Source organism: Phaenicophaeus curvirostris, chromosome 1 (assembly GCF_032191515.1).
Source record: "Phaenicophaeus curvirostris isolate KB17595 chromosome 1, BPBGC_Pcur_1.0, whole genome shotgun sequence".
NCBI lineage: Eukaryota > Metazoa > Chordata > Aves > Cuculiformes > Cuculidae > Phaenicophaeus > Phaenicophaeus curvirostris.
Window position 1 is genome coordinate 83860945 of NC_091392.1, and position 137529 is coordinate 83998473.

Genomic DNA, 137529 nt, shown 5'->3' on the forward strand with positions numbered 1-137529 from the left:
TGTATGAGTTTCAGCAAGGTCAGGTGCTGGGTTTTGCATTTTGGTCACAACAACCCCAAAAAATGCTCCATGTTTGGGGAAGGAAGAGTTGCTGGAAAGCTGCCAGGAGAAGGACCTGAGGGTACTGGTCAACAGTCAGCCGAACATGAGCCATCAGTGTGCCCAGATGATCAAGGCCAACAGCATCCTGGCTTGTATCAGAAATGGTGTGGCCAGCAGGACCAGGGAGGTGATTTTGCCCTGGTACTCAGCCCCGGTGAGGCTGCATGTCAAACCCTGTGTTCAGTTTTGGGTTCCTCACTGCAAGAAAGACATTGAGGTGCTGGAGCGCGTCCAGAGAAGGTGAAGGTTCTGGAGCACACATCTTTATGAGGAGCGGCTGAGGGAACTGGGGTTGTTTAGCCTGGAGGAGAGAAGGCTGACGAGAGACCTCATTGCTCTCTACAGCTGCCTGAAAGGAGGTTGTGGTGAGGTGGGTGCTGGTCTCATCTACCAAGTGATAAGATGAAAGGAAATGGCCTCAAGTTGCACCAGGGGAGGTTCAGATTGGACATCAGGAAAATCTTCTTTACTGACAGAGGGGGGAAGCGCTGGCAGAGGCGGGGACCCGATTGGGGCCGGCTCCCCCAGCATCCCCCCATCCCGCATCCCTCCCCGAGCTCCGCATCCTGCATCCCACTCCGCCGGAGACCGGATTGGCCCCGGCTCCCCCCAGCTCCTCCCCGCTCCCTGTCGCATCCCCTCCCCTCCAGGGACCCGATTGGCGCCGTCTCCCCCCCGGTTCACCCCATCCCGCATCCCTCCCTCGGCTCCTCCGCGCTCCGCATCCCGCATCCTGCACCCAGTTCCCTCCGGGAACCCGATTGGAGGAGGCTCCCCCCAGCATCCTCCCACCCCGCATCCCTCCCCTAGCTCCGTTTCCCGCATCCCACATCCGACATCCCATCCCCGCTGGGGACCGGATTGGTGCTGGCGACCCTCAGCATCCATCCCATAGCTCCGCATCCCGCATCCCACCCCTCCGGGGACTCGATTGGAGCCAGCTCCCCCACTATCCCCCCACCCCGCATCCCTCCCCTAGCTCCGCATCCCCAATCCCCCCACACCCGATTGGACCCGGCTCCCCTCCACCCCGCACCCCTCCCGCGTCTCCCCCGAGCTCCGCATCCCGCATCCCACCCCTCGGGGGACCCGAGCGGCCCCGGCTCCCCCAGCCCCTCTCCGCTCCCCATCGCATCCCGATCCCGCCCCCTCCTCTGACCCGATTCGCGCCGTCTCCCCCCACCCCGCATCCCTCCCCCGGCTCCCCGGATTGGTCCCGTCTCCCCGCGGCTCCTCCCCGCCGCCCACCCCGCATCCCGCTCGCTGCTCCTCCCACCTCCGCATCCCGCACCCCCCCCCCCGCCCCCCGCCCCGTCCCTGTTCTCTCCGCCATGAACCCGCTGTTCGGTCCCAACCTGTTCCTGCTGCCTCCGGAGCAGCAGGGCCCCCCGGGGCCGCCCGAGCCGCCGGTCCCGGAGCCGCCGGCGGCCGCGGGTCCGTTCTCGGCGCCGCCCGCCGCCATGGCGCTTCGCAACGACCTGGGCTCCAACATCAGCGTCCTCAAGACCCTCAACCTGCGGTTCCGCTGCTTCCTGGCCAAGGTGCACGAGCTGGAGCGGCGCAACCGGCAGCTGGAGAAGCAGCTGCAGCAGGCGCTGGAGGACGGGCCGGCCGGCCGGGGACGGGGCCCCCCGCGCCGTGACCAGGCGGTGCAGACGGGCTTGGTGGCCCCGATCCGCTCGCTGGGGCTGGGCTGGGGGCTGGGGCTGAGCCCGGCACGGGCGCTGGGCTCGCCGGCCCAACCGCCTTCCTCCTCCTCCTCCTCCTCCTCGCCCTCTTCCTCCTTCCCCGCCGCCTCCCGCTTCGCTCCCGGCACCATCTGGTCCTTCTCGCAAGCCCGGCGGCTCGGGCCCGGGCCGGAGACCACTCTGGTGCAGGGGCCCGGGGTGTCCTGGGTGCACCCCGACGGCGTGGGGGTGCAGATCGACACCATCACCCCCGAGATCCGCGCCCTCTACAACGTCCTGGCCAAGGTGAAGAGGGAGCGCGACGAGTACAAGCGCAGGTGAGGAGCCGGGGGGCACGGGGAAACGGCATCCGTCGCCGGGGAGGGATGGGTGCAGTGTCCGCTCAGGGCAGAGGGGCAGAGCATCCCTGGGAATGTGGGCACCCGGCAGTCAGAGCATCCCTAGGAATGTGGGAACCCAGAAGACAGAGCATCCCTGAGAATGTGGGCACCAAGGGGTCAAAGCATCCCTGGAAATGTGGGCACGAGGAGAGCAGAGCGTCCCTGGGAAATGCGGGCACCAGAGGGGCAGAGCATCCCTGGGAATGTGGGCACCAGGGAGGCAGAGAATCCCTGGGAACACGGGAACCAAGAGGACAGCATCCTTGAGAATGTGGGCACTGGGGGGACAGAGCATCCCTGGGAATGTGGGTACCAGGAAGGCTGAGCATCCCTGGGAATGTGGGCACCAGGGAGGCAGAGAATCCCTGGGAACACGGGAACCAAGAGGACAGCATCCTTGAGAATGTGGGCACTGGGGGGACAGAGCATCCCTGGGAATGTGGGTACCAGGAAGGCTGAGCATCCCTGGGAATGTGGGCACTGGGGGAACAGAGCATTCCTGGGAATACGGACACCAGGAGAACAGAGCATCCCTGAGAAATGTGGGTACCAGGAGAACAGAGCATCCCTGAGAAATGTGGGTACCAGGAGGGCAGAGAATCCCTGGGAATGTGGGCACCGGAGGGACAGAGCATCCCTGGGAAATGTGGGCACCGGGGAGCAGAGCACCCCTGGGAAATGCGGACACCAAGAGGACAGAGCATCTCTGGGAATGTGGGCACCAGGAGGGCAGAGCATCCCTGGGAATGTGGGCACTGGGGGAGGCAGAGCATCCATGGCAATTTGGGCACCAGGAGAACAGAGCATCCTTGAGAATGTGGGCACCAGGAGGGCAGAGAATCCCTGGGAATGTGGGCACTAGGGGGGCAGAGCATCCCTGGGAATTCGGGCAGCAATGGGACAAAGCATCCCTGGGAATGCAGGCATCAGGCGGACAGAGCATCCCTGGGAAATTTGGGCACTCGGGGTGCCGAGCATCCCTGGCAATGTGAGCACCAAGGGGACAGAGCATTCCTGGGAATGCAGGCACCAGGGGGGCAGAGCGTCCCTGGGAATGTGGGCACCAGGAGGAGCGGGCAGGGGGACACAGGCAGCCCTAGGAGCGTGGTGCCAGGCAGCACGAGGTGGGATCATAAAGCAGAAACATGGACCCCTGAGACCATTCCTCTGTGCCTGGGTAGCCCTTGCTTGCTTCCTGGTGTTTGAACCCTCTCAGGGTACTGGCCGCACCATTTTCCATCTTAGCAACCTGGTGCCAGAAATGTTTTTCCAAGTGGGGAGGAAATGACATGACTCCAGGAGCTGGCGTTTTAAAGGGGAGGGCATCTGGAAATACTGGGGAAGGAGGAGCAGCCAGAAAGTAGGTGAGGAACATGCATCACTTGAGTGGGTTTGCATTGGATATTATCGTAGAATCATAGAATGGTTTGGATTGGAAGGGACCTCTAAGATCATCCAGTTCCAACCCCCTTGCCATGGGCAAGGACAACTTCCACTAGATGAGCCTCATCCAACCTGGACTTGAGCACCTCTGGGGATCAAGCAGCCACAGCTTCCCTGGGCAGAGGTGCCAAGGGAGGATGCCCAGAAGCCCCTCAGCAGGATGGTGGGCTTCCCAGAGTCCTTTCCCTCCCCTGTGCTCTCCCAGCCGGTGCCTCAGCAGCAGCGGGCTGTGCGGGAAGCATCCCGCTCCTCGGGGGCTTTCCTCCCAACCCAAAATAGCTGCGGCTTGGCATGTGCCTTGTAGAAGGGCGAAGCAGAATGCAAAGCTAATCTCTTGGCCGGTTCTTCTTTCCCATGTAGAGTGACCACCGCTCTCACATCACGCTGGTGGCGCTTTTGTTTCAGGCTGCTCCCAGATCCGCACGTAGGATGAGGTCAGGCGGGGGGGCTGGCATCGCTGGGGCAGGGCAGAGCACAGGGCTGGACGAGACCGTCGCTGGCGGCTGATGCCACTGAGCAACTGCTTGTTTTTTCTTCAGAAGAAAAGTCGCTTTGTGATGCTTTAGAAGCAGTTAGAGACTGAGTGGTTGTTTATCCAAAGGAGCGGAACCGGTGTGCTGTGCCCAAGGGAACCGTGCTGCTGACCTGTGCTTCACAGCCGTGGACTCTGCTCAAGGATGGGGATCCAGGATGACACCTCATGGTTTTGGCTTTATAGGGCTTTGGCTGAGCAGAATCCAATGCTCTGAAGGCACTGATCAAGGCACACGGAAAGGCAGAGTTGGCGTCTCTTCTGTCCCGCTGATTGCTGCGTGTACCTAAGGCCTTTTGTTATTAAGCCAGAGGTTGGGCTCCTTCTCCAGGGGCTGGCAGCTCTCCTTGCCTTGCGTTTTCAGATCCGATAGTGCGGAGCTGGGGCCACAGTTTTATCCCGGGTGTCTTGAGCCTCACCTGCTCAAAGTGGGTCAGCGAAAAGGGGCCAAGTTGGGTTTGTCGGTGCTGCTGAAACACTGGGAGAAAGGAGAGTGTTTTGGGGTGCTCTGGGTAAGCGGACTTCAGGGAAAGCTGCCTGGGGGGCTTATGGGGGGAGTGGGGACATGGGGGACAGGCGGGGGGCACCGTGAGCTGCCACAGGCTGGTGTTGGTGGGATCTATTTTTGGACTGTGTTACCAGGAGCTGGGGGAAAGCAGACCCCGCCCCCAGACCCTTTCCAGCACTAGGAACTTTGTGACGGGTGCAGCCCAGTCCCAAAGAGGGAAATGGACAGGAGGATCCCATTTCCACACCCTTCCGGCTGAGGGCTGACACCAAGATCCCCTAGGAGCAGAGAGCTCCCTGCCATGGTGGGCTCTGATCTGCCATGGGGACATTGTGGCCAGTGTTGTCCTTTTGCCACGTGCCTAAGGGTGGAGGGAAGAGCCTGTGTTAACACAGGACTTCCCAGTTCTCTGATCCATGGCGTGGGTGCTTGGGATTGCACTTTCTTCTGAGCAGCTTTGCCTCTGCACCCCATGGCACTCAGAGCAGTGAAGCAGGAGGAGCTTCTCTCGGGATATACAGGACCTGAAATTGAAGTCTGGGATCTAGGAGAGGTGCAGGGGAAATAGGGGGGGACAAGAAGAGATGCAGCAGCAGGAGAGAGGCTGGCAGGAGCCACACTTGAGAGACGCAGAGTGAGGCGCAAAGTGTACCTGTAGGTATCATCCAGACCGGCTAGGGGCCGAGATTCTGAGCCTCATCAGGTTTGTGCTGTCTGCTACATCTGTGTTCCCAAGCAGTTTTTATCTTGGATGCTGCAAGGACACGGTGGGGATGTGGGGTGAGTAGTGCTATGGCAGAGCGTCCTAGAGTCACAGAATGGTTTGGGTTGGAAGGGACTTTTTAGGATCATCTAGCCCAACCCCCTGCCGTGGGGTTTCACTAGACTGGGTTGCTCAAAGCCCTTGACCTTGAATGCTTCCAATGATGGGGCATGCACGAGTTCCCTGGGCAGCCTGCTCCAGTGTCTCACCAACCTCATCATAACAAATTTCTTCATTATGTCCAGTCTAAAAATGCCCTCTTTTGATTTAGAGCCATTGTCCCTTAAGTCCCTCTCTGTCTAGCTTATAAACAATCTTTCAGTATTGAAACAAGTATTGGAGAACACTTCTTATGAGGAGCGGCTAAGAGAGCTGGGGTTGTTTAGCCTGGAGAAGAGGAGGCTGAGGGGAGACCTCATTGCTCTCTACAACTACCTGAAAGGAGGTTGTGGAGAGGAGGGAGCTGGCCTCTTCTCCCAAATGACAGGGGACAGGACAAGAGGGAATGGCCTCAAGCTCTGCCAGGGGAGGTTTAGGCTGGACATCAGGAAAAAATTCTTCACAGAAAGGGTCATTGGGCTCTGGAACAGGCTGCCCAGGGAGGTGGTTGAATCACCTTCCCTGGAGGTGTTTAAAAGACAGGTGGATGAGGTGCAGGGGTACATGGTTTAGTGATTGATAGGAATGGTTGGACTCGATGATCCTGTGGGTCCTTTCCAACCAAGTGATTCTATGATTCTATGAATGGCTGCAGAAGGTCCTTTGTGATTGCCCACCACAGAGGTGCAGGGCATTCACCATTACGATGAAACTCAAACATAGTTCTAGTGCGGCCGTAGAGGGAAGCGGGCAGCTTCAGGGCCCCCACAGAAGAGCACCCTGCAGCATTGGCATGCACTGACCTTAGGGTAAGGCGCCTTTTACAATGAAGGGGATTTTTCAAGATGTCAGGGGTTGTTTATTTTTGTTAAGCGAACCTCTTGAGGAGGCACACCTGGCCGGGCGTGGGGCTGTAGGGATGGCACTGCATGTCGTCACATCCACAGCTTTGGGAGGGATGTCCTGCAGCTGGCAAGGAGACGGCCGAGTCTGTCTGCTGCTGGGACCCTCCTGCCCTTACTGTCTGCCTTCTCCTTTGGGCAAGTTGCTGCGTCGCCGTGGTGCAGGAAGGATGCGCGTCTCCCCTTGGCGTGCGACGGTGGCTGTGGGGTCGTCTGGGGCAGCCTGGCTTCCAGGCAGCAGCGGCCGCTTGCTGTGCCGGGGCTGCGGGTGCAGTGCTGCAGGCAGGTTATAATTAGGAGTGGTGCATTGCAGAAGGGAGCAGAGAAGAAGGAGCCAAGCAGGAGGCAAGCGGGAGAGAGGTTTGTAATGGATAGGCGTGCGGATTTGCCGCTTGCAGGGCAAATAGCTCTTGCCTCCTGCCTTTAAATCGCCGTTTATCTGATCTGAGCTCGTCTCCCACAACACTGGTGTGAAATGAATTCAAGGATTTGCAGCTATGCTTTACTTCCACAGTAAGTCTGTGCTATATAGAGACTCAGAGGGAGGCGGAGACTGAAAAAGAGAGGAAGTGCCACACCAAGAAAGATGCTGAAAATATTTTCTTATGGTAGAAGGCGTTTTTTCTCCCTGAGGACAGAGACCTCGTTTGAACGGTTCCCATATAAGGGCAATTGTGTCTTCTAACTTTCTCCTTTCCTCTTTCTTTGACTCCTTCTTCCCCCAAAGGGATCGGGAACCCCTTTTGACTCCCCTTTTGTAGCTGCGAGATGCAGCGAACACCAACATGAGGAACTGCACATTTTCTCCTTGTTTGAGTAAGGAGCTGCGTTGCCAGACTTAGGAGCTTAGAAATTCATAAGCCAGGACTTAGCCACATCGTCAGATTGTCCTGGTACTCTGAGATAACAAGCGTGAGGGCTTTTCGTGTGCTTTCTGGTCTCCTAGACTTTAGGATTTATTGTTCAAGTAAGCAAGAGGAGAGATTCTTTTTTCATATCCTCATTGCCTGTGTCAGTGCTTGCAAGCATTAAATGGAAACCAGAGATTACAGCACAAGGGAGGGCCCAGCTGTGGTTGCTTTCCCAGAGAAATCCCGCTTTCTCAAGGAAATTTCCAGCCAGTAGCTGGGTAAGAGTGCAGCAGCCTTGCTCTGTGCTGCACCACAGGCTGTGCCAACCCATTTTGCTTTATGTGATAGTCATTTGGCAAAGAGCAGTAGAGCCTGGTGGCCTCCTGGCAGACCATGGACTGGGCCAACACCGCAGCGTGGCTCAAGATGATGATCTCATAGCAGTGAAATATAATACAATAATTGCTAGGTATTTGTATAGCAAGGCTGGGCACCTTGCAGCTTGGCTTTTTCGCTAAGCTGCAGAGCTGAATACAGCACCCGTAAAATGCGACATAAACTGAATACAGCATCAACATCCATAAACTGTGACAATCCATCCTGCTTCTGTGCGAGACAAGGCAATCATAGAATCATAGAATCACCAGGTTGGAAAAGACCCACCGGATCATCGAGTCCAACCATTCCTATCAATCACTAAACCATGCCCCTCAGCACCTTGTCCACCTCTTTCTTAATCCAACCTGTTCTTCAGCAGTACAGCCGAAGAAACTTCTGCCCCTGCTCGAGTAGCACAGCCTGGCTCAAGACAGCGTTGGTAGAGGCGAAAGAGCAGCCCTTCGTGTTGGTGCACATCACAGCCATTCATGCCGTAAGGCGGTCAGCGTGAAATGTGGTTGTGGTGCAGGTTGGGGCAGCTCTGCAGTGTCTGCAAGCCCATTATTGAGTGTTGGAGCTGAACCTAATTTGCTCCAAGGCCAAGGGGCTTGAGGTTGGACAGAGAGGCTTGTAGGCTGCTAGCAGCGCAGCTGCTCTGCGAATCCTGTGGTTGGTGTCCCCAGTTCCCCCCATCACAGAGCAGGCAGCCGTTGTCCAGCCCATGGCGAGGGCAGGGGAGAGCACGGTGGGGCGTATTTCGTGGCTGCAGGGGCTGATGGGCACTTGACAGCTGCTGTCGTCTGGAAACAAGTGGCAATGCATTCCTGGGCACGCTCTCCTTCCCGTTCCGGTACCATTGTCACCTCCTCTCAGATAGCTTTGGAGTGAGCAGCTGCTACTCCCTCCTCTGTGGCAGCCGGTGAGGCGAGGCCGGTAGGATCTGACCAACACGTTTGTCTCCCTAGATGGGAAGAGGAGTACACGGTTCGTGTCCAGCTTCAGGACCGGGTGACTGAGCTGCAGGAGGTGAGCATCACTGTCCTCTTCCTTCCCCTGCACCCCGACTGCCCTGCACTGGCGCTGATTTGCACGTCTCCATCTGCCTGGAGCAGGAAGCCCAGGAGGCTGAAGCCTGCCAGGAGGAGCTGGCCATGAAGGTGGAGCAGCTCAAGGCAGAGCTTGTTGTCTTCAAGGGACTGATGAGCAATGTAAGTCCCTAACCCCGCTCTGACCTGGCAGCGGTGTCCTACCCGAACCATGGGGCTCTGTAGAAAAGCAGTTCGTTGGTGGGGCACATCCAGGGTGCAGTGAGCAAAGTAGGGGTGTGGATGCAGTCCTGCAGCACAGGGGGGAACGTGGGGGCTCCGATTCCTATTTTTACTGCCTAATATTCCTCCTTTGTCCCTCTCCTGTGGCACTGTGGGTTCAGAACATCACAGAGCTGGACACCAAGATCCAGGAGAAGGCCATGAAGGTGGACATGGATATCTGCCGACGCATTGACATCACTGCCAAACTGTGCGATGTTGCGCAGCAGCGAAACTGCGAGGACATGATCAAGATGTTTCAGGTGAGAACTGCCTGCTGCTACCCCAGGCTCAGCTGGCACCTCTGGGGAGGAGAGTTTCTGAAGGAGGTAGAAGAGACCACACCAGCCCCCTGCTAAGGGAGATGCTTGGTCACCCTCTCCCTTGCTCTTTGCGGTCCCCTGCTTTCTGTCTTTCTCGGGTGGGCCAGGCAAAAGGCCATGGAGAGGAGGTGGAAAGCTCCAGATGTTGCTTTGGGCATCAAGAGGCCCCTCAGTGTCTCACTGATCTGTTGTGTTTGGCCTGGGGACCCCGCAGTGGTAGGGGAGCAGCTGCAGGAGGGAGACGAGTTGCTTGAGTGTCTGTCTCTAATTCCATCTCTCTCCTTCCCCTTCCCCTCTCCGTCATCTTCTCTCTATCTCTCTTCTCTGTCTCTGTCTCTCTCTTCTCTTTCTGAATGTTGCTGCCTTTCTGTCTCGCTCTCTTTGTCCCCACAGAAGCAACTGGTTAGTTCCATTCAGTTGAGAAAGTGTACAAATTTTATATTTTCTGTATATAAGGTTGGACTGCAATTATTGGCATATTTCACCCTTTTCAGACTGTCTCTTTTTTCCTGTTTCTGTCGCTGTGTTTCCTTGTCTCTGGACTGGGGTGGTGGGCGATTTGAGTTTTTCTGTAGTAAAACCACATTGTTTTTTCCCATCAGATTCATAGATTCCATCTTTAGTTGCTTAGTTTTAATTTTAGAAAATGCTAAAACCATGTTTTATCCATTGCACCATCTTTAACCTGATCATAATGAGCCCATCTCTCTCTCTCTCTCTCTCTCAATCCTTTCTTTCTTCTTTTCTTCCTTTCTTTCTCTCTTTCTTTCTTTCTCTCTTTCCCTTCCTTTCTGTCCCTCCACCGTTCCTTTCCCCTCCATCTCCTCCCAACTACCTACTCCCAACCTCGGACCCGGCCTCGTTTCTGTAGTCTCTGCACTTATCTCCCGTTAAGGTCCCAGCCTCGGTGGGGCGGAAGCGGGAGCGGAAACAGGTCAGCGATGAAGACACCTCGCTGTCGGAGAGCGATGCCTCTCGAAAACCTGAAGAGGAAGAGGAGGATGAGACCACGGCCATGAGTATCAATGAGGAAATGCAGAGGATGCTGAACCAGCTGTGAGTGTGGCCCAGCCCGGTGCCAACTCACCTGCCATCACTCCACACCTCTGCTCTGGCCCCAGGCTCCCTGGTTTGGGGATGGCAGGGACTGCAGCTCCCTTTCCTGATGGACAGTGAGGCAGGAGGTGCTACCACAGGGTGCTTGTGCCCTGCGCTCCGTGTCGTGGTGGGATTGCCCACCCTGGGAGTCCCGAGCCCACCCGTGCTGTGGGTAGGAGCTGATCCAGCTTGCCTCCTCTCACCCCCCGTCCCACCTTTCCGGAGTCCCTGCCTGAGTTTGCCAGCGCTGCTGACCATAAAGCCAGCCCCTTTCCTACCAGCTAGTGGGTTTGGGCAGGCTTGAACTCACCCTGGCCAGTTCTCCAAGAGCTGCAGCCCTGCCAGCCTGCAGGGAAAGGCTTTTGGCACCGATATGTCCCCCTGCCTGCTTGCTGCACTTTTCCTGCTGGGTGCTAATGTGCTATTCTCTTGCTCCCAGGAGGGAGTATGACTTTGAGGATGACTGTGACAGCCTCACGTGGGAGGAGACGGAAGAGACGCTGCTCCTCTGGGAGGACTTCTCTGGATACGCCATTGCAGCTGCAGAGGTGCAGGGGGAGGTAACGATGGTGTTAGGTCTCCTTGGGGATCCAGCTCCGGGTTGGAACACTTGGTCCTGCCTGGGCCTGAGAAGGTGCTCTCTCCAAGACCGGACTTCAGCCCCTCTATCCCTTTGCAGGCCTGTACAGATGCTTCCTTACCACACCCCATCTCCTCTACATGAATACATCACTGCATTCTTATGCAGGTCTCCTTGTTAGACAGACCGGGAACCTGTAGCCTGAAAGATGTGCTGAGGGACAAGGCCCACACATGCAGGGATAGCTGCAGCCCTCCCAGAAGAGAAGACCTCTTCTGGCTGGTGGTCCCTTGCTTGGGCTCTCCAGTCCACCTGCCCACTGTGCAGCAACACTGCCCGAACAGAGGCTTCAGTATCTGGCCGCAGCCCTCGCCATCCCACATCTTCAGCCCCTGACAGTCCCCAGGGAATGTCACACTTGGGGATGGTCTGTGCTCTCCAAAGCTTCTGTGCATTGCTAGGCTCGGTCCAGGCTGACATGCTCACTGCCTGGTTTGGGGAGTCCTTTACCCTGTGTTGGCAGAACTGACTCGTGCCTTATTTATGCTACATTGCTTGTGTGTCTTCCTCTTTTCCCCGTGCTGCTGGTGATTATTTCTCTCTCTCTTGCCTTTGGTTCCTCATGTTGAATGCCTCCCTGCCTCTAAACATGCCGTCTGCTCTCCCCAACAGCAGGATGACAGCCTGGAAAAGGTGATCAAGGACACAGAGTCACTGTTCAAGAGCCGTGAGAAGGAGTACCAGGAAACCATCGACCAAATAGAGGTGGGAGGAGAAGCGGGGGAGGAGGAGGATGAGGAAATGGGGAGGACATGGCACATAAGGGCATGAAATAGGGGACTGGGTCCCCAGGGGAGGGAGACACCATGCTGGAGCACATAGCTGCTAATGGAGGCAGCAGCCTCAGGTCATAGGATGTTTCGGGTCGGAAGGGACCTTAAAGATCATCTCCAGTTCTAACCCTCTGCCGTGGGCAGGGACACATTCTACTGGATCAGGTTGCTCAAAGCCTCATCCAGCCTAGCCTTGAGCACCTCCAGGGATGGGGCAGCCACAGCTTCTCTGGGCACCCTGTGCCAGTGCCTCACCCCCCTCACAGGAAAACATCTCTTCCTAATACATAATCTAAATCTCCCCTGTTTCATCTTAAAACCATTCCCCCTCGTCCTATCCCTGCACTCCCTGATACTCCCCAGCTTTCCTTTAGCTCCTTTTAAGTACTGGAAGGCTGCTATAAGCTCTCCCTGGATGTCTGGAGATGTCCAGGATCTTTCCATGCGCCCTGCCCTGCACTGAACTGTGCCCCGGGCTCACCTATGCCCTCTTTCCCTTGGGCAGCTGGAGCTGGCCACAGCCAAGAACGACATGAACCGGCACCTGCATGAGTACATGGAAATGTGCAGCATGAAGCGAGGCTTGGATGTGCAGATGGAGACTTGCCGACGGCTGATCACCCAGTCTGGGGACAGGTGAGTTTGACCAGGATACCTGTGCTCCGGGCAAGGACTGCACCCAGGGTCATGGTGAGTGGGATCTGAAGCATGGGGTGGTTATTTCTGCCCTGCCTTGCTGTGGCTTGGAGAGAGAGCAGTTCCCAGAGGCCGTTGGACTCACAGTGACCAGCCAAGGGTGTGGTGCCACCTCAATAGGAGGTGGTCTGCATCCAGGTGTCCATTTTGATAGGTGAAGCCAAACAACCCTGGTGGGGAGAGGAACTGCCGTTGTGCAGGGACACTGTACAGGAACCCAGAGGTGTGTGAGGCCAGGGTGGCTTCAGGCTGGGGACCCCCATGGTGGGCTTTCACTCTTTGACCTGTAGCCTTGCATGCTGTGGCAGGATCCTGAGCAGGCTTCTCGGGCGTTTCCCCCAGCCCTGCTTCATGCTCCAGACCTCTTGGCTGGTGTCCTCTGGGACACCTTCCCCAGTACCCAAGGGTTCCTGCAGACCCATGCATGACCCAGGGGAGTGAGAAGGGCACTTCAGCTTCTCTCCTTGCTCTGGTGCCACCTGCCCACACCAGGCTTGGTTCTTTCCCTCCTCCTCGGTGGTGCTGTGATCGCTGCTCTTTACTCTTCTCTGCAGAAAGTCTCCTGCCTTCACCCCAGCCTCCAACAGTGAGTCGGCCCCAAACGAGGAGAGCGAGGAGTCTGACCGTGACCCCCCTAGTGACGCTTCCATCAGATAATGAGGGGAGGCCCTGCTCCCTCGGAACCCCTTCCTGGCATAGGGGTGCCTGAGCCACGCCTGGGAAAGACTGTCAGGGATGTGGAGTCGCTGGTAAACGTCTGTCACCCAGGCTCACCCCTGTTGAGGGGTGCTTGGCAGATCCCACACCCCCCTGCCACCGGACATCTTGCCAATGGGAATAGCTAGATAGACCTGAGAGCCCTCTCGCCTGGGCTGCTCAGCCTCCAGCCCCTTCCCTATTCCCTTCCCTGCTTCGGTTAAACCACGGGTCAGGCAGGGAGGCTCCAAACCTGCCACGACAGCGTTCTCCAGGACTTGTACCCAGACCCATGTCCTCTGGCCTCCGGCCTGGTACGCTTGACCTGCCCCCTGCCCTCCCTACGCCACACGGAGCCGAATGAGAAACGTACCTCCCTGCAAACTGGACCTAACACTGGTGCCAACTGGACCGAGTCCAGGGCTGTCTCCGTCCGTGCTGCTGGCTGGGCGCCTGGCTGGTCCCCACACCGCGCCGGGCACCCCGAGCACCCCTGACTCCTCTCTAGGGTGAGGACCGAGTCCTGCTCACTGTGCACTTTGCTTTGCCACGCGTCAGTGGCACGCTCGCGTCTGTGTTCCAGGGCTGAGGGATCATTAAATGGGACAGTTGCCTTTTCTACAGCTTTGCCAGGTGTGGGTTCTCCCTGCGCTGCCGCGGACACTGCACAGCTCAAGGCAGGGGGTGTACTCCACTGGAACCCCAACCCCACGTCAAGGGGGGCCTCTCATGTGACATTCTTGGCCCTTGGACGTGCCATATGGGGCTGGCAGATGGGACGTGGCAAGATTCCTGCTCTGGGAGCCACAGGTCCTTGACAGGCTGTGTGCAGCTGTGTGGGCTGCCTTATTCTTAACCTTGGAGCATCGTTCATACTGAGCCTGAGAGATTGGAAACATCTCATCGTTGGAAAACAAAGCTGAATGTGACTCGCACCTTGTAGACCTTCCTCTCCCAGAGCCTGGTTTCCTCTGCCACACCAAGTTTTCACCAGGCCATCCCAGAGCACTTTCTTGCCTGCCCCCAGTCCCACATCCAGCCTCGCCGTAACTGCAGTGGGCATTCTCCTTGACCCACCATCTCTTGTAGCATTTTCCGCCGCACGTGCCGCCGCACGTGCCTCTCTAGTGGCGGCTTGCTGAGGCCCCACAGGGTGGCAGGAGGGGTTGAGTAGCCTGCTGGGAAGCAGAGTTTTGCGGGGCCATCTGCTGAGCCACGGACCCAAGCTGCACAGTCAAGGCAGGTGAAGCTCCAGAGAAAAACGCTTCTCGCAAAAGTTACGGAAAGGAGGAGAAAGTAGATGGCAGTAGAGTTTTCGGATCATCTCCAATGTTAGCGAAGGTAGATGAAATGGGGCCTGGGGGCTTCTCTCTGTCAGTTTGTCTTGGGTAGCTAACACTGTTGCGCATTTGAGCTGTGGGCACCGGGGCATCCACACAGCGCAGCTCAGAGGGTCACCATTTGGGCACCATCCTGTGCCTGTGGGACACGTTAAGGCATGTGTTGGCATCTCAGTGTAGGAGGTGAGGCCCTGCGAAGAGCAGCAGAAGTTAGCAACTGAGGGAACCTCCAGGGCAGGGTGCGGCTGGGGCGTTGTAGCTGGCATGGGGAAATGGCAGTTTGTGAGCCAGTGGTCTGCTCTAGCTGGGCTCTGACTCGCGAGTGCCACCTTTACCTCTCACGGGGGAGCTGGGAGAGCATTTCTTGGGAGGCAGAGAGGAGGTGTGTGCCTCGGTGCCTGCCAGGAGACGGGGCCTTCACCATGGGCCTCATCCCCTTGCCTATTTCTTTCCCTCTTATTATTCTTCCTAAAAGAGCTGAAGCCAAAGGAAATATTTTACTCTGGGCTTTTTCTTTCTAGTCATCATGCCTCACACATAGCAGCTTAAGGATCACTTTCTATCCTGCCTGGAGGCTCTTTTGCTTGATGCAAATCTTCTTTCCCATACATTTCTTGGCAGCGTTTTCTGCCCTTTCTGTGCTGTGGAGATCTCTGTGAACAGCCGGCTAAGTCTGGCCTCCCTCACATGTAGTCGATGACATGTGTATCTTGGCCTCTTGGTGCTGCTTAAGAAACCCACAGGACTGTAGAGCATGTAGGCTGAGAAATTCTAAGGATGAAGGACAGAAGGACCAACATCTCCACCTTGATCAGTCACTGCCCACAGGAGCAGCTGGTGCTGCCAGACCAGGGCATGTGGGGACCCCAGTCCTATACTGCTTGTCAGAACTTAATTTGCAGTGAAACTGAGATCTCCCTTACCCGCGAGTGCAAGATGCTGTTCTCTGTGAATTGTGTTGCCAACAAAAGGCTCCATTCCCCAACGGGTGTGAAAGCCCATGAGCTCTCACTATCAGGACACAAGACACTAATCTTTTGCCTCAGCAATTTCTCAGCACGAGAGGCACAGCCCAAGATCTCCAGTGGGAGCCAAACCATCTCCCCTGCATCTGCCGATCCTTCAATGGTGACCCCACATCTTTGATGATGGATATGAGGAGATGTGGACCTTCCGTTTAACTTTTCTCTGTGGGCTCCTCCCCATTCTTTGGGGAGTATCTAGCCTGCTTTTCTCCCAGCCATTCTGGGAACTGTCGTATCTAGGAACCGTTCAGTGTTGTGATGCTTGTTGCTTCCCTAATCTCATCCTTCTTCCAGAACACCGGGCAGCACCTGCTCAGGAAGCAATACCAAAAGAAATTGTCTAGCAAAGACCCTGCTGCTTGATTTTTTGAACACCAGCTGGTCTGAGTTCATCTCTCAGGGAATTATCATGTATCTCATTTACCCTTAGACCCCAGTCCATTCAAAAGTCTTTGTTTGGTCCAAACTTTCCCAAAGTCTTGGTTGCAGGGGCAGCCTGGCTCTGAATGGAGGGGGCCTTTTCCTGTTCTTGAAGAGATGATGAGTTGATGGAAGGAACTTTACAAGAACAGGTCAGTTACTCTTTCCAGCTGACTGTGCTAACCCTGTGAGCAGGTCGCAGCTGAACCTGGTTTGGTCCTTAGAGCACTAGAGCATATCTGGGCATGTTCTGTCTTGCTTGGTGTCCATGGGAATGTCTGTTGCTCAAGTACAGTCCAAGCACAGCTAAGTCTTACGGAACGGGGGTCTCATGGCAGGATGCATCTGGGCAGTCCCTCTGTCAGCATCCATCTCGGGACTCCTCAGATGTGGCTGCCCTCTGGTCACCTGCATGAACGTCTGTCTTAGACCATCCTTTTAGGATCATATCTCTCTGGACTGGCAGTGAGGTCCTCCCATTGAATGTGCAGGCAGGCTGGTTTAGCTTCCCCACCAAGTCCATCTTGGTGGAGATTTACTTGGTCGGTCTGAGAACATGCTAGTGATAGCTCTGGCTTCCCACTCCCCAACATTTGGACTGTTGTGTCTAGGTGAGGACAGTCACAACTTTTATATCAGCAGCAGGAGTGGCACGAACCCCCTCCCTTGCAGTAAGAGATGTGAATGGGTCCAATTGTCAGCATCCTGCCTCCCTGAGGTGCTGAAGGACACAATCAGCCTTTGAGCTGGGGTGGATGATGCCGTTCCCCATGCTCCCTGTGCTGACATCAGGCTCCTGGGAAGGGTCTGCAGCAGGCGCTGCCATGCATTTTGCATAAGTGATCCCTGACTCCCTGCTGAGCGCATTTCTGATCTTGTGGCAAGCAGAGTGGCCTTCCCTGCCCCTTCCGTGGTGAAACTCCTCGGGACTCATGTGAAAGATGAGTGCTCATCCTCAGACCCTGTCTGGCAAGATAGCTCTGAGCCTAGGCCCACTGAATTTCTTGATGAAAGCTACCAGATTTTCCCACAGAGAGGGTAGGGAGCATCACCATCCTTGCAGCTTGCTACGTGGATGTGGGATGTTCTTACTGGCTCTAGAAGAGAGTTCAGTCCACCTAACTACTGAGTAGCCCCGATCCTCCTCCTTGTGTTAAGCAAGCCTGCTCTCTCCCTTTACTTATCCGGGTTCGCATCTATTTATTGCTTTCTCAAGTACCTGTGGCACAGAGTGTTCCAGAACTTGCGTGTGATGATCAAGTATGTTAAATATCCTGGTTATGGGTGAGAAACCTCCTTTCTAAAGGAGAGGTCAGCATTAACACAGAACACAGTGGAGTGCTGTCTTCTTGGGGAGGAATCTGGATGATGAATGGACAGGCTCCTGAAAACATCTTGCAAGCCCCTACGCATGGTGATTAATGCTGAGAGTGACAGTAAGGCAGCATGGAGAACTGGATGGGCTCCAGAAAGCTTTAGGGAAGCCCAGTCACCATTGAAAATTTTCCACTGGATGTATGAGACTGTGAGAAGTGTTTTAGATGTGATGTTTCTAAATGTTTGTGCCAGTTTCTCTTGGGATGGGAGTGTAGGATGCTGTAGGCCCTCTGGCAGAGGGAGGTATAAATCTCATAGGTCTCCAAGCTGAGAAGGTACTAAGGCAAGGCTGTAGAAAAGGAGCTCAAATGGTCACTAAAAGACGTCATGATCAAGCTGAACCAGTATCACAAGAGATGGGAAGAGGCAGCATTTTCACCTTCCACAGCAGACCATATCTGGACAAGCTGCAAGAGAAAATAGAAGTTCTTCAAGTAGGAAGAAATTAATTGACATTTTTAATGTTCATGGACATATCCTAGAACGGCTGGCTCACCATGTTGGTAAAGGTGAAATAGGCAAGAGCAATTGTGAATTAGAGGTTGCAAGCTGTGCTAAAAAATCACATTCACTTTAAAGCTAAGAGCAAAACAACATGATCTAAGACACATTTTTGTCAAGGGTCTTTTATATACTCCTGAATCACCAAACAAAACATGGTGATTTATTTCTTAACTACCTCTGTTTTGTGTGAAAATGAAAATTAATGTTGTCATGGGAGGCTTTGTCTGGGGATACTGAAGAATGTGCTGTGCCATGGAGAGTTTCTCATCAACTTCTAAGTGACAACATGCCCAAGTAAGGCAATGATTTCAGATGTCCTTATGACAGATGAAGGCTGGGTTAGGAGTCATGGTTGCCTAAAGACTTGATCAACTGAGAAAAATCAAGATATCAACAAGGACAAAAATGCTGTAAGGGAGAAGTGCATGGTGTTATGTAGTGGGAGATCTGGCAAAACTCTCTTCTTCCCAAAGTTATCCAAAAAGCTGTGATTTAGTGAGAAGATAGCTGTCAGTTAACTGCTTCTTTGAGTAAGTGGCCATGTGACAATGGTACTTAGAAACAAGAAGAACTAATAAAAATAATAGTAAAGCCTGACCTTAATTAATAAATATAAATCTTGTAACAACTACAGTGACTGTGGGTAGAGGAAGGCTGTTAGAGGGACAACAAAATAATTCAGCTATAAGAAAAGGTCTTCAGTTACTCACATCATATCAAGAAAAAGATAACTGTAGTTGGATGTCTACAGACATTAACAAGTTGTTCTAGTTATATTTAAAGAAAAATCAATCCTAGCAGCAATATAAACCTTTTATTGACTGAAATTGGGAAAAAACCCAACATGTAAATGATGCAAGAGAGGAGACATAATCACCAGAGCAGAGTGTGGTCAGAGGGGAATGATGAAGCACTTTCCAGGCCATTAGCAATTAAGGAGGATCCTTGACAGGATCTTCTCAGAATAAACCACTTCTCCATTTCCAGGCACAGACAATCTAGAGCAGTCTAGTGCGGAGAGGTTCTGTGGTGGTGAAGAGGCGCTGCACAAAGTCTGAGGCTGCGTGAGGGGAATGGAGTGAGTGATGCTGGGAAGGGAAGCGCGGTGCTGCAGCTGCGTTCCTGAAAACGGGGTTTGGCAAAGCACACTAGGGGGGTGGTTCATCACCATGTGGTGATGAAAAAGCATTGGCTGCTGAAATCCATGGTGTGCTGATGTTGTTTCTTAAATGTGTTGGGGAAGGCAACCAAGCCTGGGTGGATGGGTGAACAAATGACGTCAGTGATTAGTCCGACAGACCACGTACGGAAACCAATGAGAAACTGGAGGAGGGGAGGAATCACGAAGGAGTGGAAAAAAATCCGCACAGATTTACGGAGGGACAAGGAATCGACACATAAAACTGATACCTTTTTTTGATAGGTAGAAGTGATGCAGACTCTCAAAAGAGATTAATATCTCAGCCAAAAATGTCAAGGCATTAAAATATATTTTTAGCTAGAGTCAAAATGTAGGTTCTGTTGCCACGCATGTATAGCCAATACCTAAGCTATACATAGATACATCTAAGAGCAAGAAATACTAGTGACTAACTACCCCCAGCACAACAGGAGGGCTGAAAAGACTTGGGGAGCAGGGCTTATTAGTTCTCAGCCAGACACTGAAGCTGATAGTATCTTTAAACATCTTTTAATCCCCATGTGACATGGGTGTGCTTTGTCCTGCTTTGCACCACATGTTGGAGCAGATGGAGCAAGGACTCCTAATCATGATTCCAGTATGAAGAAAAATACTTTAAGAGTGAAAAATTCAGTTATTTTTAGCCTTAAAAAAAAAAAGGTATGTATTTTTTTTTTGTCTAGTGCCTAATGTCACTTCATAACGATCGTCTAGACAGAGAAAGGTGTACTAGAAGTCTGAGAAGCTGGAGACAATGGGCATTCAGTGCCTGCTTGGGGTTCAGCATTTAAACCAGTATCCAACTTGGTAATTAAAAAACTGGCAATTACAGGGATTATGAAACACCTGCCTTCTCAGATCTTATGCAGCAAAGTATAATCCAGTAGTACTGTTCCTCCTAGGAACGTTTAATTAAGAATAACTCCCTCAGGAAGATAACACTTTGATAGTACGATCTGTCCTATAGTAAGAAATTATGTGCAGCTCAGAAGAATAAGTAACAAATTATTTGGATTTGCAGCATGATTGCCCCAAAAGTAGACAGCTTGTTTTTTGTGAAACACCTGCTTTCTGTGTGTACTGCCCGTGCCAGGGGGGTATTTGCATACCCCAAGTGTAAGTCATGAACCTGCGTTTTGTCAATGGCATCTCTTACAAAAGCGCTCAGAACGTTAATATGTTTGTCCCGTACAACTGTCCAACACGTGCCTTGCATCATAGTCTTTTCTGACAGAGACCTGTATCTCCTCTTCCTTGCACAGATCTTATCAATTGCTTTGCTCAAAGACTCATTTACTCCAGAAGTGGACAGAATATGTTTTAAATGTTCAAGGCTTTTTTTTTTACTGTACTTATGCAGTCACCCTTTTGCTATATTTTTGGTGTGACTCTTAAGAAAGCTTTGTTTCCATACCTGCTCGAGATGATTTTTCACTAGCTGGTGCCATCCTTAGTGCTGAGGTTTCATGCTGGCATCTTGAGAAGAAGGTGGCCTGAGGACAACTAGCCATTTCTTGAGGGAGTAACGCACGTGTAGTAGGGTGTGCCTTGGGTCTGCCAGAGAGCTTTGTGTAAGCACAGCCCTGCAAAGGAGTAAATCCGTATCTCAGAGGCGTAACCTCCCCCGTGATGGCTCTGGCCAGTGAAGGAAGGTAGAATCAAGTCTTTGGCCAGAATTAGTGTCTTTCTACACCTTTCCCATTCAAGGCCTTCATAAACCAGGATGAATTCTGACTTACCACAGGTGCTTTTAGAGCCAGTTTGTCGTGGCAAAATGGCGCAATCACTTCTAGCTCCTTTGTAGAACAGGAGTCTATGTCAGAGTGCCTGCGTTCCCTAACCAAGCATTTTGACCAGTTTTCATAGAATCATAGAATCACCAGGTTGGAAAAGACCCACCGGATCATCAAGTCCAACCGTTCCCATCAATCACTAAACCATGCCCCTCAGCACCTCCTCCACCTGTGCCTTAAACACCTCCAGGGAAGGTGACTCAACCACCACCCTGGGCAGCCTGTTCCAGTGCCCAATGACCCTTTCTGTGAAAAATGTTTTCCTAGTTTCCAGCCTGAACTTCCCCTGGCGCAGCTTGAGGCCATTCCCTCTTGTCCTGTCCCCTGTCACTTGGGAGGCCAGCTCCCTCCTCTCTACAACCTCCTTTCAGGTAGTTGTAGAGAGCAATGAGGTCTCCCCTCAGCCTCCTCTTCTCCAGGCTAAACAACCTCAGCTTCTCATAAGGCTTGTTCTCCAGCCCCCTCCTTATAAATGCTTTGAGAAAACCTAGAGCTCCCCTACTACTTCGGAGAATCTCTTGACCAGAGAAGCAGCTGCCACAGCAGATCTCCCATCTTTTTCCCAAAGCCATGCCCGGTCACATATGGAATTTTTTCAAAGTGACGAGGAAAATACATATTTTTAGGGCAGGGCTGCAGTTGGACAGGCTGGCCACTGAGCTAGCTTTTCCATCTGCCCGAAGGGGCCTTGCTGTGGTGCCATCTGCAGGCACGGTGTCTGGGTGCAAAATCAGGATTTAGGAGGAGCTGTACCTTTCAGGAGCTCAGAGGAGAGAAGAAACCAAGCCCTCCAGCTGGTTCAAAGGCTGCACAACTTATCTGCCTCACTGGCTCTCCCTGTTTCCACAGAAGAGCAACCATGGTTTAGACTGGGCGATTCCTGGCTTGCCTCACCTAGACCATTTTCCAAAGAATTTCAAGCAAGCTCATAAACCGGTTGAAATAGTATTTTAAAAACACAGTGAACCTTTATCTGAGACATTCCTAGCGATTGCTGGTGTGAGAGTACATACTCTTCCCCCACGCCACTCCCCAGCTTGTATGAATTCACTCATTCCCACAGCAATTTGATCTCAGGTTGGATAGGACTTGCTCTTGATAAGTGAGAGTTCTTTGCTCTAGGTGAATTTTCAGGCAGCCTTATCTTGCTCAGGAAATACGAGGCTTTTGAGATGGGAAAAAAAAGTAACTTGCTGAAGTGATTCGACTTTAAACCCAGTTCCAAATATATTTGTTTTGCATGGGGAAAGCAGGCATCCCCCCAACAAGATATTTCAGTAGCCTCTCTGCACTTCCAGGCTCTCAAGTGAGGCACTTGCTGGCATGCACACAAGTATGCAGGCAGCAGCACACAGGACAGCCGTTCAAATCACCCAAGCGCAGTGATGGAGGACAAGATGGGACCAACCCAAGGCTCATTTGTAAGGCTGACAGGCCTGCAGGCTATGCCTCTCCCAGCAGAAACACAACTCGAGCAGAGGGCTGCCTGCAGTCAGCTCCCATTTAACTTCAGAGTTACCTAAAGCTCCCACAGGGCTGCTTGTGTAGCAGGCCAGATGTTGGTGCTGTCCCAGAGCTAACAAGCTGCTCAGCGTCCTGGCTTCTATCCAGAGGGAGGTTATTCAATCTTTCTCCCTTTGCAAACAGCTTTGAATAATTGCCCTCTAGTCCAGCAAACATTTAATTGCTTTTACACATCCTGACTACTGGAGATAAGTGACATCAGGAAACTATATCCAACATACCTTGATCCTTCAAGTCCTCACTCCAGATCGGTGTCTAAAGCAGCTGGGGTCCAAACAACAGCTTCAACCCTGCCTGCCAAGGCACAATACATCACCTCTGAGACAGTAAATCAAGCTGCTAAAAAACAGAGGGCTACACAATTTTGTGCGGTGCATTGCTTATCTACCTCAGCACTCATGGATCACAAAAGGCTCAGCCTTATCCCAGCAGCATTTGTGCTTCCAGAAGGAAGTAGCAGTCCCTGGCAGAAGGCTGACACTCACCTTGCAGAGATTTGCTGCTCAGGAGCTTAACTGCAACTGCCCCTCCTTCCGCATAGAATTAAGCCAGAATTAAGGCTAGCTACCACCATGGTAACATCAGCCTCCAACACGTCCCTGGGCAGCCATTTCCTCTAGGGCAAGTTGGTACACACATTTTAAGTTAAAAGCAAGTGAAAAATCCTCCTTGTAACAGTTCTACTAAGGCAGGCAGGAGAAGAAAGGAGTCCTGTTTTTTGTGCCACTTTGCCAAACCAAATGCAAAAAAAAAAAAAAAAATCAAATCATCTGCTCAGCACTTTATTCTGCATACACCCACCAGATAAGCAAATCCAGAGAGCTAGCAGGTTGATGGAGCAGCAAGAGCTGCCTTCCATTCTACCACACAGTAGCCTTCAAAGCACGGCCCTGCACCACACCTAATTTTGGCTCACAGGCAGGAGTCTTGCCTCTGGCACACGCTGCAGCACAGCATACAAAGATGGGCTCTTTGCAAGTCAGATATTCAACAACTGGCATTTCCCATGTCTTTGCTGCCTGGCTTCACAGCCTTAAGATGGTGGCCACATACCACCTCTTAGAAAAGCTGTGCTAGCAGTTACAGCCAGGCTGGTAGAGCCCATCATCTCCTCATTATCTCACTTTTTCCCCATTTCCCACAGACAGACAAGGCATTTCAGATGGTGATCACTTTATTGATGTAAGGTGGTACACAAACAGATCAGTTTCTATCAGCCTCTCCACCTCCCCCAGGCTCGGGGAGAAGTTGGAGGAGTGGGGGAGACAAGGGAACAGAACTGGCCTCTCACTGCAGGATGCAGAGCTAAGCGGTGGTGAAGAAGGGCAGGGGCTCCAACGAAGGAGAGTCCTGCTTCCCTAGGCAGCAGGGGGGCTGTGTGCTCGGCTCACTCCTTGGCTGCCATGTGGACCATCAAGTCCACAACACGGTTGCTGTATCCATACTCATTATCATACCTGAGGACAAACAGAAGCACTGTCAGGACTGACCGATCCATTTCTTGCATTACTCTTGCTCCTCTGCCCCATCCCACACAACTGAACCAGGCGGCTACCCAACTGCTTTCTTATCACAAAGAAAGCAAGGAGGCAAGCCATACACCCTCCAAATAAGGGAAGGAGGCAGCTATCTTAATTTCATTTAAGAAGCATTCTCGCTCCGCAGAGATTTTTAACTTGCAGTCCCCCTACTCAGTAGGGGTCCATTTATCATCCTGCCTTTCTAACCGGGCAGTGACATGTCTGTGCCAGTCCGTCCCTTCCCCCCAGTCTCCTCCACCACCCTCCAGGCTGTGCCTACCAGGAAACCAGCTTGACGAAATGGTCATTCAGTGCAATACCAGCACCCGCATCAAAGGTGGAGGAATGGCTGTCACCATTGAAGTCACAGGAGACAACCTGGAACAGAGAGGAAATGAACGTATTAGTTATTCACAGTCTGAGCCAAGCACCCAAAACGGGATCCCAGCAAAGCTGCTCCCTTCAGAAAAATGAAGCAAGTGCCAATAACCCTTACCTGGTCCTCTGTGTATGCCAGAATGCCCTTCATGGGTCCCTCAGCAGCAGCCTTCACTACCCTCTTAATGTCATCATACTTGGCCTGAGAAGGGAGACATTTGAGATGGTCAGATACCAACTCACACAAAATGTCCATCAGAAGGGTTGGGGAGGCAGCAAGACAGATGAGACATTTCATCAGGATCAAATCCTCTTAGAGAAGAGGGCAATCCCAGGTAAGAGAAAGAGTTTAGAGGAACCAGGAGAAGGTGTGCAGTTGTCAGGACGTTGTCCAAAACACTTACTGGTTTTTCCAGACGGCAGGTCAGGTCCACAACAGAGACATTGGGAGTTGGCACACGGAAAGCCATTCCAGTAAGTTTCCTGTGAGAGACATGAGTCAGCAACAAAGAGCACTCTACACCTCCCTCTGCCAGCTCTCCATTCTGCTAGGGACAGGTTACAGCCAGCCAGGCACCAGCTGCCCTGTCCTGACACCAAAGTAGGGACAACACTTACCCATTGAGCTCAGGGATGACTTTTCCCACAGCCTTAGCAGCACCAGTAGATGCCGGAATAATGTTCTGGGCAGCACCTCTGCCATCCCTCCACAGCTTCCCAGAGGGCCCATCCACTGTCTTCTGTGTGGCTGTGATAGCGTGGACAGTGGTCTGGAGAAAGAGCACAGCAGTAAGAACACAGTCAATACTCTCCAGAGAAAAGCATTCCAGGGCACCTTATCCCCATACCAGGGGACACAGGGAATACCAATGCTTTGTCTCACATGAGGGGACCTGGGGATAGGGCATCCTTCTGAGCAGGAAGCTCCAGACTTACCATAAGACCCTCCACAATGCCAAAGTTGTCATGGATGACCTTGGCCAAGGGCGCCAGGCAGTTAGTAGTGCAAGAGGCATTGCTGGGGAAGAGAGGAAGGCACATCAGCCAAAGGCAACACATCTACAGAGGTGAGACGAGACCCCCACACAGCTATGGAGAGCTCCAGGCGAGCATCTTCCTTTCTCCTTACCTAACAATTTTCAGAGACTTATCATACTTGTCATGGTTGACACCCATCACAAACATGGGAGCATCAGCTGAGGGGGCAGAGATGATAACACGCTTCGCACCACCCTTCAGGTGAGCCTGGAACAACAGAAGATTAAATTAACTCAGAATTCCTCCAACAGCTCACTTCAGGCAACCTTGTCTCCCTCTCAGACCCATTTCTTCCCTATCTTGAGCAATTCTAAACGTAGCGATGTGTCCCACAGGCAGGAGTGGCAGTCTCTTCATTGGTGTGTCATTGTGCAGCATACTCACCCCAGCCTTCTCCATGGTGGTGAAGACACCGGTGGACTCCACGACATATTCAGCACCAGCATCTGCCCACTTGATGTTGCTGGGGTCACGCCTGAGGAAGGATAAAACTGTAAGAGCTGCTCTGGAAGAAAACCACTTTCATCCTCCAAAAGGGAGAGAGGTACTTACTCCTGGAAGATGGTGATAGCATTCCCGTTAATCACGAGTTTCCCATTCTCAGCCTTAACGGTGCCCCGGAAGTGACCATGAGTAGAGTCATATTTGAACATGTAAACCTGGCAAGGAGAGAGGGAGGAAGGTCACGCATCACGTCTGCCATCTCCACAAGCCCTCGCTCTGCCTACACCACAGCCTCAACTCCCCACCTCCTCGGTGACCTTGTCCAACCACTCTGCTATACTTGGCTCTGCCAAACGCCACAACCCCACGCACGGTTTTCCTGAGAAGCTACTAGAACAGAGCCAGAAGAGCCCTACTCGGAGGGGCCTAGAGGGGGCACTGTGATAGAACTCACCATGTAGTTCAGATCAATGAAAGGATCGTTGATGGCCACCACTTGGACTTTGCCAGAGAGGACAGCAGCCCTGGTGACCAGGCGGCCGATGCGGCCAAATCTGTGGGGGGGAGAGACATGAGTGAGCACCAGCAGCAGCAACACGGGACCTGGAAGGCTGGGTACAGCCCGCTGCCCTCCCTCTGGAGCCTCCAGGAGGGAGCCCAGCGGCCGTGTCCAAAGGCCAAGGCGCCTCAGTTAAAGATTAAAAGCGACCCCCGCACGGGAAAGGTCAAGCGCTAAATTTACTGGCAGCACCCGGGGATCCGGTTACTCCCTATCCCGGCGGGAGAAGGTCACATCCCTGCGGCCACTGCTGCCGACACACGATCCACGGGGCGACCTTTTTGTGGGGTTGCGGGGACCCCCGGGCTGGGCAGCGGGGGAGCGGGGCGCTGCCTGCTGACTCACCCCGAACCCGCGGGGAAGTGACTCAGCACCGCTCCCTGCCCCCCTGCGGGCACCCAGGGGAGCCTGGCTTCCCCCCTCCCAGCTCCAAACCTTCCCCCGTGTCCTTGGGGCGACCTTGCACCCCCTTCAGACCCACTTCAACCCCCCTCCCCGTCCCCTCCTCCCCGTCCCCGCAGCCCGTCTCACCCGTTGATTCCGACTTTCACCATCTTTGCCTCTCGGGATGTTCCTGCGGGGACAATGAAGAAACCGATCACCCGTTACCGAGTTCCCTGGTCACTGAGAGGGGGGTGGCGGTTGAAAAAGCGAGCTCGGACCCCCCCGTTCGATGCCCACCCCGCCCCATTAACATCTGACCGACTGTTGGGGGAGGGGGGGGCAACACGCGCTCCGAGACACACCCCCCCCGATACCCCACCCCCCCCCAAAGATGAGCTGCCGCCTCCTACCCCCCCACCCCGTTACTGGGGAGGGTGAGGGATGCGATCCGAGCCTGCCACCCCCCAGTGATACCCCCCCGCCTTGGATGTTCCCCATCGCTACTGGGAGAAGAAGGGGAACAAATGCGCTCTGAACCCGCCCCCGTTAACGCCTCGCCCGCCGCTGGGGGTGGAACGGGGAGGAGAACACGCACGCACTCCGAAACCCTCCCCACCCCCCCCCGGGGATATCACACCCCTACGACCCCCAGCTCCGGAGGGGCTCCCACCCCCACTCCCCTCCATCCCATCACCCCTTTCCACACCGCCCTTTGTGCCCGCCACGCAGCCCCGCTCTGCCCAGGGGCTGCTGTGCCTCCCCCCACCCCCGCCCAAACCCCGCATCCCGCATCCCTCTCCGGGATGGGATTTATGCATGTGCCGCCGTCCATTCCCCCCCCGACTCCCCGCCCCGCATCCCTGGGTGGGGGGTGAGGGTTGCGCGTCTCCCCCGCATCCCCATCCTCAGTAGGCGGGGGTGGTCCCGCACCCTCCCGCATCCCCATGCGGGTGGGTGAATGAGGGTTACGCCCCCGCCCCGCATAGCCATCCCTCCCCCGCTTCCCCCACTACCTGCTGCCCGTGAGCCGCCCCGGCGCGCAGTGAGAAGGTGGCGCAGCGCCGCTCCGCCGCCCTTTATACCCGCGGGAGGAGGAGCGGGGGGCTGCGGCCGCCCCCCCGCCCGGGCACCGAATCGCAGCGCGGGGGCCGGGCCGGGCTACGTGCGGCGCGGTGCGGGTGCGGCGGAGCCGGCCCCCCCCCCCCCCGCCCCCCTTTCCCCCGCCGCCTTCCCCTCCCCCCGCAACAAAGGCACCGCGGGGGGGTCTGCGATGGTTCCCGCGGGGGGGATGGGAATGGGGATGGAGATGGGGATGGGGATGCGCCGGGGCCCTGCGGCAGGGAGGCGTCCCCGGGGTGGGGAGGGGCGGCTGGGGCTCTGCACACACGCACACAAGTGATGGGGGGGTGAGGGGCCTCCAGTGCCCCCGGGAGCAGTGTGTGCTGCTTTCACCCGGCAACAAAGGAGAGAGCCCCCTCCGGCTGCAGCCTGCGTCCCGCTCCCAGCCTGCCCCCATCTCCTAACCTGCCCTGTCCCCCCATCTGTTAACCTGCCCCCATCTCTTAACCTGCCCTGTTCCCCCATCTCCCAATCTGTCCCTCCGCTCCCAACCTACCCCATCCCCATCTCCCAGCTTACCCCCATCTCCCAACTTGCCCTGTTTCCCCAACATCCCAACCTGCCCCCGGCTCCCAACTTGCCCCCTGCTCCCAGCCTGCCGTGTTCCCCCATCTCCCAACCTGCCTCCATCTCCCAGCCTGCCTCCATCTCCCAACCTGCCCCCTTCTCCCAACTTGCCCCCTGCACCCAACCTGCCCTGTTCCCCCAGTATCCCAGCCTGCCCCTGTCTGCCAGCCTGCCCCCCATCTCCCAACCTGCCCCATCCCCTCGGCATGCTGGCAAGGGCAAAGGGGCTGCAGAGATCCTGCAAACACCCCAAGGGAGCAGTGGGTCCTCAAGCATCTCCCATTTCCCCCCAGCACTGGGGTGCAGCAGGCGCCAGCCAGGAGCTCTCTGGCCCCCAGGCTGGGACCCCCCCAACAGTCTGTGGCTACCCTCGGTGGGTTTAATAGCCAGGCGTGCCCTGGATGGGGCCACCAGCCTGGGCCATTTCCCCATCAAACCACACGCTGCAGCATGGGCACCATCTTAGTGCACTGCGGCACTGTTGCTACACGCGGGACGTGACGGCGGAAATCCTGCCCGTCCACCGCCTCGTCCCGCCTTCGCCAGCCGCCTGCGAGGAAGGAGCGCTCGCTGCATGGCTGCCTGCCCCTCACGCCAAGCCCTGGGCTGGGCTGCATCCCCCCAGCTCTGTGCAGGGCTCTGCGCAGCCCAGGTGTTGTGGGATAAACCCGCGTTACACACAAAGCTTGGATCCTCCCAGAAAGCCTCTGTCCCTTGGGGAGGGGGAGCAGTGTGGATGCATGTGCAGGATGGTGGAGAGGGTGGAGAGCAAGCCTCTCCCTCTGGCTGCTGGGGATCCCAGAGGGCTCTGAGGATGAGGAGGGAAGATTGGGCTGGGGGAGCCCTGCAGGTAGCGGTGGGGGGATCTAGAGGGGGGTCACGCAGCTCAAACGTAACCCAACTCTCCTTATACTGCTGCTATTCCCGGTGCTGCCAAGGGGCCAGTGGCTAAGTTTAGCCCCATCTGAGGTTATGACCTTTTCTTAAAGGCCAGGGGCTGACGGCTCTTGGGGAACGGCAGCGGGGCTGGAGGGGTGCGTGCCCATGTTGGGGTTCGTGGCGCCCCAGCCCACCGAGGGGCCCGGTGGGGGCTCTCGGGGGCAGCTTCTGCACAAACAGGAGGCCCCTGTGTTTGCTCGGCAAACACGGCCGTACTGGGTACCCTGTGTCAGGGGGGCAGAGTGCAGCTGGGATGAGCCAATGTGGCCCTTCTGCCCCTGCTCCCAGCCCTGGTTTGATACGTCCCCCCTGGCAGCCCCCCTGCCACCATCATGGCCCCAGCAACGCTGCAGCCGCGCATGCTGCCCGGCCCACGCGGAATGGCGGCGTGCAGCCAGCGTGGCCCTAAACGTGGGGTTGGGAGCAGCTGGCTCTGCCGCCACAGCCGGACCCTCACCCCCCGCATCATCCCCCAGTACGAGGGCAGCCGTGGCCTCTCGCAGAGGTGCCGCTGCTGAGCCCAGGATGTAGTGATTAATATAGCTCCGTTTAATTAGCAAGCGAGTCCTCAAGCACGGAGAGGAGGGAGCAGGGGTCCTGCGGGCGAGGGCCAGACGCTGAGCCAGGCAGATCCTCCTTGGACCACTACACCATTCTTCCCTGCTGCCGCCACTCTCCTTCAGGGCAGGGGCTTCAGGGCTTTGGATGCTGTGCTGGTTCCCGAACTGGGCGCGTAGGCGCCTGGATCTGCTCCAGCTGCGGAGAAGCGGGGCTGGTAAGCTGCCCATTGGCACGCAGCCTGCCCGTTCCCGCACCCCAGCTGGGCCCCCAACAGAACCCCGGTAGCATGGGTGGTCTCCGAGCTGCAGGCCTTGCTGCCCCCAGCCCCTCGCTCTTGCTCCTTCCCTCCATGGGTGCTCTCAAGTCTCCTCTTACTTCTTCCCTGCCCCGCTTGTTCCAGCCCTCAGCGCTGGCCCTCTCACCTTGGAGCCCCTCCAAGGCTAACACCCCAAACCACTGAAGGTCCCAATCCGGTCCAGTTTGAGCCCAAAGCAGCCCCTGGGCATGGCCTTCCAGGCCAAATCTCCAGGCAGTGCCCACTTCCGACCGGCGAGGTTCTTGCGCCAGAGAGAAGGGCGGGCAGCTCTGGCCCCAGAAGGGAGGAAGGGGAGGGTGGAGGAGAGCAGCTGAGGACCAAAGCTGGACCCCTCCTTTGTGTCCTCTTCAGCCAGCGTGGACTTGCGTTCCAGGGGCAGCAGCTGAGAAAGGAGCACCTGAGATAACCAGAGAGGAAAGAGGAGTGAAAGTGCAGTTTCCTGCACTCCTAGGAATAAACCCTGTACCCCCTTGCACCTCACATCTTCTCTAGGGCTCGGGGGAAGACATGAAACGGCACTTGTGCCTTTCATGTCATATCCAGAGGCAGGGAAGGGCTAGACCAGCAGCTCCTGCAGTCTGGAATGATTTTGCTGTCCAAAAGAGCAGGCAGGCGGCTGCCGTGAGTCTCTGCCTGCCTGTAGATTGCCTGCTGTTATCAAACCCTGTCCCCTCTGTACTTGGGAGGTAACTGAGTCTCCAGCCCTTGCTTCTTTTGCTGATGCTGAGCACCTCCGTGTGCTCAGGCTGCTGTGCAGCGTTTCTTTGTTTTTTTTCCAGAAGGCTGATGGGGGGACAGACCTGCCCCAGTTCCCTGCTGCTCAAGATGAGGGGGAGGCAGGAGCAGCAGCATCAGAGGACTGAGTGTGAGGAAAGCAGAGCTCCCCGTCTGCTGGGAATCCTCTAGGTTATCCGTGCTGGTGGGCACATACTGCTCACACCCCCCCAGCACTGCCGGCAGCCTCCAGCTGTAGGGAGGCGAGGATCCGGAGGTGCATTGCGTGCAGTGGGGGCACAGTGTGGCTGCCCCAGGGAAGCTGCACGCGGTAGCTGTTCCACATCTGTCCCTCACGTGGGTGCTGTGCTAAGCCTGAAGATGCCCTTGTGCAGCTCTTTCCGGTAATGAGTTAATTGAAGCGGACATGGGCACCTTCAGCGAGGAGTGAAAGCGGTGAGTCATAGCAGGATGGTCTTGTGATTCTAGTTCAGGGCCTAACTGCTCCCCTGTAGCTTTTCCAGGATGATGGAGAAGCAAGGTGCTAGGGCTCAGGTTATTGTTTGGGTGAGAGAGATTTGAAAGCCAAAATATTCTTGCTGTGATGGCTGAGGGTAAAAAAATTTACCCAGATGAAGAAGCCCTTAGCTGGCAACCTACAAGGGGCTCTTGGCCTTAAAGAAGGGCTTCTGGGGGAGTATTACTGGGCTTAGGAGTGAAAATCCTCACCTAATGGGATGAGCCTTCCCTCTGAAGCGTCAGAACCGGGACACCGAACATGACGAGGGACACGACTGTAATTTCTGGTAGCTGCTGAGGCAGAGCGGAGTTAGACAGGACTAGGCTTTTTACTGTTAAAAGCCTCTGCAGGCAACTTGGGGAGTCCCGCAGGCAGCCTGCCCCAGCCCGAAGAGCGGTAAAAAGCTTTTGTCTGTCCGCTGCCTTGTAATGTTGGTGCTCCTTAGGAGCTGGGTTATAAAATCACAGGCACTCAAAAGCTGAATCAGTTGGAATGAAGGGGAGGGAGCACTGAAAACAGACAGCAGCCTCCGGTAATTGGAATTTGTGACCCTCACTTACTCCAGCTTCAAACACGACCTCCCCAGATTGCCCCTCCACTCCTAAAAACCTCCCTCTGTCTCAGTCCCTCCTACCTGCAGCCTCTGTCCTGGTAAGGACACAGTCTGAACGCTGGCAGAGAGCAGAACTAAGAGGAGGAAAAGCAAGCAAGGCCATGACCGGAGCCCCAGCATCTTCTTATCCCAGGGCTTGTGGGATGTGAGGCAGGACCTGCAGCATCTGTGTCAGACACAATCCCAAGCCCGTCTTTGCCTTTATAGCTTTGGTTCTGGCAGGCGCCTGGCCCCCAGCTCTCTGTTGACCTACCCCCCAGAGCTCCTTAACCTTTCAGCCCTTTTGTCCAGGGTGATATATTTCAGAGTGAGCTCAGCAAGACCCCTTCCTCTAAAGAAAAAGGACACAAAGGTGTTTACTGAGTGTCTGGGAAGATAAATGTGAGTTGAGCTGCTGCTGGCCAGGACCTAGAGGTATCTGTCAGGGTCAGGAACGGGGTGACACTTTGAAACACATCCTGAAGGAAGATGTTGAAGGCTGCATTGTATAGCGATATTGTACATACTTCTTGCAGGCAGAGTGCTCGTAATGCTATTTCTCTAATGCGTGAGCATGACTGAGCAGTAGTCCCACTGCTAGCTGCACAGAGCTGACACAAATTCAACTCTGTGACAATATAGGCTTTCATTTTTCATAGTTATATCTCAGTGAGCTGTTTGGTGTGGGAATGAAGAGCTCTTGCTATAGAAGGTGTGTGAATTCCAGCACAAACTCTACAGGGTTTGTAGCAGTGATGGGAATGTGAGTCTAGCACTAGTGGGCATTTAACTTGCAGGCTGGTTGTCCGGAGTCACCATCTGGAGGGCTGGGCTGAGTTTCCAGAGGAACCAGCACAGAAAAGAGCTCATTGAGGCTCAAGCTTGCACTTTCTCAAGCTCAGGCACACAATTGAAGTGGGACGGTAAGGAGCAGATTCCTATGTCCTAAATCTTCTGGCCGTTAGTTCCTCCCCCCATTTGTTTACCTCTCCTATTTTACTGTAGTTTCTCACCAGCTGAACAAGGCAATGAGGTCACTGTTTGGAGATCAGGGTGCAGAAGTCAGCCTGAGTGTGAAGACAGAAAATAATCAAGAAAGTTTGCCAGGGGAGAGGAATGGTGGGACTGTACCTCAGTATAGCATTAGCAGTGGGTGTTCTGGGCGAGTTTAATAACACCTCAAACTTCCCTTTCTTCAGTCCTGTTGCACAAAGCAAGTGGGTCAAAACTTGACAGGCAGAGTTCTACTGCCTGCTTTCATTTTTTTTTTTTAAAGAAAGAAGAAAATTAGGCAAAAAAATTTAGAAAGAATACATCATAGAGATAATAAAAATATATTAAAGATAACAAAAGTTACAATTCTTGGCTTTCTTTCACTCCTTTCCTCCCTTCCTTCCCAGCATTTCGCACTTGCAGGTGCAGATTTGTGGATGCTTTCTTCCCTGCCCAAGGCACCAGAAAGTTTTACAAACCATTTTGCATCGAGTCCATGAAAAGTGAAAGTGGGGCTTCAGCCTGGAGGGCCGATGCTGGCAGCAGGAGAGACTTTGCGTAGGTGGAGGCATCCAAATATGTCAGCCCCATCTGACACCTGCAGCCCGTGGGCAGTGCTGGTTCCAGAGCAATGCTTTGGTGATCCCATCTAGCAGTCCTTGGTGACCCCCTCGCATGGGCCAGCTATCCAGGGCACTCCTGCAAATGGAGAGGCTCCCTGGGCACCTGGCCAGCGGTCTAGACAGACACATTGAATGGGGAACAGGATTACTTTTCTACCAGCCTTTCAAACCACACAGCACAGGTGACTGCGGGAGTCCTAGGATGCGCGATTCACACGGGCATTCAGACAGGGTGCCTGTGCACAAATGGAGTGTGGGATGGGTGCTGGATGCAGGAGGGTATGGAGCTTTGTGGTCTGAAAGTTTCAGAGGGCTGGGAAAGAGGGGAGGGAGGATGGGAGGCGAGCACATGTTCATCGCACATGTAAGATGTCTCAGAGGATGCTGTTCTGTACTTCCTAGTCACATCTGACCCTCCAGAAGCCGCTGAGTCAGTCTGCTAGAGCATTCATGCTCTCGGCAAGACAGCTGCAGGCAGATGCATCTCAGGTGGAACACCCTGGTGTCAGGACTCAGCTCTTTCCCGAGCAAGAAGTAAGTACAAAAGCAACAATGCTTTGGGTTTTGATACGAAATGCCGTGGTGGTTTGAGCTGGCGTCCCTTGAATGTGGTGGCCCTCATGCTGCAAGAAGATGCCATGAACGTGTTTGCAGCTTTTCCAAATTCCAGCCCACTTGCATGCAGACTGAGCCCTGCAGGGATGGGCAGGCTCTGAGCTCTCAGGTGATGGGTCCCCTCCTTGGGTCCAGCAGAGGGAAGGAGTCACTGCTGTCCCATACTGAGCAAAAAAACTTTGGAGACCGTAGAAAATTTGCACATTTTCTTGCAGACTTGCAAATCCAGCAAAGCCTGGATAAAATGCAGGTGCGCAGTGACTCAGGTGCCATGAAGTTGCAGCTGTTCTGCGTCCCAGATCCTTGCTGGGACTGCAGTAGAACTGAATAGTTGCTTTGGCATGTCCCAGCAATGCCTGTGAAGCGAAAAGGCTTTGGCACACAACGAGTCCCCGATTGCCCCAGTTTTCTCAGACTCAAATAGGTTATTGTCCTTCTTTCCTCTCTGGTGCTAACAAGTTTCCTCTACAAAAACCCTTCCCCCTCTGGTGCTGGGGCACTGATTCAAGAGCTTGCAAGACCACCAGAGAAGTGGTCTCCTGCTGAATCGCAATCGGTCTTTTACAAACAGTTGCTTATAAAGGAAAGGAGCAGGGCAACTGGAAGTGGGAGGACTAGCAAGTGGGTGAAGAACCCTGGGGGAAAACCCTTTGGCCCACGGTGATGGAAAGGGCTGATGGTTGCTGCAGGATCCAGAAGCAAGGACAATATTCTTATCATTCCACTGGTACTATGTGTAGGAGTTTGGAGCCACCATAGCCAGGAGTTCCTCAGAGAACAAAAACACCACTGGTCTTGCCACTGAGTAATCCCACTGCTTCAGGAGCAAGAGTGGGATTACTCCTTCAGTAGCAATTCCTGGTTGTTGTGGTAGCCACCAGAATAGCTGCTTGCAAGGAACAAAATGGCAGCAGCCATCTGCTTAAGGCAGCAGCCACTGTGTTGTTGTTCAATCCCCTCTTGGATTTTGCTTCAGCTTTCTGGGGGAATTCCTTTCTCCATGACACAGGATTGCTAGTTATTCCAATATTGGGAGAGGCCAGAGAGGACAGGGGGATGCTTCACCTCAACAGCCTGCAGAGGGACCAACAGCAGCTCCGGCTGCCTCACCTTTCACTCTCACTTGACCAGGCAGTGCTGTGCCCAGGAAAGAACATAAGAGGGACTGCAAAGCAATGAAAGAGCCAACGTGTCAGTGCAGTCAGTGACTGACAAACCCTTCTTCTGTCTCAGAAAGGTTCCTGTACGGCTTTCCTGAAGGAAAATCTTTAACCTCTTGTACTGAAAGAGCATGGACTGAAGGTACCTGTATGTTTAGACAGTTTTATCTCCACCGTGCTTCTTCTATCCACACAGTTGTGTCTCCCTCACTGCAGTGTTATCAACAATATCTCACATATATGGAAGATTTACTGCACAGACTTGTGAAGCCTTGATCCTGGGTTTCTACCCAGGATCCATACATGCTGTCCTTTTTCTTTCATTCCCATCTGAGTGACATGCCCTGTGGGTGTTGGGGAGGGAATCACATACAGCACACGCAACTGTGTGTCTTGTTTATTGTTAATGCCATAGTTCCTGCCTCAGTTCTCCTGTGGCCTTCACTGAATGTTTTATCAGGTTGGATGGGGAAGAGGGACAAAATTGCTGTAGTTTTCTGCTCTTTGTACTTCACTTGCTTGTCCTGTTCTTACTGGGATGCTCTGGAATTGGGGAGGGTACCTATAGTGGTACCTATTACACTAGTGGTGTCAATAGAGCAGATCAAAATAAGCTACAGTTGTCCTTTATCACTCCTTATGCAGACAGGCTGGAGCAGCTGGCTCTGCTTCCTGGTGAACTGAGAGTAACCACAATGACTGCAGGAACTGAACAGGATCCTCAGAGACAAAGAATGCAGAAGAGCTGCAGGTACCTGCTGCTGGGAAGACCCTTGCAATTCCTGCTTAGCCATTCACCAGTCTGCTTTCTAGACAACTGTCAGGTAGGAGGAAATGTCTGTACAAACAGCTCTGGGACAAATGCCAACGTTCCTGTGAGAGAGGAGGTTAAAGGTTGTCTGTGTGACTAACGCAAAATCAGATTCAGGGTGCTTCATGTTCACTTGGCAGTCCAAGGAACATTGGAACACCAACGAGGCATTCTTGGAAGGAAAGAGCTGAAGTGCCAGTCCCATTTGAAACATAATTCGGTTGGTGGCAAATTTATTCCAAAAAGCACAGCTAGACAACCACTGCTAACAGTGTCCTTGGTAACTTGAGCAAATTAGAGTTAGGTAAAGATAATCCTAAAGTTTATAGTTGTTGGTTTATTTGTTTCCTTTTTTAAAAATTGTATTTTTTTCCCTACTCACTTTGCATATTCTCTCTTACTCACTCCAGCTACAGTCTAAGTTTGCCTTTCTCCCCACTGCCCCCCAAATCTGTCAACTCTTTGAGGAGGTCTTTACAAGAAAATGACGCAGACGACTTCCCTCCAAAGCTCTGCAGGGCAAGAGCTTCAAAAAGGATCAAACATAAATGGGCCTAAACCCAGCAAAATCATACAGGTCCTGTGTTAAGTGACACTGAATGGTGAGCTTGTAGCCACATACAAAATGAGAAGGGAATGAGCATTTTGTACTCAGTGGTGATAGAATCACAGAATGGTTTGGGTTGGAAGGGACCTTAAAGATCATCCAGTTCCAACACCCTGCCATGGACAGGGACACCGCCTGCTGCATCAGGCTGCCCAAGGCCCCATCCAACCTGGCCTTGAACACCTCCAGGGATGGGGCAGCCACAGCTTCCCTGGGCAACCTATGCCAAGGCCTCACCACCCTCACCATGAATAATTTCTTCCCAAAGTCTAATCTAAGTCTTCTCCCATCCAATTTAAAGCCAGTTAGTTTGGCTCTTCTTAGAAAGACTTTCTTCCATCCAAAAATTTTTCTTTTAATCAGAGCAGCTTACTTTCATCTGCAAAGCCAGGGCAAAACCAGTCAAAGTGGCAGCTATGCTCATCACTGCCTTTCTTTGTGGAAATATCAAAAGAGAGGCCTAGAATTGCTTCAGCCTGGTGTGTAACTCCCATTTTGTCCTCAGTTAAAGCACTGTCATATTATGGGGTAGTTCAGACAAGAGAAGATAACTACTGCATAAAATGAGTTTTATTTTTAGTTCAAGACAGTGGCAGATGGTTCCCCTCAGCGCAGCCGGCGGGCTGAAGATCTGGTGATGGGAGTTGTTTGGGTGGGGGTTTCTTCCTCTCGTAATTCTGCCGATAGCTCTAAAGGAGAGTAAAATATGTCAATAACCAGAGCTCCACTGCCTCGAACAGAGAAATCTACAGGCAATAGAGGCACAGTGCTCTGAAGCCCCTACACGCTTTCTGCCATTACCAAAGGAACATCCCTTTTGGGCCAGATCTACAGTCTTTCTCCATTTCTCCACTTCCCTGCTTTGTGCCTACCTGTACAATGACTTACCATCCTCCGAGCTGTTCTCCTCGTCACTGGAGAAGGTGATAACAGCTTTTTTGGCTGGAGGGCGCTTTTGGGAACGCTTATGGTTTCGGAGGGTGCGAGGCGGCGGTGTGACAAAATCTTCATCCCTGTTGGCTGTGCTCAGGGGCTGGCGGTGTGAACCTGCCAGGGAGAAAAGAGAAAGATAGCATCCATGCTGCAAGGGTGAGGAAAAGTCCCCAGGCGTCTCTGCTGGACCGAGGATCAGGGGGAAAGGTGCAGTCTCACAAAAGGAACATGTTACCTGTTGTTTTCCGCTTAGCTGGCTCTGGCATTTGAGTTCCACTATCTTCCTGGCATGTCTCTGCTGAATCCAGCCCTCGTTTATGGGAGGCAGATACCTTTTGCTCCAGCTCTTCAGCCAGAGCCTGATGGAAATAGAACACAGTGGGGGTAAAAAAGGGGAAAGAAAAAACAAACAAACAAACAAAAAGATAGAAGGTGGGGGGAGGGAAGTATTACATCCATAGCAGAATTCTCTGATAACTTGTTGGGAGCAAGGAGTAGCCCTTAATATGGAGAACTGCAGGGCTTTCCAATCACTGCGTGTAAAAAGCAATCTTTTTCCTGGCCTGCACACTTGCCCCCCATCCTTACTTTAGTCTCAGGTTTGCTGCTTGCTCTGCGGAATCGAGTCAGCACTGTTTGGAAACAACTGTAGACAGCCGGGTCTTGGAGCTTGTCTGCAAAGCAGTCAAAGTTGTCCTGCATCTTGCGGAGGCCCCGTTCGGAGATAGGAAGCAGAGTAAGGCAGAAGGATAGATCCCGATACTGACGCTCAGTTCTGGGAAAGACAGAGATTGCCATTAGCTCTTATGAAAAAGGGTGTGTAAGGATGAGGACATCCTAGCTAGAAATACAGCACATGAGGATAAAACATTTCCTGCAGGCGCTACTGCCCTGCAGAATGTGAGACTGGGTTGTTCTGATACCGGCCAGTTACAGAGCGCCACACCACACCAACCACTTCACAACCAGTTACCAAGGACACTGCTAGCGGTGGTTGTCTAGCTGCGCTTTTTGGAATAAATTTGCCACCAACTGAATTATGTTTCAAATTCCACCAGACACTGACTTGGTGTCTGTCAGAAAAACATGAAGGTTTCACTGTTAGAGAACATGGCCACTTGTTCAAAAGGCATCAGAAGTTATTGCTGACTAAGATGAAAAGACACACTCAGGGAGGTGAGGGCTCTTCTTGAAGGGATTAATTTGAGCTGAATAATAAAAAAATCCCGGCTGCTTATTTTTGCTTGTTTGAGATAGTCTAAAGCAGAAGCTTTATTTCATGTTCTCACTTTCTTTCCTGGCCAGTTACATTATGATATAGAATGAACAAATAACAACTGTTGTTTCAAAGGAGGATGACATTCAAATGCCAGCAAAAGTTACTAGGGAAACAAAAAGGTGCAAACTAACAACCTTACTGTAACTCACTGTGATGGAACAGGAGGAAAAAAGCTAGGCCAAGGCCCCTATTATTAATATACTCAAAGCAGAGGGCCAGATGTCTGTCTTGCATTTCAGAACACACTGTCCAAATGCAGACAAATGGAAAACAAAGCTGCATCATCCAGGTGTTTCTATGTTTTATGTCTGAATGATACATGGCATGTGTTTCGAACTCAAGACATGCTGAGGAGGATCGTGACTTCAAAATCCTTTCTGATAAGTTCCTCTTAGTCTGGAGTGAGAACCCTGCTCCAGTATTGCTGTTAGTGTGCATTAAACTGACCATCTTTGCAGTACAGAAATGTTAGGATGTTTTAGTAAAGGACAGCTAGACACAGCTTACACACAGATGTTTCTTCACAGATGTGGTGTGAAAGACCTCATCAGTGTTCCTGGGAGGCAGTTTTGGAGAGGGGTGCCAATCTCTACTCTGGCTCCGGAAAAAATCCAAATATTTCTGAGAAATATGCAACTCCCTGAGGCAGCTGAGGTCACATGCCCAGGCACTGTGTACAAATGGCCAAGATAAGCAGACACAGCTGAAACCTCAAGGGCAAAGCCACAACAATGTAGAAGGAAAACCACAGGAATGGCGGGAGATGGGGTACACCTAATCCAGTGGAGGGTAATATGAAGATATCACTGAAAGTACATGACAGAGGCAGATAAATTTCTACTGTCTTATGGGGGTGAAGTTACTGCTTGGAGAAAGGAGCAACTAAGAAGCTTCACTCCCAAACCCAGGAAGCAAAATGATATACCAGGTTCATGGGATGGTCCCTGCACCTCTGTAATCAGCACCAGGAGCAAAGCAAGGTATACATGCAGTGCAGAGAGCAGAGCAAAGCATAAACGTATAGCAGCACGAGCACTCAAACATGGAAATGGAGTTCCAGGCATAGAGTTAGTACTGAGGAGCCCATGCATGCAGGAGGAGAGCAGGCCTGTATCAACTAGAGAGCTGAGATCACACCAGAGAGGGCTGTAGGGGAGATCCAACTTCTCAGCTGAACACACCTTTCTTAGCTAAGAGACACAGAAATAGCCTGTGGATCACAAAGGTGTATAAAACCTACACGCTGGAAATATCCTTGCTCAGCTGGAATGCAGATCTAAATAGTCACAAAATCTTTTTTCTAAGAAAGGGGGGAACAGAGAAGGGCCAACCACAGCGTAACAGGACCCGAAGACTTAATTTATACATATTTGTTAGTGTATTTTTAGGAGGAAGGTAGAAGAAAAACGGACCTAATCCAGGTTATACCAGCATTTGTCACTTGGCCACACGAAGAATAAATATGATGGGAACCTGTCACAACCACCATATACAAGCTAGTTTCTTGTAACAATTTCTAGGAAGCAGATTTGTATGTCAGGCAAATAAGGATCACAACCTACCTGACAGTCCGGAATCGCTGACAAAGTTTCTCCACCAAGCTCTCTGTCTGTTTGTCTTTCGTAATATATGAGAAGAGATGTCTGCAAAGGGAAAAAAATAGCAAAGTTGAGAACCCAGAAAGGAAACCCTTTTTCTGGCTACACCATGGGATGCCTCCAGCTCTTCCATCCAGTGATCAGCTGGGTGGTCCTTCAAAAGAAGACAGGATTGCTCTGCGTGCCCCAGACTTGGTTCATGAGAAGCAATAAGCAGAGATATACTTCAAATAGCAATCACAGTCCCTGTTGGGGGACAGCTGCTATGACATAAAATAGAATTAAAACTGCACGCTTGCCTAATAGCACTGGCCTAGGATGAAACTAAGAAATCCAGCTAAAGCAAGACCCTTGTAGGTCTGGAGCAAGAATTGCAAATGTCTGTGCAGGGACTAAGGTAGGACAGACACTGAAAAGGCTACAGTATTGACTTCTGATCAGCTCCTTCCATCTAGTTTTAAAAGCATGCAATACCTCCAGACAATGTCCTCATTTCACAAGTTGCGCGGGCAGACCAGTATGTCTGACAAGCAGACCTTGAGGGGAGTGGGGTGGCATGCAGTATTTTGTCTGCTCAAGATTGTTCCTGCAACTTTTTTCATTATGAGTTTGCTGAAGGTGAGTTGCTATATTTTGAATCAATGTGAAAGTGAGCATTCCTTTGCACTAAAGTGGGAACAGAACTTAAATGCTGTCTTCAAAATCATAGAATAGAATCATATACATATTAAGGTTGGAAAAGAACTCTAAGATCACCCAGTCCAACCATCAGCCCAACACCACCATGTCCTAAAGTATCATGTCTACACATTTTTTGAACACCTCCAGGGAAGGAGACTCACCACTCCCCTGAGCAGCCTCTGCCAGTGCTTCACCACTCTTTCAGTAAATTATTTTTTTCCTAATATCCAATCTGAACCTCCCCTCGTGCAACTTGAGGTCATTTCCTCTCTTCCTATCACCTGTTACTTGGGAGAAGAGCCCAGCACCCACTTCACCACAACCTCCTTTCAGGCAGCTGTAGAGCGCGATAAGGTCTCCCCTCTCCAGGGTAAGCAACCCCAATTCCCTCAGCTGCTCCTTACAACCCTTGTGCTCCAGCCCCGTCACCAGCATCATTGCCCTCCTCTGGACATGCAAATACCCTACCCACATTTTTCTTAGCTTCTTGAGGAAGAGATGCGGACCTTCACAAAGTTAGATACTTCTGCATTTTGCATGATGTCCTCATAGAAATCACTGAATAAATTCTATTTCTTAAGACGGTCCTGCTGGCTTCCCTTTTTCTTATCCAAACATTTCCGTTAACTTAAGCTCAGTCAGGTTGCCACTGGCTTTCATATAACTGTGCTAAGCACATCCTTGTTCAGTTTTTGTTACACCTACAACCACCACACCAAGCTTCTTTTCTCAAATACGGGAAAAAGACCCTATCCTCAATAGTCCTCCCTTTGCATTTGTTCCAGCAATTTATCTTTAACTTAAGTGACAAAAATGGGGGCAATGTCTCACCAGTGCTTCTCTATACGTAAACCAGAAATAACCTGGCTGCTAAACTAGCAAGTGGGATACTTTTCTGACTTTAGCCAAAGCTTTACACTAGAGGTCAAATAATTTCTAAACATTCAGTCTTACACTTTGTTCTACTAGTTTTCATCTCAGTTACTGCTGTACTCTCATTCCCCACGAGTTAGTGCTTTAACAGTGATGCTCTCCCCACTACCCCAATCTTTTTTACACCTCCCTATTCTCTAGTTTGGCAAGCATCCCTGGAACATAAACCACTGCTTCCTTCCCAGCCTGTGCTTTTGTCCACTGCACTTTGAGTTAAACCTGATCCTCTCCACAATGTAAGCGTTTTGTATAGTGCTATGTGAGAAAATAGTTCCGTTTCAACAACTCTTCTCTTCTTTCCTGTTTAAAGGATGTGATATGCTAACTGATAAGCAGGTCTTCTTTAAAATTAGCTAGCGTTAGACTAATTTGATAACTGTGCACTTTGTTAAAACAATACTGCCTTTTCTCTTATTTGCCATGCACCTCCAGTTCTTTCCCTGTATGCTGTTGCAAGTCAGAAAAGTCCATCTACAGCTGCCTTAACCACGCTATTCGCACTTCAATGGAAGTGAATTATTCTCCAGGTACGTGGTAACACTTCCAGTTTCACATTTATTAAAAATTGTATTGAAAATCCTAAAATTATGTCCCATTATTTTTACACCTGCCTCTTTCTTGTTTTCTCTGTGATGGTTTGCTTCCACCTCAGACACTAACTTTGCCTTCTCTGTGTGCTGTCAGCCACACGCCGCGTTTCCCATTATTTCACATTACGCTCCTTACTGAAAGCTGAAGCAAAACATCCATATACTTTTGAAGCCATAAAGTATTTTCAGTCTCAATGTCAGCCTCACTAATAGAGCTTTTGTGAGTTGCAATTCCCATCTGTCCAAAATTCCATCCCTCTTCCTAAAAGCACTGGAGTCTCATAGACAGAAAGACTGGAAAATCACTGCAGAGTTTACCAGCAACAATAATATTTTTGTCCAGCATTCCCCTCTGCAATCCACAGGGATTCAGGCAACTCAAAAAAACCCTCATGTGGTTAAGTTTCAGATATGAGAGGAAAATTTTTGTAATTTATCACTAAAGACATTCTTCGTGCTCGTTATAAGTAACCAATGCCCTCAGACTGATATGTTCCAATCGGTCTCTATAGTACGAAGTAAGGCTTTCTTAGAAAAAAAAACCATAAAACCAAAAAATTAAACAAAAATCTACAAACCCAACCAAAAAAACCCCAAATCCAAATCTGTTACCTTAACCGCAGCTTTACCTAAATTGCTTACAAATATCCAGTAGGCCACCAAAAATGACAAAGGCAGCAGAGTCTTTAAATCCTTTGTGCCGTCCTAGTGTTTCATATCCATGTTCTTATGCATAAATACAACTGTTTTCTTTTTCTAGAGGGAAAGTAATTTTGAATGAGCTAGCGGAAACTTTGTGGAGTCTCTCCTTAACCCCCACTGCATGGCTTTAGAATTGATTCCTCTCAGCATGACTCCATTTCAAATACAAACTCAAGAAGTCAAATCACGGAGAACAACTGAAAGCATTTGGTATGTGTCACTGTAGTTTCTCTTCCCTGCCTCTGGCTCCCTCTTTGCATAAACACAGTCCTGGTCAAGAGATTTCTTCAACCCCAGAATACCTCATAATAGTGTGGAAGGACTCCTCCTCTATGCCGCAGTCAGGATCTGAGAGATGACTGATAATGTCTGGAAGCAGGTTATAGATGGCATTGCCCTGTGCAGAACAGAAGGTTCTAGATAATAGACAGAATTATAAAGGACAGCTCGATTTCAGCCATGTAAGCTGCCCATTTAAAATGACCTCCTTTCTCCCCACTCCAAATCTACTGACTGAAAACATGAACTTGCTGAAATGACCTATACACAGCCAGCTAAGCCTATCTGGCTGAAGCTAAGGGGGAAAAAGAAGAACAATCTAACAACTGCAATCCTTGGTTTCCAACAGCCCTGCTCTTTGGCGGATCTGGATGCAACTTCTTTGCTTTCCAACCCTGTCACAACCCAACACAAAAGCATCCTGATAAAGGAAACTTACGCAGCAGCTCAGCTCAAGTAACTGCCTCCAGTCTTGCTGAAAAGGCCCAAGTCCAGATTCCCTTTCCCACTGCTTTTTCATGGTTTTGTCATAAATAGCGCAGAGATAGGAAGTAAGTGCTGTCAGGCAGCTGACTCTGCTTTTAACTGAGCAAGCCAAGACAGTAAAGCCCCAGTATTGTTGCAGCTTCCAGGCAGTAAATCTCAAACTCTGAAGGGTCTCCAGTAGCATTTGTGTTGAATGAACAGTGTTACAGGAGGCAATGCTCCTACTGTTCATAGCTGCCTGGGCTGTAACTGCTTCAAATTTAAGTATCACAACGTCACACAGCCAAGAACAACTTTGAAAGGTTTCAAAGATGCATTAGCTGGGCCATAAGGTCAGGGAACTCTCTTGTAAGGCCTAAAAGTGAACTGCAGAAAACTGTTCCCAACCCTGTGTTAGATGTACACAAGAAAGCAAAGCGACAAGGCTCTGATTTGGAGCCTGTCTTCAGATATGAATGGGTGGGGCCAAATTTAGCAACCTCAGGGCTGAAACAAAACTCAAGTTGCCAAACTTCCTTCCTTCCCCACTCTTGTGAACTAAGGTCCCTGAGCATCCACTTGCCTTGTTGGAGAGTTCGCTGAAAAAGTTCTGAGCCACTCCCATGATTGCCTCCTCTGGGTCTACAAGCAGCGTTGCCATTTCGCTCACTTGGCCCTTCACCTTTACCATGTCTTTGAGGATGAGGTGAGTCAACACCAGTCCAGTCGTCTGCCTCACGCTTGGGCAAGGGTCCCGCAACCTGACAAAAGCACAGAGTTACCACAGGGAGCTGCTGAGTGACTGTCTCTAAATTAGCGATACCTACAACGGCCTGGTCCACAGCCCAGGTTGTCTCCCTGCACCTGACATATTCAGATTTGGTTTCCTGGATCATTCTTACCTTCCAGAGGCCCAGTGTCACCCTTCCAAAGAGCTCTCTCATCACTTGTCCTCTCCCAGCAATGAGTGTAGCCTTACCTGGCATAGAGATGCGATGTCCAAGGCTCCACCAGGTTGGGGAAACGGATGGCCAGATCTCCTGCTGCAATAATGAGGTTGGATCTCACGGCAGGCAGTGCTGACTTCTCCATCATAGTGAACAGCAGGCGCAACTGGGAGTTGCAGAACTCAGAGCTGATGGGACAGGGTACAGAAAAGAAGGCAGATACTAAAATCCTTTCTCAGAAAGCAGCGAGAAAAAACAAAAAAAAATAAACCAAATCTATAAATGTCTGTTCTCTTCACAAGAAAGGAGTTGCAGTGTTTGCTTGTGCTATAGTACCAGGAAGGCAAGGAAGAGATCACAGCACAGCTGGGCATTACCTGATCATGCAGACTTTGCCAAGAGTCAGGGCTGCAGCAGCTGAGAGCGCCGGATCACTGTAGAGCCCAGGGTTATTGCAGATCTTGAGCACCAGCGGAACAAAGGCAGAGAACAGGTGCTTCTCTAGAGAGCAGGGATGAAGATGGCAATTATATGAGCACTATTTGCACATCCTTCTTTAAGAGCAATTACTCAATTTATCTCAAAACTCCTGCAGGCTACACAAGCTGGTTGACTCACTTTCCCCATTGAAATGCTACCACTGGAGAAGCACAGCAAAGAGACAGCCTACATAGAAACTGTCACTGGACAAAGCCAACAGTTTTTCCTTTTGAAGCAAACAGTCTTCCTGCTTCTGGATCTGTACCTGCTGTACCTGTTCTTTTGCAGGCAGACAGAGCCAGTTGCTCCTCAGCGGTCACCACACTTACCATCTAGAAGTTCTGTCTCACAAATGCTGCGGATGAGCTCAGCTTCTGTGTCATCAGCTGAAGCCCCCACGAGGCCCAGCTCCTCCTCCATAGTGGTCTCATTTCCTGTGCTCTGTGCAGAAACAAAGATTGTAAAAAAGATGACACACAACTACAACTCCTTACTTTACAAAGTACTCTTCTCTCAGGCAAGAGGTGTGTGCATGTTACCAGCAGCATGACTCAAATTGAGAACAGACTGAAGGACAGTTTTATAACTCACTGTTCCCTGGGAACTGCATGAAGCTGTGAAGGGCAGTTTGGTATTTGCCGGTCCATGTGCCACAGAATACCAATGAAAAGAAAGCCTAAGCTTCTGAAGCTTCTAAGCTGAGAGGGGCATAGGACACATCTGGCATCAGCGTCTGAGTCTGGCACAAGTTCAGGAACATGCAAATCCTAAAAGCAAGAAGTCCAAAGTGGCCTTTGAAGTGTTGGTCCTGTGAGCAAGATCATGGGAAGCCTTATAGCAAGGCAAAAGCAACACAAAGAGAAGAGAGACATAGGTGTAGCACAGGGAACAATCTGCATCCAACTGTTTATTGGAAAACCTCATAGTAACCTCCTCCTGTGTGGGAAATGGTAGTGACACTGATAAGCAGGGTAGATCAGGAAATGAACTACAAATTCCTCTGGACAAAGCAGTCTAGGCATCTAATAGAAACTGGATACCTAGGGATACACAACACTTTTCTCTGTTCTTACCCAAGAAACAATGCCTCAACAGAAAATGTCCCAAGGTAGATCTAACCAAACAGGTTGCTTCATCATACAGATCCCTTTAAGAAGGCTGCCATTAAATTTTCATTATTACTACCTGAAAGAGGATAGGACCCTCAAGCCACATGGACCAAGGTTCCAGAAACACTTTTCTAAAACTCAGAGTGCAAATAAGGTGTTCTTCACTACTAGCAGCAATTGCAAAAGATTGCACTGGTAAGAAAGGAGGCGATGAGTGGAAAGCAAATATTTGCCCAAAGCAGGAAGATAAGCACAGCAAGGACACTACCCTTTATTCGCCCCCCTCTGCCTCTTCAAAACTCATAATAAGTGTGAGAACTTTACTGAACAGGGTCATTCAAGGACCTCAGCTCTCCCTGTCAGTCCTGACCAACACATGCCCATTTCTATTCCCAAAGCGTGCATTACCCTGGATCTCATGGATCCTCAGGATTGCATTCTCCAGAAGTTTGCTGTGGCAGTAGCTGAGACAGTAAAGAAAAGCCCTTAGGAAAAAAAAAAACATCTCAGTTCTCACCCGGGGCCTCTGCTTCTTCGTACTGCTGTTAGAATGCTTCTTGGTCTTTTCCTCCTCTCTGAGGATGCGGCGTCTGCGTAGCTCTGCACTCACTGACACTTCCAAATATGCTACCTGCTGCAGTGCCACCTGTCCCACAAGGGACATAAGGTGCATCAGCAGGAATGTGGGAAGACTGCTAGCACCATGAGAGACTCTGCTGGGAGAACCCCCTGGATCTAGAGGAGAAAAATTACTACAGTTCAGTGTGGATCTAGACCTCTTCTCCCATAAGTTACTGCCAAGTCTCACTGTATAACCCATCTCCATGCTCTGTGGACTCCTTGCACTCGCAACCTTCCACACCAGCACCTCCACTAGCCCCTCAGCCCTGTTTTGTTCTCCTGCCACAGTTACTGTAGGCCACCCACTTGTAGCCTGGGTAGAGATTTTCTTCACCAGCTTTTTTCCTCACCATCTTCCTGCAGCTTCTCCAGAGCTTGCTGACTGCACACCTGCAGGATGTGAGCACATATCTCATCTGCCCCTTCGGCCAGTTGGTAGATGAGCATTACCGCTGCCTCCATGAAGGGGATCCAGTGACTACTTGGCTGGGCAAAACCTGTTGAGAAGAGGGAGCCATGTACCACACATACCGGCAACAACACAGGCTGTCTCACAGCCCAACTCCATCTCCTCCAAACCTACTGCTGACTTGTGCTCACCTTTACTCACAGTCTCACTCAGGCGCCCGAAAAGCACGTGGTCCTGTGGCAGCCGAAAAGGTGCATTGTCCTTCCCCTGTGCTGGCTGCAGAGAGAACAGGTGAGTTACTCTTACTACATAACAGATTCCCCCATGCCCTTCCTAACTTAATTTTGCTATGTGCATGGTGCTAATCAAACCCATAGCAGGCCCATGACAGGTATATTCCGTGCTGCTCTGCAGCTAAACACACAAGGACATTGGTGCTGCTTTTGAAAGCACGCTGGCAGCACTGTGTGAATTTAAAGCTTGGCCAAGCGATGATCACAGGCCAATTTACGCAGATCCACTACTTCATCTTAAATCAAAATAACTCCTTTGGAACCTGAAAATTAGTCCTTTGAAATCTGCTATTATTTACTCATTCTTCACAATGAATGAGGAGGGAAACCTTTAAAGCGTCTTCAGAGTTATCAACAGTAAGTCAGGTAGACACGCTAGCCAAGGAATACTCCAGAACCACAAGGTTTTGTACAAAAGCAAAATATTATCAGCAGAAATTACAGAACAGCTCTGGATGCAACACCACCTCACGCTTAGGCTGTTGCACATGCTCTGTATCGGTCCCATCACATTTTAGGCTGGGGATAACTCTGAGAACTACTAAATCAAGCATGACAATGAGTGAGATATTCCAGCACATTTATGGCTGCCTCATCAAGATACAATTAACCAAAACAAGCTACTGCTTGAGAATTTGCCAGCTTTCAGTAACTGCAAACACTACAATCACAGTCATAGAGGTCAGAAAAGGCCTCCAAGATCATCAAGTCTAACCATCAGCCCAACATCACTGTGCCTACTAAACCATGTCCCGAAGTGCCACATCTACACTCTTTCTGAATACCTCCAGGAACGGAGACTTCACTCCTTCCCTGGGCAGCCTCTTCCAATGCTTCACCACTTCTTTCAGTAAAGAATTTTCTTCTAGTATTCAGTCTTGATATTAGTGCAACTTGAGATCACAATCTTACTCTCTATACTGAATTTCTGGTTGTGCTGGGGGGGAGGTGGGGCAGAAGGAAGAGCTGCCACAGTCATGCAAGTATCTACAGTTCAGTCCCTGCTCACAAACTTAATTGCAGAGTTAAGTCAACCTTATAAGTCAACAATTATAATACAACCATCTTCAGGATGTTTAAGAACGCTGTGTTACACATCGATTTAGGAAGATCCTGCAGTAATGCCCCCAGTGGAAGGGGCAAACACAGAATGATGGTGCTGAGTGAAGTGGAGCTGCTTTTATGCTGGAAATCCTGAACAAAAACGCCCTAAATGCTTGATTCAAAAAAACAAAGAGGTGGGGTTTTTTTTCTCTGAGTGCATTAAAAAAAAAAAGTATAAAGTTTTCCCAGACAAAGAAGCCACCTGATAGAACATCATGATGGTTGCCTAAGCACAACACAGACAGGTTTGAAAACCTTTAATGTTTTATATTCAGCTCTACAGCTGACAACTCCCAAATATCAATTAATAGGGAGGGTTAAAAGAATCACAATACCAGAAAACATCAGTAGAGGAAAGGTCTTCATGGTTGAAGAAACACAAATCAGTTTAGAACTGAGAGTCTGAGGAAAAGAATTGAAGACAGATTTTCTTGTGCACTGAACTCTTTACTAATTGAATTCAGCCCGTGCCTAATGAAAATATTTTTGTTACATGTTCACTGATGTGTGCTAAGCTTCCCAGACAGTGCTGCTGAATAGTCTCAACCTACTTAATTTCAAAACCAGTAAAAACTGAATCACTTCTCTCTCTTCTCAATACAAACCATCCCCTCATGCACCCCCTTTACCCCCTCGCCCCGCTTCTTAGTTTCTGGATAAGTCTGTTTCTTTATGACCTCTAGAACAAACCAGGACTCTTACCTTAGTGGTACGGGCAAGTTTGGAGATGGCATTGCACACTTCTTGAGCTAGGCGGTAGTCTTCAGATACCTTCTCAGACAGTCCTGCTGTCACCAAGACATCCAGGTTGCTACCTATGATCTCTGGCTTCCCTCTACGGAACAGAAGGAATAGGGGGCTATTACCTTAGTTGCTGTTGAAAGTTTACAAGTATGCTTAGTCAGTAGAAATACTCCTCGTGCCTTGCAGAAGGCAGTGGCTTGAGTAAAGGAAGAAAAAAAAAAAATCCAATGACTCAAGATACAGGTATAGGAGCAGCAAGCAATATTCCACAGAAGCCAGAATAATCCATACTCCACTAAGAGATGAGGTTCTCCAAAGTGAACAACCCTAGGCATACTGCCTCTTTGCAAAGAAAGAAGATTCTTGACTCTTCTTTCTCATCAGAAAGGAGCAAAACTTAAAAGGGAGGAGAAAGTAAAATATGGCAAAATGGAAAAGAGTTCAGCAGCTCAGGACTGGTGATGTGTCACATTTCATCCTGTAGAAAACAAAAACTACGCCCAAAGAAACATGCCCACATACATGCCCTTCCTACCCCCGAAAGGTAGAGTTATGCAGGCACGGTCTAAGGAAAATAAAATTAACTGGGTGAAGAAGGCAAGAGTGGAATCTAATGTATTTAGAAGAGAATTTTAGAAGTTCATAACAGACATCTATAGGACAAAAGCAAAATCACCTCCCTTAGCAGATCTGTGAAGAAGGCAATGCTGTTCTTGTTTCACACACACATACCCATAGGCTTGGTACAGGATCTCATGGGATACCCAAAGAACCTAGTTTTCTTTAAATGCTGTGATTTTAGGGAAGGTTCCTAATTTTGAGAAAAAATTTGGGCTGTGAGCACGTGGGATGGGGTGGTTGAAATACCTTGGAAGGAATATCCAATACTCAAATTGCAGAAGTGGCTATAAGCTCCAGAAATGGCTCCAGCTCTAGAGCCCAGAACTTTGAAGCTCATTATGCAGGCCTGTTTGACAGATGAAGGTCTGAAGTAGGAAGAGCAAGAAGAAACAAGCTAAAGGGTTACTGGTCTGGGAAACTGAGGAAGTGAAAACCCTACGATGCAATTACACTCTTTTTGCCCCCAGAAAGGGAAGCAGATTTATTTCCCGCTATGCTAAAGGGCTCCAGACATATCAGCAGCTTCTCGCTGTTCTTACCCAAACACAGACAAAGCTGCAACACTGTGACACAGTAAGCTCTGAGAAAGACATTCAGAACACAAAGTAATGTCATCATACTCTGAAGAGACCATGCCAGTGGGTTCCAGCACAACTATGTTTAATTCCAGGGTTCATTATCCCATGATGTGGCTACTGATTCTGGAGCTGCAGAACAGAGGGACAGATGATGCAGCACGCACAGTTCTTTGATAAAATGCAATTCCCTGTACATCCTCCCACCCACATGATTAGACCAGGCCCCAGGCTCACCGTGCCATCATCCCCAGCAGCATCACAGCAGCACGTCGTTCTAGTGATGAGCACTGAGATTTCTCTGTGAATCGTTCCCAAAGCAGCTGGACCACAGCAGGCTTTATTTCATCTTTCTGCACAAACTCGGAAATCTGGAAAAGAAATGCAATAAAATGAGGGAGAAGTAGAGAAGGACGAACTTCAACCCAACAAAGACAGCAACTCAATGACTACCATTTTAATATAACAGACATCTAAGATTACAAATTCAACTCAAACCCAGGCAAGGCAAGTACTTACTATTTCTTCTAAGCACTGTATCGTTCCTAGCGACGCATCCACCATGACAAGAGAGAGAGAATGCACCAGGCCCTGGGCCCTGGCCCTTAGAAGGGGAGGAAACAGAATTAAATAATATAAAAAATTAAAAAGTAAATGAAAAACAACTGTCACAATTACACTTCTATTCAGAGAACTGAGGACATCTATTAGACAACAAAGCTGATCCCTGGGTACAGGAAAACTTCTCCCTTCATAAGATGGAATTCTCCAAGTAACCCAGCTCAAGTGCCCAACAAGAGGCACTCACTAGCCACTTCACAGCTTGCTCTTAACCACACAAAGTACTAATTCCTACAGAACATAAAACCTTAAAACGTCTCTCTGTGAATAAATAAAGTCAAAGCTCAAACTGCAGAAGAGTCATTCTCTCGGCAATACTATCAAGAAGAAATAAGAAGCAGAGATCATTTGTTATTGTCCCAATGGTTCAAACGAGAATGAGGTATGGTGCATCTCAGCAGGGATCACGCTTAATCTTAGTGAATATGTATCCAACAGGATTTACATGTGAGCAATTGCTAAGAGAAAAACCCAACTGCTAAAGCAGAGAAGAGACACAGCTCCTTTCTAGTGAGGAAGAAACAAGCACCCAAGCAGTACCCAGCTTCAAAGACCCCATTAACATCCTCTCATCTGTCACACATAGAGATTTGTTACAGTGAGATTCAAGATCAGTCTCTGAATGAAATACCAGCAGAAATTCATGTGAAAGCAGCCAAATAATAAGAACTAACTGCGTACAGTGTGAGGGATAAAGAAACGGTGTGTATTGAAAAATCAAGGACAAGTGACGGGAAGAAAACGAGTAAACACTGAGGAATGTGTTGTTTACATCACAAGTAGAATGCTTACACTCAGATAAGGCCATAGTGTGCAAAAAACCCCTGAGCTCTGGTAACAGAAAGAGAGCTCCAACTTCAGGCCACACTGTATACCATTCCTCTTATTATCCCAACAGAAACACAAACTAGGGTAACAGACACTGGGCAACAACTTTGCCCACAGAGGGTGAAGCATGCAAAGCTCTTAGACATGGGATGTCTTTGTAACAACAGATGACTCCCAAAAGGGTTAAAATAGCCATCCAAAAAATCAACTCCTTGTTGCTAATTAATAACCCCACTGACAAGCATTCCTAACTGACTGCCTGTATTCCCTGTCATGGAGACCCTTACCCAGGTTATATGGGCATACGTATTTCAATGCATTACTTTGCATTAAAGTGAAATTTATGAGACTGGTAAGCAAGAATGCCTGATAACAGCTGAATTTGATATAATTCTCTTTTCATAAGGTCTCACATGGAGTTTTGCTGCATGGATTTCCTACACATAAGCACCATGACAAACCAAGATCAGAAGCTCAGCAGTAGGTCCCACAGAAGACTGGCATACTCAGATATCTAACCTCATGCTTCAGCTCACCACAAAGCATGGCAACCTTGATTTCTCTTCCTCTCCATATCCTCTTCCTAACAGCTCCCCAAAATTAAAAAGGTGTGTGTGGGAAACCTTCTGATTAGGAAGAACCATACCTCTCTGAATCACCGCTGGGGGTCAGATAGAGCTGCCTGTAGGCATTCAAAACAGCCTCCTTAACACCAGCCTCCTTTGACCATATGAGGGGGAGCATCCTGCGGACTCCAAGCAGGGCCTGGGGCACACCAAACTTCGAGACCGTCACAAAGAACTCAATGGCTTCCTGCACCACTGCAGAGAGAAGAGTTGTGTTAGTGTAGTCCTTTTCTAATCTCCATTAAAACAAATTCATAGGCGTAGAGCTCTCACAGCAAGCCCCACATGCATCTAAGATCAGTGCTACTGTCTGCAGAGGGCTACTAGAATTGGGTCACTAGAACAAAGATGTAGAAGTCCTGGAGGAAACAGGCACATGTTAACAATATTACAGATAAATCTAATGCGAATCATTTAAGAAAAGAGCACAGAGACCATGTTTAAAAAAAAAACCAAAATTCTCTTCCAGGAAACAATAGCTTCAGGGGAAAAAAATAATCTCATGGTCACAGCAGACACAAGCAGCTGAATGTGAGCCCCAGTGCAATTCCGTAACCAGAGAAACTAAGGTATTTGATGTATAATATGGAATGGGGTAAGGAATAACGTATTTGATTCTAGCTTGACTACTCCTGAAATATACTACCCAGCATTCTGCTCACAAGAAAAAACATTAAGTTGGAGAACATTCACAAGAGACCCACAGTAATGATTTAGAGGGACTGTACAATGAGCAGTTCATAGAGCCTGATCTCTGGCTAAGGGGGAGCTTACACCAGTAGAAGCTCCAACTTATAAAACTGGTGTTTAAACATCAAGCAAGGGGCACCCTTTCAGCCTTGAACTTCAAATGACCCGTAAAGACATTGAACTCAGGAGTTCATATTTGTATGTGTAAACAGCCAAATGACATCCAAACTTTGCTGGGGAAGCCCACGTGTATCATGGGTAGCAGGAGATCTTAATACAGATGCAGCCTCAAAAGTGTTTGTCTGAATCTAGGGTGCTGTAGTGCCCAGATCCACTTGTACTCCAGAACTACGCGAGTGGTTGGCAAGAAAATGTGCCTGGGAGGATAGGATGAAGCTGTTCCCTTCTATGCCTGGGCCCTCTTGGGGTGTTGATTCACGGGAAGCACTTAAACTGTCTAACTGGTGACAGTAATTCTAGTATTAAAATATGAACAGCTGAATTAACTCATAGGCCTACTCATCACCACCTTTCACTACAGCGCTGAAGATCGCATAGGGTTGAGTCACGTTTCCTGAAGGTGTGTAAAAGACACGTGGATGAGATGCTCTGGGGCATGGTTTAGCAATTGATAGGAATGGTTGGACTCAATGATCCAGTGGGTCTTTTCCAACCTAGTCATTCTGTGATTCTGTGAAGATCAGGCCACAGAACCTGTTGGTCAAGATCACTTTTAGCTACAGAATAAAGTGCAAGCAAAGGTGAGGTGGGCAACATAAGATGCTCAGTTCCCCTCCTGTGGCCAGGAGAACACCTGAAGCTGCATCAGGGCACTAAGCAGGTAACAGAATTCAGTTTACTGGCCATGCTTACTTTGAGAGAATGTTGGCTGAGATGATGAGCATACATGCCCTCCAGAGGAGCCAGGGAGCTTCCATAAATTGAGTCAGTTTGGTCACCTTGCTTTTAAACATTTTCAACTTTAATATTTAAAAAAAGGATTCCCAAAGAGCCCATTCATGCCCTAACACAACCTCTTTGAGAAACCCACTTAGATGGTGCTTGCTGTTCCAATATCCTGGGAGTGCCTGTGACATCTGTTCAGTGAGGAGCAGCTCTTTTCCCCTTACCCTTGAGCTCCACCACTCCCACACCACCTCTTCAGTAAGGGGGAAAGTCTGGAAACTGCATGAGGCAAAAAAGGCCCCATGGCTATTTTTCATACCTGAGACACAGTTTTCATACATCAACTTGCTGATCAGGCTCACGGCTTCTGCGATTTTCACTGAGAAGTTGTAAGCATCTTTCAGGTATTGCACCAACATCTCCTGTTTGGCCAGCTCTGTTTGAGACTGTTCCTCTTGTACAACTTCCTCAGTCTTAGGACTACTGTTCCCATGTGGAAGATCCTTGCTGGTCTCACCTGAACATGAACCTGCATAGTATGAACACTTGTGTGAGCAGCATTGAAGGTACAAAAGAAACAGGCACAGTTCAGGACATTTTAACCCTTCTTTCTCCACCCTAAACTGACACTTTCCAAGAGCCAGGAGACAAAACGCCACATTCTGCCATTAGGCCTAGCTACAAAGACAAAACTCAGCATGCCATAGAGCAAGGCTCAGTACTACAGTGTGATGCACCAGAGAAATGCCAGCTTAATACAGGAATCAGAAAAAGCATGGTCCAGTTGGTGTAAATTCCATTAAAATTCTGAAGGCTTTAATCTGAACTCGACAGCTTGTGAGAAATGGAAGAGGCCCTAAAAGAGAATCAAGGCAGAGCAGGTAAAAGGCAAACACTACTACTACCCTAGCAAAGTTTGTGCAAGTGAAGAGCTTACAAAGTTAAGAAGATTAAATGATTTAGATAGTAGCCTTTTGACAGAAAAGACCTCAGAGGGATCGACTAGGAAACCTTATTCTGAAACAAACACCAAAGACAAAGCATGCAAAATCTTAAAAATACACCCAGAGGCTTCAGCCCCAGATAAGCAAGGCCTTGCTTCACTCAGACACTGTCAAGGCCGCTAAGGATAATAAGCGTTATGTGCCACTACTTGTTCAGGAAGAACATTCGGTCAGCACTGAAGGGTGTGAGTAGATAAACACTGGCTTCACTCCCCTCAGCAGATATTATGTCAGTTAAAGCATCAGAAATGCACACCTACTGGGAACATGAAACTGTTCTGACCAGAAATGAAATAACAGTAATGTGATCCAGTGAAAATGCCAGGGCACTAGGTAGGCAAGTGATATGGAGATGTTGCAGCTCTATGACCTGTCAAGTACACAAAAACTGAGCCCCATTCGTCAGAATGAGGGATAGGGCAGTCCAGAGGGCTTTGGTCTAGCTCTGGTATAAGCTTGGACTTGGGGAAAAGATCTGAAGTATAATAGTTACCTAAGAAAAGTCTCTTCAGAATGCCCAGGATTGCTGCCTCCTCATTTTCCTCCATGGCACCACAGAAGGGCTCCTTCCCCTGGAAGTGACACAGGGCCTTCTGCGTAAGGCGGGCTGCACTCCTGGACAATGACATTGCCCAAGAGAACATCAGCAACCCGTTAGGGCAGAACATAAAGGAAATAATCCAACTTTGTCCTGAACACCTGAGAAAGCAGCTCCTGCTAGCACCTTGCACTAGGTGCTTGTCAGTCCTATTGAGTAATGGTACTGACAGTCATCCCTCTGCCCTGGAGCTCAAATCTTTCTTGAACAGAGAATGAGACCACCACATCCCTTGGGATAAACACTCTCTCAAACCAAAGAGCCTTCTTACTTGTAATTCAGCTTCCTCAGCAGCCTAGTGATTTGTTCCGATGTACTCTCCACTGTTTCCTCAACTTCCAGCACATCCTCTTCCCCCTCCTGCAGGGGTTGGAAGAGCTCCTGTGTGGCAGCCCTAACTTCTGGCAGCATTGCTTCCCACTCTTCCTCTGGGGTGACCACTGAAGCTATTTAAAAAAAAGAGGGAATGAAGAATAAAGAGACTCAAATGACACCATAAATGGGGGGGAAAAAAACCCCATCTAGAACTTAGGAATTCTCCTTCTTTTTTCCCTGCCCCCTACAGGTGAACACTACTCCCACTGCTGATCCCACCCAGACTGCAGTAAGAATATTATATCTGGCCAAAATTCTAGCTCAAGCAGCCCCTGAATGGTTGAAAATTAAAATCTAGGAAGGTGATCATAGGTATTTTCAGTTCTTGCCTTGAAATACGATATTTAGCTAAATAAACAGTTGATCTAGATACTTGTATGGTCCTTTTACAACAACAGTGTATGGAAAAACTGTTGTGAGTTTAATTCCCCTTTATCTGGGCTCACTGTCTCACATGAGTGAGATATGAGACAAAAGCCACCACAATCTGGGAGCAAATTTAAGATGAAGAAAAATAAGTCCTGGTATGGCCTGTTAAAGAGAAAGAGGAAGAAGGGAAATTACCTATTCTGGATCTGCCACAGTCTCTCATTTCTTGCAGCTTCTGCACCTCCTTCTTCAGCGGCTCAGCCAAGTCAGCACAGCTCAACTGAAGATACCATGAAGAGAGGAAGAAATAAGCTACTTATCCTCTTTTTATGAAATGTTATGATTCTTTCTCTTCCACTCAGATAACCCCGGTTTTGGAAAGTGGAATAGTAGACTCTGGCCATATTCCTAGAATGGGAAGTGCTGTAAATTGCGAGTCTGAATCTCAGAAGTTCAGAAGGTGCAGCTAAACCTGAAGAGCTCAAGCTTTGCGCAGAATGTTGTAAAAGACTATTTCTAACCCTAAGGAAAGAAACACCACAGTGGATTCAAATTAAACTGCTGCAGGTTTTTCCACAAACACATCCCTCCTAGCTTTCAGCATACCTACCAATTATACCAAGCAAGGGAAGAGTCAGAGAAAGCAAGACCTGAACCTGGGAAAGCCAGAAAGCTCCCACCTGCAGAGACCAAGGTTATGCTGCCCATCCCACAGACACAAAGGCTGCTGCCGTGGCTACAGCACACTGTAGATACTCAGCCTGCAAACAGACATCTAAACATATCCATCATACTAGTCGGAATTACCTTGCAGGAGAAGGGATTGTTGGACAAAAATGCAGCCAGGAGCTGGATCGCATTTTTGACCACTACCATAGTTTTGTCTTGGAGACGCCCAACAGCCAGAGATACCACAGACTGAAACTGACTCAAAGGCAGGACCTAGCAGACAACGAGAAGACAGACAAAGTTATCAAGGAGGCCTAGAAACTCCTGAAAAGTTATTTTACTACAGACATATTGATCTAAAACAGACAAAATCTAAGTCTAAACGGACCTCAGGATATTTTTTGGTCCAACTTCTGTTGAAAGCAAGGACTTAGATTAGGTTATCCAGGGTTCTACTGAATTGAGTCTTAGCCTATCTACCAAGGGTGATGCTTTCCCATACCAATGCCAAAACAGAGCTTGGGTACTGTGCTCTTCCTTCTAGTCTGTCCTGCTAATGAACAGCAGCATGTAACTTCCATTCCCTGGTTTCCTCACCCCTAGAATCTTTGGTCTCTTGGAATAATGGAACTGCAGACACCACAGCACCCAGGGACAATACCTTTCTCTGTTAAACTTTAGCCTCTGCAAACAAAGAGGAGAGTGGCAGAAATTCCCTTAGAAAACACAACAGGGGAAGGGACAACTGAGGCAATGCCATTTCCCCAGCACAGATTTACCTTGCACTGCACGATTCGTGTGAAAAGCTGCAGCACACGGCTGCGCACAAAGCTATTGACATCACAGATGTGGGCCTGCAGCATATTCAGGAACTGGTCCCGCGTACCACGGGCAGCTTCCTCCAGCTGGTCACCATTCAGCACCTGCATCAGCACCTCTGCCATAGCCGCCAGAACGGCATTCCGCATCATATGACTCTGCAAAAAGAAGAGTTGTTGAGTCAGGAACAGACAGAATGACATGACTTGAAAAGCCAAAGGGAAGGATAGCCCAGAATTTGGGCCTTCGAAGTCCCAAGTTCCACCCAAGTGAATTTCTCCCATTATGGACTTTGTATTAACCTTGGGTGAACACAGCTGTGCCTGCAAGACAGAGTAATCCAGCCCTGCTATCCAACTTCATCAACAAAAGACAAGAACTGATATGAAAAAAACTTAAGGCTTTTAAGAGAAGTTTAAGAAAAAGTAACACAATGATTAACTTGTTAAGTACTGAACAAGGACAACAGCTGGGACCTCAGACAGACAAGCAGGATAGCAGCACTTCCACCACTTCCCTGCACAGGTAATATTGCAGGATGTACCTCCCCATCCAAGTGACGCAGAAGAACACTCATGTTGGATAGCACCAGAGCTGGAATCTGTTCAGCCAGTTCAGTTATAAAGACAGCATAACCTTTGATTCCAGAAGCATCATGTGTCAGATCCTGCGGACATTTCTGTCCAATTTCCCTGTAGAGAAAAATGAAACAATAAAGAAGGTGTCTCAAGTTGCTAGGGATAGAAGGACAGACCTAAAGTATCTTTCTCACCTTAGTATTTCACCCACCAGGCTACTCACACCATACTCTGTAGCCCACAGGCTCACAGCCTGTGCAAACAACGGGGCTACATGTTCAAAGTGCTGCAGCATCTGTGTGATCTTCAGAGAGGCACCTTTGGCACATGAGGAGGAAGAAAGAGGTCAGAGAAAGTAACCAGCAATGGCTTCAGGAAGAAGGACAGAAGAGCAGGAACTCACTGAACATGTGACCATAGTGAACCAAAGCTGTAGCAAGTAGATGTGTCACAGCCTCCCGTGTGGCCCGGTACTTCTGCAGACCAATACTTGGACTCTCCAGGATACGGTAGCAGCTTCCTGTCACTAAGCTAAAACGACAGAAGAGAGACAATGAACCTCACTATCACAACTTGCACCAACACCTTCCCAGCACACTGCACTAGGCAAACATATTGCTCAAATTAGAGAGATTCTGCAGTAGCCTTGAAAAACTGAGCAAAAACCATCTGAACTTGAGATGCCTGCATGAGGAAAGGAAGAGGTTCCTAAACACATAATTTTTGTCTCAGGAAGATGTTTCCTCAGTTTCCCAGCAACCTGCAGAGGGCTGTAATACCACCTCACTGGCAGATTTAACATTTAACCCTCCCTCCCAGAAAACCACTGTCATTCATCCCACCCATCCCATCCCTACATCCCGTACCTGACAAACTCTTCTTCTACTGCCATACCACCCCAAAGCTGACGGAGATCCAGCTGCAGCACCTGCGTGAGCAGATGTAAGAGCGGCTCCCTCTCCTCATCCCATAGGGATCCAGAGGTCTGGGTACGGTTCTTCTTGTTCTAGAAAGGAGATTACGTGATGCGATACATCAGCAGCTTGATAACAGAAAAATCACCGTTGTTACCTTGCTTCCCTCAAAAGTGAAAACAACTGTTACATTCTACAGCAGTAAAAGACATACAGCGAGATGTACAAGAAACTTATATGCCCACATCAAATGACCGTTGCTGTCATCTTTGGCCTGAGAAGGGAACTCGAGAAACTACCGGCACACAAAGTACCAGATAGACAGAGAAGAACATGAAGGTATTCGAGTCCCTGCTGATGTTTAGACACATATAGTCCTATTGGCTGTTTTCCATGTACAGTTTCACAGAAATTCCAGCATGCCACATCATGTGCTGCTCTTGCTGGCATCATGTTTCTGTTAGCCCTGCTATAACATCTGAGTTCAGCATCACTGAGTTCAGCAAACTTATGCAGTTTCCACTTTTATCATCTTCTTTTCCTCCCAGTCCCCTCACCTACCTTCCCACCATGATCCGCCTTCAACGAACCACTCTTGCAGGTTTCCATTTCAAAGGCATCCACCAGGCCACACAGCAAATAGCAGTTCATCTTGAGAGCATTGAGGTGAGCAGCACGGTCTGCATGGCTCAGTCCAGAATCATTCAAGATGGCAGGAAGTTCATTGGAAAGACGAGACACCACTGAAGAGAGGTAGAAAGACATGAGCACTCCTTGTCAGGCTCCTTGGCCATCCTCTCTTTTGGAAACTTAGAGCAGCCATCAGATTACCAAAGACGTGTGCTCACATCTCACCAGCTTTAACATGGGCTGTGCCCTGCAACCCAAACCTTGGAAGCGCTGTCCTATCCTGTCCCTCAGCCCCTCATCAGCTCATAGAAACACTCACTTAGAGCTGATGCATCCCAAAGATATATTTCCCAGAGATGTGGGGAAGAGGGTTTTCTGTCGGTCTGCCCTTACAGCAAACACGCACAACTCTGCATTGTCCACCAAGATTACAGACCCGTATTACAGGAGTGAGCTGAGGGTGCAGCCCAGCTGGTCAAGTCACATTAGCCTTTATATCATCACTGAGCTGCCGAAAGAGAGCAAACTGTTACTCCTGCTTCAGCTGGAAACAGCAGATACCCACCCTGCATCATCAGCTCCAGCGTATCCTCCTTGAGATCAGTCCCCACAGCTCGGAAGTGGCTGCAAAGCAAACACAGTGTGTGAGGGAAGCAAGTAAAGAGCAGCAGAAAGAAATATGAGTGCCCAGATGCACCAGCCTCTCCACAACCCTCCTCCACCTGCTCCGCTCCCATTCTCCCTGGGAGCTCAGGCCTTGCACCCTGTACTCGCACTGTACTCACTGGAGCAAACTGTAGATGGAGTCGAAGTGCTGCAGCACAGCTAGAGGGCCCTGTGTCCGGAAGGCAGTCCGGAAAGCTGTGGGGAGATACAAAGTGGTGGGAGAGAGGGATACAGGCGGTCAGGCTGGTAACTGGCAGGGGATTAGCCCAGCACAGGGTGAGGAAGTGATACTGAAAAAGCCAGCAAACAAACTCTCCAAGACTTGCTTTGGAGCTTTAGATAGCAGCAGCCTTCATCAGGGCTGGGCAACATGAGGAGTCATCTCCATCAACTGGGTGCAGCCAGACAAGAGCTGAGACAGAACAGATTTCCCACTGAGAGGCACGTGGATAAATTCCCCCAGAAATCTTATACATGCTCTATTGCTTCCCAAAGACTCATTTTGATGTTATTATGAACTTCACAATGGTCAAATGTCTTGCTAAATTGGAGCTTTGGAGCCAGCTCTGCCTGACCTTGCATTTCAGACAGGGAAAGGCTGCAAACAGAAGGGATTGCAAAGGAAGAGACACCTGTTCCGCACAGACCACACCAAGCACAAGGCGTTATCAGCTCCAGTGGAGGAGCAGTGCCTGAAGAAACACTGCTGGAAAGAAAACATGCTCTTGATAAGTGACAAATATTTATGCTTCTGTATTGGTCAATAGCAACTGTCTAAGTTAGTGTAACTTATAGCGGTATGTGTCTCGAGAAATGTTTTATTCTTCTTTTTTTCCTTTCCTAAAGGGGGACCAATGAATGACAAATGTTTGAATTTGTGTCTTGATCTATAACAAATGTCTAAGCTTGTATATCCCACAGTGATATGTGTCTGGAGGGATGTTTACCTAAAGGTGGGCCAGCTGTGAAAGGAACAGGCATCTTGCAAGATAAGATAAGGAAGCCTGAAATCCACACAGAAACCGAAACACAGAAAAGGACTGTTTTTCTCAAAATTTGGGCTGCACCCCCCTTACTTCTAGTCTTCATCTTTGGACCCCAGGAGGAGGTCCTCAGACCACCCAACAGACTCTCTGCACATATAAAAATGGTGTGGAGATATGTTAATGACACTTCGGAAAGGAATTAATACCTTTTTTGGAGGTGTGGTGATGAAAAGTGTATAGATCTGTACTATAAAAGACGCATAGTTTTCTTGCTTGGCATGCGTGTTTTTGGAGGATTGATTTCCCCATGCATTCAGCGCTGCTAATAAAGAGTACCTGCTTATTAACGACTGTTATTCAACGACTTGAATATTGTGTTCAGTTCTGGGCCCCTCACCACAAGAAGGATGTTGAGGCTCTGGAGCGAGTCCAGAGAAGAGCAACAAAGCTGGTGAGGGGGCTGAAGAACAGGCCTTATGAGGAGCGGCTGAGAGAGCTGGGGTTGTTTAGCCTGGAGAAGAGAAGGCTGAGGGGAGACCTCATTGCTCTCTACAACTACCTAAAAGGAAGTTGTGGAGAGAAGGGTGCTGGCCTCTTCTCCCAAGTGACAGGGGACAGGACAAGAGGCAATGGCCTCAAGCTCCACCAGGGTAGGTTCAGGCTGAACATTAGGAAAAATTCTTTTATGGAAAGGGTCATTGGGCACTGGCACAGGCTGCCCAGGGAGCTGGTTGAGTCACCTTCCCTGGAGATGTTTAAGGGACAGGTGGACGAGGCGCTGAGGGGCATGGTTTAGTGATTGATAGGAATGGTTGGACTCGATGATCCGGTGGGTCTCTTCCAACCTGGACATTCTATGATTCTATGACTATCTAGTTGTTACTGAGTTATTATATGGGAATCCTTGCCCAGCTGCACCTAGCCTCCCACTTCGGTGCGGAACACTAGAAAGCAAGGGGCTTTGGAAACTCTGTCCTTTGAATCACTCTCAAAGAGACAGTCAGTCTGACTTTAAAAGAAATGCAATTCCTTAGATGAGACTTAAGTCCACTTCAGCTTAAATCAAAGATATTTTTCTTTTTTATAGCAGTAACTGCCTCCTGCGACAGAGGGAGCCCGGCGGAAGGATCCAGCCGGGCCGGGGAGAGGGGCCTGGCCTTACCTGTGAATGCTTGCGGCAGCTCGCGGGCGGACAGCACCTCCTCCACCACGTAGCGCCCAGGGCCGCCATCCCGCAGCAGGTCGGCGCGGGTGAGGGGCAGGAAGAACTCCCAGGCCCCCTCCATGGCCCCAGCCCAGCCCCGCAGGCCGGAGCCGCCGCCGCCGCCTCAGGGACTCGAACCGAGCGCCCGCGCGGGCCCTCGGGCAGCTCAAAGGAGCGCGCGGGCCGCGCTGGCCCCGCCCCCCGCCCCCACCTCAGCCAATCAGCGCGCGGCAGCGCGGCGCCTCGCGCGATCGTCGGCGCCCTTTTCTGCTTTAACCGTTAGCGCAACGCCTTCCTCCTTCCGCTTCCGGGCGGAAAGGGAGGCGCCGGCGGCGTCCCCGTCATGGCGGCGCTGGTGATGGCGGCGGGGCGAGCCTTGCTGGGCCGGGCCGAGCCCCTGCTGGGCCGGGCCGAACGCAGCCTTAGCGGCGGCGGGCCGCGCTGCGGGCCCGTGCGGCCCGGGCTCCCCGTGCCGCTGTCCTCGCCCCTGGCAGGGCTCACCCGCCCCATCCGCATCAGGGAGCCCCCGAAGCGCAAGGAGGTGGATCGGTGGACGGAAAAACGGGCCTTATTCGGGGTCTACGACAACGTGGGGATCCTGGGTAAGAGCACCCCGCTGTGGCCCCGGGACTGATGGGGCTCGGTGTTGGCTGTTTCTGTTCAATATCTTCACGTGTTCAACTGTATGAACTCGTATGATTCATAGAATCACCAGGTTGGAAAAGACCCACTGGATCATCGAGTCCAACTATTCCTATCAAACACTAAACCATGCCCCTCAGCGCCTCATCCACCCGTCCCTTAAACACCTCCAGGGAAGGGGACTCATCCACCTCCCTGGGCAGCCTCTGCCAGTGCCCAATGACCCTTTCTGTGAAGAAAGTGCCTGTAGCACTGATATTATTCATATCAATGATGTAGATCAACAGATCAAGTGCATCCTCAAAAAGTTCGTGGATAATACTAATCTGTGTTGATCTGTTGGAGGGTAGGGAGGCCTTACAGAGGGATCTGAAGAAGCTGGATGGATCGGCTGAGACCAATGGGATAAGGTTTAACAAGGCCAAGTCCTGCACTTGGGACACAAGAATCCTGTGTAGCACTACAGGCTTGGGGAAGAGTGGCTGGAAAGCTGCCTGGCAGAGAAGAACTCTGGGGTTCACTGGTTGGCAGTGGCTGAATATGAGCTAGCAGTGGCCCAGGTGGCCAAGAAGGCCAACAGCATCCTGGCTTGTATCAGAACCAGCATGGCCAGCAGGATGAGGGAAGTGATTCTGCTCCTGTATGCAGCACTGGTGAGGCCACACCTCAAATCCTCACTACAATAAGGACATTGAGGTCCTGGAGCGTGTCCAGAGGAAGTGTAGTGAAGCTGGTGAGGGGTCTGGAGCACAAACTTTAAGGACTGGCTGAGGGATCTGGGATTTAAACAATCCCAGTAATGCCTGGAGAAGAGGAGGCTGAGGGGAGACCTTGTGGCTCTCTAGAGCTGCCTGAAAGGAGGGTATAGCGAGGTGGGTGTTGGTCTCTTCTCCCAAGTAACAAGCGATAGGATGAGAGGGAATGGCCTCAAATTGTACCAGGAGAGGTTCAGGTTAGATATCAGGAAAAATTTCTTCACTGAAAGGATTATTGGGCAAGTGCAGAGGCTGCCCACGGATGTAGTTCAGTCACCATCTCTGGAAGTGTTTAAAAGATGGGCAGATGGATCTGATTTAGTAGTGGACAGGTATGGTTGGACTCAATCTCAAAGGTCTTTTCCAACCTAACAATGCTATGAGTTGGTGACTCACCTCCATAATAGTGGTTCCTCCAACAGCGAGAGGGCAGGGGGATAGGGGCCGGTTGCCCTGGGAACCGCTTCCTCCAGGTCCTGCCTTGATTCTTTCTACCCTCTTGTTGTCAGGTGGGTTCAAGGTCCACCCGAAGAACCTCATCGTGGGGCCCAAGTGGCTGCAAGGCTGGCGGGGGAACGAGCTGCAGAGGTGCATCCGGAAGAAGCAGGTTGTGGGAGATCGGATGTTTGTAGAGGACTATCATAAACTCAACAAGAGGATCCGGTACTTGTACAGACGCTTCAATCGTACTGGGAAGCACCGCTAGGAGCAACATGGTTTCACATGTGGAACATGGTTTTATGTCATTGCAGTCAGAATAAAGCCAGCTTTCACACAGTTGAGTTTCCAGTGCTTTCTGCAGCCATTGCTGTGTGTTCCTGACCCAGCCAAAAGGTCCTGCTGCTGCTCCAGGCCTGAGCTCCTCTGTGCACGTTCTGACCTCTGAATCATTTCTGACATGCTTCTCACAGACATCTGTTCCACCCTGCATCCCTGAACTTGGCCTGAGAGTCCTCTCTTTTTGGTCAGGCTTTTGACTAGTCTTTGTCAGCTGCATATTCTTATGTCCAACTTGACAGCTGCAGTATGCTCCAGCTTGGGTTTTCCCTCATAGCCAAATTTTCAAGGTAGTGCTGAGTGGCTGCCAATCCACCTTCCTGCTCACTGCTTGGCCCCTTGCCCTCCATTTATCTGTGATGAATATCAAGTGTGAATGATCCAGGTGTTAGTCGAAATACATCAAAACCAGTCTTAAAAACAGGATTTATCTGTTTCACACTGATGACTTAGCTCTGTTCTAGTGCTGATTACCGACCAAGCGGCATTTTGGTTTTAGTTTGTCATGATTTGCAAAAGTAATTCAGGCACCTAAGTGTTCCTTGAAACTCTGGCTTCTGGTTTTCTGTAACTGTTATTGGTTCCTCTAGAGAAGAAGTTATGGCGAGTCAAAGCTGGCATCCTGCTAGTCCAGCATCACAAAGACCATTGCATGCTTAAGAAAGCTCTGTTATGACGAGCAGGCATTTGCCAGTTCCCATCTCTCTGAGTTTTTAATTGAACTGCTGGGTAACTGGGGCGTTATCTGCTGGCTTGGTGTATCCTGTGTCAGAGCAATTCTACTCTTATCTGCAGAAACACTTGGTTGGAAGTGGTAGGGAATGAAAAGGACTTCATTTGGGTGTAAGCCTCAACAAAGTGAAGCCAAAGTCCACATTCTCAGGAGCAGAGTGGCAGACATATGCGACTTCTGCCAGAAGGTGTTGTAGATTCAGGAAATGCGTACAGATCCAGCTGGAGACTTAGTAAGCACCTGGAAAGAGCATCATGGGGTTATTGCACATGCAAAACACAAGTGTAGCAAATCCTTGGCTGAAAATATATCAGAAACGACAGTGTCACCAGAAGTGTCTTGTAACCTTTGTCAGTTCTTAGTCCCTAAGCACCAACTTGGCAAGGGCTCTGTGGACCAGCAGTTCCACAAGCTCCATCTTCTATTATTTGCAATGGTTATTGGAACAGTCTTCAAACTGCGGCGGGAAGGTTGCCAAGCTACGGAAGCTTCTTCTGTGACTTGTCCCTTGTCTGAAGGCACGGCTTAAGAGCCTTCAGTTCCACTGAGGCCGGTGCTAGGTTGCTCCTTAACCCTCAACAGCCCTATCTACAAATCATCTGCTCTAGTCACAGCCTGGTATTATCATAGAACGTCCTGAGTTGGAAGGGACCCACAAGGATCATTGAATTCAACTCCTGCCTCTGCACAGGACAACCCCAACATTCACACCATGTGGCTGAGGGCATTGTCCAAATGTTTGTTGATTATTGTCAGGCTTGGCACCATTACTGCTTCCCTGGGGAGCTGTTCCAGTGCCCCACCACCCTCTAGGGGAAGAACCTTTTCCTGATGCCCAACCTAAACCTCCCCTGGCAGATCTTCCTGCCATTCCTTTGGGTCCTGTCATTGGTCACCAGACAGAAGAGATCAGTGCCTGCTCCTCCTCTGTCCCTTGTGAGGAAGCTGTAGACTGCAATGAGGTCTCCCCTCAGCCTCCTCTTCTCCAGGCTCAACAGGCCAAGTGACTTCAGCCACTACTCACATGGCTTCCCCTCTGAACCCTTCACCAACTTGGTGTCCCCTTATCTGGACACTCCAGTAGCTTTATATCCTTTTTATACTGTGGCACCCAAAACTGCTCCCAGGCTATAATCTGGAATGTCTATCTTGCGTACCTCCTGACCTATCAGATCTGACACTAGAAGCTTGTATTAATGACCTGTGCCACCTTATGAAAAGAAACTTGGGGTTCCGTGTAGGTGTGAACCAGCCACTTGCCACCCTGCTCACCCCACCAAGCGCTGTACAGAGAGGCTTCTTGTTCCAACAGGGTTCCTCACTCCCTTTTGTCCCGAATTGGTGTCCTTTCTGATCCAGCAGGCCTCTCAACATCTTCAGAAGGGGAAAAAAATACAAACCTGAGCCTGATTTCCCGCAGCGGAGGCTCCAACCAAGCCACTTCAAAGGGCCGATTCTGATCCTCCCTCTACGCCGTGCTGCGTGATGGAAGCAGGCCAGCACCACCGTATCTTTAATGACAGGGACGGCGGCTTCACCGGAGCCCCCTCACACGCCGCGGCCCTTGGACCCGCCATTACCCGTCCCCTCCGCAGGGGCGGGGCGCTCTGCTCCCATTGGGCGAGCGGCGGAGGGGGCGGGGCCTGTCTTGAGGGAGCGTGGGGGCGGAGCTGATTTGCTGCGGGGGAGCCCGGGGGCGGCTCTGATTCGCTGTTCCCGGAGAGGCCCCGCCTACATCGCCTTCTGATTGGCTGTCTGCTCTGGGGCGGGGCTTAGACGCCTATAAATAGCGTGCCCCAGGCGGGGTGTAGGTGACCGGTGCGGAGTTGCCTCGTCGTGGGGTGCACGGGGGTTCTAGTCCGTCTCGGCGATGTAAGTGCCTGTCCCACCGTAGGCGCCGCGGCGCGGGGCTGGGTGTCGGTGAGGGGGGGGGAGGGAGGCAGGCAGCGGGAACGCGCGGATCCCGCGCCCTGTCCGGCGGCGGGGCCGAGTGGCGCATTGCAGCACCCGCTGGCAGCGCTGCCCGCACCCCGCCCCCCGCCGCGCCCTGGGCGGCCCCGCTCTCTCCCCCTGGGGGTCGGGGCGTGCGTGGGGGTCCCGGCCGGCTCACAGAGCTGCTGTGTCCTCCCCACCCCGACCCGCTGCTTGCGGCGCGCTGCGGCCGCCTCCCGGTCACCCCCGCGGGGCCCGGGGCCGACCCGCCCCGCCGCCCTCCCGGGGAGGGTGCGGGCTCTGGGGTGCTGCCAGCGCGCCCCCCCCCAAAGCCTGGGAACGCGGGGATTCGGGAGGGTTTGGGGGGTTTCCTCTCTCTCTTTTGCCCATGGGTGCGTTTCCCTAGGTCTGACCCAGCTCAGCAACCTGCTCCCGGGGCCCCCGAAGGGGCAGCCCCCGGTGGCGGCCCCCCCGGGCCACCCCCCAACCTGACCAGTAACCGGCGGATGCAGCAGACGCAGGCGCAGGTGGAGGAGGTGAGTAGCCCTGCCAGCTGCCCCGCGCTCTTCTCCCACCGCTCTGCAGCAGCGACATTCCTCACAGGCTCTGTTCCTGAGGGGGCAGATGCTGTCGTCTTGCCAATGCCGGAAAATACTCAATAATCGAAGTGCAATGGCAAGGCCTGTACAAGAGAGTGGAGCAGAGATGAAATAGGTTTCTGTTGAAACGCTGCTTAATTCCAGGTATGACTTCTAAGGAGCAGGCCTGTTAGGTTTTCGGTGCGTTGCATCATGTGTCGTGTGCCTATTGTGGAAATAAAGCTATACGGCATCCAGAACGACTCCCAGCAACTGCTGCTTCAAGGCAACAGTCGGTATGCGGGCTCAGTGTGTCAGGTGTGAGGGACCTTGCCTGGCTTTCCAGGGTCGGCGTCTGTAGCACGGCTGCTGTCATGCAATAACAACTTTACACCTCACTGGGGCAGCAACATGTAGCTCGAAGTTATGTCTTTGCAGGTGTGGGGAGTGTAGGTCTGAGCTTGTGAGAGGGGTGGTTTAGGCTTGCAGGATTTGAGAGCTTTTAGAAACAGGTGATAAACCAAGTCCTCAGCCCCATAGTAAGTGTACTTGTACTGATACTGAAGCAGGGTGTCTAGGATTTTTTTTCCCCACCTCAGAGTAGACAACAACTTGAAAACTGTTTCATATCCTGACCTTTTTGCTTTCTTTGGGGCTTACACTCATTAACGTCTTGGATTTAGTTATTGGCAAAGTTACTGCTTTTGCTTTTTCAGCTCAATTCTGCTACTGTTCTTCCTTCTGCAGGTGGTTGATATAATGCGTGTAAATTTAGACAAGGTGCTGGAACGAGATCAGAAGCTGTCAGAGCTAGATGACCGGGCGGATGCGCTTCAAGCTGGTGCCTCACAATTTGAAAGTAGTGCAGCAAAACTCAAAAGGAAGTACTGGTGGAAGAACTGCAAGGTGAGTTTCCTAGTGCCATGACCTCCTTCATCAGAAGCAAATTGAGCTAGCCTTCTCCTGCAGGACTTTGAGAGGCTAGTTGGGGCTTAATAATTATTTTAAATGCTTGGATTCTTTCACTGTGTAAAGACTTTGAGGTCTTGGCTGTCAGGGAAGATGTGAACTTGTCAGTGTGTTCTGAGTATTACTCTTTGACAATCTCTCTCTCCAGATGATGATCATGATGGGAGTGATTTGTGCCATTGTGGTGGTGGTGATTGTAAGTAAGTACCAAAAAGCCCAGGATCAAAGGTGAAGAAGCACCAACTCTAGAGCACTCTAAGCTCTTCTATTTTGGTTTGAGATCTGGAGGGTCTTGGTTGTATGAGCGTTAACTTCAGTTCTTCGGGGAGGGGAGGTGGTGGTGCCGGAACTCCCACGCTTACTGTGGAAGTGGCATGCTTTATATAGTAACAGGAGGAATTGGGGGTGGCCATCATTGTAGAAATGGGAAATTCTGCTAGGTCGGATAAACCTGTAAGTATGAGGGGCATTTACCTTGGAGTGGGTGGGTTGCCAAGTCCGTCCCCTGGTGGGAGATTTAGAAGTCTCTGGGGGAACCTTTGGTGTAACTTGCCCTTTTGTTCTTTCCTTTTTTTTTTTCCTATTGCTTTGTCTCCAGTTTACTTTTTTACTTGAATGTAGCTCCTTCAGTCTGCAGCCTACTGTCCCCTGTCACCTTGCCTGTCTCTTCTCGTCCCTGAATCTTTCCTTTCCTTCCCTTCCCTTCCACCTAGCTTCTTCATTGATTTCTTTATTGGTTTTAATTTGTCTTCTATATAGGACTCTGAAGCGCTCTACTGAACATGGTTAGACTCTTCAACAGCTGCTGCAGCTTTAGGGAAGGTCCTCTGAGTTTAGAGGAGAGGGAAGTAGAGGAGGAGTGGGTTAGCTAATGCTCCTGCTCTTCTGCAGGGAATTTTTGTGGTTTATTTTTGGATGTGAACTTGTCAAATAGTGCCTGTGTGGACTCTAGCAAAATAAGAATGCCTTAATGCAGTGCCTTTGGGGATGAAGGACTTCAGCATGGGAGATTCTTTAGTATTCTGCCTGAACAGTGGCAGCATGACTTAAGCTTTTCATTGAGCTTCTGAAATAAAGGCTAGTTTGTGTTGGTCAGTGACTTGAGCTATTTGACTGATCTAGATATAGTCATCTAGATTTCTCTAGCCGTGGAGAGATGAGCACTTAAGCAGTTTAGTCTGCCTGTCCTTACTTTCAGATGACTTGCTGTCTGAACATGGCCATTTCAGTTATTATAAAGGAGAGCCTACATGATTACCTCAGTCAAGTGCAACTGATTAAATACAGTTAAGTGAAAGGATTTTGTTACTATCCAGAAGGTGTGAGTAAAATCTCCTGCCAGAAGGAACAAGAGAACCACAGGAAGGAGTCTGGTGCAGGGTATCAAGTATTCCTTTCATCTATGCAGACACAAGCCAAGACCCTGTGGCTTTCTAATATCTTGTAGCTTTCTGGAAGACTTTGGGATAGTGGCAGAGTGGGAATGGGTATTTGGCTTTTGTATTACTGGGTTGAATGACAAAGGAAATCCACTACATAGTAGATGGAGGTGAAGGAGACTAGATTTGTTCTAGATGAGACCGTATAAGCCACACAGCTTTCTGTTTATGAATACCTGTTCTGTTTCTGCTGCCACAAAGTCCTAACTTTCAGCAGGAGTTAGAAAATGCTTGGAATGCTTGGCTAGGAATTCAAAGGGAAATGCTGCTCTTTCCACGAGTATTTTTAAAGTGACATCAGATGTCCCAGTTTGGCAGCTTAATTCCTAGAGATCTTGCCTGTCAAACTGAAATCCTCCTACTTGCTATGGGTTTTCTTGAATTTAGATCCAAGATGGTCTCTGCTGGAAGTGAACTTGCAGCATGGAAAGCTGTCCCCTTGTTCTCCTCTTTCAAAAACAAGAGCTGTGAGTTGCTTGAATGTGTCAAACCTGGGGTTAAATGAGCTGCCCCGTTCCTCAGTTTCTGCAGAGTCTTCTGTGGAATGTACATCTTGTCTTTTTTTTACAAGCTGTGATGTAGCCTATAATCTAGACTGGAAAGAGCATACTCTTTTAATTTAGGAAGCTTTACCTCAGTTCTAGAACACCCTGGGATCTGCCTAGGCTTAAGAAGATGCCAGGAGGCAGGGGAGTATGTCACTAGAGTTCCCAGATGGGAGTGAAGTACAAAAGATGGGAGGAGCAGATGCTTTTTTCTTTCATTTGGTGTGCTGGGGAAGCACCTTTCCTCCTCACGGGGCATCTGGGAAGGGGCTAGGTTTTGCATGCTCACTTCCATGCCCCAGCATTTCATTTGCGCTGAGTTCATCTCCCTGCAATTCCATCCCTCTCCACCATGGGTGAGGGCAGAGAGGAAGATCTGGAGTGAAGCAGCCCTCGTCCCCTGAGCACTTCCCTAATTCCCTGTGGAACTGAGATGTGATGGACGGTCAGATGTGCATCTGCTGAAGAGGAGCCAGGGCGTGCTTGTACTACTTACTGCTATGATTTTAGGGGATGGGCATACAAGCTTGAGGCCCCCAGAACAGCAATTCTCTTGAACTCTTCTAAAGAAGCCTTTGGTGCCCTATTCTTCCTGTTCCTCTAGGGGCTGAGGTCCCCCTAGGCTGTCTCTTTCATTTCTTTCTCTTAGATGTTGTATGTTGCCTCTTCTGCTCCCTTTCCCCTCCTTTGTGTCTCTATGCATGGGCAAAAAAAGAAAATCACCAAGGCTCTCTGAGTAAAAGCAAGGGACTCTGCTGTCCACAGCATTACAGCCACTCACGCACGTGCAGTTTATTTCCTTCCTCTATAAACACAACTGTAATCTCTGGCATGTTATAGTAATCAGCTCATGTACTTTAAATGGTCTTTAAGAAACACAATTCACCACCTTACTGAGTCTGTCTGGTCTGTCAGTGGATGGGAAGGGGTTGGGGTACCAAACTGGTTTGGATCATGATTTTTTTGTCACTTCCATGCTATACACACACCTGAAGTTCTGGCCCTCAAAGCAGCGGGTGTTCTTTTGTTGCAGTGGTGGTAGTTCCATTTGTCCTGGAACCATATGCTGGACTGACTGGTAAGTCTGTAGCAAGATGTATGAACCAGCAGCTCTTGGGGAAGTGGCTGCACAAGCCAACTCTACTTCCAGCTGCCAAATGTCCAGCCACTGTGTCGGGTGGTGGTCCCCTGAATGGAGGGTGTGTTGCCTGAAGGTTTCAATAACCTGTTCTCAGGCCCCTAAACCCAGAAAAAGTTTTCTATTGGAGTTGGAGTGGTGTTGGGACATGTGTTTGTGATCCAAATGGAGCGCTCCCAAGAGCAGACTGCTGTTCTCGGCGTATCTTGGAGCATGGCTGGAATAAGGTAAGTGATGCCTTGTTCTGCTTCAGTGTACACTTGAAACTCATTAAAAAGAAATGACAGAGCTTTGTCCAGTGCAGACTTATTTTAAAATATGAGATCCATGTGCCCTTATTGCCTGCTGTTACAAACTTTAGGTTGTAAAACAAGCTGTGGCTTGTAGTTCCCTTATCATCAATCTTTGTCCAGTCTTAAACATCAACAAAATCATACCAGACAGTGTATGGTCAATTTTGAACTTGGAGCAGTATAGCTCTGCTAATTCTTTCAAAGTTGAAAGCCTTCCTGAGAAAGGAGGGTGTCTGGACTCGCTGGTGGATTAAAGCAGCACATACAGTCTAAACTTCAGCACAGTTCAGACCTGCACGATCTGAATGAGTTAGTCATGCTACAGTTCCTGCTAAGGTGTATGCTGTCTTTCTGCTAGTGTTCAGCCTTGTTCATGAAAGTGGAGTACAAAATTTTTTTTCTTAGAACATCTGTGTTTCCAGACCATCGATTACATGGCCTCCAAGTCCCCAGCCAAACCTAGGGGCTTCTGTGCTTGTTTTCCAAAGCTGGCCAGCTGCTCTGGAGCACAGCCTTGTGCCCAACTCGTGAGTCATGTGCAAGCTCTCAGAAAGAGTTGGGTGTCTAAGCATAATCCTCCTGTAGGTGTTCAAAGTACCAGGCTGTGCTGGGAACTCGCCTTCTGAGGCGCCATCGTTTAAAGCGTCTGCATCTCTGCTGCTCCTGCAGAATCTTTTAGCCTGGACAAAACATGGTTTTAAATGTGTACTAAGAGCAAAGCCAAGGCTTTGGCAGTGTAGCTCTTCGTATGTCTACTTGGAAATTCAGGCTCTGCCTTTAAACATGCAGCTCCCACGTCAGCTGCTTCATCCCGATACCTTCACATTTGGTGATGGGAAAGCCTTGACTATGCTTCTCTTAAATGCTTATGCCTTAAACCTGCATGTTTCCACATGCTGTGGGCCTTGCTCTGACCTTTCCTGGTGCTTCTATGCCCTGATGAAGTAGGCTGTTTGGCCTTGTTTTGGATGGTTTGCTTTTTTTTGTCTCAGCTAGACAGTAACCAAATGATGGTGAGGAAGACAAAAGATTTTTCTTTGGAGTGGGAATGCAGCATCAACACTTGTTTACTGGACCTAGCTTTCTTGTGAAGACGGAGGTCCCTGCTCTCACAGTTAAGGTTGGAAACCTTAACTTGGTGTAGAGAGGCAATAGTGGGGAAGTACAGAGGTTTTATCTTTGTTCTGACCTCTAAGCAAATAATTATTCTCCAAGAGATGTAACAGGTAAGGATATAGGTTTTACAAAATAGGCAACTTGAATGTGTCATATGTGAGTTCAACCCAGTGTTTCTTCCTGGTTTCCTACCTTCCAGTGGTTCCTTTTGGAAACCAAGTAACTGGATCCCTTCATAAAGCTTCCCTTGCTTACAGGCCAAACTCAAGTTGCCCATCAGCCTTCATGCTTCTTTCTGATAATCTTTGACCTATCTTTTCTTTGAGGGAGTTAATCAGAACAACCTTATTTGCTCCCTGGGTTTCCAATGTAAAGCAAACCCATAACATCCTTTCCTTCAATGCATAAATGCACTGATTCTTGCAGAGGCCAGAATGACTTCCTTTTCGTGTTCTCTTGCCGTGCTGTTTTTCTAAAAACCCTTGTTCTGTTCTCTTAGTGTCTGGAGATTATGCCAAGTATATGAGATTTTTGTTCATAGCCTTTAAGTGTGTACTTAGAAGCTGCAGGCCCTCTTTTCTCTTGTGCTCACAAGACACCTTTAAATACTGCACATTGCCTTGCAGTTCTTTATGCTTACAAACACAGCCATCCGTTTGGTGTCCTCCTGGTCCCTGTGGTTTCCCTCTGTCCCATCACCAACAGCACTACTAATGCCCTTTTCATTTCTTGATGTAGCACATCAATGCTTAGATTTTAAACTTGTAGCAAGAGCCTGGTAACCCTTTCCTCAACTACCTTCTTAGTTTGACCTTGGTCTGCGCAAACAAGCCTTGTACCTTTCTGGCCAGGTTCTCTAAGCACTCAGCTGCTTGCTTTCTAGAGTTTAGTTCTTTTAAATGTATTGCTTTCCTTATTTTCTGAAGTAGTGGTTTTCCCATTTACTAGCTTCTCTACACACTCATACATTGTACTTACATGCATTTCCTTGATTACCTTAATCCTTACAGAAAAATGCAATTCTGGTATCTGTCAAATTGTGACTATCACACTTTTAAGGCAAGTTTTCAGCTGATCACAGAGGGTGCCTGCCTCTATGTCCTTGTGCTCCCTGCTTTCTCAACCATCATGTGCCTGGCTTTCCTCCTCCCAGTGGTGGGGAAGGGAGATGGCCCACCCCTCCCTCTCTTCCAGTACTTTTTTTCCATTTCCCCAGTCCCACTACATTCTAATCTTTCTCGGGGGTTCTCAGACCCACCAAATTCATCTGGTTTTACAGTTGGAGCCCTCAAAATTCCATGTCCATACATTTCCTAGACTGTCCCTTTTCTCTGCTAGCATGACCTCCAATGCTCTTAACCCTCAATCAACTTGCAAATGCCTGCCACAACTGTGGTCCCACAGATGCTGGGGCCCTTTATACCACATCTTTTTGGGTTGGTCCATGTCCCAGCAGAGCTCACCTGTCTTTCCTTGTGTTCTAGTAGTACCAAACAATTTCACAAATCCTTCGCTATGTTTTTTTGCACTCCTAAACACTTCCTCCTCTGTAATCTCCCCATCGTGTAAATCTTCCTTTTTCTAATTCTCATTCTTCTCCTTAACCACCTGGAACTGCCCACTTCTGAGCTGCTTACTCTTGCAAAACAAACCGCTCTAATATTCAACTTGTCTGTAAAATTATTATTACTATCCTGTGCTTCCATTCCTCCTTCAAGCACTTATATTCCTAGTTCTTTGCCTTCCCCCATATAATAGGAGCTCTTGGTCCAAAAAGACGCTTTTCTTCAGCCTCCTATAGCCTACAGTTGCTCCTTGCATGTTTTTTATGTCCTCCAAATAAGTGTGCTATGCCTCTAACATACCTGTCTATGACAACTGATTCATTTACATCCCCTCATTTTTTCCTCTTGTACAAATTCATCCCAACTCAGACCTTGAATTCATCTTTTGCTGACCTACAAATCCTTCTAAATACACACTTTCTTCCCTTTTTCATTTCACGTTCTCAGTGCAACATGTCTGCATTCTCACACAAGCACTGTTGGACTTCCCTCTTGTTTTCTGCCAGGTCAAGCTGACTACGCATCTGTTGGGCTGATAATTTGTGGTCTTGTCAACCTACAAGAACTGTAGGGATGTTCCTGTTGCCCAATTTCTGCCAAGATAACAATTTTTGCACTGCTCCTCAGAACAGGGAGATCTAATCTATTTACCAACTTGTACAATAGCTTCATGTTTGCACAGGATTTTAACTCTGGATTGGGTAATTAATGAGGTTGTTACTCTGAGTTCATCAGTCAAAGCCCATTTTTTTGCATCAACACTTTTACAGAAGAAAAATAGTTTGGTGCAAGCTTCCCAGGAATTTCTAGAGGATACATCACCATCTTCTACAGCTGTATTTCTTTATAACATTAAAGAGAATTTAATGTTTCTAGTAGTTATGCCTCTGATCAATCCTCCTTTAATGACACACTTAAGTATGTATAATGCAGTGGGTCATGTCACTTTTATGGTTATAATGATACTGTGTGATGGGAATGATTGTGTCTTAATCTCCAGATACTCCAAAAAGACATATGGATCGTTATACATTTATGATATACAGAGACAGTTTTAAACATTGCACCTGCTCTTTCTCCTTCCTTTGGAGGTGGTCTTGTGAAGTAAACTGCTTGGTCTGTCCAGTGTCAGGTTTTTCCTCATTCATGGGCTAGAAACTTAGTGAAGGTGGCAGTCTGTAGTACTGAGTTCATGACCAAGAACTGGGCTATGGCTGCAGCATCCAAACTCCTCTATTTGCCTTGTTTTAACTGTGACCAAAGTTACTTTTTTGTTTTATCCTCTACACTTTTAACTTTGCCTCTGGGGCAGTGCTTTTACATTCATTATTCATTTTACAGTCCCTTCATTATGGCAGCGTTGAGATTTCATTCTTTCATTACTCTCTTTTACTTTTGGTAGTTATAAAAATAAACAAAGAAGCTGCATATTTCTTGTTAATGTTTGTAGAAGTCCTGATTTTTTCCGTTGCCTCCCAGAGGGACTGCATGTTCCTACACCTCTAAGTGCCTGTGGTTGCAGGCCTTTCTCCTGCCAGGCTGTTCCCCTTGCTGAAAAAGGACCCCCCCCACCCCACCCCGACTTGCTTACTTCTATTCCCAGCCGTGAGACATTATCTTTCCTTTCAAATAAGGGGTATCAGCCCAAAACTGGGGTGAAGTTTGAAAAACCATGGATATTCGTGTAATAAAAGAATATAATGCTCATGTCTGTGAGGAGATAATCAGCCTCTGCTGGAAAGTGAAAAGTGCATTTAGGTAATCAAGGCAAGAGCAGTGCTACAAGCATGTGTTTAACATCTTCAAGGGAAGAATTAGGCAGTTAATGTACTGCAGTAAAATCCTCCAGCTTCCCAAAGGCAGTGCATCAACCTTAATTTTTAAGATATCTGAAGTTTTTCTTTTGTTATGATTGACTAGATTTTAAATTCAAATGAGGCTGCTTGCAATATGATTGGGTACATGGTACCACAGGTCTTTGCCTGAAGTATATGCTTAAATTCTGTTACCTGTGTTCATGTCCGGTGATGTGGATAATCCTGTTTGTTAAGGACATCACCCTTGTTCTCTTGATATTGTATAAATTGCTTTTTAAATACCATTGCAGTAGAAGTCTGTATTTGTAAAACACAGTATGGCAAGCTGCTGCAAGAATTAATATGTATGCTCTTATGTGGAGATCTCCAAATTAGTTCCTTGGAAGAGGACCATCTTTGTCCTGGCCTTGATTGCCTGTGCGTTCTATTCTAATCGGCTAAGGTTGTCCCTGAAAGAATCTTAGATTAAAGCTTGCAGAACTTCTCTGTTTCAGGATCCTCAGCAGAGCCTCTGTGGGTGAACCAGAGAAGGGACGAGTGGAGCAGACACACTGTGTGACCTGTGCTATTCTGACCCTCTTTTGCAGGATCTCACAGCACCAGAGATACTGTTTGGGGTGCTTTTGAGGGTGTGCATGGCCACTTTATTACTGTAGCTCCTATGTAGAGATCAGTTTATCCCAAACACTCTGGCAAATGCTCAAATGGCTGAACATACACATGTATGGTGTACCACAAGGAAGGAGACTGCTGTACAGCCAAGATCTACCACCATGCAGCCAGCTTAAAAAGAGACCTTCTTCAGACAGGGGTGTTTTGTCCCGAGCTGAGAGCAGCAGCAAGTGTTACCCACCTCCCCCGCGTGTTGTATATAATATAAATTGAGATTATGGCAGTGGCTGTTATCTCTCAGCACTACACAAGTAGTATCTCCTTAGAGGGGGGAGAGGAGGGGTGGCTTAGTCTTTGAATTGCAGTTGGACATTAGGAACTAGGAGAAAGCAACAAGTTTCCAGCCTTAGGGAAAGCTTAAGAAATCTTAGGCTGTTGAAGGTCTTGTACCCCAGCTGAGAAGCCATTCCTGCCCCTTGTCATATCAGAGAAGAGGCCAGTCATCCCTGCCAAACATCTTTAATTAATTATAAATGAGAACTGTGGCAGTATCTTTGTTATAGAGAAAAGAATGCATGTGTAGGTGAGCACATGCAAAGAGACATCTCCATCATACAAGTGCAAGACAAATTCTCATCCCTGGTGATCTCTAGAGCAGCAGTATTTTGAAACCAACGAATTCACGAACGGTAGTAAAAGCAATAAGCCCAAGCCAACGACTCTGCAGTCTTCTGCTATCGTCCAGGCAGAGCACCCCAGAAAGAAGGAAATTCAGGTCCCACAGACAAAGTGTGCAGCTTCTGCTCCAATTGCCACCCATCCAAACTGTGGAGTAAGCCACTGCCTCACTCGTGTCCCACTTCACCATCCTTGCTTGGCCCACGTGGTTCCAGGCTGTTGTAAGATGGCAGCGTGGTCACTACAGCCTCAACAGTGAAGCGGTGTGGAGCACCGAGGGCTGGCACCTCATCTTGGGAAGCAGCATTATCGTGATTGTTTGGAGGGGGTCCTGCTGGGGAGAGCTGCTTCCCCTGGGAACGGAACCAGCGGAAGGCCAAGATAAAGGTAATGGCGATGAAATCCAGGACCAGCTCTGCAAGCTCCATCACAGACAGGACAGAGGATCCAAACCAGAGACTCCACTGGTTCCCAAGCTGGGACAGCAGAGTCACTACCTGCAAGAGATGGCGAAAGGGCAAGTGAGGACAGCCCTTGTTCTATCCTTTTGCCTCCCTGACTGCTCCCACTACTATCATAGAATCACTAGGTTGGAAAGGACCCACTGGATCATCGAGTCCAACCATTCCCATCAATCACTAAACCATGCCCTTCAGCACCTCATCCACCCATCCTTTAAACACCTTCAGGGAAAGTGACTCGACCACCTCCCTGGGTAGCCTGTGCCCAACGACCCTTTCCGTGAAATGTTTTTTCCTGATGTCAAGCCTGTACCGCTGTGGGGTTCCTCCCACCTTGCCCCAGGAAGAGACTCAATACCAGTAATGCTGCTGCAATGACACCTGCCAGTATAGAGGGACACTGGGTGGGGCAGAAGACATGGCAGTAGTGTGCCTACCGTGAAGGCTGGAGACTCCCCATTGGTCTTGTAGTTCCACTGCTCAAAAAAGATATTCACTTTGGCAACTCCGTTCCTGTAAATGAAATACGGGACTCAGTAACCCCAAATCCGCAATCCCTGCATTTCTTCACCAAGGTTAATTGTCTTCTTTGTTCCCTTCTGCCCCCCATCCTCTTCCCACATACACCACACAGAGGCTTTTCCTAATCTCCCCAATTCCCTCATTCTTCACTGAATGCAATCTTTGGTACTTATAGCACTTATACTTTGGTACTTATAGCACTTAGAATCATAGAATGGTTTGAGTTGGAAGGGACCTTTAAAAGCCATCTAGTCCAGCCATCCAGGAATGAGCAGGGACATCTTTCAATTTGATCATGAATGTTTCCAGTGATGGGGCATCTGCAACATCTCTAGGCAACAAAACCCAATGTTTGTGGCATCTTGCATCAGCTATCTACAAGCTCCTGCATGGCTCTCCTTCCCACTCCTCCAAACACATAAAGACACACAGATTCTCACTCTCACTTTTTTTCTCTCTCTCACACTCTCTTCTGCTTTGGATGCAGCCTCTGTTTAGGGAGTCTCACCTTTTTGATGTGATATTGTATTTGTTCTGTTGTGAAAGCATGTAAAAAACCCAGTCCTGAAATGAAAGTGCAATAAATAGCATTACATGATCACAGTCACTCCTGTAGATTGAGTACCAATTGAGGAAGGACTCAGCTGGAATTCAGAGCAGTGCTGGGGGACCAGGACACCCTCATTTTACCTCTGACATAGCAGAAGGCCAGTGGGAGTATCCAGCTGACAGCCGGTATTCTGTCATTCTGGAAGACAAGAGGCTGTGTTAGCTGTTGAAGCTGTAGGAGCCACAAGGCCAGGTCTCTCAAGCCCCAGAAAACTTTCTTCCATGCTGAAGTTCTGTCTACTTCCCCCTGAGCTTCGGCACAGTCCTCAGGTGCTCACCCCAAATTGACGCTGATGCTCCCCAGCCATTTTGGGGTTTTGATGGGAGAAATACATTCAGCTCAGCTACTGACAAGAGTTCTTATCCTGGTGAACAAATGCTTTCAAACACCTCTAGGAATAAAGAGTTCCCAGTCTGTCTGACCAGTGATCAAACTTACTTGCAAGGTTTCCGACATTTGTGGAAGCAGCCCAGCACATCAGCTTTGAATTCAGCCAGGAGTTTGTAATAGCAGTAGCCTGAGCAGCAGAGAAAGTAAATCCAGGTAAGCTCACAGTGTCTGTATACAAAAGGTGATGTGCAACAGTGAGGGGAATCCAAAGGTTTCCTTCCGCAATCTCAGAGGGACTGACCATCCAAGACAAGAGTGTCTTTTGGATGTCCTACATCAGAAAGCTCATTGAAGACAATGAGGAGATGTACTAGGACATGAGGGGGACTGAATAGGTTCAGGTAGGCATAAGCTTTACTATTCCTCCTGTTTCCTTACCCCAGGCCACGTGCTTTGTGTAATCACAGTACTCTGCTCCAGCAGGTAAGGGATAGAAGTAATATGCACAGCCACAGCGATCTACCATGTTGAGCTGAAAGCAGGAGCGAATGCAGACCTGGAGTCATATGAGGTGGAAAAAGTTGAACAAGGTAACCAAAGCCACTGTAGCCTCTTAACACGTTGTAACATTACCACTGCCCACAGACAATGGAAAAGGAAGGGAAACAAGCTGGCACAGGACCAATGATAATGAGTTACCTGTTCAGTATAGCGAGATGAGTACAGATTTTGCACTGGCACATCACTGCCATCCTCTGTGCAATCACTGTAACTGCCCCCAAGGCGCACAGTCATCTCCTAGAATACCAAACAGTCACTACACAGAATAACTTGTACTTTTCTGTCCTCTCTCTACACTTTCATGCCGCCCCCTGCTTGTCCTTAAGTATCTGCTCTTTATGCTTACCTCTGGATGCCAGCTCTCCCTGCTTTCATCCATTTCATTGTTCACTGATAGACTGCAGCCAAATGTTTCTTGTCTAGTCCAATAAGCTTCTCTTCTTCCCCTTCCTTCACTCCATGTGATTAATCCCCTCCCTTAAACACACACTGGGTTCATGGCAATCCACCTGTATCTATGCACCAAGTTGTCCACCCCCATACCGTCACATCCATAGCTCTTAGCCCTACCGCTTCCTCACCTTTCTCATGCTGATGGAGGTCTCAATACCCGGACGCACATTGAAACCCCCATCGTCCATGAAGGCTGGCTCATTCTGATCATGGACCATGACCCTGGCTCCTGTCACCGTGGACAACAGAGGGATGAAATCATTCTGTTCGGTGCGCACCACCAGAGAGAGACCTGAGGAAACGTCAGACAGCAAAAGAAGGTCATGGCTGGTCATCCATGGCAGGGAGGTTTGAACGGCATGATCTTTAAGGTCCCTTCCAACCCAAACCATTCTAGGAGTCTGTGATCATGCAGGAGAGGAGAAAGAGCAGAATGGTATAAGTGGGTCACTAAGAGACAAAGGAAGAGAAACATCAACTAGAGCTGCATGAAAGCTGGGTAGCAATGGAGGGTGGCTGGAGGGAGGCCAGAGACAAACCTGGAGGCTCCAGGAGAGGGCAGAGAACACCGGATTTCTTCACCGCAGCTTAGGAAAAGCAGAGCTGGGAATGGAGAGAGATTTCGTGGGGAGACTCAGAGCTGGATGGAAGAAAAGCCTGAAGACTGGGCCTAGAGAGGTTTCAGGAGGTTTAGAAACACAAACAGGTCAGTTGCTGGAAACAGAAAAGTGGAGAAGGAGCAGGTTGAGACCAGGCTTTCGGGACCACAGCACTGGAGCTCAGCTGTGGACTTCAGGAAGAGCCAGCACAGGTCCAGAGGGAGCAAGAAACATAATGTTCAGGCACTGAGGGAAGAGAGAGAGGCAGTGGAGCAGCAGTGAGAGACAGCCATGCCCATGAGGCAGGCATCTCCACATGGGGGAGAACAGAGCTTGGGCAAGACAGGGCAGGGCTGCAATCTGCCACCACCAGTGTTAAAGCACAGCAGGATGCTCGTAACTCCTGGAGAAAAAAGAGCTGAGCTGTTCTCCTTACTCACCAAAAAGTGCCTCTCACCCACCATTATTGATCCCAGGCAGCGAGGATGTCCACAGGCTGCTGCTGTTGTCATTAAAGGTATAGCAGTTCCCATACAAGGGATGGTGGAAGTGTGTGTAATTCCTGAAATGGAACCAGAAAATTTCAGAGTGAGAAGGGCTGAGAGACCAACGGGATGGGCTTTCTGAAAGGAAGAGCTATGTTTTCCACCTGCAGGGAGAGGGGCTTACAGCAGATGGGCAGTATTTGTTATGTAAACTCAGCCCAACCAGGGAAAAGCAGTCAAAACCCGCTGTAAAAAATACCCTGGAGCTAGACAGGTTTTCACAGCAGGTATTTCATACTGCTAACTCTTGAGAGCCCAAAAAGGTTCTAGCAGTACTTGCAATTACTGTATTATATTCCTATGTCGACAAAGCACTTAACTCTTCTTACTGCTTTTCCTCCCTTAACAGTGGGTTTGATTTCACTTCCTCTTTGGAGTTTTTTGACTATAATGACAGGAGAAAAGTGGGATACAGTTTTTACTGTGTTTTTCAAACAGCTCTCTCTTTTCCTTCTCCTGTGTATGAGCTGATATGCACCGCTTCACCACTGTACAGAGCAGAATAAAGACACTTCTCCACTGCACATGTACCCGCTCTAGGGTTTGTACCAGTGTAACTATTCCAGCTGCGTGAAACCCAGGAAAAGGAGAAACCAACCTCTGAGGTCCATAGTTTGAGGTGACAGAAACCACGACCCTGGTGAACACAACCCACAGGGAAGACTCATGAGACGTCATCTGAGACAATCTGAACAAGGAACCATCCCACCTTGGGAAAGAGGCTCTTTAAGGCAGGTTTCTATCCCCCTTGGACACAGGCATGAAATAAGGGTTTTATCAGGAAGGCTTGGTGGGATGTTCCCACCACTTACGCCTTGTCGCATGTTGCTTCATTGAAGCGGCAAGCATAGATGAAATTCTCAAAGTCAGACTCATCCAGGGCTTTTGCATCAGGCACCTGTGCCAGGATATTGATATAATGAAAGCTGTACCATTCCCGCACGGCATCCACCCCTGAGGAGTACGCCTGATGGAAACAATCCTTGTTGTTTTCACTGCACTGTTAAGAAGAGAAAGAGAAAACCAGCCATGTCAAGGAAGTCTTGTCCGGGAGGCAAGGCTGTGGCTGGAGATTAGCTGTGTTCCCTCAGCATGAGGAAACGATGAAGCCGAGGGAATGGAGGAGCTAAAAAGCTCCTGCGCCTGATCAAAAGGTGATCAGCAGGATGGGGGAAAAGCAGGGGAGCTCCTCAGTGGGAGGGAAACACCAGGTGAAGGAGCACAGCTGAGTAAAACCCAGGAGGCAGCAAGTCAGTGAGGAGCGCAGGGTGACCTACAGCATGGAAATTCTAGTGCTATAAACCCAGAAGCTTTAAATTCTTGCAAGGGTAAGTCTTCCTTCAGGGTGTATCCAGAAAAACGTTTGTTATTGGGGGGGGTGTGGGGGGTGTGTGTGTGTGAAACTCCAGTTAATTGGCAAGTGATTAGCTTCAGTCTTTCAGTGCCTTTTTAAATGCAAAAGCAGATACCCTCTGGCAAAAAAGCTGCTACCTAAGAGCAAATGCGACCATGACCACATTTCACACTGCCCAGAGCCATCCAGTACTTTCCCCTTTGCTATTATCCAGCAACACTGCGGCTGATGTTAATAAACGGCTCTCTAAGACAACTGCAAGGCTGATGTAGCCTTTAGGAAGGACAAGGTTTCCCTGCCCTACCTAGAAAAAGATAGGCACTGACATGGACGAGTCTCCTGGACAGGGACAGGACTTGGGGAGCAAGACTGCATTGAGCAAAGGATTCAGCTCTATCATTAACAAAAGCCACTGCAGCTTAATCAGACTTTTATATAGGGACGGGCATGGCCATTAACGAGAGATGCGTAGGCAGGGACTGGAGTGGGTAGGACACAGGTTATGTCGGGATCTCACCAGAACAAAGCCAATTTTCCAGTCGTTCTTATCCACCGAGGGGCTGTTCTCTGGCAAGTTGACCAAGTTGTCTCGCTTCTGCCTTCGCAGCGGATGGCGCTGGACTTGATGAAGCAGGCTCCTTGAGCTACGCTTTCCCGTGGACTGCGTGGACCAGTCGCTTCGTGCCAGAGACATGTTGTAGTCATAAAGGTCTAGCAGTGTCTGATGGGTGATTTGGTCCAGCTCGTCCAGCTTTTTCCGGATGGCGCTGTACCTGTACGGGACAGGGCGGGAAGAGAGAGAAGCTTGCGGGTTTAGGGCCGGATTCACATGAACAGCTCTGAATAAGCCATGTGGCAAAGCCTGCTGGGGTGATTCCGGACATTCCTGCCACCAGCTGCAGATACAACCCCTCGCTGGAGGCTACCATCTTTGTAGGAAAGAAGTAAACGCATCTGCTTTTGCCCTGTGGTTGTTTGAAGTGCAGCCTGCTCACACACACCGAGTAGAGCTGCCTAAAACCAGACCTTTCTGTTTTTACCTGTATAGATTACCTGTATTTCTTACCTGTATGGATTGAGGGTGCACAGCGTCACGGCTGGGAAAGTCAGCCTGTCCGAGCTGAGGTTGAGGTTGAGGTTGACGGGGTAGCTGAAGTACTCCCTGTAGAGGATCCCAAACTGCCAGTACATTAAGCCAAAGGTGAGAAAGAAGAGAACGGACCAGAAGGCCGTCTTCATTTTATTCTTTTTGGAGCACACCAGGCGGATCGCCCCATGGATGGTCGTGTTGCTGCAGAAGAACTGGAACAGCTCCTGGTAGGAACCGTAGAATTCGATGAGACCCTCCTGCTCCTCTTCCTTCTGCTGCTGCTCCTCTTCTTGCTTCCATTGCCTCGTTTTCTCCTCTTCTGGCATCTTGCCTGCCTTCACGGACCCAAACTGCAACACAAACTCAGGAATTAGGGGGGCAACCCTGCAAACCCCCAGCTCTGCATCGCTGCCTATCCCTAAGCCTCGGTGCTTTCCCTCCCAGTCTTCCCTGATCCGCTTGCATCCACTCAGACCTCCTCCCTCCTCCAGGTTCCGGGCCGGGGCGGGGGGGGGGGGGGCAGATCCCTCCCCTCCAGGTTCCAGCGGGGGCAGATCCCTCTCCTTCAGATTCCAGAGGGCCAGATCCCTCTCCTCCAGGCTCCAGGGGGGGCAGATCCCTCCCCTCCAGGCTCCAGGGGGGGCAGACCCCTCTCCTCCAGGTTCCAGGGGGGCAGATCCCTCCCCTCCAGGCTCCAGGGGGGGCAGATCCCTCTCCTCCAGGTTCCAGGGGGGCAGATCGCTCCCCTCCAGGCTCCAGGAGGGGCAGATCCCTCCCCTCCAGGTTCCAGGGGGGCAGATCCCGTCCCACCAAACAGCTCCAGCCCGGGGCGAGCGGCGGCTGCTCGGGGCGCTCCCGCGGCTCTCCCCTCGCTCCCTGCCGGCTCTCCCGGCTGCACTTGGGACCGGTTCTTTTCCAGTTCGAGCCAGCACCTTGCCAGCCCCTCCCCGCCCGCCCCTCCTTCCTTCCCCGGCCGCTGCTGCCGGGGAGGAAAAGCTGCTTTAAACTCTCGAATGTCCGTGGCCGCGATGGCAGAAGGAGCGGTTGCTGTTACAGAAGCGGAGTGTTTTGATTGAAGCTAGAGTTAAGTTTCATCTAAGCAACTGTATTTATTGAAAGTCAGTCAGAACGTCCCTCTGAGAGCGCGTTTTCTTTCCAGCAGGGTTTCTCCAGGCGCTGCTCCTCCTCTGGAGCTGAGAGCGCCTTGTGCTCGGTGTGATCTGTGCTGAACAGGTGTCTCTCCCCCTGCAGTCCCTGCTCGCAGCCTTTCCCTGCCTCACACGCAAGGTCGGGCAGGGCTGGCTCCAGAGCTACAAATGGGCAAGAGATTTGGCTGTTGTGAAGCCCATAATAACATTAAAATGAGTCCTTGGAAAGTGATAGAATATGCGTAAGATTTCTGGGAGAATTTATCCACGCGCCTGTCAGTGGGAGATCTGTTCTGTCCCAGCTCCTGTCTGGCTGCACCCGATGGATGGAGATCGCTCCTCGTGTTGCCCGGCCCTGATAAAGGGCGATCGCTTTCTAGAACTCCAAAGCGATTCTTTAGGAGTTGATTTCCCGGCGGTTTTGGTGGCGGCGGGGCTCAAGGAGGTACAGCTCCTCCAGGTACAGCCTCTCCCTCTTCCTCCTCCTCCTTGTCCACCCAGTTCCAATCCCCCTGCCATGCACAGGGACACCTCCCGCTGGATCAGGTTGCTCAAAGCACCATCCAACCTGACCTTGAACATCTCCAGGGATGGGGCAGCCACAACTTCTCTGGGAAACCAGTTCCAGTGCCTCACCACTCTCACAGGAGAACATTTCTTCCTAAGATCTCATCTAAATCTCCCTTTTTTTCAGCTTAAAAACGTTACCCCTCATCCTATCCCTGCATTCCCTGATACAGAGCTCCTCCCAGCTTTCCTGAGGCCCCTTTCGGTACTGTGAGGCTGCTATAAGGTCTATCCCGAGCCTCCTCTTCTCCAGGCTGAACAACCCCAACTCTCTCAGCCTGTCCTTATGCAGGACGTGCTCCAGCCCTCTGATCATCTTCGTGGCCTCCTCTGGACTCGCTCTAGCAGCAAATTGTCCTTCCTGTGCTGAGGACTCCAGAAATGAACTCAGAACTCCAGGTGAGGTCTCACCAGAGCAGAGTAGATGGTCAGAATGTCCTCCCATGCCCTGCTGGCCACACTTTTGATGCAGCGGAGGACACGATTGGCTTTCTGGACTGCAAGTGCACATTGCTGGCTTTTGTTGAGCTTCTCATCCACCATTAATTAAAGAAATTTTTTCTATCTAGAACTTCCTGGCTAAAACCATGAAGGGGGACATGTTTCACTGATCCTGAAGGCCCCCTGAAATTACTCAAAGCCTTCCAGCATTTCCTCTTACCATGAAAGCCAAACATGATCAAGAGTCCGTAACATCCCCCTGTCATTGTAACAGTGAAACCTCTTCCCTGATCCTTTCCCCAATAGATATTCTCTCAAATTAGCTCTCTCCAAGGTTTTCACTTCTTTCTTCCCCTTATGAATACAGATTCGTCCTTGTTCGGAGTCAAATGACACTGAATTTTGATCCTGATTGAAGTTAAGAGTGGCTTGGTTAGTGACTCAAAATACACAGCCACATTTACCTCTTCATATTGCAAAATACTGTGCTTGAAAAATGGCAAGCAGTACACTTTTGAGGCCAGCGGTGCCAGGAAAAACCTTGTGACTACTGCTTGTTAAAAGCCTATGACCACAATTCACAGCTTTCCTCTGGCTCTGTCCCATGAACAAAGCAGTGCAAATAAAAAACACCCTTTCTTCTGCAGTTCTAAATGTAATTACATTTCAAGTAATTTATTTTGAACTTTCATCAAAGGTGAGTTGCAAAAAGCGGGAGGGATGGGGGGAATGAACTGTGTCAAACTGCCTGTTGCCTGTCATTGTGAATGCTTATTACAAAATAGCTTCCTCAGAGCATCAGAAATGCCCTTCTGGGTCAGCCTGAGGGTCCACACAGCTCTGTTCCCTGCCATGGCAGGGAGCTTGGAACTGGATGATCTTTAAGGTCCCTTCCCACCTAACCTATTCTATGGTTCTATGACAGTCTAGAGCAATTTTCTCAGCATTTTGTGGTGGCTGACACTTTCCATCACCATATTGTTTGAGAGAATATTTGGCCTTTGCCAGTTTGGACAAGAGTAGCAGTTGGACTTGATGACTTTCATAGGCCCTTATGACCCAAACCATTCTATGATTATTTGATAATTAGGGTGTGGGTACTTGTATGTTTGATTTTTACATTTGTATAAATTACGTACATCATACAGCTCTGTATCTCTATATGCACATCTAGGACTATACTTGTTTTATTTTTCAGAAGACTTTTCCATGTGTTGCATTTTTTTTTCCTTAAGAATTAAAAAAAACACTTGCTGGCTCTTCCACTGTTTCTAGCTGCCATGTCAGCCATGCTCTAAGAAATTCCCCTTTCCCTCTTTTTCATGCGCTGGTGAGCTGCTGCATGTTATCTGCTGTTGTGGGAGATATCAGGGCACATATCAGCCCTGAGGTGACTTCCAGTCATATCAGTCATGTGAATATTGTGCTTCAGGATGCAGCTTTGTAGAAGTCCTTACCTTCCTGTGGTCCCGTAGGTGTGCTGCAGATTGATTGCCAGCTCACGAAGGAACAAAAAATTTATTTTTAACATTTCTACAACAGATATTACCACTTGATTCCCCAAATACTTTTGAAATTATGCAAATGACAAATCTACTGCTGTCTCAGCTGCAGGTCTCAATTTCTGCTTGCAGAACATCAGAATTTGCTAACTGTCTGTTTGGGGGTTTTTTTGGGGTTTTTTTGGGTTTTTTTTTTCAATTATTTACATCTTCCCAGCTCTTGTTCTTTTTCCAATGTGCAGATGAACTAGATGACTCGAGTGATTATATTCTGGCCAAGATTGTCAGTCATAAATGGTACCATTCTCCTCAGGCATGCTTCAGTGTGTCAGCAGATAGAGACAAGGAATTATTAATATAATTCATGAGAGCAACTCCTGTTGATATTTTAGGGCATTAGATACCTTCCTATCTCAAACTTCCCTCACAGCAAGACTCTTCTGAGGATTTTGCTCATCCACAAGTTTCTGGGTATTTATTCAATACATTGATCTATCAAAGCAAGTCCCACTTGATGGAACTGGTTTTGGCACTAATGGTTATTCCCTCACCTCTGTTCAGGATCACCTCTGTTTATGGGATAAATGGTATTCTCTTGCGTTAGAACGAAAGCCCTTCCAACAAGTATTACAAATTATTTTCAGATTTTTTTGATATATACTATTTACTTCACCTATGGCAACTGTGAATCTGAAGAGCTTTATACTGAACAGATCCTTTTCCTTCAGGTGTTTATCACTAGGTCCTTCTCATTGAAATGGGAGGTGCCCCGTTGTTCTGGGCAGTGCTTTGGTATATTATATCTTCACAAGCTAAATGCATGATTGCTTTTTATTGCTACTGAGCAATGTTTGAGTAAACATGAATCATTTTTTATGGCATCAAATCTGAAATGTTTCCTTACCAGCTACCTCTATTATCTGCCTGGGTAAGAATGTGATAATGATCTGTAAAGTGCACGACATTTTAAAATAGAACAAGCTTTTTTTCAACACACTGCTACTGTGGTGGGGGAAAAAAAAAAGAAAGGTCTCTCTCCTTCTGGTCTAGATTCCAAAAGTGACAAATACATGTTTTTAAGCAGCTTGAAAGACCTTTGATTAATTTAGCTCTTTTGTATATCCATACATGCAGTTGTGTTTTCCTTCTGCAGCAAGGTGGAAGCCAGTGAATATTTCTGGATTATTTCTGGATTACTTACAGCTGGTTGTATTTTTCTGCTTAAAAACTAGCAACCCAAACTGTTACGGAATAACAGTGCAGATGGTCCTATAAGTTTAACTGAAGTGTTTGGCCAAATAAATGCCATCCGGCTGGCTGGTAAAGATGAGTAGATGGGAAGCTACCCTTGGTACTGCTGTCCTTTTCAGTGAGGGATTATTTACTCGGGGTTCACGGACTCCCTTGAGGCTGAGGTGGTGATCTCTAAAGAGGACAGTTATTAAAAAGCCATCAGGGCTTTGCATACCAATCTAATGGGCCGTTGAATACCTTCTTTCTTGCTACTGATGTAGCCTGTCAGGCAGCAGTGGTGCCTGTTCCAGATAACCAGTGATACTAGAGGGCAGCAGGAGCATGGCCGTGTAAGTGTTCCCACACCTTTATGTCCCGGGGAGGCTGCTTTACAGTGTATTTATTCGGTTTTACCTTGTAGGAGCAGTGTCTGCAGAGAGCTGTTCTGGTCATGCAAAGGGGAGCCCTGGGGGAAAACCAAAGCAGTGTGTGTTATCCCCTTCTTTCAGCATGAAAGATGGGAGAGGATAGGGTAGTGCCCAAGAAAAGAATATTGTAGAACTAAGCAAAACCTGCTGGAAACTGTGTGGAGGAAACCCAGTCTCTTTTCCCAGGGGAATGAAGTTAAAATGAGCGGACTCCAGAAGACCCATACGCATCCTCTTTTGTTGCTGTTTACGTGCTGCAATGCAGTATGAAGCCTGGAGGAGAGCCTCTGTAGCTGCTTATGCTCAGCTGGCAAATCTGAATTATCTCCTGAAAAACGTAGCTGTCTCTCGTCTGTTGTCTATGTTGCAGGATGAGGGATATTGCCTCCTGAATCAATCTGGATGCTGAAGCAGCCCCAGACCCTGTGGTAAGTTAGCCAGAGTGCCTTGTGTCTGAATCAGCTGCCACCTTGGCTACTGGTGACCTGTCCTCCATGAAAAAAACACTAAGTGCTGAAAATGAGCCTTCAAGCTCTACCTCTGCTGCATATTCCGTATATCCAGGGATTACGGATCGACAGCTCCTCAGATACTGGAGTCAATGCAGTCCTATTGCAATAGGATTGACTGTGGAAATGGCCAAATGAAAATTTCCAACCACTGGCGTAGCTAAGCTACTACTAATGCTGTCTGGAAGCTGAGTGTGCAGTCCAGGGTGAGATAGCAGAAAGCAAAGCTGCAGGGCTGGATGTCAAACCTAGTGATTTCTCTGGCTCCTTCATCCTAGGGGGTGATTATTGAATGGGGAGATCAAGACGGAGCCTCCTTGAGTTCCCTGCTCCCTGTTCTCCCCAGCTGAAATCTTTAATTTCCTCATTCCAGCCCTAACAATATAACTATTATCACAACCACCTGACTCCGCAGGCCTGGGTACCCACCCCTTTTTGTGATCTCTCCTGCCTGTTTCTGGAGATTTGAGGCAGTTGCAGCCACTTTAGACCAGTTTTTCTTCTGACACCTGCTGCTCCTGGGCCAACAGAGATCGAGTCTGGTCACCGTCTGAGCCCATTGCAGCACCCAGCACAGCAAGCATTTGCTTGACAGAGACAAGTGCTTGCTGCTGCCCATCTTGAGCGTTGCTAGAGCTGACATTAGGACAACCTAGCTGATATTTACCTCCAGTTTTGACACTGCCTTGTGTAATTCTTCCCATGCCCCCCTCAGTCACTCCCACCTCATTGGTTTCATGTTACTTCTGCTTCTCGGGTGTGCTCCAGTGGTGATAGTGATCCCCTCCTCTTCTGGAATATAAAAGAGAAGTTGTGCTCTCAGAAAGGGACTCCACATGGAATTAAGTGCTTAAGAAGAGAAGTTAACCCATAAATCCCAAATTTTAATGGGTAAGGCTGGATGTCATAGCCAAATGGCTTGAGGGAGCGCTTCCCACCACACCCTTCTCAACAGGCAGAGCAAAGGCATCACTCCTCTTTCCTTTCTCCTTTTTAATTGTTCAGACATGTTCAACAGATTTATCAGCCTGAGAATTTTTATGTCCTCCCAGGCTCTATGAACCCTCAGAAGATCTCAGGCTAGCAGTGACGTGAAACTCTGGAATGGTTCATGAGGCAAATAACCTATATTTTTTTCAAAATGTAGCTTGATAATTTTGGGGAGGTTTGGGGGTTTTTTTTTTGCTTTTCATCCTTTCTTTTAAGCATAAAATGGCCAGTAAAACATGAATCTTAGTTAATTCACATGACTACTTTTAGTGATATTGAGAAGAATGAGATTTCTTCATTATAGTCACTGTCCCATTCTGTCATATCAAGATTGAAACTATTTCAGTTATGTCTCACATACGAAGAAGTTCATATTTCTGGGCAAATTTTGGGATCAGGAAGGGCTTGTCCTCAGTAAGACACAGACACACAGAGTTGGGGTGACAGTGGATTTTGCTTCTTGGAGTTGTTTCTTTTGAGAGAGAAAGAATCTTCCCCTGTAGCTTGAAAAATGGTCCACTTCACAGACTCTAGGGCTTTTTGCCTTCCAAATCACCCGCCAGTAAAGGATCGCAAAATATTTGCAGCATACCTCCTGGTATGAAGCTGAGTATATTTATCAGCTGAGGCAATTGATTCCTGTTAAGGACTTAATAAGATGTTGATGGTATTTTGCAGGAGGGCAGGTGCGCGAGTATAATTTGGATATATAAAGAAAGTGTAAAAGAAGAGAAAACCGGCAATTCCTAAATAAATCAATACTAATCAAACCCATGGTTTCAGAAGTATTTGAAAAAGAGGAAAACAAAATAATAAAAAATACTGTTGAAAAAAGGGGAAGAAGGAGCTTAATGTAAAGAACAGCAGTGAATGAAGTCAGAAAAAGAAGAAAATCATTACCTTCTTCCCCATGAAACTGCACCTGGTTGTGGTGGGAAGGCCTTGTGACACTGAAATATGTGCTGGCAAGTTCCAAGCTGGGGGTTTTTTAGGCTTGAGAAGAGGAGGTTGAGGGGAGACCTTATTGCTTTACACAACTACCTGAAAGGAGGTTGTGGAGAGGAGGGTGCTGGCCTCTTCTCCCAAGTGACAGGGGACAGGACAAGAGGGAATGGCCTCAAGCTCCGCCAGGGGAGGTTTAGGCTGGACATTAGGAAAATTTTTTTCACGGAAAGGGTCACTGGGCACTGGAACAGGCTGCCCAGGGAGGTGGTTGATTCACCTTCCCTGGAGGTGTTTAAGGCACGGGTGGACGAGGTACTGAGGGGCATGGTTTAATGTTTGATAGGAATGGTTGGACTCAATGATCCGGTGGGTCTCTTCCAACCTAGTGATTCTATGATTCTGTGGTATCTCCCAGAGGATGACTCATGCCAGACCATTCACAGCGCAGGTGGTTTAACTTATCCACAAACTCTTTCAAACAACAATGTATAGCCTCTCCTGCCTTTGCAGTCATTTTCCCTTTCTTTACAGCCCTTATCATTGTTGGCCCAACCTATCTGGACCTCTCCTCGGCTGTCCACCAGCTTTGTCCAGTGCTGCCCTGCTTCACTGACAGTCAATTGCTTTTACCTACCGCATGTGAGTGTTACTGTACCACACAATCCTGTGCCACTATTTTTCACTGTAATCCCTAACCTCTTCTGCCACCTCTTGAAACACTACATCACTGCATCAGCCGTACCTGCTGGGGCAGTGTTGCTGTTCCCTTTCACTTCTCTCCTCTGCCCCTCTCAATGTGACATCCCAAGGCTCAGGGTCATAATCCTGTTTCCCCCCCCGCACCCCGATGTCTTCACTGCTGTTAACATCCTGCTCTTATCTCTTGCTGTTTTACAGCCACTTCTCTTCTTGCAGCCTTTGTCATTTTAACCTGTTGCCCAGCATTGATGGCCTGTACTAACACCAACCACAACTGTTTTCTTTTGTCCGTCCTAAAGTATCACCCTTTTTGTATTTTCTTCTTCATCACCTACATTCACTCTCTGTCACCCTTTGCCATCCTTACTAACTGGGCATGATCATGAAAAATGAGATAAACCCCTTTTGTGGGAGATAACAAAACCATTGTTTAGAGAGGCAAGAAAAGGCACCAAAAGCATCTATGAAAAGAAGCTGAAGTTGTCTACAAATGGGAAAAGTACAGAAGAATATAAACTTCGGCATGTTGCATGTAGAAAGACAATAAGTCAGGTCAAACAGCTTCAAGGAATAACTGGGAAAAGAATAAAAACTAAGATTAGATCTTTCTTGAAACTTATCAGGACTGTGGCAGATGTTCTGAAGGGCAAATCTTGAGCTTGGTTTTGTTTGTAACGACTGCTCTTTCAATACCACATTAGAATTTTTGGCTTGCTCATATTCACAATACAAAGCAACCACAGCCCCTAAGTAATCATGTGTTGATTCAAGTTAAAATAACTTAATCGTATGCTTTGCAGGTTGACAAAGTCCATATCAAATTTAATGTCTTATATCAAATAATTATCCTTGTTTAAAACACCTACATTTAATATTTATTTGTGGAGGCACAGTATGCCTTAAAATGGCTTGGTCTGACTAGCAGCTAATCAGATGATAACCAGATTCCTGCTTCTCAATTCACGTGGCCAGGCATTGATGCCATGTGGCACGTGGCCATGGCACATTTGACCTTGGAAGGCAGCGTGGTTCTCTCACAGAGGCACAGAACCTATAATATTATTTATACATGGCTTTATAATGCAATCAAGTTTATGTTTGATGAACCTTCAGTCTCTTAGTGCTATTTTCAGTAATAAGTGTTTTCTATTTAAAATATGAACATTGTTGTTATACACAACATCACTTTGTTTATCAGTAAGTATTTCTTTTCTTCTGCTTTAGGTTATATGCTTAACTTATTTTTGTGATTTAGATTCAGCTTGAGACCTCCAGGGACACAGTAATTGTGGACTCCCCATAACAGCTGTAGTGGGGAGCATCATAAAGCAGGTAGTTGGATAAAATCAAGTGCCATGTTGGAACAGGTCCGGAGGAGGGCCTGGAGAAGAGAAGGCTCTGAGGAGACCTTCCAGGGACCTTCCAGTACGTGAAAGGGCTACAGGAAAGCTGGGGAGGGACTGTTCACAAAGGCTTGTAGTGATAGGACAAAGGGGAATGAAGAGGGGCAGTTTTAGACTAGACATAAGGAGGAACTTCTTTAAAATGAGAGCAGCGAGGCCCTGGCACAGGTTGCCCAGGGAAGCTGTGGCTGCCCCATCCCTGGAGGTGTTCAAGGCCAGGTTGGATGGGGCCTTGGGCAGCCTGATCCAGTGGGAGGTGTCCCTGCTCATGGCAGGGGGTGTAACTGGATGATCTTTAAGGTCCCTTCCAACCTGAACTATTCTATGATTCTATGATTTCTCCTTACAAGGAACACAGCCCCTCCTAACATGGTCCTTGCACCTCTCCCTTATTTTTTACTTTTCTTTATGTTGGTTTATAGGACAAAGAAGCAGACAAACCACCAGCTCTCACTTTATGTGTAACACAGGCCTTGGAATTTCACCTAATGTCTCTTTTAACAGCTGCCATTAACTTTAAAAAAAATTATTATTAAACGACATTTCAAAAAAAACTATCGTGGCCTTTATTTGAAGACCTTGAAAGATAGTCTGTGGTTTCCATTGAGAGATAGCTAGGATAACCATCCTCATTTTTGACTATACTAAGTTCCTATTCTACCCTGAACATGCCTAAATATAACCTGCAGCTGTCAATTCTCAGTGTGCCTTTCTCTCCAGGTTACAGTGCTACCAGTGCTCTGGATTTTCTGTAGTGTAACTGAGAGATTCTGGTTTAGTAAGACCAGAGTAATGTCTCAAAATGCCACTTGTAAGGCGTTTTCTGACCTTCCTAATTCATTCTGTTATTTTGCTCTGGATAACCTCCAAGCTTTCAATGCATTAAAAAAAACGTGTGGGCATCTGCACTGCTGGCGGGCATTGCAGCTTCAGGCTTTGCTGGGCTTCCGACTTGGCATTGTCAGTCACAGGTGACAATGACTCTTCTAGTGGTTGCCAATGAGGTTCCTGCTCTCAGAAGCTTGTCCTTCCCCCCAGCTGCACAGGAGCCAGCTATTACACACCTGCCGAGTATCTTTGGATACAGCAGGCAGTACAAAAAGCTTCTGCGAGTCTTGCTCCAGAGCAGCAGCTTTTGGTAGTGAGGGGACCAGTATTGACACCAAAGATCCCTTGGAGCTCGCCTTCCTGAGTCTCAGGTGGTTTCTCCCTCTGTTCAGGCTGCTTGTTCATAGCCATGAAGCTACACAGCAGGCTTGATGCCACAGAGCGGCGTGCAAGGAGCACAGCCAGAAGACAGCTGTTGGCACTAAAAATACTTATTTATTTGTAACGCATCAAAACCGAAGAGGAAATGATACAGGCAAAAACTGCTTCCGCCAGCAGTTACATTCTGCCCATTGTCACTCTTATATGCCCCCACAGGTCAGGCAACTGATAGGAATTTGTGGATCAACAGGGACAGCATGGTGGTCCAGATCCCAGGGAGACTCCACTGGCATTACTGAGCATCTTATCTTGAGTATGTTCAGCTGGCTTGTGTTGATCTGAAGGACTCCTCCATGTTAGTTACTGATCTTGCCGTTTTCAGATTTTATCATCAGTATTTTTATGATCCCTGATGCAAATATTAAACAACACAGCTCTTGCAGAGAGGAACACACAGTGATTGCTGCTTCTTTTTTCAACAATTAACTTTTGCCATTTGCAGGCACTGTTCTCTTCTCTCTGATGACCAATGACAGGACCCAAGGGAATTGCAGGAAGACCTGTCAGCAGAGGTTTAGGTTGGATATTAGGAAAAAGGTTCTTCACTCAGAGGGTGATGGAGCACTGGAACAGCTCTCTGGGGAAGCAGTCATGGTGACAAGCCTGACAATAATCAACAAACATTTGGACAACGTCCTCAGCCACATGGTGTGAATGTTGGGGCTGTCCTGTGCAGGGACAGGAGTTGAACTCAATGATCCTTGTGGGTCCCTTACAATTCAGGACATTCTATGATTCTATTATTTTTTTACAAATTTCTTGGTTAATTAAATCTGCACCAGTGCTTTTATCAACCAAACATTTAATTTCATCAGAGAATGAATTCTTTTTTCCTTCTTAAAACTTTTTTTTTAAAACATAATAAATCATTCATGTTTTTCCCTTGTCGAAGCCTTTGTTAGCCAACTCGTAATAACTTCACACTCTCTTATCTATGATTATTACTATGGAACCATCTAATGTTGGTGCCATCTCGCTTTCTCTATGTGAATACTGACACAACACACTCTTCCAAGACCTTGCTATTTCTCTAGTATGCCAAGATTTTAAACAGTTTCCTCCATTAGACCAGGTGCCTCCTCAGTCAAATCTTTTTTGATTCCGAGATGCAAATTTTCTTGGCTACTGATCTGAAAATCCTTATGTTGAACAGATGCTGTTAAAACCTTCCTTAGTTTGCAAATAGATTAGGCAGTTGTTTACCACCTCACATGCTATGAATACACTGCTATTTTTCTTTCTGTATACAAACTAGCTTCTCTGTATCAAAGAACCTCCATCAAAAATCTTCTCTCTCAACAGTTCTACCTAAGTCCATTCAGGAGGAGCCTAGGCTGTTGCTAGTATTTCTTGGTTTTCAGTGTATTTTGGAAAAAACTCCTTCCAAGTGCTGTTAGCACTTTCAGCAATCCAGTTTTTCCAGATTATTTTGAACACTCCTTATCACCTTCTATGCTTCATAAATTCTCACTGTTACTGGGTGCCATATACCTCCTTTCCATCCACACCTTCCTTCTGGTTTTTTTTTTTTCCCCCTGTTGGTTATGTACAAGATGTGTGTTACCTTTGAATCCCCTGTTAGGCAAGAAGTGTGTTTCATCACGTCTATCTTTTTCACAACAGAACGACAGATGTTCTCAATCTTGTAAACTTCTAGCAGTGAAATTTCTATTAAAAATTTTATTGTAGCTTTCCTCTGGAGAGTCGTATTTCTCCAGCTGCTCGATTAGTGATGTTTAACCCATAACTACCTCTGTTTGAGGATTTACCATTTTGAAGTACCAATTTTGCCTACATATTTGCCCAACTTTACAATTAAACATACATGTAAATGTCTTACTGAAACACCTGCCTCATAGGCATTAACCAAATGTACCTATATATATCTACAAATTCACACCTACACACATTTAACTATTGTATACTTGCTTACAGCATGTACACATACTGATGTGTATCTTTACACACATTTATTTACAGTCAAGCAAACACTCATCTATATAGAATTTAATTTTCCTTGAAGCTGGAGAAGAGGCATTTCCAAAAATATATGCATGTCACCTGTAACCCATCATCCCAGCGAACAGCTGAGGGTGTCAGTGTTGCCCTCCCAAGAAGAAGACACATTTTCCTGTGAGTCCACCTCTGAACAGTCACTCAGCTTCTCTCACAAGGGCAACTCTACCCCTCCTGTGTTGACCAATAGTTCTGTTAATATATGGACAGGGCTGGATCTCTGGAGCAGGATGTGTCAAGGGACTGGAGACAAAGGTGGGTGGTTGACACAAGGGTTTCCTCTATTCTGAAGTCCTTAGAAGCTACTCAGACTTTGGTTTAGCTGGAGGAAAAAAAAAAAAAAAAGAAGTAAGATGAAGGAAGACCAAAGTGGTTCAAAACACCACCTTATGCTGCTTTCCAGAAATTAGTCTCCAGTTCATCCACTCCCCACCTCTCCCTCCAGGATTCTGGGATACCCTGACCTCCATCTCTCCCAAGCAGGGCTGCAGGGGAGAGGAAGGTGCTCCTTGCTGTATCTCACCCAGTATGGAAGTGGCTCAGCATTTCAAACACCTACCTGCTTTTCTCCTGAGCACAATGAAAAGGACAACGATGAAAATGATGGTAGCAATGAAACCCCCCACCAATCCTTCCGATTCCATTTGCTCTGCAGAGGAAAAAGAGAATCAGTGGCGACAGGCTGGCTGAAGCAGCTGAACAGCCAGCAAGTCACAGTTAAACAAGCTTTCCCAGCAACTGACAGTGTCAGGTACACAGATGTGACACGACACATACAAGCTAAAACCACACAGTCCCAGGGCCAGTTACACTGGCAGGACTGAACTGTTTTAACTTGTTAAAGTGCAGTATTCCCTGCTGGATCAGGAGGAGATACAGGAGAAATCTCCCATCAGCATGGAGAATAAGAGTTTTAACAGCTCCAATGGGGGGAAGGATTTTTTGCTATAGTTCTTAAGCAGCATTGGTCTCCAGTTGAACATCAAGTCCAGCTAGGAGTCTAACTCCTTAGGACATGGATATTTTCTTGTGCCTGTCCAGTGGCGTCCAGCCCACGTGCTACGAACTTTTGCTCTGTTGTTCCACTTTTGGTCATAAAATATTTTTCTCTGAAGCAAATGAGATAATTCTTCTCCAAAAGCTTAAAGGATTGAAATAAAAGCTGAGGAAGTGAAAGGGATCGGGAAGAGGAGGATAGAGAGGGTGGGTATGAAAGGACATCAGAAGGAAAGTATGGAGAAACAGGCAGATATGGTGTAACTTAGAGGTTTTGATCTACGTGGTGGGTAGGTGAGGTGGAAGGAGGTCTGGGTAGGATGAAGAAATTGTCCCTCTGACCCTGACACCTACCTGGTGCCTTAAGATGGGCACTCACAGAGATGGGCTCTGCCAGGGCCACATGTGAAACATGACAGCTGTAGATGGCTGGTGCCTGCGCTGTGGCTGAGCTGATGCTCAGGTAGGAGGTGATGCTGTATGTGCCATCTTGGCTTCGCTGGTGGCTGGAGAACTGTATGTTTGAGAGAGGGATTTCCGTGTCATCTTCAGGAGTCTTCTGTGTCCAGCTTACTGAGACATCCAGGGGATAATAGCCAGCAATGACGCAGGTCAGAGTTGCCATCATGTGCCCCTCAAATGACACCACTGCCGGAGTGACATGAACTCTTGGAGGCTCTGGAGGAGATAAACAAGGAATTGACTTATTATTAGCAGAGTAGAAAAAAGTCCCTGTCCACAGGGAGAGAAGACAAGCTCTCTGTGACTATGAATATTGGGAAGTGATGGGATATGGGTGTAGAGGAAAGTTTCAGTGCCTGGGGACGCGGTACTCCTGTTGTCCCCAGGCATTTCCTTTCCTCACCTGCCACATGCAGCTGGATGAGGAGCTGGGTCTGGTGCAGCGGGGTGGACACCAGGCAGATGTACGTCCCTTCATCTTCCACGCTCACGTCTTGCAGGCTAAGTGATGCGTCTCCACTCCCCAGCAGTTCAGCTACATCCACATGGACTTTTGGCTGTACTTCTGGGCCTGAGCTCCCCTCCTGGTACTGGAAGAGGCTATGGCTGCTGCCTTGGTGCTGCCTCCTCCACTCCAGGGAGGACAGTGAAGAGCTGGGAGCCAACTCAAAGTGGCAGTCAAGGGTGACTGTGCTGCCAAGATGTGTGCGCAAGGAAGTGCTGTGTGATGACAACTGAAATTCAACTAGAAACAGAAACACAGGCAAGCAGAGAGTTGAGCAGATGTGGTTAAGGAAGGTACCCTTGGGTGGGAAGGGTTGGCAGTGAACTCCCCACCCAGAGAAGCAGGAGGAGGCACAGGCACCCTGCTCGATGCCCCAGGGCCATGTGGACTGAGAAGATGAAGGAAGCCAGCCCAGTGGCGTTAGTGGGGCAGGGGGACAGGTGGACCCCAAGTGCATGTCATGGTCTTGAAGATGCTGGTCATCCTCAGTGGCTGGGGTAAGGGAAACCCTGAGAGGAGGCATGGTGGGGGGCAATCTGCATGATCCCTTTTTCCGTAAGCACCAGCACCTGACAGCCCTTCAGGTCCCTGTATGAGGTGGGGACTCCTAGGAGGCAAGCTCCTGTCATGTTCCTCAGTGCTAGGGGAGTACCCTGGGGCCACCTGGTCACCTGTGGTCAGAAACGTCCCCTCCTCGCTCATGGGAATCTTCAGCTTTGGGTGCAGTGTTGCAATGTCGTCCTGGCTGCTGCAGTGAGGTCCTCTGAGCATCAGGGTGATGCTGATCCCACTGGAGAGCTGCAGGGTGGCCGTGAACCAGGAGGCATGGCAGGGCCCCTTGCCAGCCTGCTGCAAGCTGTACACGGAGATCTCGCAGTTCACCTCCTCATCACAGTCTGCATGCAGCAGGGACTCCGCGTGTGGGATGGATACAGAGTGCGCTGTGGGGATAGAGGAAAAATTTTAACTGCCTGAGTCCAAAAGAGGAAAGAAAGTGCAAGGTGATGAGACGCACATTTCGGAGAAGCATCATGCACTGGGGAGTCAGTCAGAGCCCAGAAATACCAAGCTAGGCTTAATAGAAAAAGGCCTGCAGAGAATATGAGAGGTTTGTCATGACGGTCTTCTATCCCTCAGTCTGTTGGTTCTATTCTATCCTGCCAGGCTGCACAGAGTTCGAGCTGGGCAAAGGAAGCCCAGGAAAGGAAAGGAGAACAAACAGAACAGATTCCATTTAGCTAGCTCAAGAAAGCAAGCCATGTATGTGAAATGCCCAGTAAAGATGTGCAATGTTTATTCCTTTTAGGTCTGAAACCAGAAACAAAGGGAACACCGAAGCATCCCAGGTTAGGAAAGAAAGGGTGGCAGGAAGACAGGAGTGGCTGGATGTAGAGACACACCATATCTGTGCCTTTGATCACAGCATGGGCTTAAGCATAGGTGTAAGCATGCTAGTGACCTATATGCTTTCCATGGACGTCACTGGAAATTAATTCCATGTCTGCATTGCCTGACAGTAGCCTGGCTGTAGTGTGCTTGAACTCACTAATGCCCAGTCCATCCAAACCATTCGCAGGAGAGCTTGGACCCAGGCCAATGGATCCTGCCAGGCCTTCACCTTCCTCACTGAAAATATCTCAGAGCCTTGAATAAGCTTGTACAGAAGCAGGTGCTCACAGCTAAGCACGGTAGGCAGCGAACAAGACCACAGTGAAGTACAGGCTCAGCCCTTTCCTTGACTGTGTTTGCAAAGTTACCCCTGAAGCAAGGGATACAGAGGCTGGACTGCAGGCTGGCACCCAAAAAGGAGGTAGGGAGAGCCAAGCTACATACAGCTGGCTTTCCGAGCAGGATGACTCTGCTTCCTGCCCACCTGCCACCATGCTTCCTGCTAGCAAAAAACACCCCCATGGCTAAAGACGTGAATGGGCTTTACAGGAGCGATAATACTGTGTAGTGGAATAATTACAGGGCTGTTTCTGACAAAGTATTTCCTCAGAGACAGGCAATCTAAGATACCCCAGCAGGAGAGAGGTGCCTCAACAGGGTGTGCTAACATCTTCCACAAAGCTCCTTTCTTGATGTTCCAGTTGCTCCGTTCAGGAAATTGTGCACAAAACCTTACTGGCCATTCAGAAGTTGTGTAAACTTAGTTAAATAAAGATCTTGTAGAGGCCCAGTGCATGTAAGTGGCCAAAACCCCAGTGGCAGCCCTCCCACCCCAGCTCTCCCACTCACCTGAGGCTTCAAAGACAATGGGAGAAGAGGAAGCAGGATTTTTCTGTGGGACTTTATACTCAGTTATTTCATCTAAGTTCTGACCATCTCTGAAGCTGATGTTCCTCAGCACAAGGGTAGCAGAAGGCCCAGAGGATGAGCTCCCAAAGGCACGCGGCACGGCTTTTGCACCTTCTTCCAAGTAGGAGCAGCCCAGGGCGATATCCGCTCTGCGAAACAGAGGCGCTGGTGTAGGAGCTTTTGCCGGTCCTTTAGGGAGAGAAAAGAACCAGTTGAATGTGTGAACCCCACTATAAACGAAGAAGAAGGTGTGGGTTCCTCTGGGATGGGGGATAGGTAATGGGGCCAGCTGGGGGCTGACTGCCCCTTTGGGGTTGTTCTCCCAGCCTTGCTGGCGTCAGACCCCTCCGGCCCCGCGCAGCTGTCCTCTGGCAACAGCACTGCCCTTCAGGAAGGCCCTAGTTTAACTGAGAAACCTTCAGCGAAGGGGTGGGGAGGCGGGAGCGCAGCTGGAGCCCCGACCCCATCTCTCACCTGCAGCCAGGAGCAGCAGAGCCCTGCACAGCATCTCCAGCCTCCCGGCCATCCTCCAGCCCCCCAAGCCCTGAAATCCCCGAACGCAGCCCCCGTGCCGGCTGCAGGCTGTGCTTCGTTTCACTTTCACTCTGGCGAAGCAGAAGGAGAAACCAAAACCAAGCCTTAAACGGTTTCGTCTTGTTTAACTGCACACAGGAAACTGGAGGCAGTAGGGAAGTGGAACGCGATTGGCTGGGATTGAGGAACATCGCAATACCTGTGTCTGAACCACATTTGCTGGGTCCTTCCTAACGGCAATGTTGTATCAGCCTTTTTGTGGGCAAACTCATCCCCTCCAGACTGGCTGAGCAGCCTCTGAAAGCAGTCCCATCTCTGCCTGCTTGCTTTCCTTCTTTCGACAGCTTTATCTTCAGAGACTGAAGCTGGTTTGTTCCTCCCCCTGCCCCACGGATCCTTCTTTAACTGTGTAGAAGCTGGTTTGCTCTGGGACTGCAGCCGGCCAGCTGGCGTGTGGTGCCACCACCAGCCACCAAGTTAGCCCCAGCTTTGGAAAGGAACATCACAGGAAGAAATTAAGCCATGAGAAAGGAATTGGATGAGCTCTGATGATATTTTAAATACTGCCTTTACCCTCACCCCCCCCATCTTTCAGACACACGGAGAGACAACAGTTGCTTCTCTGCTGGTTTGCCCCTCTCTTCACAGTCTTGCCAACCCTGCAGTAACACAGCTTGTCCTTATAGCCTGCGATAATCATGGATACCATGATAACCCCCAGCCTCAGCTCTTGCAGGACGACTTCCTGACACCCAGCCCAAGAAGCACCTTGTGCTGGCCAGATACGGGTTCTTCATACAGACTTGCATCCTCTCTCACCACTTCAGTCCTTCTTGGAAAAGCCTTACAAAGAACGTTAATTCTTCCTCCTGAAGTTATATGCAGAGGAGCCCTGAGCTTTCAGATGTGGCCAGGCTCTCTGACTAGCTCTCTCACTGCCTCACCAGGTGGCCAAGTAGGCCAATGGCATCTTGGCTTGTATCAGAAACTGTGTGACCAGCAGGTCCAGGGAGGTTATTCTCCCTCTGTACTCGGCACTGGTGAGACCGCTCCTCGAATCCTGTGTTCAGTTCTGGGCCCCTCACCACAAGAAGGATGTTGAGGCTCTGGAGCGAGTCCAGAGAAGAGCAACAAAGCTGGTGAAGGGGCTGGAGAACAGGCCTTATGAGGAACGGCTGAGAGAGCTGGTGTTGTTTAGCCTGGAGAAGAGGAGGCTGAGGGGAGACCTCATTGCTCTCTATAACTACCTGAAAGGAGGTTGTAGAGAGGAGGGTGCTGGCCTCTTCTCCAATGTGATAGGGGACAGGACAAGAGGGAATGGCCTCAAGCTCTGCCAGGGGAGGTTTAGGCTGAACATTAGGAAGAAATTTTTCACGGAAAGGGTCATTGGGCACTGGCAGAGGCTGCCCAGGGAGGTGGTTGAGTCACCTTCCCTGGAGGTGTTTGGTGTGGGGGGGGGCAGATGAGGTGCTAAGGGCCATGGTTTAGTTTTTGATAGGAATGGTTGGACTCGGTGATCCAGTGGGTCTCTTCCAACCTGGTGATTCTATGATTCTATGAATGTCACACACCTACCAGCACACCCTGTGAGTCCCTACACCCCCACTTCGATCAGAGATGCATTCATCTCTCCCCCCAGGCCCTGCATGTTATTATCTGGCATTATCTGTGCTCTCAGAGGGCACCCAAATTTTCCCGTCGGCCAATGAAGCAGGGCACAAGCATCTGTGCAACTCTTTCACTCCAGGCAAATGCAGCCGTGGTGTCTGCTAAGACAAGGCTCCTTTCTCTGATTTGTTTCTCTGCCCACTCCAGTGCAGCCAAAACTGCATTTCAGCAGATTTTCCCATTAGCCGCTTACGCAGAGGAGCTGGGGGAGGTCTGCAGCCTGTGCTGTGGCTGTGAAACTAGTTGTGGGCCGTTGCCTGCAGAGACATTCAGACATAGCAGCTGTGATAGACTTGGTTTTGACACAGAATCACTAGGTTGGAAAAAACCCACAGAGTCATCGAGTCCAACCATTCCTATCAATCACTAAACCATGCCCCTCAGCACCTCATCCACCCATCTTTTAAACACCTCCAGGGATGGTGACTCAACCACATCCCTGGGCAGCCTGTGCCAGTGCCCTGCTCTAGAGCCTCTGTTTTACAGAGCAGTAAGCTATTCTCTTGAATCAAATCCTTCCAGATGTCTGCTAAATCTGGGACTTTTCCATTCTCCAGAGCTGCAATCCACTGCACGCTGGATCAGCCTGCCTAAATCAAACAGCTCTGGTAAAACTTTGTGTAACTTTCTAAGCTATCTAGTAAATACAACTTTGCTGTGTAGGTATCGTGTTCAGGAGAGCCATTCAGTGATGCTGTACCTGCTGGGAGAGGTCTGTGTATCTGTTTTGTACGCAGGGAGACGAAAATCAGTCAAATAACAATATGATAAGAGATAGGGACATATTGATGGGCAGCAGCCTATACAACAAGGGGAAGGAATATACTGATTGTGATGAGAGAAGCAGTAGCGGGTAGTATGGGTAGCCAAAGGGCTAAGGGAAATGGGTGAGGGCAGGGAGGTAGATGCCTACGCACTACAGGGAATCTCAGGTGATGCTGTGGAATCAGAGAAGTGATGGTGGGAGGAGACCTCTGGAGGTCTCTGATCCAACCTCTGGCTCAATCAGGTCACCTTGAATTTGCCCAACCAAGTCTGGAAACCCTCCAAGGGTGCAGATACTGCCATGTTTCTGGGTACCTCTTCCAGTGTTGCATTACCTTTCTGATTAAAAAAAAATAATTCCAGAAATTTAACTTGACCCTCCCTAGCTTCAACTTGTTGCATCACCTGCTACTATTGAGAAGACTTTGGCTCCTTTATCTTTGTAACAACCTTCCAGATATTGGTAGGGAAGAAATATGGGCAACTAACATGGGGTGTAAAGCAGATGTCATGCAAGTGACAGAAATATAGTAGAATAGCAGTCCTCCCTGGTATTAAAATGTTCTGCTGTTCAGGACTGCAAGAAAGGAAGATAAAAACAGTGCATTAGCATCAAGTGAATGATGTTATGCATTATTTAAATGAAACTCAGAAAGTTAAAGGAAACTTTTCTCTGGTGCAGCTCCAAGTCAGCTGTAAACCGCTCAAGTTCATGACTAGATACATAGGGAGACAGCTAATATTAGAAGAGGTAAATCACAGTAAGAACTGTGCTACCATGGGGAAAGTAACTTCAGAGTTATGGACCAGAGAATAATCTCTCATGATCATAATGAGCCTTAGGCCTATAATTCTCAATATGACAAATGACAAATTCCTTCTCAAAACCATCACTGAACCTATAACAGATTCGTTAGCTGTAAATAGCAATAAAGTCATGGAGCAGGTGGTCATCAAAAATAAATTTGGAGCATGTGGTCATAATTTCCTTACATATAAAATAAGTAGGAAGCTAAATAAGAATAGGTCTATACTCTACGTGCAGGTTTTGTTTCAAAAGAAATTAAAACTCAAGGAATTAAGAAGACTCGTTAACGTGGACTATAGTGGTAAGGAAACTGAAGGCTGGTAAGGATGTGAAAGATGCCCAGAGTTTCTGAGATGCACAGTGGCTGTGGAACTTGCACTCCAAGTGAAGAAGCAAAACCTGCTTTGTAGCTACCTGGATGAATAACCGTGAGGTTATTAAAAGTAGCTGAAGAGATTGAGGAGAGAGATCAGCAAAGAAAACTCTTCTTCAAATGTTTGTAGGTATGATGTAACGTCCATTCAGAAAATAGACTTTGAAAAGCAGAGAAAGTTTTTCACGCAAGTAAATAAGTGAAGCAGAAAGGAGAAAGTGGCTATGCAATGAGGACAGTGTAAAAATAAAAAGAGTTGTTAGAACTAAATAAATAAATGTAAAATAAATGCAAGTAATACACACAAATAATAGTCTTTAGTCAGGAAAATTATACTGAAGAGTGGAGCAGAGCAAAGGACCGTAATGAGTTTAAGGGTACAGGAGCCACTACATCTGATTTGAAAGCAAAGAGCAATGGAGTGAGAATAAGAAAATAAGTTAAGACTAGGATTTCGGTGTATTTTTTTAAACCATAAAAATTTTTATTCTTAAGAAAGCAACAAGGAGTTACAGAGTTTTGCAAAATAACAAACATTGTTCAGATGAAAGTCACCTTATCTGTGCTCATTCAGGTTTGGGAGTTGGAGGCCTAGCAAGTAATTTCTTCCTCTAACCCAGACTTACGATACATGCCAGTAGGTGACTTACATTTTCACCCCTAACAAATTATCATCTACCCCATCTTACTGTGTAACACCAGTCGGGAATTTCCAGCCCCTTACTCAAGGAGAAGCATTTGCTCAGAAAGTCTGTTTTTGGCAGCAAAGGAACATAAACATTTGTGATTGTGGTTTTACCGTGGCCTCTCAGCTCATGTTTATAACAATCTGCTGGCTGAATACTCCAACCTAGAACAGAGGTTATGCCACAGAGTGAGGGCTACTGTATAAATTACAATTAAAGAGAGTCTGTATTTCACTGAGTTCACTGTGCTTGTCTAAATATCTTACTTTGTCAGCAGAAACCAAACAAAAGAAAATCTCTCCATTCCCCACATCTGTCTGTTGTCCTAAACATCACTCTTGTCCTCCTAGTGTCTGTTGAATTGAACTGTTTCCTCCTAAATCATTTGCAGCTGCATCACCTCCTCCACATCCCACTTCCCTTCGTTCTTGTGCCCTTTTACCTTTCTCTACTTGCCTCTCCTCATGACACCTATGATCAGGCAGGTCTCCTCTGTTCAAACCCATTACCTTTCCTGTTTCCCATCTTTCTGCTCTCGTCCTGAGTCTACTTGCCCTGTTCTGACCTCACTTATTTCCATGATGCTGTAAGTTCTGTTCCCATCCTTCCAATAAGTAGAAACACTGCAAAACACATCAGCCTGGAGTGTACAGGGTATTGCTCTTGCCCTTCACAAGACATGTGAGCAGCACAAGAAGGATCCAAGCCATGAAAGTATGGAGTGTGTGATCTGGACCAGGATCAGCCTCAGAGCTCTGCTGGACTTGGGACTTGTGTCCTTTTTTCCAGTTCAGAACCCACCACAGCAACAGACTTGTATTGAAAAACAATAAAATGCTGAGTTTCTTCTAATCAGATCCATCAGGCTGAAATTAAGGAAGTATTTTGGCTCCTAAAGTGTGTTCAGAAGCCTACATTTCTAATGAAAAAGTTTCCTTATTTATCTTAGCTTTCCACCAGTCAAGTTAGAAGCTTAAACTAGAAGCCTAAGGACTTGCTGAACACAAACAAAAGCCTCTTGCTTTTTAACTAAGACAGTGTTGTGCTCGCCAAGAGAAAGGAGAAAGAGGGCAAGCAAATTTGGTTCCTTGCAGCTCCTCAAAGCTTCTGCTGACTCTGCTAGTGAGCAGGACATACTGAGCTAGCTTGGCATACATTCTCTGATTAATTAAACTGCATCTGACACCAGCCCACAGCTCGCCACTAGTGTTAAATGCAAGATATCAGCTACCAGCTGATTTTTGCGGGGTGGGTACCCACTGGTATGAGTGTGACCTCCACTTCCCTGTACAGCTTTTAATTTTCCAGGGTCAGGTTAACCAGACTAACCTGCAAATGCTTGTGGATTTTCAGCTTCAACAGTATCTGCTAAAGTTTTCTTAACAAAATTTAGTTATATTCATGGGTGTGAATTTGTCTTGTTCTCTCTCTGTGAATTAACAGTTTGTGTCTCCTCAGCGTACCCTATAGCAGCACCAGCAGGAAAATGATGGAGTCTCCTAGATGTTGTACATACACCTTGGCTGAATCCAAGAGGCAGAGGCTGCAACATTCCTGTCTCTGAACCACACCCTGAATCACCACATTTGCAAAGGTTGCATTCTTCCTATAGTCTGACTCCAGCACCTCCTGCACAGGGAAGAAGTAGGATCAGCGGTAATAATCAAGCTGGAAGTGAAGTCACATCATCTCCAGGAACAGGGACACAGAAGAACATAATCCTCTGGCAGGAGAAGACCAGAGGTGGAATAGCAGCACTGCCAGCGACCCTGGCACTGGAGATGAAATGAGCCCAATTCACATCTAACATCAACCACAACCTCAGGGCAACTACACCAGCTTACAGCAGCTAAGTGATTGAGCACGTGAGAGACAGTTCAAAGGTTGAACCATTTTTTTCATGGTCTCCTATACCAGCCTTCAACACGGACTTACTCTGAGACCCTATCGTATCATATATGGATCTTTTTTGTTTCCTCCCCAAACTGCAGCTATGCATCATGCTGCAGCTCAGCATCTTTCCAGATTAGATACACAATAGATGAAGGATAAGGTCCTGATGTAGAGGCAGTTCTAGGAAGTCTGCCTATGTCTTCTCACCTCTTTCAGCTTCCCTGCATTAAACACAGTGAGAGTGTTTGGCGACCTGTTTCATAGCAGATGTTTTGAGGACAGGTCATTTTTGTAAGTGGCTCTAAAGGATGGCCAGTTTGGTTTTGCACAGTGGCTTAAGCAAGAGCATGAAAGATCAGAGCACCCAGCTTAAACTGCTCCTGGCCCAACTTGGATTCCTTGAGCTCATTTGCTTCATCTTCCTCTGCATAAAACTGGGATGCTACTTGTGTTTTCTGCAGGATACTTGCAGAAACTAGTTTATTTTCATGTGTGAAGCCTTATGAGACTAACCAGAAAGGATCTCTACGAACAGACACCAGAATAGCTTTAAAAAAAAAAACCAACAAAAAAAAAAAGTAACTGCTGCTACTTCTGCTCCTGGGATCATTCCACTGTTCCCACAACTCGGCTGATAGTTCCTGAGGGCATGTGTCTGGAGAAGAAAAACATCCTTGTATGGTTATAAATCTCACAGGGACCACTTAAGCCACAAGCATACAGAAGGATGAGCTGCGCCTAGCATAGTTTCAGTCATCATGCAATTCATGCCTTCGATTACCAAGCACTCAGATCAGTCTCATCAGCAACCTTTATTGGTAAGAGGGGGCTTCCTCTTGCATAGCCTGCCTCATCCCAGATCTGCACTGAGACTGGGGAAGGCAAGTGTGGTGTGTGTCCATCCATCTAGGCCAGTTTCCACCTGGCTAGCCCAGGTGAGGAGAGCAGTGGTCCAGGCCTCCAGATGTCCCAGCTCCCAGGGAGGTCCTCCTGCCTGAGATGGTGAGATGAAAGCTAGTCCTCATGTCCTGAGCTCACACTTCTGGCTATGAGCTTAAAAAAGAAAGGGGTGTGAGTCAGCACCACTGTGGTTGTGCAGCAGGTGTAAGCTGTCAACTTATAGAATCATGAAGGTTGGAAAAGACCTCTAAGGTTATCAAGTCCAACCGTCAGCCCAATACCAACATGCCTACTAAACCATGTCCTGAAATGCCACATCTACATGTTTTCTGAACACCTCCAGGGAAGGAATCTCCACCACTTCCCTGGGCAGCCTGTTCCAGTACTTCACCACTCTTTCAGTAAAGAATTTTTCCCTAATATCCAGTCTGAACCTCCCCTGGCACAACTTCAGGCCATTTCCTCTCGTCCTATCACCTCTCACTTGGGAGAAGAGACCAGCACCCACCTCACTTCAACGTCCTTTCAGGCAGGTGCAGACAGTGATAAGGTCTCAGCTCAGCCTCCTCTTCTCTAGGCTAAACAACCTCAGTCCCTCAGCTGCTCCTCATAAGACTTGTGCTCCAGCCCCTTCACCAGCTTCATTGCTCTTCTCTGGACACACTCCAGCACCTCAGTGTCCTTGCAGCGAGGGGCCCAAAGCTGAGCACTGTATTCAAGGTGCGGTCTCACCAGTGCTGAGTCCAGGGGCACAGTCACTTCCCCAGTTCTGCTGGTCATGCTGTTTCTGATACAGGCCAAGATACTGCTGGTGTTATTGGCCACCTGGGCCACTGCCAGGTCATCAGTTTGCAGCCATTTCAGAGGAATCTCACCCACCACCACAACTATGTAATTTCTCTGAAATGGGTTTGAATAGTGTAGTAAGACAGACGCTGCTGGTGACATGCCTGCTCTCTCTCATCTGTTACTTCTAAAAGCACCTTATTTTTTAACTTAATGTACTTACTAAAAAATAACCCAAATTTTTATCACTTTTCTGCTCTGTAAAACAAGAAAAAGATCTTTATACTCGTCCATTTAACTGAAGCAAACATTACCTGTGCCATTACTGAATATGTTGCTGAATGCCTTTTCTTTTACAGGGGAAAAGGTTTGTTGCCATTTTGTTTACAGTTGATTACAATTACAATTTGCAATTTACAATTGCAAAACTGAGAGGTAAGGCATTCTAAAAATTACTTTAATTATTATTTGGTGGCTTTAATAGATTTTAAAATAAAACAGAGGAAGTTATTAACCAAAAAAAAAAGCATAAAAAGTCAATTGAGCCCCTGAAACTGATTCTGCGTTATTTCTAACAAAGTGTAAGTTGGTTTGCTTTGGTTTGAATGTTCCCATGAGCTCAGCTCTAGGCTTGTCCTAGCTAGGCATGCTTGCCTGAATCAAGGCCCTAAACAACAGTCTGTGGCTGTGCAGTGCGTTCCTAAGTCCTAATTAATTCACTTGACTTTGGGGGCTCCTTTTCTGTTACTCACATCTCAGAACAGGTTAGAAATCCCTACATCTGCCAGGCAGGAAGGCATCTGCCCATGCTCCCAGATATTGGCTTTACAGCCAAAACTAAGGTGTTTCAGGTCAATCTAGGTACATTAAGTGTTGTTGCTTCTCTCAGGGATATGGTTCAGGAGTGGCAGCCTACCTCCAAGGCTGTGAAGATGTTGTTTCAAAAAAGATCCTTATTGTTTTCTTCGGGATGCTGTATTAAGTGAGGAGCAGAAAGATAAGCAAAAAGCATGTGATATCAGTGAGCAGCAGATGAAGTTTTAACAATTAAATTAACGTAGGAAAAAAAACAATGCAGGATGTCCCAACGGCAGATGGGGAGAAGCCAGTTTTAAATGTCCAAAGGAGAGTTGGAAGCAACAATCTTTACACCCGAATTCCCAAATGTTGTTTTAAAGACCTCTGAAAGGAGTGTGGGAGAGGGGAAGCAGGCCGTTCAGACCCTGCGATTGAAAGTAGAAACCAAAGTCTTCCGAGTCTGCTCTCGAGATTCGGACATGCCTGTCAGCAGCACGGGGTCCGTCCTGTGCTCCACTTGGTAGAAGGGGCAGTTCTTCAGGTGCTCTGACATGCACGCGACATCGTTGCACTGCCACTTGTTAACTCTGGAGAACAGGCTGCTGAACTGCCAGATCTAATACAGGAAAGGGGGAGAAATTGAGGAGAGAAAATGGGAATGTTGGTAAAAAATAGAAGAGGATTTAAAATATCTGTACATGCATATAGTGGGTGTGCGTTATGCGTACTGGACAGTCGAGTGAACAGGGTTAGCTCCTCCTTGTGCAAGGCTGGCAGGACAAGTACAAAGGTCTGTATTGCTCTGTACCTTATACTTGCTGTTTTTTCTGCTTTAGTCACCACTCGACATTTTTAGTAGAAAAGTATCCTCCTACAGTTTTTGTTGCCAATCCAGCACAGGACACGGGGAAATCCAGGAAAAGTGATCACCTACCTCTACAGAAAACTCCATTACATGCACAGTGATATTTATAGAATGTTTATAAAAGTACAAGGTGTTTATAGGTGCATCTAAAGTAATTATAAAGCACAGTAACAACAACATGATTCTGTATCTCAAATAAACTAGACTTCACGAAGACCTTCCAAAGCATCTATCAATAACTTCCAAGTAATGAACTTTAGAACACTGTTGTTATTCACTCCACCCCAGTACAAGCCTGGGAAACCTAAGGTTAGGGTTGTTCCAAGAGGAGGTACAAGCTGGTAAAAAATGAAAACATGCAGTTAAAATTGTATGCTTTTGTTTGCAGTGATACATTTAATGATACACTAGCATAAGACTGTGATTGTTCCTTTAATACTTACTGTACACCATTAAATCAAACTATATTTTAAAGTCATAGTAGCTTTCTTTTCCCCCAAAATGGGTGTACTACACTTAAGATTACCTGATGCTGTCCCAGTCTTAAGTAATCGTAGCTATTATACACAGTAGTCAAGAAATTCATACTAATTGCAAACAGAATGTTTTCGGGGAGAGCCCATGCACTGGAAACATGATTTCTGTGTGGTCAATACAGAAAGCTATCATGAGAGGGGTTATATAGGCCTTAAATTCAAGGCTGCTGCTTTGAAATTGTGCTCTGGTAACTGAAGTTAATTACAGTTTGATTGCTCAGCCAGAATTTCTTCATTCTGCTGAAGGAAGCCACATCCTCCAGTAAATGATTTCAGTGGCTAATTCCTCTTTTGGATTGGGCTAATTCAGCTTGCAGCACCAAACTTTGCAATGTGAATATTTAATTCACCATGCTTCATTTTTTTCCCCTCTTAACAAAAAATACTTTCTCTTAATAAAGCATCATAAACAGCTAAGCTTCCCTTTGCTAAGTATCAATAGGTGGAATAGGTTCTGCTTGAAAGCCAGATCCTGAGATCATTTCTGGGAGACTTTCTTGGATCTAAATTACTTGGTCCTAGATCTCTGCTTTGTCTGCTTGGTCATGTGGGCATCTCTCTTTCAGTCAGTTTATGTTAGAGCAAATGCAAGGCTATCAGCTAGAACACCCCCACCCCCAGTAACTATTGTTGGGCTGGGAATTAAACTGAGCTGTGCTTACACATTTCATTGAGGCTACCCAAACAGCAACAGCCGATAAGGGAGGTGATAGTTTTCCAGCCCAAATAATAGGAGACCAGCTTTGCAGAAAAAGTCTTCCTATTTCCATGCTTCTCCCTCAGTTAGAATCATAGAATCCTAGAATCACTAGGTTGGAAGAGACCCACCGGATCATCGAGTCCAACCACAGTTGCCCACAACCTGAGGAGGTTGTGAGACACTCATGGCGATGCTGTGAACTACTAATCCTGAAAGGTCCTGAGGGCTGATGTGAACACCTAAGCCCTTCTCATAGCCACATTTCCTTGTTCTTTACCCTTTTGGCGTTCTAAAGCATGTTTTAGTTTTGACATGTCCTAGATCATCTTGTAAAGAATGACAAAAAAACCCGCATGAACCTCAAATTCTTCAAAACCTCATGTACGGCCCTTAAGTATCAGGAATTTTCAGTTCCCAGTACTAAAAACAGTGTACATACAAACAGGTTACCCTAGACAAGCTTGAGTGGGGACTTGGAGCTTGTCAAAAGATATCCATTTACAGCTTCCTATCTCTGCTAAATGTACTGCATTTTACGTCCCTGATCCCTGACAATCATCGTGCAAATTTACAAACTCACACGCTTCCCCATATCTGCATGTTATATGCATCATCCCTTGCTGTGCTTGTGTTTCATCTGGAAACAACTCAAGGCCGTCTTTTTCTTAACATCACAGTCACTTGCCTTTTTGCGAGCTTTCCATGAAGTACCACCATGGGAATATCTTTTTTTCTCCCAAACCAGCAGGACCATTCCCCTCTCTTGAAGAAGAGTGGCACAGATGTCCCTCATCAACACTGACACTTGTGATAGCTGAGATAAGCTGAAGCTGTCCAGGAACCCCGCAATGTACTTGAGCACTTCCACTGGGAGGCTGCTTAGCAAGTCTGTATTTCTCCCTCGATTAGCCACTGTGGAAACGCACTTCCCCGATTCAGCAAGGAGGGTGTCCACCTCTGGCTTAATAGCAAATGTCTTGAGAGGCTTGCTGTATATAACCTTGGCCTTAAGTCCATCAGGGCGAAAGTGATTTTGAACAAAAGTACATCCCAAGTAGGCCAGAGGGCAGCGATGCTGGAACCATCCATCCAGACAAGACTGGATATCAGCGTGAACATTCTTAAAGTGGGACGGGAACTCATCCCTCCTGAAGAAATGACTGCAAGTGAATGTGAAAGCTGAACTGCTTTTGTTGTGTCTTCTTGTTACACACTCAGTGTAGAGCTCCACATGGAGTTCTGGTGGGCTTTCTTCATCCAGGATATCTGCTAGAACAGCATTGGAGGAGAAGGGCTCTAGAGGAAAGCTGTATGTCTGTGTTGCAAAATCCACAAAGAGTCCATCGACACCTCTTGCTTCAGAGATCTCATGGCCTTTCAGTTCTTTTTCTAGTGCACACAGCAGTGTGGCTTTAACTATATTTGCCTTAGGTAGTTCTTCTAGGTTTATTCCCAATTCTGAGGTATCCACTGACTTGTCTAAAGTTGGAATCTTATGGCCAAGTGCATCTCCTAGTCGTGCTCTTTTGCCACAATAACTAACAGGCACTTTGAAGGTGTAAACAGTCTTCACCTCCTGAGCTTCCAAGTTCCCATAGACAAAATCTTTTTCCTTGGGAGTGCAAGCAGCGAGCTGGCCAAAGCGGATGAGCATTCCCCCGTGATGTACCAGATACATGTTGTAATCACCTACACCAACTTCCTTCTTCAGCCTCTCCAGGACCCCTTCTTGCCAGGGAGCCAGTCCTGTCATTTCTGTATTTGGTGTTACTTGTTCAGGCTTTTGGTTCTTTGCCTCTTCTGCACTGTCAGGTACTTCCTTTGCCTTCCCTGTGGAGCTGGCAGTGTGAGAGGCTGAAGCTGTTTTCTTGGAAGCCTCCTCCGTCTTTTTTCCTGTGCTGGCTGTTGAGCCTGTTACCTGGCAAGCCAGAAGTTCTTTGCTGAAAATGTTCTCCCAGGTTTTGTAACTCCCCAGATCCATCCCCTCTTTGTCCTTTGCCAGATCTTCACGCTCACGTTGGCTGAGCTCAGACAACTTGTTGTCGCTCTCTTGGGAACCACTGACTACTCCTCCCACAGCACCTTCTTCCCCACCCATGGCTTCATCCATTAGTTCTTCCACTTCATCCTTTTTCCTCCACTCTGGAAACAAGTCGGCTATTTTCAAAGTCCTGAAAAGTATCTTCTGGTCTCTCAGTGCCAAGGCTGTGTCCAGACACTCTTCGTTCAAGGTCTCCTTCATAATGTTCATGTGAAGAGTTGTGTCTGAATCCACATTTGGCCAGCGATTCCATTCCATTGAGCAGCAGACAACACTGGCTGGACAGACCTGCAGGTGCTTCGCCAGCTTAAAGCGGGCCATGGAAAAAGGGCAGCCGTAGGCAGAGTTGAGGCAGGTGACCTGCTCTAAGGGACAGAGCAATTGGTGCTCCTCCTCCTTGCACATGTGGAAGGTGGCTCCGCAGTGCAAGCGGCAGCTGATCACCATGCAGGAGATGGAGGGCTCAATTGGTGCACGGCAGTGCCGGCTGAAACATCTCTCACAGTGTCTGTGCTGCCCGGGGGGAGCTCTCTGAGCCCGGCACTGTGTGTAGCAAAGACAAGAAGACAAGAGTTATTGCCCAAAAGAGCAAGGATGGCCACAGACCCCCTGTGCTCGTGCTTGATTTCTACACATTAGGTGCTCACATGCACTTCTAGCAGGAATAAGGCTTGGGCAAATGACTGTCAGTCACATATCAGCACTGATCCCTGCAGTACAGTGTGGCCTGATAGCAGCAGGGATATAGATAAGGTCCTTACTTGTTAGCCCAGCAGCGGCAGCCAAGTTTTGGGAGAGAGCTGTTTTCTGTCCCAATATTTGCACTGGGTCTATTTATACCAAGCTCCTGAAATCAAGACTGCCAGAGGCACAGTGAAGGAACTTCCCACTTTCTCAAAGCTGTTTGAGTAGGAAGGATGACAATTCTTTTTCCTCTCTAGAAAAATTAGCTCGTCATTTGATTTGTGTGTCTTGTCTTCCCTCATAAAGACATTAATGTTGCACAAATGAACCTCCCTTTCCTCTACAGCAGCAAGGCAGAGAGTGAAGATTATCTTCATGATCCCAGTTCCCAATGCGGAACACAGCCTGGGTAAAGGCAAGTTTGCCTGGCCCTCTTTACTTTGCTTTCCTGGTTTCCCTTTACGCTCCTAGATGATGCCTGTGTGTTGTGGAACAGAGACTGAGGGGGACTTTCCTTCAGGCAGGTTATTTGCTGCATCTACTTTCAGGTGTCAAAACCTGGAGTAGGGTGATACCTTGGTCTGTGTTTTGGAGAGAAGCTCCAGAGTGCAGTGAAGGCTTCTTACAAAGTTATACTCACCCAGTTAAGTCAAATTTCTTTCACCTATTTTTACAAGCTGCCTTTCACCTTTCTTCTCCTTGCTGTCATCAGAGAATGCAGAGTAGGTGGGAGGGGGGAGAGAGGGCAGCTATGGTTTAATCTTATGGTCCACTCCGCATCACGGTGTGAAGTTAGGGCAGAAGGGGAGTGACAAAGGTCTAACCTCAAAAGAGCTTTTTCCTTCCTGCGACAGTGCAGGGGAGGTCAGCCTGAGTATGCCTTTTACAGGGTGTCTCTTTGAGAAAGAATCCATTTTTCTTCCTTTGGGATTTGTTTTAGAGCATAATCTTACAAAAAACAGCCAGCATTGCTCTACTTTTTCAGTTTCCCCTGTGTAGTCCTGACGAGTCAGGGACAAACACTACTCAGAACGGAACAGGTGATACTGAGCTGATCATATTTTAAATTTAGTTTATGAAGGTGTTCATAACACTACAGGGGGACAAAAAATAGAGAAAGAGGTCCCAGAAAGCAAGTAATAAACAAAACAAGTCTTCATTTCATAAATTAAACTGCCACCAGGCAGCTCCGTGAATTTAACTTTTTGCAATTGACTAGACTGGACTAGAAGAAAAAGTTGAGGTTGGAAGCCCAAACATTTCAGAACTTCAACAACCTTTGCTATATAAACAGGTTAAATATTTTCTTAAGGAAGACAGCATTTCCGTTCTCATACTTCTGTATTAATGTGTTTTCAAAAAAAACCCCAAACCATATTTTTTTCCTTTTCTATCCTTAAAAACCTTGGATATAAAGTGGACACAAAATTTTCTGGAGGTCCAACAACAAAAAGCAGAAGTAACAAGAACATGATGTATGAAAATCCTTATATGAAAAATTATCACTACCATATTACCAGCTTTGTGAACTACTGGCTTTGGTTTCATTATTGTGTTTTTCATTCTTTCCCAGTAAGTCAATTACATCAGTTTAATGCAAAAATAATGCACATATGAGGCCTGCTTCCAAAAGTTCTCCATTCTCCTTGCTCATATTATTCCTCCCATTGCAATAATTCCCAGCGATAGCTATTAACCCTTCCTAAAAATGGGAAAACAGAAGTGCAGAGTCTGACAGCAACTAAATGGAGATGGTGATTAGCATGAACCATGCCTTCTGTAGTAAAATAATCTAAGACCATAAGAAATTACATTCTGGGTTAGACCAAAGGTCCACCCAGCCCAGCAGCTGTCTTCCACGATGTACATAAGAGATGCGGTTTATGGGGAACATGCAGGATTTCCTGTGGTCCTTTCCCCTCGTACACAGTTGTTGGATTAGAGGACTAGAGGCTGCTAAGTCACTGCTTGGAGCTACTTCTCTGGATATCTTCAAGCGATATTAGCAACTTGGCCCAGAGAAGAGTTGCTGAAAGCAGAAAACTCCTGGCTTCTTACTTTCTGCTACCTGCTGTAAGGAGGGGTTGCATTCCAGCTTGGTTCAGCCTACTACAAATCTCTGTGGAAGGGAAAAAGCTAATGATAAGAACAAACTGGAATTCTTTCCACACAGGATCCAGGGCACTTATTTTATTTTTTGGTGAAAATGAGAAAAATATTTTTGACCACACTTCCTATGCAGTAGGAGCAATTTCATGTGCATTAACTGCTCAACACAAATTTGTTCCATCCTTTGCAACTTTCAAGGCTGACCAGTATCTGTTTACACCTCCTAATGAACCAATCCCTTTCCCCTTCAGTCCTGCACAGTAAAGGAACATGTCTTTGATGGTCCCTTACCCCGGGACAAACTTACACTTTAAAGTATGTTTCAAGTACCTTCTCTTTTATTTGCATGGAAAGAGCTCAAGACAGCAATGCAGAAAAACATATTTTGTGAATACCCATTATAACATTTCCTGCCTTGTCTCAGGAAGCACTGGCTTCTGCACAGGGGTGACACCAGGGTGACAGACAAGATGACCCCAGCCACATCCAGCCCTTAAATACATGTGGTTTAGGGTGGCATCTGTCCTGCTTTAGGCTGTTCAGTTGCATTTACTCTTCTGTGGCACAGAGAAGCAGGAGATATGGATGGATTTATTTCACATTGGCAGCATCCTTGCTGTTCTCGTTCTTGTAACATTTTGCTGCAAGTATAATCTCTAAAAATAGTCCCAGCTATGACTTGCATAAGGTCAGAGGAAGGCTGGGTACATTACACTGCAACAAAACCATGAATGTGTGAACAATACTTTCCACTGCAAAAGTAACTCTTGGAGGGAAATAATTCATAAATAATAATACATCAGAAGGACAGGTGTTATGGTTGTCCAAAACACAGAAAGGACTGGTTGCAAAGTTTCTGAAGAGGAGCCTGCTTTAACATGGCTGTGTGCTGAAACAAATCCCATTCAAATCGCATGTAGAGAAAGACAATACATGCTTTGTTTATGAAAAGTGACCATATCAGAGCATTCAGATCCAGAATCAGTCTTCATCATTATTTGGGTATTGTTTAGTTGTGTTTACCTCACCTCTGACTTGTATATGCTGTTCTTTTCAGACATTGTCAAATCCGAGAAACCAGAGGACAGGAAAAAGGGATAGAGCATTTTTCTGATATTTATCATATTTATCTGATATTTATTCTAATATTTATGCTTCTTCTATTCTGATGTACTTATAGCAGCCTTCCAGTACTTAAAGGGAGCTACAGGGAAGCTGGGGAGGGGCTCTGTATCAGGGAGTGCTGGGACAGGACGATGGGGAATGTTTTTAAGCTGAAAGAGGAGAGGGAGATTGAGATGAGATTTTAGGAAGAATTTTTTTTCCTGTGAGGGTGGTGAGGCACTGGCACAGGTTGCCCAGAGAAGTTGTGGCTGCCCCATCCCTGGAGGTGTTCAAGGCCAGGTTGGATGAGGCTTTGAGCAACCTGGTCCAGCAGGAGGAGTCCTGTCCATAGCAGGGGGCTTGTAACTGGATATCTTTAAGGTCCCTTCCAATCCTTCCATTCTATGATTCCATGATTCTGTGCTAGTAATCAGGAGCCCTGTACTTTGACTGATGATATAGTTATCTCTGTGGTTTAGTTGATGGTATTATTACCAGTACATAACCTACAACTTTCAAAACCCTGAGCAGAAAGTTTACAAATTCTTGTCTCAGTAAGTTTGATACATGACATCCAGAGGCAGGTGACGCACAGATAATGCCAGGTGGTGCAACGTTTCTCTAAACCTGTATACTGTTTGTTTCCCTGCAATTGCAAAATTTCCAAAGAGCTGTGTTAGGAAAAAAAATCAAACCAGAAATGTTTACTTGAATCATGTTCAAGCTACTGTGGAAAGAAAGGATGCAAATTACAGTCCACAGTCTGTCCACATTGGTAAATCTTTATTTTTAGACCATCACGACAGCAAATCAAGTAAGCTTTAAAAATACACTGCTGCTATTTTGACTGCAGATATGTCTGTGTCTGGAGCAGATCTGTTCAGTGACAATAACTTAGAGTTTATAAACTAATTACAATCAGTAAATGTATATTTTATTCAGTTGCAGCTAATGAGCCAAAACAATACAACTGTTTTCTTATGTGGTTCATGCTATATGTGACTGATCGTGTGACATACTAAAGTTATGCATCTTATCTGAGGTCTTTGCACAGAATCAAGGGATACCTTCCATTTTAAAGACCAATCACAAAGGGTCACCAGACACCCCAGATAATTACCATAAGACTGCCTCCGAGACGAGATTGCAAATGAACAAAACTCAGTCTTTCTAAGATTTACAAAATGATAAGCAGCTCTTAAAAAAATCTCAGGAACAATTCCATCCAGATGCTGGAGCCAAGAATGTTAAAGTTTTATATAATACTGCAACAGAAAAATATTTTCAAGGAATATGAACACCTTGGTGAGTGTATAGGGCAGGTCTCTACTTCTTTTAACTCTTGTCACCCAGTGTAAGGTGTTTATATCTTTTTTATAATAATACTTAAATCCTGAGGTGAATACAGAGTTATGAATTTCTTCACAGGGTTTTTGTATGTATTTACTATCTTAGTATCTGAGAGGATTCACATCCAATAATGAATTTATCCTTGCAGTAGTAGAGGTGCACTTAAAGTTAAAAGATACCATTACTTCTATAGGGCAGATGTAGTATTAAAGTATAGAAACATGAAAATAAATAGAATTAAATATAATATTTTATAAAAATAACACGTACATATATGTAAGTATACACACACACACCAAGCATGGAGATGCTCAGGTTCTGATGTTTCGCTTGCAGGTGCATGCCTTCTGCACAAAACCCTGGCAAAGCCTGCAGTAGAATAATATTTTCTAGGAGAGCATCCAAGTCTCCTTAAACTAGAGATTTTCTTCTCTTTTGTGCAGTACTCTTCCTCAATCACCACATGCTTAACAACTTCAGCAAGCAATGAGGCTTGGGTCGCCTTTTGCCAAACAGATATATTTATTTCTTGGAGCTGAGGAAGAAAGCTACGCACTTGGGAACCATACTGTACCACATTTGTACATGATCTTTGGGAACCTAAGTTTTCTAAAACCTTGCCCTTTGATACAAAATAAAAAGGAAATCGAAGAATGCCACCACCTTGAATCACGGTGAGCCCTAAGTGAGGTTAGCCCCACAACTCTACACCCACAGCAGGGACAGCTACAGCTGTGACCATCTTGGGGTTGGGCATAGCAGGTGACTGTCCGTTGTGGCTCACCTGCTCTGCAGTTGCCAGTCAGACTGATCTTGCAAATATATGTTGCCAGCCAAACTTCAAATGAGTCAGGCAGTGAACACGGTACATCCCAGAGTAGGTGGAAAGGGAAAATAAAAGGCACAGATGAAATCTTAGTCAATAACACTAATAAATTTCTAGTGAGCACGTGCAAGACAGAGTTGCTTTGAGGCTCAGATCTTAAACAAGTCCACATGAGTTTTCTAGGGGCACTTTGATTCCAGGATGATCCTTCTGCTGAACCTCACATCCTCTGTATAAGACATGCAGAAGGAAAAGGTTTTCCAAAAGATAACTGACTTGTTAGATAAGCCCAAAGACGGGAGGATGAAGCCGTGACAATTAGGGAGCTACTCCCTATATTTTCTAGCTAGGGGTCACCTGGCTGAGCCTGTGGTGTTTTATGGCAATAACTGCTGGTTTAGAGCTAATGAATGGGTTAGAATGGCTTCATACTGAAAAAAAAAGCAAAAAAAAAGCTTTAAAGTTGATTGCAAGGATGGAGTAGGTCCACAGTACAGTGCATCAGTCAGGCACGTTTCTTGCTTTTCTTGCAGAACACATGTGCTGGGCAAGTTCCCACAGCAGCACATCAGCTTCTTTTCAGTTCCCTACACCTGGCATGCAGGACTGTGGAGCTCAAGAGAAAATGTCACACGGTTAGGCCCCCTCTTTGCCTAGTAAATCTGTGCTGCACACATGCAGTAAAGAGGCACCAAAACTTGCTTGCGCAATTTATGTCCAGTGAAATTCACCTGTGCTCTTTTGCGAGGAGTAGAGGGGAGTTCAGTGCAGCAAGGCATGGGTGACACAGGGTGCTATTAGTAGAAACCCCACACAGTACTTGTCGCTGTGAGATATGGATTGGCAATATTTCTTGCTCCTCCCTACCTGGTGCGATGGAGCCATAGCTCACCTGAGAAAAATCTACCCCAAAATTCCAGGTGCTCAAGTGGTCCTGTACCACCAAGGGGGTGCAGGGCAGTCCAAAAGCAGGGTCTTGTGCTGGGCATATTGGGGAGTCATGTTGTGGACAGGCAGGACAGGGAGAAGAGGGAAGTTATGGCACAGATCTGCTAGAGACACTGTCAGGCAAACTCTTACTTTGCATTGATAACTGAGAAATGGGTTTGGTTTTGGTTTGAGTTCAGCAAGGCCTTTAAAATAACAGGTTCTAGTTGCAGCCTGAGAAAAAAAGTGAATGGTCTAAACTGGCTTGCCCTTCTCAAACATTTTTCTTTTGGGCTCAGCTTCCATTCTGTTCCCTGATTACAACCTCAGAAATATATTTTTCTGAACACTTCTTGAGATAATCAGGTGGGTGATTTAAACAAAATAAGTCAGCCCAAGGCAGAAGCCCAGCATAGAGGATTTCAGTGCTGTCAGTCAAGGTCTAAGTCATAGAAACAAATGAGAAAAGATCCCCGAACAAAAACTGCTATGCAGCCACAATTCTAAATGGTACAGTAGTCCCTCTAATACTTCTGATTCTGACTTCATCATATTATTTAGCCTGCCCTGCAAACATACAGTTTGCAGCCTGAACCTACAAAACTCACCAGATTTTAAGTCTTAGCCATTTTGCCAAAAGGTTGCTTTTGTTTCCCCTCTGACCCTTATGGTATCTCCTTGTCTCACTTCTCAGAGTTTCTTGATAATTACCGAGATTGAATTTTTGATTTATCATTTCTGCTGCTACTCAAGCTCCCACCTAAGAATCAGGATCTTAATTTGTTTAAGCCCCAGGCACCGTGCTGCAAACCATGGCTAATCCACTGAATATATTATCGAGGGATATTTTAGAGCAGCATGTCACAGAAGCACTCCCAGTTCCCAGCAGCTTCTGTTTGAGGGTGTCATTTAAGACATCTTGCATCTGAGTATTCTACTGCATCTTAATTACTAAGGCTGTTTTGAAGACATCCTGATTTTCATAGCTTGATACAGTAAGCATTGCATTGCACAAAGTTTGACCAATAAAGACTCCATCTCTATTTACAAAGCCTTACCTTGATCATCCCTATGTCCAGTCCCTGTGTGTGTACCAAACACTTGCTCTCCTGGTTGTGCTCGGCTGGGTTGAAGTGAGGCTGGTGAGGGAGAACTGCAAGCAAAGAAAGGGAAGAGAATGGGAGGACGCGGAGCAAACCCAGACAGAAACTTCCAAGTAGTTTTTGGATGTTAAAAATAAAACCCGTGCATGTGACCGTGTAGCTCGGCTTACAGAGCAGTCTCTTCCACTGTATTTGTTAACACTGTCATTTCTGGAACGATTCTTCACACAGAAGATGCAAGAGAGAGAACCAACAATACCCCGTGTCCCCTGCACAAGAGGAAAAGATCAAAACCTCAAAACCTCTGCCAGCTCCTTGCTGCTTTCTGATGGATGCTTGTCCTTTACAACTTGATTCCCCTTGGTGCCCACACCAGTCTGCAGTTTCTGCTGTTGCAATTGTCGCTGTGCCCCTGGCTCCCATTGTCACCAGCTCCAACTGACAGTGATGATGGGTTTCTGATCTGCCTGGGCAAGGCTGGAAAGAGAGTGGGAATGGCCCAGAGCCAAGCAGCTGGGCAGCTCTGCCCGGCAGACCCCCAGGAGCCTGCACAGCTCCAGGCTCCCCACTGCACAACGAGAGGGTCCCACTGGCCACGAGGAGGAAGCCTTCAGGGTGCAGCTCCCAGCATTACCCTTCTTCAGCCAAACCTGAGGCGGGCAGCAAGGGTGAGCATTCCCCTTTTACCCATTAAGCATTTCACAGTGTTTCATGATGAGCGTTTCATACTCACAGTGAGCTGAGACATACAGGTATTACTACATATCAGTAAGGTTCAGGGGGGCACATGCTGCTTCTCCCTGGTGGGTGCTCACCCCATCTAGCTGCAAAGACACCTCCTGTGACCCTGCTGCTGTGCTTGAACACTTTCCCCCACCTTAGAAACACAGAACAATACTTTTGGCTGTGGCAGCTCTGAGGTCTTAAATCATGACCAACTTGTTGCCTTACCTTTCTCTTTCCCTATCTGTGAGTCTGCAGTGAGTCTCATAATTTGAAACAGCGCAGGCAACTGTGTTTTCATTTTTAAGGCTGAAGAAAATGTCAGTAGGTGACAACCAGGGCTTGCTGATGCCACTTGTAATTTAGTAGTGCTAAATATGGTTAGCATTCTGGCTCCGTGGCCTTTTTTAGAAAGGGCTGTATTATCGTGATACCATTTTCTGTCATTCCAATCTGCCAGGAAAAACAGCGGCCAATGGTAATACGCCTAAACCCCAGTTTCGCCCAATCACAGCATGATTGCTAATCTGTTTACCCTGTCCACTTCCACTCCTCACTCCCCATTTCAGGGTCATTCTTCAGCCTTTAGTGTTGGCGTTGTCTTTTTAGGCTGTGTTTAAAAACATGCTGCTCATGTGCCTCAGTTTTATATGAAGTAAAAAATTCCCTAAATTCTGTATTAGTGGTTTAGGAGTAAACGCCCTCCAGATGAATTAACCCACATTACTAAAATACTTAGGGTTTTAGAAGTAGCTGTCATCAGAAATGTAGCTGCCTTCTGTCTTAATTTCATTGGCACCTGATGTCAGCCTGTTTTAGATCTCTCTGTTTCCAGAGAGTCTGAACTCTGGTGGTACTTTTCACTGCTTCCATATGTTGCTTGGTGGTCACACAGATCCCAATAGCCTGCCCTAACCCTGCCTCACTCTTTTCCATGCTTGCCTCACAGCTTCATGTAACACAAACCCCTTGAGTTTTGCAAATTTTGCCTGCAGGTGATGGTTGTACTGCAAAAAGGCATCATCTGTGGTGAACCTTTAAGGCAGGCATCACCAAACATGCAGAATGAACATAGTTCACCATCCCTGAAAATGAGTATGTGGTGGAGAGAAGGGAGCAGAAGAGTGAAGGTGACAAGAAATGGGAATTCATCCTTTTTCCTGCAGCACACCATTGTGTTACTTCAGCAGAATCTGAAAACAGACTCTCAGCAAAACCAGGAGAACCTGCAGGTCTCTGCTGCCACCCTTACCTGTGCTAATTTAACTCAAGGTATCTCAGGAATGCCAACCAATACTGTAACCAGACCTCCCGCTGCAGTATAGGTGTGCTTACTGGTGGGGTTCAAGGAATGTGAAATCTCTGAAAGAAAAGCGTAACTGTTACTTTTTTTTTTTTGGCGCAAATGCTTGGGAAAAAGCTGTTGCTTGTCTGCTTTAACCTTTCTTATCTCGGTTCTGTAGGTAGAAATACTGTGCTATACAGTAGCGCTATGAAATATACCTATATATATGTATATCATATATGTACACGTACATCATATATGCATACGTATACAAATATACATATATATTGGTATGGGAAAATCGGGCCAGATCGGGTAGCCTGAGAGAGGCGAGACTGCCACAACTCCATGCCCTCAGGTCCAAGCAGCAGCCAGGCTGAGCTTGTATTCCCAGTAGTCACATGCACAAATACACCACTTAAACAAATACACACCGATGGCTGCACAGAGCACTGGCATGAACACAGGAAGCAGCAGCAGCCTCTGCTCACCCTCCTGCCCTGGCAGAGCAGGATGCAGGTGTGTTAGTGAGTGTATGTTTGTGTGTGTATATATATACATATATATACACACACACACACAGAGGCAGCTGCTGGGACTCCCTGTGGTCCTCCTGGCAGCTGGCTCCCCTCTCGCAGCCTCCTCCCAGTCCCAGGCCCCCTCACCGGCTGCACCCTTGCTGCCACTCACACACTCCCCCGCACACCGGTACCCATGGCACGCGGGCCCTCAGTTGTAGCTGCTGGCACCCAGCACCCCCCATGCCCGTGGGAATGAGAGTCCCTCGCCCAGGGCAAAGCGAGGGAGGAGTTTAATGGGGAGATGAGACAGGTCACATTGATCAGGTGCAGTGCACGGCCAGACAAACCATCACAAACCATTCGCACACAACCGTCCCTTTATGTTGAATCACAGAATTCTACAATGATTTGGATTGGAAGGGACTTTAAAGATCATCCAGTTCCACCTGCCCTTCCATGGGCAGGGACACCGCCTACCTTTCACCGAACCTGGCCTTGAACACCTCCAGGGATGGGCATCTATTATTTCTATATCCCTGTGTTTTCCCCATACCTGCTCCTCTACAACCCCCCTAAACCCTTTCTTTCCTGCTTGTGTTTCCTCCCCTAAACACCTCCTAATGAATCCTGAGCTCCAAATGTTCTTCGCCTGCATCCCACCGCATGTCGCACACCCCTATATGCAGTGACAATGCTAAAGGTGCTCTGGGTCTGAGGTTCTCCTGGAAGAGCTCTGGGAGGGACCCAGAGAGGGTGTCCCTTCCTTTGAGTCTTTCATTTAGGTTCCTGCCTGCCATTGCGCCCCTCAGGGCATGTAGAGATGGGCACACGATTGATGGAGATCGCTCCTTGCGTTGCCCAGCCCTGATAAAGGATGCTTGCTTTCTAAAACTCCAAATCAAGTCTTCGAGAGCTTATGTGCTGGTGTTCTCGCATGGTGTCATGCAGATGAATTTTAGTCACATACCCTAGTGTTGCATGTCACACATTCCAGGGTTGACTAGCAGCTATTGTGGCTTTTTGTGCTGTCTTTACGAGCAGCACACATGCTGTTACCGCCACTCTGCTGCCCTCAGCTCCCACCTCATCACCCCCAGCTCCGCCGAGACTTCGTTTCCCACCCGCGTGCTGCAGCGTGTGGTTCCAACAGTGCCTCGAGGGCATTGGGGACATCGCTAGGGAACCTCCATTGTGGGAACTGTCCATTACCGTGGAAATACCAGCTCATCCTGATACTGAAAATGCCGGGAAATAAACCCTCTAAGACTTGTTTTGGAGTTTTAGAAAGTGAGTGCGCTTTATCAGGGCCGGGCAACACGAGGAACGATCTCCATCCATCGGGTGCAGCCAGACGGTAGCTGGGATAGAACAGGTCTCCCACTGACAGGCGCGTGGAAAAATTCCTCTGGAAATCTTACACATATTCTATCACTTCCCAAGGACTCATTTTAATGTTATTATGAACTTCACAAGTCAAATTTCTTGCCAATTTGGAGCTCTGGAGCCAGCCCTGCCCGACGCTGCGTTTGAGGCAGGGAAAGGCTGTGAGCAGGGACTGCAGGGGGAGAGACACCTGTTCAGCACGGATCACACCGAGCACAAGGCGTTATCAGCTCCAGAGGAGGAGCAGCGCCTGGAGAAACCCTGCTGGAAAGAAAACGCGCTCTCAGAGGGACATTCTGACTTCCAAGGAATACAGTTGATTAGATGAAACTTAACTTTAGCTTAAATCAAAGATATTCCAATTTTTGTAACAGCAACCGCTTCCTTTACCAATTAGGTCGTTCTGGGCTGCAAAAGCCCCAGGAGGAGCCCCCGTCCCCGCCTCAAAGACGGCAGCCCCCGCCTTCCTCTCCCTCCCCGCACCCTCCGGGCCGGGGCGGCACCACCCGCCCAACTACAAATCCCGGCATGCATCGCGCCGTGCAACCGGAAGAGAGAACGGGGCTGCCCCGCCGCGGGGCATGCCGGGAGTTGCAGTCTTCCGCGCTGCCTCGCCCCCGCGGCCGTCCGCAGGGGGGCGACGCCGCCGCCGCCGCTGCGCGCGGGGCTCTCTCTCCCAGAGGGCGCCGCGGCCGGGCCGGAAGTGACGCGTCGCGCCGGGCGCGTGCGCGCTGCCGTCTCCAGCCGGCGCTTGGGCAGGGAGGCAGCGGAGGGAGAAGGGAGCGGCGCTCGCGCGCCTCGGGCCCCAGAGGAGACAGCGCCGGGCCCGGCCCGCAGCAGGTACCGGTACCGGGGTCGGGAATGAGGGCAGGCGGGCAGCGAGCGGGGCCGCGGGAGGAGGAGGAGGGACAGGACCCCGCGGGGAGGGGCTGGAGCCCGGGGGTTTTGAGAGGCGGCTGAGGGAGCTGGGGCTGCTCAGCCTGGGGGAGAGGCGGCTGAGGGAGCAGACCTGATCGCTCTCTGCAACGGCCTGAGAGGAGGCCGCGGGGAGCGGGGTGCTGGTCTCTTCTCCCAAGTGAGAGGTGATAGGATGAGAGGGCATGGCCTCAAGTTGTGCGAAGGGAGGCTTAGATTGGATATTAGGAAGAATTCCTTCACTGAAAGGGTTCTCGGGCACTGGCAGAGGCTGCCCGGGGAGGTGGTGGAGCCTCCATCCCTGGAGGGGTTTAAAAGGCGGGCAAACGGGATGATCAGGGATCTGGGTCGGTAGCGGACAGGTACGGCTGGACTCGGTGATTTCAAAGGTCTTTTCTAGCCAAGCGGTTCCGTGACCCACCCCGGCACACGCAGGGGCTCGGCCGGCGCCGCCGCGCATGCAACAGGCGGAGCGGGGCCCCGGGAACCCCGAGCGGCGGGGGCCGGGCCGAGCCCCGGCGGTGGGAGGCGGGGAGCCGCAAGGACGGGCTGCTCCGGAGCCGGCGGGACCGGCCGCGTTGTCCTGCGGCGGGAGGCGCCGCCTCGGCTCGGGCGGGGCGGGGAGCAGGTGGGAAACTTTCTCCTGCGTCCTCCGAGCCGTACGCTGTGTTTCTCTTCGTGGTTTTAGTTGATATTACGGGAGCTGTGCCTTCTCCCTGCAAACTTCACTCTGTAGCCTCGCGTGGTCCCAGCTGCGACACCGCCTCTTGGACCGCTTAGGTGTGAGGAAGCGACCTGATCCAGCGAGAGGTGTCCCTGTCCTTCCAGCCTAAACCGTTCCATGATTCTATGAAGGGTTTGTGCTTTCCCTGTAGCCACGGTGGCCGTTTCCAGTTATCCCGTCTCCGGGGACCTTATGGCCGGCAGAAACTCATCCCATTCATAATCTTTGAATTTGTCTTGCTCGTACACCAATGCGTGTAATGAGGGTTTTAAGCTTTGCCTCTTGAGGGCGTTTCATGAAAACTGAAACTCCAAGCTGAAAAGATGCATCATGAGCTGTGAAAATACTAGGCTGCTGTTTCTGCAGAATTCCCAAATGGTGGTGAATGGTGGTGTTTAATAGTCCCTTTATCCTTTATTCGAGCTGGTGTTTCTCTGTTTTTGTGGTTTTTTTTTTTTGTTTGTTTTGTTTTGCTGGCTTTATTTTCTGCTCTGACTGATTCATGTTAATGAAAGACTTTACAAAGTTGGGATATATTTGCAGGCTACCCAGAAAGGATTTGCAACTTTATTCCTTCATTTTAAACCTATTTGGTATATACCTGTGGCAGTCAGTAGTTAGAATAGAACAGTTAATAGAACACTGTAAATTCATAGTATGAATCAAACTAGTCTTTGGTGTATCTGTGTTTGTTTTCATTGATACTTCCTTACTTTGTTCTCTCTGCAGTGTTACCATGTGTATTGACGTGTGAACTAGCTCATTCAAAACAAGTTTGTTTCTACTTGAACTGTGGTTGCACCTTTTAATTAGCTTTAGACATACCCATAGGCGGAGGGAAAATGAAGAGTAGCTTGAGGCACTTTAACATAAGATGGCATGCAAGGCAGAGGTTCCCTTGTCATAGTCTTCCAGGTAGATGCAATGATGCTTCATTTCCAAGAAACGCGTCTCTTTGGGGAGCTTGGAATTTCTCCCCACCTCTTTAAAACTTCTAATGGAGTCTTTGTGACATCCCATCTCTTTCTAGCACTGTACCAGGATGTTTACCTTTTGCTGTCAATGTGCCACCCGCTGATTTTTTCCTGATGTTGCGTTCTCCATGTGCATGTGTTCAGAGCTTGCTTGCTTATGTGGACCTGTATATTCAGCCGAGTGCTGGTTCCTGGAGAATTCACAGCTTACTCTGTTTAGAAAGGGAAATGCAGCAACATCCCATGTCAGCAGCACTGACCAAAGACACTATAGGATCTAAAAGTTCTACAGTCAGACTTTGTAGCAGTTTCTGAAAGGTTCTTTATAGGGACTTGTAAGCATAAATGTTTATTTAACCAAATTGTTTGATAGTCTTATTTCAACTTCAGTGATTCAGTACAGTGCCCTCTTCTTTTCTTTTCTGTTCTTTTTCCTCCTGTTGAATAAGTTTAAGTGGACAGAATGGTATGTTTTGGTTTAGACTGTCTTATATCTGGCAGGTTTGATTTGATATCTTTGTTTCTTCCTCCAAGGGATTGTGGAATTTTTCTTCTGAAGTGTTTTACAGGACCTGGAGGGGGCAAAGTAGAGGCTTAAGTTAATATCGTTAAAAACACAAAAGTAAAGCAACTGTACCTCTAAAGGCAACAGTAAAGAAGTGGCTAGTTTGGAAAACAACTTTGTGGCAAGAAGAGAGAGATTAATGGACCTGAAACAGTGCTGTCCAGAAAAATAGAAATTAAGTCTATGTGAAAAAGCATAAAGTGTAGCATAAAAAAAAAGTTATGTGAATTAGGGTTAAGGGTTTTAAAGCAAATTGGAAACATAAGGGGAAATAGGAGTAGCAACAAATAGCTAAATTTAATGGAATAATTTAACTACTTTTGAAGGCCAGAGAATAGAGATGTGGGGGAGCTTAGTAGGCTAGGAGCAAGTCAAGAAAAATAAAAGGATTTTATTAAAGGAATTAATCACTAGATGAAATGTTGTGAGGGACTGAAATATTTCAACAGGAGATTCTGGAGTAATGTCATGGACAAAAAACAGGCTTTTTTTTTTTTTTTTTTTAGAAAACAAGTGTGGAAGTTAGCCTGATAAGAAGATTATTGAGCTTCATACTAAGAGACTAAAGCCTAATAGAAGCCCATGTTTTAAAGTGATAATAATAATAATGAAAAATGTTGACATATATTATAGAGATAAGGGGCAGCAGTATGATAGCAAGTAATTTTTTTCTGCTCTGAAGGAAAAAAAAGATCTATCTTTAGTCTACTACAGTTTTTGAAGTCTATCCAGCAATTAATGAATTAATGAATTAAACTGCTCTATTGTATTTCCAAGACTGTGTGTGGGTTTGTCAAGATACAAAATGGCAACAGTAGGATGCAAAGCCTGTAGAATTATCAGTACTCTTAAATTATTTGAAGGAGGTAGAGGAATCCTGGAAAAACAACAAGGGTAAGTTTAAACAAAACACTCAATGAAAATGTCTGGTAAATATAAAATCTGTAGAACGGTGGGACTAGAAATTATATTATGCCACCTCATGAATGTCTTGAACTACATTAAATGTTGTGCAGGCTTAATAATCCGTAACAAGGATAAAGAGTAGAGGTAGTTGAAGGCAGGTAACAGACAGTAAATTTCCTTTCACCGGAATTGGTTTTAAAATGATGTTAGCAGTAGGTAGTTAGGAAAAAATGGGACGAAGTAATGGTAGATTGGACATTGCATTGTCACTTTTGTCAGTCCGTTCATGTAAGACAGGAGTAAATGGAGTTCAGAGACATAGAAGAAATTTTAAATTGGAATGCATTGAAACATAATTAGTGCTCAGTGTCATGAGGGCAGAAGCTAAAAGCATTAGAATTGAAAGAAATACAGTTGTGTTCCTGGATATATAGAAAATACGCTCTGAGTTTTAAGAGTATGCTGTTAAGACTGAAGATTTAGCGAGTCGTCAGCTGCTGAAAGCTTCCTTGTGATCTAGAGTAATTATTTTTTTCTTTTTTTTTCTTTTTTTGTTTTTTATTTGGTAGTTTCAACTGCTTGACAGACGCAGCAGGAGGATTCATACATTCTGTGAGAAACCAACCAGTTTGACACAAGCAGATGCTATTTTTTTTATTTTTTACAATCTGGGCATAAAGTTGAGATTATATGTAAGTGACGTGCTGATTTTAGAAATGCGTATCCTGTAACTAAGCATCCTGAATGTATTTATCTCCGAACATGGCATTGTAAACCTCGCAAATCTAGTGCTAAAGTTAAACTTGAAAGCAAATTAACCTGTTGATATATGAAAATGTCATTTTGGCAAACAAACCACCTTTTTGTAGCACACAAACCACAATTTACTTTTAAGTAAAGTCAAATAATAATGTTGTGATTTGTTTAGATTTTCGTGATGTGTTTTTTGTCAAACAGGATGAGATTGCCTCCTAAGAGATGCAAGACCCCTTGCATAGTTTCCACAGGACCATCTCTTTAACTGCCTGTGTGTTCTTTTTCTACCTTTTATGTGTTGTGAAATGGTCAGAAAGGAAGAGTAATGTCTTTGTGAACGTGCTGTGTGTTGAATTTGAGAGCTTTCGATGAGGGGGATGCTAGGTGTAAACAGGATAAGGGAGGCAGGGTGCCATCAGGCTTTAAAGTTGTTATGGGTTTTGGCTTGGTGGAGCTGATACGTCAGTATTATGCGACTTTCAGTTGCCGATGTCCAAAGCTAGTATGAAATCAGTAGGATTTTGACTTCTATTTTGTCCTTTTGTACACATATCTTCTATAATGCTGAGTCACAGCAACCAATGCGTTTGTTGAAGGCAAATTCATCATCATAGGAAGTGTGAGGTAGATTTGGTTTCTGGTGCATTCTGGCATTCAGAAGTTACCCAGACCCCAAATAAAAGTTACTTGAAACAACAAAGTCAATTTATTTTTCTCCTTAACCTAATCTGTTTTAAAATGTCTGAGATTTCTAATTTTCATTATATGAAATGCTGAAAGGTGCGTGCTTGTTCTTTTGTAAAGAATGTTTGGGGTGTGTTAGGATTTCAGAAATGTTAGGATGATTTTTTGATAGGTGATGACTGTCAAGTGATAGAGATGACTGTTGTTTTTCAAACAGCCTGTTTTTTAGATGTGACCTTGCAGAAAATACATTGTGGATCAGCTCATTCTGTAATCTTAATACAAATATAAATTAATCTCTGCTTTAAAAGAAAAACAGAATACATTTCAGTTTGGCACACAGGAATAATCACGTCTGTTATTTTGTGTAGGTGGGCATGTTAATGTGAGGTTATTTTTTTAATGTTGGTATAATCCTGTGCAGCTGAAAAGTTTAATTCCCCATCACTAGCTGCTTTGTTTTACAACTTGTGGGAACTTTTTGGTTTCAGGTTGATTGTGGACTGAGGGGTTTTAGAAATCAGGGTGAGTTCTTTTTTACTTAAACAATTACTGCACTGCAATTACTTTGAATCCAGTAAGGAAATTTTGTGATTGTAACTCAAATCAGAAAGGCTCAGTAACAGTTTTCCTTTTAAGTTGACCTGGCTTTGAGTCAGTTTTTGACGACTTGTTCAAGTTAAAACTCTTCTGAGACTTTGAAAATTGTATCTGCTGCCTTGTTAAGTCAAAGTGGACCTTTAAAGAAATGGAACTTAAAATATCTTGAAAATATCTTTGTGCTAGTAAACGTGTAGTGAAGTGCTGGATATACTATGTTTTATTGATCCCCTTCCATGCCTTTGGTAAAGCTGTTTTCCAATAGACCCAGTAAATGTGTTACTACTAAATCTCTTTAGTGGTGTTTCTTAAAAACAAAAAAGAAAAAAACCATAATCCTTAAACTTTAAAAAATTGACTTAAGTGCACAGTTGCGTGGCTCTCAGTGTGCTTAACTAGTACTGCAAGCTGATGGGTCAGATAACTTTCTGAGACAGCACGAAGTGTCAAGTAATTGTGTTTCTGCTAGTGCTTTTTTGCTGCAACCAAAAAACCCACTTTCTTCATCTGTTTGTTTGTTTCTTTCTGTGTGTTTTTTATTGTAAAAAAAGGAAAATTAGAAGCCTGGCAGTCTGTGTGTTGGCTTGATTTTAGGCATGTTTCTTGGCAAACTCTATTCTTTATAAGCACAGAAGATCATTCTGAAAGTTACCTGGGAGTATACTCCATAGACCCTTAGTCATTTTGAAGTAATACTTTTGATACTGTGGTTGTTTATTTTAACCACCTTTTCAGCCCTTTTTTCTTTTGTGGAAGGTGAGGTGGTCGTATTGTTGTGACACTCCTACAAACCTGACATCAGGTGTCCTCAACATTTTATCAGATAATCCAGTCTATTTGCTTTTCTCCTTTTGCTTGTTTGCTTTTGAGCAACAGTCAATATTGAGGGTTTTAAATTTGTCTGTAATATTATGTTCCATATTGTGCAAAATTGTCTGTCTTCTCAGGCCTCATGTTAATTGTCTTAAGTTTTAAGATTGTTCTCATTTTTAAGCAAGTACCAGTTCAACTTGCCAAGTGGCCTAGAACTAGAACATGCCAAATTTGCTGTAGATTAGGTGGATTACTACTTGATTCGCTACCTCATGGGTTTATAAAGATGCTAGAACAGAAACAATTGTAAATTAAAGCCTACTACTGGGCATAGAAAAAAAAAAAGTAGGACAAGGAAGCCAGCAAAATAAAGCAGATCTGAAAGATATGGAGATGGGCAACAATTCCATAAAGAAGTCCCCTTGCTACTTCCAGGTTTTAACAGAAAGTCCCTAAAAGTCTGAACCCTGTTTCAAGGCTATGTTTAGCTACAACTCTTGTGTTATCTTTGAAGCTCCTGTAATTCTGGCCTTTTGAGTGGCAGAAGGTGGTGGTTCCATTTCTCTTCAGTCGTTGTACTGTGATGGTTATATGTTGGGGTGTGGGTCCCTGCTGTTCTGCATAAAGTGAAGTCTGTCATTCCTGCTAGGGTATAGCACTTCATGGCGGCAGCTTTCCTCAGCTACAGAAAATGAAATTCACATAATCATTTTGTTTCTTTGTTTTGGTATATTATATGATCAACGAAACTTACTATGGAGGTCTTTACAAATACTGTAACTGTTAATTTTTTAGTGCCTCTAAGACTTGCTTCACAATCCTTTTTTCCAGCTAGAGAAAGATAAGCAAAGGTCTTAGAGATCACCTCTGTTGTGCTTGCATGTGGCTTTTTGTAGTTGAGATGGTTAAATATCCTTTCCCCTAGACATCCCAAGCTTTACAAGTCTGAAGACATTTGAAATTAGAAAGTAACACCCTTGCCCCTCAGGTGATATGGGTATTTCTATGGATGATCATTCCCATAGACCCCTGTAATTTTGGAAAAGAAGCAGATACAGCCTCACCAAAATGTTTATCTGGATGAACCCTTTTTTTCAAACAACAGGAGGTGTCAATGAAGACATAAGTCAGACTGCTGATTTTCTGTATTTTCTTATTACCCTCAGATAGCCCTATCAGCAGTATAGAGACTTGGTAGATGTCTGTTCACCTCTCTAGGATGATGGCAAATATAGGCTGTTGCTCTAGAAGTTTGACCAGGGAAATAGGCTTAATGCCAGGTGATACTTTTATCGTTATACACCATATATTGTTGTTCATGGTTTTGTTATGAAGACCTTTTGTTGTCAGTCATCTCCAAGATTTAAATACTTGTGTCAGAATCCTGAACGTGTTGCCTGGGAATTGCCAAAAGCAAATTTGGACTTTCTAAAATCTACATTTCATGGGGAAGAAAACCAAATGCCTGTGTGGCCAAAATGATGGATTTGTGGGGAACGCATTGATGAGATAATGAATGACCAAGTGCTGCTTTCCAAGTAGTTTTTAGATTGGATAAGTTTTGGAGTCTCTCTTTAAGAGTGTCAGAGGATGATGCATCCTGTCTTCAGAGGTCAGTGAATTGCTGGAACGTCTGTCCAGGCTGTGCTGTAGGTATTTGGCCTGACATCAAGAAGCATGGGTGTGAGGAAACTTTTAATTCTCTAGGGGATTCTAAGAGTCCTATAGGAGAGCCAATAAACAAACAAAAATCTCCTTGGAAGTAAAGGTTTTGTGTTGTAGATGAAACATTTGAGTAATTCCAGCTTCTCTCACTGCTTGGAATTCTGTCTCAACAGTGCCATTTTCCACGCGAGTTGTTCTTTCAGGGCTGACTGCATCTTTTGACTGTCTCTCTGGCAGCAACGTAAAGGAGAGGCAGCAGTGTAACAGTACAGTAGAGCTCAGAACTATGTCTCCAGTGAGGCCTTTCCTTCTAGCTGCTACTTCTCTTAGTTCCTAAATTAGCCTGGTAGTAAGTTAGATCGTGGATCTTCCAAGATAACGGTTTT

At 47.9% G+C, this 137529-nt stretch overlaps 10 protein-coding genes and 1 non-coding gene across 18 annotated transcripts in view; 4 read left to right on the forward strand and 7 right to left on the reverse strand.

Moving 5' to 3' along the window:
• Positions 1 to 1417: 1417 nt before the first annotated feature.
• On the forward strand, positions 1418 to 18684 carry IFFO1 (intermediate filament family orphan 1). 3 transcript variants are annotated; one of them, XM_069865629.1, is made up of 9 exons: positions 1418 to 2107; positions 8612 to 8672; positions 8759 to 8854; positions 9076 to 9216; positions 10148 to 10332; positions 10814 to 10922; positions 11627 to 11719; positions 12293 to 12423; positions 13038 to 18684. In XM_069865629.1, the coding sequence occupies exons 1-9, from the start codon at positions 1434 to 1436 to the stop codon at positions 13138 to 13140; spliced, it is 1593 nt and encodes a 530-aa protein (XP_069721730.1). In that variant the 5' UTR covers positions 1418 to 1433; the 3' UTR covers positions 13141 to 18684. The 3 variants fall into 3 exon arrangements, with proteins under 3 accessions (XP_069721730.1, XP_069721727.1, XP_069721740.1); XM_069865626.1 differs by having other exon boundaries at positions 10814 to 10934; positions 13038 to 18683; XM_069865639.1 differs by having other exon boundaries at positions 10172 to 10332; positions 10814 to 10934; positions 13038 to 18683.
• Positions 18685 to 23498: 4814 nt separating this feature from the next.
• GAPDH (glyceraldehyde-3-phosphate dehydrogenase) lies at positions 23499 to 27730 on the reverse strand. The gene is made up of 12 exons (XM_069865616.1): positions 27679 to 27730; positions 26813 to 26855; positions 26177 to 26276; positions 25831 to 25937; positions 25663 to 25753; positions 25370 to 25485; positions 25177 to 25258; positions 24859 to 25010; positions 24645 to 24723; positions 24359 to 24442; positions 24143 to 24240; positions 23499 to 23799 (listed from the first exon to the last, which is right to left on the reverse strand). The coding sequence occupies exons 2-12, from the start codon at positions 26833 to 26835 to the stop codon at positions 23730 to 23732; spliced, it is 1002 nt and encodes a 333-aa protein (XP_069721717.1). The 5' UTR covers positions 26836 to 26855; positions 27679 to 27730; the 3' UTR covers positions 23499 to 23729.
• Positions 27731 to 30139: 2409 nt separating this feature from the next.
• On the reverse strand, positions 30140 to 32138 carry LOC138716721 (C-type natriuretic peptide 2-like). The gene is made up of 2 exons (XM_069849893.1): positions 32036 to 32138; positions 30140 to 30564 (listed from the first exon to the last, which is right to left on the reverse strand). Exons 1-2 carry the CDS (start codon positions 32132 to 32134, stop codon positions 30292 to 30294), a joined length of 372 nt encoding a protein of 123 aa, XP_069705994.1. The 5' UTR covers positions 32135 to 32138; the 3' UTR covers positions 30140 to 30291.
• Positions 32139 to 37365: 5227 nt separating this feature from the next.
• Positions 37366 to 65574, reverse strand: NCAPD2 (non-SMC condensin I complex subunit D2). Of its 3 annotated transcripts, none has more exons than XM_069865728.1 (31): positions 65442 to 65574; positions 61578 to 61653; positions 61358 to 61416; positions 60724 to 60905; positions 60115 to 60254; positions 59652 to 59779; positions 59443 to 59566; positions 59215 to 59362; positions 58631 to 58828; positions 57990 to 58124; positions 57378 to 57462; positions 56710 to 56884; positions 56334 to 56455; positions 55156 to 55365; positions 53261 to 53435; positions 51685 to 51769; positions 51403 to 51536; positions 49928 to 50060; positions 48020 to 48104; positions 47770 to 47916; positions 47316 to 47533; positions 46019 to 46130; positions 45587 to 45710; positions 45242 to 45397; positions 44846 to 45023; positions 43821 to 43915; positions 40577 to 40657; positions 38324 to 38510; positions 37971 to 38094; positions 37691 to 37849; positions 37366 to 37491 (listed from the first exon to the last, which is right to left on the reverse strand). In XM_069865728.1, the coding sequence occupies exons 3-31, from the start codon at positions 61365 to 61367 to the stop codon at positions 37409 to 37411; spliced, it is 3933 nt and encodes a 1310-aa protein (XP_069721829.1). In that variant the 5' UTR covers positions 61368 to 61416; positions 61578 to 61653; positions 65442 to 65574; the 3' UTR covers positions 37366 to 37408. The 3 variants fall into 3 exon arrangements, with proteins under 3 accessions (XP_069721829.1, XP_069721820.1, XP_069721839.1); XM_069865719.1 differs by lacking the exon at positions 65442 to 65574 and adding an exon at positions 63607 to 63766; XM_069865738.1 differs by lacking the exons at positions 61358 to 61416; positions 61578 to 61653; positions 65442 to 65574 and having other exon boundaries at positions 60177 to 60254; positions 60724 to 60866.
• Positions 60980 to 61301, reverse strand: LOC138716921 (small nucleolar RNA U85). The gene has a single exon (XR_011336788.1). It is a non-coding gene; the product is annotated as a small nucleolar RNA U85 (small nucleolar RNA).
• On the forward strand, positions 63966 to 65822 carry MRPL51 (mitochondrial ribosomal protein L51). The gene is made up of 2 exons (XM_069866141.1): positions 63966 to 64250; positions 65555 to 65822. The coding sequence occupies exons 1-2, from the start codon at positions 63992 to 63994 to the stop codon at positions 65749 to 65751; spliced, it is 456 nt and encodes a 151-aa protein (XP_069722242.1). The 5' UTR covers positions 63966 to 63991; the 3' UTR covers positions 65752 to 65822.
• A 2539-nt stretch (positions 65823 to 68361) lies between these two features.
• VAMP1 (vesicle associated membrane protein 1) lies at positions 68362 to 71911 on the forward strand. Its single transcript, XM_069866473.1, has 5 exons — positions 68362 to 68427; positions 68894 to 69023; positions 69813 to 69971; positions 70183 to 70234; positions 70633 to 71911. Coding segments are annotated over exons 1-5 (360 nt in total). The 5' UTR covers positions 68362 to 68425; the 3' UTR covers positions 70650 to 71911.
• Positions 71912 to 79165: 7254 nt separating this feature from the next.
• Positions 79166 to 86148, reverse strand: SCNN1A (sodium channel epithelial 1 subunit alpha). Its single transcript, XM_069866334.1, has 12 exons — positions 85739 to 86148; positions 85190 to 85445; positions 84131 to 84318; positions 83235 to 83335; positions 82303 to 82466; positions 81860 to 81958; positions 81599 to 81716; positions 81269 to 81347; positions 80911 to 80968; positions 80729 to 80784; positions 80136 to 80211; positions 79166 to 79734 (listed from the first exon to the last, which is right to left on the reverse strand). Exons 1-12 carry the CDS (start codon positions 86086 to 86088, stop codon positions 79405 to 79407), a joined length of 1875 nt encoding a protein of 624 aa, XP_069722435.1. The 5' UTR covers positions 86089 to 86148; the 3' UTR covers positions 79166 to 79404.
• Positions 86149 to 96243: 10095 nt separating this feature from the next.
• TAPBPL (TAP binding protein like) lies at positions 96244 to 103786 on the reverse strand. The gene is made up of 7 exons (XM_069866229.1): positions 103648 to 103786; positions 103114 to 103362; positions 101547 to 101816; positions 100774 to 101115; positions 100263 to 100586; positions 99472 to 99561; positions 96244 to 99234 (listed from the first exon to the last, which is right to left on the reverse strand). The coding sequence occupies exons 1-7, from the start codon at positions 103697 to 103699 to the stop codon at positions 99215 to 99217; spliced, it is 1347 nt and encodes a 448-aa protein (XP_069722330.1). The 5' UTR covers positions 103700 to 103786; the 3' UTR covers positions 96244 to 99214.
• Positions 103787 to 106272: 2486 nt separating this feature from the next.
• The window catches only part of KPNA1 (karyopherin subunit alpha 1), a 77957-nt gene continuing 46700 nt past the window's right edge, over positions 106273 to 137529 (forward strand). The window contains exons 1-2 of one of the 4 annotated variants that reach the window (XM_069866344.1): positions 106273 to 106280; positions 129310 to 129381. The gene's annotated coding sequence lies outside the window, so the exon portion shown is untranslated. Of the gene's footprint in view, positions 106281 to 129309; positions 129382 to 133306; positions 133318 to 137529 lie in introns of those variants that run through there. The other 3 variants (XM_069866369.1, XM_069866351.1, XM_069866361.1) reach the window with 3 other exon arrangements.
• On the reverse strand, positions 107797 to 124741 carry FBXO40 (F-box protein 40). Its single transcript, XM_069866240.1, has 4 exons — positions 124585 to 124741; positions 115171 to 117069; positions 112503 to 113000; positions 107797 to 110953 (listed from the first exon to the last, which is right to left on the reverse strand). Exons 1-3 carry the CDS (start codon positions 124591 to 124593, stop codon positions 112803 to 112805), a joined length of 2106 nt encoding a protein of 701 aa, XP_069722341.1. The 5' UTR covers positions 124594 to 124741; the 3' UTR covers positions 107797 to 110953; positions 112503 to 112802.

What these genes read in the sequence shown, in the direction of transcription:
- IFFO1 (XM_069865626.1), top strand. Translation starts at nt 1,434, where the DNA reads ATGAACCCGCTGTTCGGTCCCAACCTGTTCCTGCTGCCTCCGGAGCAG. An exon ending in CGCGACGAGTACAAGCGCAG is followed by an intron (nt 2,108 to 8,611) that starts GTGAGGAGCCGG and finishes TTGTCTCCCTAG; the next exon opens with ATGGGAAGAGGAGTACACGG. An exon ending in TCAAGGGACTGATGAGCAAT is followed by an intron (nt 8,855 to 9,075) that starts GTAAGTCCCTAA and finishes CTGTGGGTTCAG; the next exon opens with AACATCACAGAGCTGGACAC.
- GAPDH (XM_069865616.1), bottom strand. Translation starts at nt 26,835, where the DNA reads ATGGTGAAAGTCGGAATCAACGG. An exon ending in GCATTGTGGAGGGTCTTATG is followed by an intron (nt 25,011 to 25,176) that starts GTAAGTCTGGAG and finishes CTCTTTCTCCAG; the next exon opens with ACCACTGTCCACGCTATCAC. An exon ending in TGGCATACACAGAGGACCAG is followed by an intron (nt 24,241 to 24,358) that starts GTAAGGGTTATT and finishes TCTCTGTTCCAG; the next exon opens with GTTGTCTCCTGTGACTTCAA.
- LOC138716721 (XM_069849893.1), bottom strand. Translation starts at nt 32,134, where the DNA reads ATGCTGGGGCTCCGGTCATGGCCTTGCTTGCTTTTCCTCCTCTTAGTT. An exon ending in TACCAGGACAGAGGCTGCAG is followed by an intron (nt 30,565 to 32,035) that starts GTAGGAGGGACT and finishes TGGTTATCTCAG; the next exon opens with GTGCTCCTTTCTCAGCTGCT.
- NCAPD2 (XM_069865719.1), bottom strand. Translation starts at nt 63,730, where the DNA reads ATGGAGGGGGCCTGGGAGTTCTTCCTGCCCCTCACCCGCGCCGACCTG. An exon ending in GCTGGAGCTGATGATGCAGG is followed by an intron (nt 60,906 to 61,357) that starts GTGGGTATCTGC and finishes ACCTCTCTTCAG; the next exon opens with TGGTGTCTCGTCTTTCCAAT. An exon ending in CCCAGCGGTGATTCAGAGAG is followed by an intron (nt 51,770 to 53,260) that starts GTATGGTTCTTC and finishes TCCCCTTCTAAG; the next exon opens with GGCCAGGGCCCAGGGCCTGG.
- MRPL51 (XM_069866141.1), top strand. Translation starts at nt 63,992, where the DNA reads ATGGCGGCGCTGGTGATGGCGGCGGGGCGAGCCTTGCTGGGCCGGGCC. An exon ending in CGACAACGTGGGGATCCTGG is followed by an intron (nt 64,251 to 65,554) that starts GTAAGAGCACCC and finishes TCTTGTTGTCAG; the next exon opens with GTGGGTTCAAGGTCCACCCG.
- VAMP1 (XM_069866473.1), top strand. An exon ending in CGCAGGCGCAGGTGGAGGAG is followed by an intron (nt 69,024 to 69,812) that starts GTGAGTAGCCCT and finishes TTCCTTCTGCAG; the next exon opens with GTGGTTGATATAATGCGTGT. An exon ending in ACTGGTGGAAGAACTGCAAG is followed by an intron (nt 69,972 to 70,182) that starts GTGAGTTTCCTA and finishes CTCTCTCTCCAG; the next exon opens with ATGATGATCATGATGGGAGT.
- SCNN1A (XM_069866334.1), bottom strand. Translation starts at nt 86,088, where the DNA reads ATGCCAGAAGAGGAGAAAACGAGGCAATGGAAGCAAGAAGAGGAGCAG. An exon ending in GAAGCAACATGCGACAAGGC is followed by an intron (nt 83,336 to 84,130) that starts GTAAGTGGTGGG and finishes GTTCCATTTCAG; the next exon opens with GAATTACACACACTTCCACC. An exon ending in TACAATATCACATCAAAAAG is followed by an intron (nt 80,212 to 80,728) that starts GTGAGACTCCCT and finishes TTTCATTTACAG; the next exon opens with GAACGGAGTTGCCAAAGTGA.
- TAPBPL (XM_069866229.1), bottom strand. Translation starts at nt 103,699, where the DNA reads ATGGCCGGGAGGCTGGAGATGCTGTGCAGGGCTCTGCTGCTCCTGGCT. An exon ending in TCTGCTGCTCCTGGCTGCAG is followed by an intron (nt 103,363 to 103,647) that starts GTGAGAGATGGG and finishes CTCTCCCTAAAG; the next exon opens with GACCGGCAAAAGCTCCTACA. An exon ending in TGTGCTCAGGAGAAAAGCAG is followed by an intron (nt 99,235 to 99,471) that starts GTAGGTGTTTGA and finishes TTTTTCCTCCAG; the next exon opens with CTAAACCAAAGTCTGAGTAG.
- FBXO40 (XM_069866240.1), bottom strand. An exon ending in CATGGAAAGCTCGCAAAAAG is followed by an intron (nt 113,001 to 115,170) that starts GCAAGTGACTGT and finishes TTCCTGTATTAG; the next exon opens with ATCTGGCAGTTCAGCAGCCT.